Consider the following 144,179-nt stretch of genomic DNA (forward strand, 5'->3'; position numbering starts at 1 on the left):
GTGTGAGGGTTGCCATCCCGCTGCGCCTCTCCAATGCTGCTGAGTATCTGAGGAGCTTTGGTGCAGCATCGGAGTGAAGAAGGGAGGTGGGGGCAAGCTGTGCCCGGTTAAAATGACGGACAAATGGCGTCCGTTAAAGATTCCTTCACGGACAACGGACAGACGGACGAAATTACGGACTGTCCGTGAAATTTACGGACGGTTGGTCACCCTAGGCTGTACTAAGGAGGGACTAACAAGCCTCATAATGAATCAGAAACCAGCATTTACAAAGGGCAAACACACAAGCCAATGAAAAATAAGGGCGGGGGAGTGGGTGAAGCGTCTCTCCTTACTCAACTACCACAGCTCTAGCAGAGAAGGCCATGCACGCTGGCTCACACTCGACCTAAAAACGGAAGGCCCAATAAAATGAACATCAACTAACAGAAAATAAAGAGGAAGCCTAAAAAAGAAATGTAAATGTCACAGTAATTCACAGGGCTATTTCTAAGTGCCTTATCTGTGTACTTTGAACTGCTAACAGGCCCAACGTTCACCGGAATACACCAGTTATAGGCTACGGGAATTCGCGAACTGTACTGGGAGGCCATTCCACTATTTGTTCAAAGTGAAATAAAGTGATCAACGAATAACTAAATACATTGAAGAAAAATATACCTCCTAGCCTTATAAAATTCAAAACAGGAATATTTTAGATAATTAACATGGGGTGGCGTGGAGAAGGCAAGCTTTACTACAATTTTACAGCCATTCATCAGAAAAGGCTTTTAGTAAAAATAAATATACGCAATTCATATAAACATGGCCAGTCACATAACCAAAGATGGCGCTGTCAGTTCAATTTTGGGAGACGTTGGTGTGTAAAAGTGAATGAATATAATCTTACTCTTGTGTTCTGAATACACACATCTCTTGTTGCTATACTGGTTGACATTGTGCTTTTGTTAAGAAAACGCGTTTCCTTCTTCCATTCCTGTACCTTAAAATAAAATGACGAGGATCTTGGCGGGCCTAAAACCCATCCAGACAGATGGTCTGTCATGTTGTACGCTTTGAGGCTGCGGTTTCCTTGGCAACCGCAGCCGCATGGGCACCTGTATGAACTGGCTCGCTGCAGGTGTGACTCAGGAAACGAAGGCGACAAAAGTCTGTGCAAATTAGGCAGCTGTCAGAGATTTTAATGAGCTGGCATGACATTTGGGTCTTCAATATTATTTCCAGAATAGGAGGGACACGAAGAGGTAAAAAAAGCCTGTCATTCTGCCGGATATCCAGTGACAATTTAACTAGTAGCAGGAATGTTTGATCTTCTATAACTGCAGCAAAAAGAAATAGGCGTGGCTATGCACATTGTCTCTGAGTATCAGTGTGACAGAGAGAGTCTCACACCGGCCAGTCGGACTTTTAAGTACTTCATCTGTCTGGTGTGGTCTGCCTGGCAGAACTATTGCCAGTGAGCCTCGCTGGACATGGAAGTAACTCTGCTTCTTCCCCACAGACTTTCCATCGCACCTTCTCGTTTTTCCCTTTGTGCATGTTCACCTCTACACAGGCGCCTTCATATGACAAAAATATTCTTTTTGGTGAGCATGTGTATATACGCTTTAACATTAGAATTGAACTTTTGCAGGGTTTAATTTTCCTCGTGCAGGGTTTTCTTACACCTACTTGAAATGTTAAAATTTGGAGAGAGGTCTGTATTATTTTGGAAGACTAAAAGAAGGTACCTCAATTGGTGGTAGCGCAGACTGGAATATAATTCTTGTAATGTAGAATCAGAGTTGGAGAAACAGTAACTAGAAAGAAGGAAGTAAAAGAAGCAGAAATAGAGGTTTTTAACCTGTAGGTTAGCATCAACAGAATTGTCAGGTTGATAGAGGAAAAGAGTGCAAGTGCTATCGGTCCCTGACCACACCTGTAGCTGGTCTTTCACCATTATTTATACTTCATCCTGGAGGTTCCAAGGTGTCCTTAACTGTCATTTCAGAGCACATAGGAAGAAGTCGGGAAATGGCATGATTGATTGATTGATTGATTGATTGATTGAAATCACAGCAGAGTGAGAAGGCTAGTGGCTAGGTCAATGCCAGGATTCTTACCAATTTGGATCATGGAGATTTCCTTTACGAGATACCAATTTTATTGAAGAGGAGGATTCACCAACTATTTGTGGCATCCTTCATCATTGGTAACCTCTCTCCAGGCGTTAAGGTCTGGGAGGAGATGGTACCTGCTGTAGTCACACAGACTAGGGGAAGGTAGCAATAATAGGCACGCAGTATGGTATGCACTTGACAAATGTGTGACTACATAGTGAAGAAGACTGGTATCCCCTAAAGTAGGGGAAAAAACCCTCTGTGTCAAGGTATGATTGACTTTGAACCTATAATTTCCTTTGCACTCACTTATATAGCATGGGTCAGTTTGATAGAGATCCAATCAGCCCTGAAGAATAGCCATGACCAGTAGCAGCAAGAGATTTGGCAGAAACATCTTGGCATACAACGGATGGTGGACCATTATCACTACACTCCATCCCACTATTGTTTTTAGATATATAGGAGGTACCTGCGAATAAAGGTGATAGCCTGGGTTTACATACAGGTATTTTTAAATGATCTGGATCCCTTTCTTAAAAAAAAGCTTTATTTCAGAGCTCCCTCTCACTTGAGGTTGAGCCTGCCCTGGTGGTACCATCGTACCAGGGTGGGGAGGGGTCAACAATGATAAAGCATGCCACAAATAGTGGGTGAGACCTGCCCTTCCAATACAATTGAGATCTCATAATGGAAACCTCCAGTATCCAAATTGATAGTAATCCTGGCATAGACCTAGGTCAGGTTTATCCACTAGCCTTTGCACTCTGTTGGGATTTCTGGTCTTTAACTGTGATCCCATAGGACTCCCAAAATTTCAGATCTAGAGCTTTTTATGGTGCGAACCTGTTGCAGCCCAAGATTTTGAAAATCTTGTGGTGTAACTCTGCCAGACTTCCATGTTCTTGCTGCTGACCGTGACTGCATGGGAGCCTTGAGCCAGTTCCTGCAATCCCGAGAAGTTGTTCTCAACAGGGACCAGCGGAGGGTTAACTTTAGAAACAACAATCTTCAAGTGCTGTTGAAATGAATTATGAACGCTTAAGGAACAGACTCCTGCTTTATGCCAAAGTTTAACTTGTATTCTAATTCAGCTTTGTGGCATCCCCCTGGCTTACATCACCCAGTACCGACTAGTTGCCACCAGTCATGGTGTGGTCAAATATTTAACACAATCCTAAAAGGGTCTGACATATATAAAGTATTGTATTGTATTGTAATTGCATTTATATAGCGCTTACTACCCCTGATGAGGCGTCAAAGCGCTTTTTCGGCGGGTAGCACGGTAAAAGTAGTGTTCCTGAGCCAACTGTTGGGGTCCCTTGACTACTCAATGCCATGCAAATGTTCATAACCTTGTTGTCTAGATTCAAATGGCTCGAATAAGGCCTACATGGTCCATGAGGTTGCCCTTGTGCCTGTGGGATAATACAGCAGTTGCCCCTATGGTTCACACAGCTGTCTGCGACACTCAATGTACACAAATCTGTCCCTTATTACTGTGAAAGTACTGTCATAAAATACCCTCCAAATTCCATTGAATTTAGAACTCTAAGACATTTGTTTCCCCTGTTGTGGATCAGTTTTTCATCCCTTACAAGTTGAATCTACTGTACTGAGTATTTTCGTAAGTGTTCTAGTATTCGCTGTTGGTGAGTACTCACAGTGTTTAGAGATGACCCATCATTTTGAAAGGAGGATCATAAGCCTCTGTGTTCTCTTACTTTCTTAGGTGCATAACTGTTGTGTGTCCCCCGATTTGTGGACATACCACTTAGATTCCCATAGCCACATAGATGTGGATAAAACTGTATGTCTCATGAGAAATGGATAATAGAGAGGTGTTTCATACCCAACTGGGCTTTGGAGGACAACAGACCTGCTAATGACTTCACTGGAATATTATGTGACATCCTCAACAAGGAACTGATTATACTATTGGGGACTTATTATACTATAACGTATTATAAAGCAAATTCATTAAAATAATCATAATGATAATGTGAATACCAACAAAGCATTAAAGTAGATTGATATAAACAGAAATATCAAACAGCAACATTTGAACTTATATGGTGACAAAATCCATTAACTTGTTAACCTCTTGTGACTAATAGAGTAAATAATCAAATACAAGAAACTTATTTCTGATGGGGAGCCTAGCAAGGAGTAACATGAGGCTTCTTGTAACTCCTTGCTGGGCTCTCCATGGAAACATGTAACACTATTCCCAAGACTAAACCCACCAGTCACTTCCTAGACCCTATGCCAACTTTGCTTCTCAAGATTAGTTTAACTGTTATTCCCTTCTGGATGCACGTTATCAACACATAACAAATAATGAAAAGTGCCTATGCTACCAGAGCCCTGGACAATACAATACATTTCAAATAAAAAATGTGAGCCATTCTCTTTTCTGCCACAAAAATGAAAGAACATTAACACCTGGACAAGTCATGATGAGGCGAACACCACTCAAAAGGATGCACATTATCAACACAATACTAACACATGCCAGACTCTTTAAGCATTTGACAGAAAAGTTACCAGACTATCTAAAAAGGTTATATGACAGAGACGCATGACTAAACCACGCAAGCCTCTACCACACAGCCCGAACCAGGAATGCATCTTAACGATGCATTCCTTTACCACACATACCTTTACCATGCAATTTCATTGTAAAGGCATGATTGGTAAGGGGGTGTGCATGGTTAAGGTCACCCTTACCCTGACTCCCCTTCTCGCACTAAGCCCTAAAATTCGATACCCCTACCTTGTCCCCCTGCCTTGAGGCCTAAAACCTGCCCTGCCCTGCCTTTACAACTACCCCTTCCCCTCCCCCTGCCCTGAGGCCTAAAACCCTACCCCTTACCATAAACTACACCGATCTCAGCCTCCCACCCTGAGCCCTCAAACATACCACGCGCTGTCCAAAAACCTGCCCCAACTCCTTCCACTGCCCTGAGGCCTAAAAGCCTACCCCCAATAGAATATGTACTCCGACTCACCCACCCTGAGCCCTAAAACTACCCCACTCCTAAAAACTCACCCCCAAGCCCAGCCGCAGCCCTTATAACTACCCTGATACCCATCCCCGCTCTGAGTCCTAAAACCCTGCACCCTTTCCTAAAGTACCACAACCAGTAGCAGCTCCTGGAGGGAGTGCTGCCGGGCGGTGACGCAGGGCAGGGGAGGGACAGGGTGGAGGTTAGTAAACTACGGATTAAGGCCTAATGGACGGTAAGTATACAAATATATAAATAAAACAAATTTCATTGTGCGAGCTGCATTGCCAAAAGCGATGCAGCGCGCGCAATGAAATTCGTTTTATTTTTTTATTTGTATACTTACCTCCGTTAGGCCATAATCCGTAGTTTACTACCCCCACCCTGCCCCACCCCCACCCTGCATCACCGCCCGACAGCACTACCTCCAGGAGCCACTACTGACCGCAACACCCCCGCCCTGAGTCTTTAAAGCGACCTGATCCCTAAAAATGACAGCCCCAAACCCAGCCCGTCTGCGTCCAGAGCTTCCTGTTCCAATGCTTCCACCTCTTCTCCCTGCCCATTCTGAACACTACAAAGCTATCTGCCTTAACCACACATATGGGTGCTTAAGGCAGATGCGTGGTTCATGCAAGCTTGGTTATGCTTGTGTTGGAACGGCGCTCATGGCTCTGCCCGTGTTGTTCTGGCCGTGTCCCATCTAAAAATAGCAAAGTATCTTCCTCATAAAAAAAAAAAAGCAGATCCATAAGGCCTGAACAATTACCACCCAATATCTAACCTTCCTTTAATTGCAAAAGAACATGAAAGCTACTTGGAAGACTAAACAAAACTTTTCCTGGCGTCAAATAGAAGCCTTGATGATCTCCAATTAGAATCAGAGACAGCTGAAGCACAGAAACAGCTATTTGAAAAGTAGCTGGTGATTCACTTCATATGATAGACAAAAGGAATCTCTGCCTCTTCCTTCCACTTAACCTCTGTGCTGGACGTGGCACATCGCACAACTCTAGTCAACACCTTGAAAGACATAATGAGAATAACTGACTGTTGAGGGCGGTGTTGAGCTAGTCCTCAGTGACCTTGTTACAGCTTCTGCGGGGGAAACGGTGGACGTGCTTAGTATGGTGGGTTTGTTGACACAATGGTGGTCTGCATAAATATGTTCCATGGTGTGGCTGTAGGAGACGCTGTTTCCTGACGCAAAGATGAGGTCAAGTGTGTTCCCTACTATGTGCATTGGTGCAGTGACTAGCTGTTTCAGTCCTACGTTGGCAACGTTCTCTTGGAGGGAGAAGGTGTTTGGATCATTGTGGTTGTCCAGGTGGAAGTTGAGCTCTCTGAGTAGGATGTAGTCTGTGAATGTGAGGGCCTGGGGTGTGATGAGGTTGATGATGGCATCAGTGAATGGAGCACAGGGGCTGGGTGGTCTGTAGCTGAGGGTGCCATGGAGGGTGGTTTTTGGGTTGGTCTGGATCTGAGAGTGTAGGTGCTCCATGTGGGTTGTGGGGGTCTTTTGGGTGGGTGGTTAGGCAGAGGGTGCTTTTGTAGACGATGGTGATGCCTCCGCCTGGCTGCTTGGCTTGGTCCTTGCAGATGATCTTGTAGCTATCAGGGATGGCAATGGTGATGTCTGGTGGTGAGCTGACATTCGTCCAGGTTTCCATAAGGAAGGCAATGTCGGGTGAGGCGGCGTCAAGGAAGTCCCAGATCTCTGTGGTGTGTTTGTGGGGGAATCCTACATTGAGGAGGATGCAGTTGAGCAGTTTGGGTGTGGTGAGGGCCAGTTGGTTGGGTGATGGATCTGGGGTACAGAGCTGGGTGAAGGTATGGTGGCAGTGAAGGCAGGAGAAAGGGCCGTGGGTGTTGCTTGGCATCAAGAGCTGGCAGTTGTTGTTGCATCCGGGGTGGAGATCGTGGGGTTTCTGGTGCTAGGCTTGTTGTGGCGCAGACGGGCTTGCTTTGTCGCGCCGGCCGCACACCCGCTGCATGCATCGTACAGCGGCCATTAAGTAGAGTGAGGGGGAGGGGGGGCCAGCCGGGAGGCTGGGAGCAGGGAGTGGGAGCTGCGCAATGGAGGGGGAGGGGCCGCAGGGGCAGAAGTAGCAAGAAAAGGCCAAATGAGGCGCAGGGGCAAAGAAAAGGGTGCACAGAAAAAGTAAACAGGAAAAAAGGAAAACAGGCAAAACAGAAAAAAGGCACAGAGAAGGAGAAAAGGTAAAAAGACAAAAAGACTGAGAAGAAAGACAGAGGGCAGAACAGCAGAAGAGCAGAATGCTCTCCCACTGGACCACCAGGGATGAGGCATAGGTGGGAGCCTTTGGGTGGAGGAGGGCCTCAAACACCCTAACAAAGAGGTCAGAGCGTGCTCAAGGGCAGTACTTTGCTAGTAGAGCTGTGCAAGAGGAGAACAGTTTCACTCACTAGGACACATTCAAGAAGGATGAAGTCCTCCAAGTGCTGCATTGCAGCGTTTTTCAAAATGTCCAAGTGTCCAAGCCGCCACCACTTTGGTGTCTTTTCTCTCATGGGCAACTAGAGGGGTGTTCCCTGAGCAACCTGGAGAACGAGGTACAAAGGGCAGGCAGTGGCAGGACTCTCAAATCTGTAATGGCTCATCTGGATTTGCTGCCAGGGAGCCAGGGATGAAAGGCTGCTAAACCCCACCTTCCCTCACCCACCTCCTTCACCCAACAAAGTCAAAGACGAGGAGAGAGGGTGGGGAAGGAGGGAAGCAAAACAAGGGAAGGAAGAAGAGGTAGACGTCCGCTGGATCCTCTGTGGGAAGAGTCTTCTAGAACCCTGAAGGAGAGAACACAAGATGAGTATGTATGGAGAAAAAAGGAGCTGGCTATGATTACCCCTCCCTGTGTCTAAAGGTAACTTGAAGGGAAATTGCCAAGTATGTGTGAAGGTATGATTCTCAGGAACGATAGAACACCCCCACTGCCTCTCAGAAAAGACATGCTTCAATAGGTAATAGGACCGCAGAGGTATGTATTCAACAAGGAAAGGGTCAATAGATACACACCTAAATCAGAAACACCATAGGAGAGATTGCTACTGTTTTGTTCTAGATTTTTATTTCTAGTAATTTGATAATCATCTGAATTCTACTGAATTCTCTCCCTCCTCCTGAGTCATTTTTACTTCCCAGGTGGTTCTACCTGGGCCTTCAAACAGGCTTTGGAGCCTTGAGGAGCTTCGTAGCCCTGGCGGGAATAGATTCTCAGTCCTAGGCATGACATGGATTTTGAAGATTTGTATTGACAAGCAGTGGGCCACTCAATAGCTGCTCATCTTTCTGCTTCTACAGCAGGCATACGGAGAGCTAAACAAAAGTGAACAGTACTGACATTGGTAATGACATGAAGTTTCATGAAGATTTGGTGTTTTTGCATGAAACTAAGGATTAAAGCCTCTTACAATAATATATGTATATCTAAAAAGCAAGGAATGCAAAGAATAAAAAGTGCATGAATAGGTGTAACCTATAGCAAACAAAATATATTTTGTATTTTGGACTGGCTAGTATATTGTATTCTTACAAAAAGAGCACAGAATGGCAGTAAGGATTAACTGGTTGCACTACCCACACAATACACAAAAGTCACAGCAAAATTGTATTTGCATATGTTGCCCACCTCTTAGGTCCACTGCCTAAGAACCCTAGAAATTCAAAAAAGAGAAGAGTGGAGAGGCAACTAAAAAACACATAGAAAGTATCCAACAAATTGTTCTCATGCTTTCATAAAACGAATGCTAGTCCTTCATTGATATGCACAGGTCATTTTTATTCATTCCTTCATAAAGTCTCTTGATAAAAGATGATCAGACAACACAGCCAACGCGTTTCGCCCAAGTTGGGCTTCCTCAGGGCAAATACTCAAGTAGAGAGAATCGCAAGTATAGCAATGTCGAATTCGCAAGTCGATCACTCTGTTCTGGACTTTTCAAAAAAACTGAGGTATCCAATAATTTCAACAAGAAGAAGCTGCGTTAAGTGGACACGAATATTTGCATATGTATGTATGTATGTATTTGCATACTTATATAGCGCTACACTGTCACCCAGAGGGTATCCTGGGGCTTTGACTCAGCATAGCCGAAACCACCGATGCAGAAATCACACTGCTCTTGGAAACAGGTGGGTTTTCAAACCTCTCTTGAAGGCTAAAAATTTACCCTGACTCCTCAGCAGTATCGGAAAAGAGTTCCAAATTCTAGCGGCCACAAAACTAAACGACCAACCTCCCATCCTGATTCTCTGGACTCTGGGAACCGTCACCAGACACGCAGAGGAGGAGCGTGAGCTCCGAGATGTAGAGTACCATGAGAATAAGTTCTGCAGTAAAACTGGCCCCTGTCCATGCAAGGCTCTAAAAACCAAACAGGATGCTTTAAAAAGGATCCTTTGATGAACAGGCAACCAGTGTAGATCCAATAGTGCCATGGTGAAAGAGGCAGTGCGCGGGCAAGAAAGTGCCAGCTTAGCTGCCATATTTTGTACCCGTTGCAACTTGCCCACCAGCGTTCTAGGCGCCTCCAGAAGCAGTGTGTTGCAATAATCCAATCTACTTAGGATAATACCCCGCACTACCTCTGGCCTAGCCTGCGCAGGGAGCAATGGTAGGACTTTACGCAGCATCCGAAGCAGCATCATACAGGTGGCTACGGTTTTGTTTACAAAAATGTCCAGTTGCAGGTTGGGGCCAAACATGACCCCCAGATTATGAGCAGACTCTGCTGCAGTCACTGCTCCAGAAAAGGAGGAAGGCCAAAAATCGTCTGGGAGTGAGCGCGGGACACGGTCATTGGAGCAGTACAGCACCTCTGTTTTTGACCCATTAAACTGGAGGGAGTTGGAACGGAGCCAGTCCGCTGTAGCTGTCATACAGCTGTGAAATGTCTCTAAGGAGACGACATCTTTGCCCTCCAGAGAAAAGACCAGTTGGGTATCGTCGGCATAGTTAAACACCGAAATACCGAAGGAACTTATCAGTTGGATCAGAGGGCGGAGGTACAGATTAAATAATATAGGACTGATGGCCGAGCCCTGTGGCACCCCTTTCCCGACTTTCCGCACATCCGACTTAAAAGGCGGCAATGCCACCACGTGCTGCCTGTTGTTGAGATACGAGACTAACCAGTCCCTTGCCAGCCCCGTGACCCCAATCTCCTCCAGCCTCGCAATAAGGGTGGAGTGGCTGACCGTGTCGAACGCGGCCAACATGTCGAGCAGCACTAGAAAGGCTGCCCGACCCGTGTCGACCCGCGAACGAAGATTGTCTAACACGACCACCAGCGCAGACTCCGTCCCATGCGCTGGCCGGAAACCAAACTGGGCCACATCCAGCCAGATGTTATCCTCTAAGAAACTGGATAGAGAACAGGTAACCAACTTCTCCATGATCTTAACCGGGAAAGGGAGCAAGGAAATGGGCCTGTAATTTGATAAGCAGGTGGGATCGAGTGTGGGTTTCTTCAAGAGGGGTGAGACCACCGCCAACTTCCAACTCTCCGGAACAGTCGCGGTGACGAGCGACTGATGGCAGATGGAATACAGAGGATGGAAGAGTTCTTTCTGGAACAATTTCCAGAATTTATGCGGGAGTGGATCCAGCGGAGAGCCTGATGACACAGTCTGTGCCAGTTTGCAAAACTCATCAAAAGGAGGAAGGGAAAAACAACTCAGCTGGGGTCGACTGGGGAGTTCATCCGGAGCTCCCAGACTGAGGGGGGAGTGACTCGACTGGGGTCGACTAGGAGATTCTTCCAGAGCTCCTGGACTAAGGGGGGAACAGCTCAACTGGGGTCGACTGGAAAGTACTTCCGGAGCTCCCAAACTGAGAAGAGAGCGACTCAGCTGGGGTCGACTGGAAGATTCCTCCAGAACTCCCAAACTGAGAGAGAGACAGCTCAGTTGGGGTTGACTGGAGGATTCATCCAGAGCTCCCAACTGGGAACAACATGGAGGACCCTCTGGAGCACCCCGGCTGAATAGATTATCCGATGGAGCTGACATGGGCGAGGCTGATCCAACAAGTCCACTCAGAATAGTGGCGATCTTATCCTCCAAGGCGGCTGCCAGAGAGTCACATAAGGTCTGTGAGACTGGAATATTATTCATGGCACCAGTTGGGTGGGAAAGATCGTTCCAAATCTTAAACAAGGTCTGTGACTTGTTGGTCGCCTGATTCAGCATATCCTCCAGATAGGCCGCCTTTGCACACTTGATCTGTGCTTTATATTCCTGTAGTGTCAGCCTAAAGGTGACTTTCGCTGCATCTAAATAGTGCTATCTCCAGGCCCTCTCTGCCCGCTTGCATCTCAACTTCAGTTGCAAGAGGTCGTTGGTATACCAAGGCATAGCTTGGTTCTGTCTATCCCTTGATCTGCGCAGCGGGGCCACCTTGTCCAAGGAGTTGGATATTTGCCGACACAGGCTGGCGTAGCTTTCATCAACACTACCTCCCAGTGTAAATCCTTCAGGGAGTAGAATAGGCAGGACTGGAGATTTTAGGAGTCTAGACCAAGGTCTGCCCATTTTGGTGTGTCTCAGCCCTGTATCACTCAAAGAAATCACCGGTAGGTAAAGGTAGAAGGAAACCAGTGCGTGATCCGTCCAGCATTGGGGCATGATATCATTCACCACTACCTGCTGAGCGTCAGCAAAAACCAGGTCCAGGACGTGACCCTTCAAATGAGCAGCAGAGAGGACCAGCTGTTGCAACTGGATATTGCTACAGGCCTGACAGAGATCATTAAAAGCAGTGTCCAAAGGCCCATTCGGCCACAGATTGAAATCTCCCAAAACTAGCAATCTAGTGTGGGAGTTAGAGAGGTCCTAAATGAGATCAATAAAATCCGGCAGAGTTGATGGTACATTACCCGGCGGTCTATAGCAAAGAACCCCTGAATGTAACGTTCTCTCCTGCACTTTAAAGGAGAAACCCATGAGCTCAAAGCCTGGTACCTCCTTGATCTCTAACTGCGAGAGTGCTAGGGTTTCCCGGAAGATGAAACTTATGCCGCCACCTCTGTTCTTCAAGCGAGGAGTATGCCTAACTTTATAGCCCGAAGGGCAGGCCAAGCCCAGTTCTACCTCGCTGACCGCCCGTGTCCATGTTTCCGTGAGGAAAAGCACATCTAGTCCGCAGGACTCAATGAGAAGGACAATCTCCGTATGGTGCTTACAAAGGGTCCGGACGTTGAGTAATCCACATGAAAGCTGCTCCGGCTTATCAGTGAAAACAACCTGCTGAGTACAGGGTGTCTTGTCTGGACCACACTGCAAAAGTTCTGCCCTAGAATAGACTATGCGTGGAGTAGTCGGAAGGGCAGTATAGCAGGCCCAAGGCGCGTCCGTTGCGCGAACGGGCGCAAACGGGCTTACCTCTGGCGCACCTCCGGCGCGCCAGCGGTGCGCCCGCTGCGCGCCTACGCTGCGCGCTTGAGGATCAGACATCTTATATAGCCGAACACACGGGAGTCCTGCAGTGTAATCACTAGCCCCCCAACCAAGATGGCGTCCGCTATTCGGCACTCACCTGGTTCCCTCACCTAAGATGGCGGCTAAAATCGCCGCAACGCGATGTCCCCACGAGCCCTAAGACGCCCTGAAGCGCCCTGAGTCCCGCAAAATGCGGTGTGAAATCCAATTATGGTGCAAGGTGAGAAGCTAAGCTAAGTATTGCCCCCAAATAACGAAGAGAAAGGAATAGCGCCTAGCGCCAAAGATCGTCAGCGCGAGCGCGCAGTAATACAAGTAATTAAAATTATTTAAAATGAGCAGTGCAGCAGCAGGTGATTCAGCGCGCTATGGTCAAAATAGTCTGACCTGACGGTAGAAAGGCTCCGCTTTTAAACCCTTCTCAAGACACGGGAGTCCTGCAGTGTAATCACTAGCCCCACAACCAAGATGGCGCCCGCTATTCGGCACTCGCCTGGTTCCGTCACCTAAGATGGCGGCTAAAATCGCCGCGACGCGATATCCCCACTAGCCCTAAGACGCCCTGAAGCGCCCTGAGTCCCGCAAAATGCGGGGTGAAATCCAAATATGGTGCAAGGTGAGAAGCTAAGCTAAGTATTGCCCCCAAATAACGAAGAGAAAGGAATAGCGCCTAGCGCCAAAGATCGTCAGAGCGAGCGCGCAGTAATACAAGTAATTAAAATTATTTAAAACGAGCAGTGCAGCAGCAGGTGATTCAGCGCGCTATGGTCAAAATAGTCTGACCTGACAGTAGAAAGGCTCCGCTTTTAAACCCTTCTCAAGACACGGGAGTCCTGCAGTGTAATCACTAGCCGCCCAACCAAGATGGCGCCCGCTATTCGGCACTCACCTGGTTCCCTCACCTAAGATGGCGGCTAAAATCGCCACAACGCGATGTCCCCACGCGCCCTAATACGCCCCGAAGCGCCCTGAGTCCCTCAAAATGCGGGGTGATATCCAATTATGGTGCAGGGTGAGAAGCTAAGCTAAGTATTGCCCCCAAATAACGAAGAGAAAGGAATAGCGCCTAGCGCCAAAGATCGTCAGCGCGAGCACGCAGTAATACAAGTAATTAAAAATATTTAAAACGAGCAGTGCAGCAGCAGGTGATTCAGCGCGCTATGGTCAAAATAGTCCAGCGATCGCCACAGAAAATCTTTTTTTTTTAAATTTAGAAGTCTTCTGAGTCTCTGAGTTCAACGAGATACTAATAGTGTACACTATGATATGTGTCACTATGCAAAGCAGAAAAGAATTCTTGCCCGTTCCTACATTGGACACCCGGTCGCTTTTCTCGCCAGCTGCAACGTCAGAAAACCGCGCGAAAAACATTTCGACATTGCTATACTTGCGATTCTCTCTACTTGAGTATTTGCCCTGAGGAAGCCCAACTTGGGCGAAACGCGTTGACTGTGTTGTCTGATCATCTTTTATCAAGAGACTTTATGAAGGAATGAATAAAAATGACCTGTGCATATCAATGAAGGACTAGCATTCGTTTTATGAAAGAATGAGAACAATTTGTTGCATACTCTCTATGTGTTTTTTTGTTGCCTCTCTACTCTTCCCTATATTGTATTCTTAGCCTGCCAAACAAAATAATTCCTGAGAACAAGGCAGATCATAACTTCCTTCAAGCTTGCAAGAAAAGCATTCTTTCCAGGGCTAGAGAATCCTTTTGAACATTTTCTTCCTACAAAGACTACTCTTAGGTGAATAATGCCTTAGTGTTTGATAACCAGGCACTTTTTAAAACTCCCAGCAGAAGGAGAAGTGGTGCACTGAATATGGTTTTCAGATTTGGGAAAGTTAACAGAAATATTAGCTTCCATGTAACTTTTTAAGTATTTGTAGGCTGCTTATAGACTTGGAACTTTTTGTACGGGCTGTGGTGCTGACCCCGTTCTTGCGAGAGCCGTATGCACACTCTTAAACTGCCTGGAAGAGGATGGTGCAGTGGCTCTGATCATATTGAATCTCTCTGCAACATTCAGTATGGTCAATGATTACACCATGTTGTCCAGGCTCAGAAGATTGTGAATCATCTCAGAGTGGGTTGATGCTTGGGTTATTTGTTTTGTGGATCATGGCTCCCCATCAGTGACCCTTCTGCCTCTTCAATCTGAAGTGTTTTCCATAAGGTCTGATGTCTTCAGGACTCCACTCTCTCACCATTGAACCTTATTGTATACTTGCTGCTGATCCTGTTGCTGCCTGGCAATTTAATTTGCCAATGACATGCAATTGATTGTCCATTTTAGACCACCCAGTACACAAGTGAGATACCATTTTGATTGATTTCTTTCTAGGGATTCACATACCTCATTCCTCCACCAGAATTTAGTTTTGTCTTTCTCTCCAAATATAATCTACATCTTCGTCTTGAGTTCCTTTCTACGTAACACTGCATTGCTGCCAAATTCCATAATGATGGTGTCCTTGCTTGACAACTATCCAGAAGCACAGTGATGTTTTTCATTGGAACGAATCACAAGTTAGAATTTTTCACACAAAGTCAGTATGTGATTTTACCCCACTGCAGAACATAGCCCATGGAAGATTGACAGCCAAGTCAAGGAGACACCAAAAGGTACTTTTATACTCTGCAGTGACTTCTCCAGGAACAAGGGGCAGTGGACTGACACCATCTTCACACAACAGTGAAGAAGAAAACAAACTGGAGTTGGGTAGGAGTCTCACTTTAATTAAAGTGGGCCACAGTGATGCTTGAGACTACTGCACACCCTGAAGACAAATACATTACCACTCCACCTGAACTCAGTCAAGCCTTCTTTCTGAAAAGCTCCACTCTCAACAAGGTGAGGCCTAGCACACTAGGGAGGAGTGGTTTCTGCGCCAGCCAAGTGCTGCCCATAAAGTCTAACTCTAACCTTTTTGCTCCCTGTTGCAGGTGCAGTTTGAGAAGAGAACCTGACTTGGATCCACCTAAGTTTCTGATTCTCATTTAAGGGCTCCTGAGAGGATGAGTGAGATGGCTTCTTGGGCACAGCTAGTAGGATCTCCCATTAGTGAATACCAGTGATGCCAGACCAGGTTTTAAACTCCAACACCCTCTTCATTTGAAAATAAAATCAAGGGCAGGAATAGTGGGTGGTAACAACTTCCCATCCCAAAAGGTGCACGGGTGCTGCTGTCCATATCCAGCTGGATATCAAATAACTCAGCTGTTCAAAGTCTATACCCTGCTGATCAAGTTGATCATGTAGACAGGATCTTCTTCCATCTTCAATCTCCCTCCTTGCTGAAGTTACAAAAGCCCCAGGTGTTCCCAAGCCACAGCAGCTACTGTATAGCGATCCTTTCCCTCCATTCAAAGATAGGAGCAAGCACTCTATTGATTGTAAACAACTTTAAAGGGCTACAATCATCACAGGTTTAGCACACATATTTGAGTGCTGTTTTAAACAAGCTGCCTGGGTTCCCAAGTAGTTCCCCTAAAGGTAATGTTTTAGTGCTTCGAAATGGAGTATGTCAACAATGGCTCTCTCACACTTGGTCAACCTTTCATCACATTGGATTTATTACCCTGTTGGTTATAAAATCCTACCTTATGACTCATCCCATAGGTAATATTACTTTTATTTTTAAAGTTCAAGAAAATGTTTATTGACAAAAAGGCATCAAACATCGATATTACAAACAATTAAATATTTGAAAAACTCAACAAATATAAAGAACTGGTTCATATAAGCCATAAGATGAAAAGGTCACAAGAAGAAAGAAAAATACTCAGAGTAAGCAGTTGTATAAAATAACAAGAAAAATATAGTAACAATGTGTTATCAATAATAAGGAAATCAAGGAGGTTGAGCAACTTCTTGTATTAGAGGGGTAGGAGCAAAAGACCTTTTTGCACTTTCGTCAAAAAGCTGTTTAATAGGAGACCATATTTGTAATCGTTTTTCAGCAAGAGATATAGGGAACACAAATGTATCGAATCTATGATTGTAATGGACAGCATACCACCATGCCAAATAAGACAATTTAGACATATCTTTCCAATTGTTTGTTATCTGCTGAAAAGCCACAGCTAACAGCAAGTCTATAATCTGTATTCTCAAATGACTTTTAGGCCAATCGACAGCTAGTCTGCTTAAGAAAATATTTGTGTATGAAAAGAGAACTGAGCAATGAAAAATAATGTTAATCTGAGACCATAAATGTTTCCAAAATTTAACTACAAAGGGGCATGTAAATAATAAAAGTTTTAGATCAGCATGTTCAAGAGAACATGACCTATAAGTTTCAGGAATTTCTGTATGCATTTTGTGTAACATCATAGGAGTCAAAAAAAGTCTATTACAAAGAAAGAAAAGAGTTTGTGTGGTGTTTGCTGACCAACAGGATTTCCTAATTTTTGTCCAGATCCTGTCCCATAAAATAATGGACCAACTTATGTCTAAATCAGCTTCCCAAGAGAGTTCTACTTTTGTTTTGTCTCTATCAGTGTAAGAAAGTGTCAAGTGGGAGTATATACTAGACGCTTTAGGATGTAAATGAAGAAAAATGATGTAAAGGGGAAGAAGGACGTAGAGGATGAAATTGAGTTTGTGCTTCCAGAATGTCTGTAAACGTTTGTTGAAAGGAAAGGGGTTGTTGGAAAAGAGTACTTGCTTGTGACAATGTAAGGAATGCGTCAAGCACAAATAATTGATGCACCCATATAAGACCTTTATTTCTCTAAGTCTTCCAGAAAAAGAGTTTATTTGTAATTGGTATAAATTTGTTATGCCAGATGGTAATGTTAAGAAAGGAGTCAAGATTGTTCGGAATAGATTGGAGGGTAGAATTCAATAACTTGCAAAAGTGTTTGAGAAATGGCGTAGATAATTTCTGAGGTTTGCGTGTAAAACATAGATATTCCTGAAATGTAAAAGGGGAAAGGAATGATCTCTCCAGGTCAAGTCAAAGGGGTGAATCTAATGGTGAATCAGAGACCCACTGAGATAATTGTCTTCATGGAAACGCCTTGTGATATTTAGGAAAATCAGGGAAGTTTACACCACCTTCCAATTTTGAACGTGATAGTTTTAGTAATGACATTCTAGTTTTCATTTTATATTCCATTAGAAAGAGATGAGAATGGAATTAACCTTATGAAATAACTTAACTAGTATAGTTACAGTGATATTGGTAATAGTATAAAGTATAATGGGAGGCAACATCATCTTGATGGTGTCCAAACGACCCCACCAGGAGAGATAAAGTAGATGCCATTTTGATGTGAGTGTAGATAATTTATCTATACATTGGTCTAAATTCAGTGTAATTGATGTCTTGATATTGGGAGTGAACCATAAGCCGAGGTATTTGATATGTTGAGGACTTCATGTAAAATTAGAATTTGAGAAATCCTCTTTAAAGGTGGATTTGGTCAAAGGTAAAATATCACATTTTGTATTGTTTAGTTTATAACCAGATACTTTGTTATAACATATAACTTCTGTCAGAAATCCTATAAGTGCTGACTGTGGACATGATAAAAATAAAAGTGCATCATCTGCAGAAGCTGCTAGCTTAATGTGTTGAGTAGTAGATGTAAAACCAGTTATGGAATGCCTTTTACATATTTTGGATAAAAAAAATTCTAATAATAAATTGAAAAGAAATGGGGATAAAGGACAACCTTGACGCACCCCTCTCTGTAATGTAAAGTATGGGGAGGTAAGGCCATTAGCAAAAATAGCAGCTTTGGGATCAGTGTAAAGTAAGGAAATTAAAGAAACAATTTCTGGACCAAATCCGAACCATTTAAGTGTATGGAAGCCTTCACCGCATCCAAGGCAATCACTGCAAGTGGTTCTGAAAGATTTGAAGATTTTGATAAAATATCAAAAAGCAAGGGGGTGTTATCAGTGATACAAACGTCCCTTGACAAACCCGATTGTTCCTTGCCAAGTAATTGAGGGAGAGATGATCCAAGGTGAAGAGCGAGAGCTTTGGAAAATATTTTGTAATCTACATTAACTAGGGAGATAGGTCTGTAATTTTGGCAATAACATGCATCTTTTGGAATAACTAATCCACACAGGAGCCTAGGGGGAAAAAATAGGGACAGGGTAGCCCCCCACTCAACACGTTTCAATAACAACAACCCTGTACCCAGGACGTTTTCTTATCACACAGTTACTTCTATTTACTGCTTTTAAATTTCACTGGGAAAGCACAAAGTCAACATCCAGTGCCACAACCCCTACACATAGAAATGGGTGTGTTATCAGTGTTACGTCCAACTTTCAACTAAAAGTAAGGAATCTCCAGATGGAATTCAACGTGACAGTCACACAGAGCAATAAAAATAATAATAATGTCTGCAGCCTTGGAGCAGTACATTCACCCACACTCAATCTCCTGTGAAAAAATGTGTGAAGAAGAGAATGACAACTCACGGGCGCAACACCCTTGGGGTGGATGGCAGATGTTACCAAATTATAACCCTTTCTCATCATTGGTAGTCATTCCATTCATAACGGAAAAGTGTCCAAAGAAAAAAACCAAAGCATGTGAAGGATGTGGTGCAAAAAAGGAGTAAAGATATTCACTCCTTGTCGTGACACAGAAAATATTAAAATCAACAGACACACCACACATACACCTTTATTCTTTAATTTAGGTGCGATCTGATGAATTAAAAAGGACTGGTAGCTTAGTTCCGCATACCAATACCTACAGCCAACATGTTTCACTGCCTTCGCAACTTCTGGCAGATTCGTCAGGGCTCACCATATAGTCACTGCACCAATGTAGGACACCTTAACTCTGGGACCTCATCTAGCCACGTCTTCTCATACCGGCTTGATGGGGTAGACAACGAAGCAGACCTCTATATATTATTAGAGCGCTTTTCCCGGCGTCGTTTTCCTTGATCGTGCGGGGGTTCACAGCAGTCAGTCTCTCGTCCCAGGAAGGCTGCAGACATTATTATTATTTGTATTGCTTTGTGTGACTGTCACGTTGAATTCCATCTGGAGATTCCTTACTTTTAGTTGAAAGTTGGACGTAACACTGATAACACACCCATTTCTTGGTGTAGGGGTTGTGGCACTGGATGTTGACTTTGTGCTTTCCCAGTGAAATTTAAAAGCAGTAAATAGAAATAACTGTGTGATAAGAAAACGTCCTGGGTACAGGGTTGTTGTTATTGAAATCTTTTGGCATAAGACAAATTAAAGCTTCTTAAAAGGAACCTGATGATTTATATAATTCAGCAAAAGAAGAAATGAGGGTGAGCAACTGCAGGGGGAGTAATTGAGAAAAGTGTAAATAAGATGTGACTGTAAATCCAAATGGTCCTGGAGCTTTGTCCTTACGGAGAACCTTCAATGCACTAAACAACTCCGCTTGTGTAACATCGGTTTCTAGTAGTTTGAAATTTAATGATGGGTCTATAGTTTTCTGGATAATGGAAAGATAATGGGAAATGTCTGAATCTAAGGGTGCGTTCTCTGGTGCATAAAGTGATTTATAAAACTGCACAAACTTATGTAATATTTCAGAGTTTTTGTATTTTGAAATATGATTATCATCAATAATGGATTCAAATTGGAATTTGTCCTGTTTAAGTTTAAGGTAATTAGCTAGCAATTTATCTGCTTTTTTTTGTCCACCATAGAATTTTGTGCTAGTCTTTAGTAAATATAGAGACACTTTTTCTGTGGAGTCGTTATTGAACTGAATCTTTGTTTTAATGAGTTCTGATAGACAATCTTTAGACTTAGAAGTATGAAAGGAGTGTTCCAATCTTTTTATTTTAGACAAGAGTTCCGCGTTGAGCTTTTTTGAAATTTTATTTTTGGCATAGCAATATCCGATGACAAAACCCTGAGCAACAGCTTTAAGTGCATCCCAGACCATGTGATAGGGGATAGTGGGTGACTGATTAAAGCTGAAGTAGTCATGAAAAAAATGGACAAACAAGGAGTTAAAAGTAGGGTCCAGGAATAATGAGTTATTAAAACGCCACCTTTCCGGAAGAGTAGGCTGGGATACAGGGGCATGGTCTGAAAGAAGAATGGGTCCTATTTCTGCTGTATGTAGGGATTGAGAGACATTATGTGATATAAAAATGTGGTAAATTCTGGATTGGGTTTCATGAGGTGGGAAGAAATAGGAATATTCCTGTAAAGCGTGATTGCACAATCTCCAGGCATCTATTAGCTTTCGTTTCTTTATGGACTCTAGGAAAGATTTATGAGCTTTGTTTGAGGTGAAAAAAACCTTGGATTTACCATCTGAAAAAGGATCTACCACCTGTTTACAATCACCAGCAAAAATAAAGTTCTCAGCTGGATGATTTACAAGAAACTGGTAAATTTGCGACCAGAAGGAAGTGTCCCCATTTGTAGGCGCAAATAAATTAAACAAAGAAATTGGAGTACCTCCTATTAGTAAATTAGCAAGCAACCATCTGCCCTCATGGTCTGGGTCTTGAGAGACCAGCTTAACGTTCAAAGCTTTATGACATAGTGATGTGACTCCATTTCTTTTGCCATTTCCAGGGGGAAAAGAAAACATCACCTACCTAATTTCCTTTTAGTTTAGTGATTCAGATGCCGTAAGATGAGATTCTTGCAACAAGGCTATATTAACATCTAGTTTAGATTAATAAGATAGAACTCACCATCTTTTGAAAGTGGAATTTAAACATCTGACATTCCACGTTACAATTTTCGAAGACATAATATATTTACTTTATAATGATATCAAAATGAACCAGCAATGACATAAATGAAAACAAATTTAGACCACAAATCAAGCATAAACAATATAAGAACGGAATTAAAAAAATTAAGATAAAAAAGAAGATAGAGATAGAAGAAGTAAGAACAGAAGTGAAGAAAGGAAAGAGAAGAAGAACTCTAATAGGAGACAACAAGTTAGACATTTCCAAAGAGAAGTTTGATGACAGCCTTAAAAACAGAACAAAAAGCATAACTATAAAAATTCCCAAAAACAAACGGGTGGGGGAATGAGGTCACATGGACTACATGGCACGTCCAGACTCCAGAAGGGAAGGAGGGAGACCCGTCGAACAAACAACATGAAGACGAAACCTGTAGGAAAAGAGCAAGAACATTATCATTTGGTAACTTTTTCCAAATGAAAGCAATTACCAAATTTTAGATATGAATTAACAGTAAAATAACTTACATTTAAAGGAAAACATTTATGCAAGCTAATTAGTGTTCGCTGATTAACTATCCATAGTGACTGTGTACAAGAATTAAGAAAACTTCTCAGTCTAATAGGATCTTCATATATAGTAGTCTTATTATTATAAGTTACTTGGAATAAAGCTGGATGAACAATGCCAAAGCGTGCATTAATAGATCGATGAGCTGGCCTCAAAGCAAGGATCCTTCTGCATCTGTCAGCTGTATTCTTTGCGTAATCCTGTGAGAAAAATAGAGGGTTACCTGACCTTAAAATCCGTTTGATGGATCTAGCGGCGGACAAGACTTTGAGAAGATCAGAATATTCCAGAAAGTACTTGAATACTCCTCTTGGCTTCTTTAAGTTGGAGGCCTTGGGTCGTGGAGGGCCCAACCTATGGGCGCGTTGAATGTTAAGAAGAGTATCTTCTGGTAGGTTTGGTATTGTTGGAAGGAAGGATTTGAAGAAGATTATGGGATCCGAACCCTCCGATCCTTCTGGCAAGCCATATAAACAAAGATTATTACTTCTGTTTCTGTCTTCTAATTTCTCGACTTGTTACTGAAGTGATGCAACTTGAGAATGAAGAGTGTTGATCCCTATTGCGGATGAATCCACAGACTCAATCTTTTGTTCAGCTGTAATAAGCCTTTCTTTCGTGACCAGTTGTCTGTGAGAGTTTGTAATTTAGAGTTAGCCCCCTCCACAAATGGAGGTAGAGCGCAAATCTCCTCCAAAAGGAGATGCAAAGATACAGTAGAAACCGGGGACGGTGGTCTTTCTTCAGACGCTTGGTGGATGCCTTATTTGATACAGAAGGCATATTAATGTTAGCTGAAAAGGTGCGCCTAGGCAGGGAGATTGTTGATTCATCCATTAAGGCACCATGAGTGAAGAAAGAAGCTCTAATTATACATTTATTAACAGATGACATAAGCAGAGGCTTCTGTTTTTTCAATCTTCCCATATGAGGAGACAATATGCATGCTATAATATTGGTCTTATCTAAGACACATGAACTGGTATAAAATAGTATTCAAATGAGTTGAAAAGCCAGAGAAAATAGATTAAGATATAAGTATGTGGGTATCATGACAAGGCATACTCTAAAATTGTAGATGAGGTGGGGGCATGCAGGTTACAAATCACAGCTTCAAATAAATAAACCTTAAGTTCAGCATTTCAACTGACAGGAAGCCCCACATCTTAAAGAAAATCACAAGACACAGAGAGCTGTGTGTTATATATGAAAGTTCCTGAAGAGGGAAAACTCCTCTTAAACAGTCTCACAGCAGTATCTGGTGAAGTGGAACTTTACTTATCCACAAAAAACGAAAAAGAGAACAAAATAAATGGCAAAAGCCTTGTCCTTAATTCAGGATTTTACTGCCACATCCTCAAATATATGTAAATGAGCCTCCCTTCAAGTGCGGGTAAAATTCATCGACCGCTCGCCTCCAGACTGTATGTCATTAAAATGGCGGGCATCTCCTCACGGGGAGCTGCCATGTCGAGGAGAGCGAATTTTACGACATGTGGGTCAAGTAGCTTAAAAAGACTTACTGCTGTGGAATCAGCTACATTTCCTATGCTTGCAACCCAATTTTAAGCGGTCTTCAAGCCCCACAGGAGGTGTCGCTACCGGAGGATCCCGCGCCCTCCCCTAGAGAGTTACTTGGATGCCGCCATCATCCTCGGGCGCTAGCCACACCCCCAGGTAATTTTACTTTTATTTTTCGTAATTCATCATAACCACCCCAAAAGCTCAAGTAGGTGTTGCCTTCAGTAAATTGCATTATATATTTCAATTGAGAGAAACACAGATGGCAGTCATGTGATATGATGATGGTGATTAACTCCTTTATTGAGTTGGTTGCCTTTCATCCCAAGGCATTTACAGACTGTGGCAAACAGGGAAAGTGAAATAGAATGAAGGCAGACCTGTAGAGATCAATCATGACAAATCTGATATTACAGGAGAATAAATCTAAGGCTTTGAAATGAGGACAGATTTTTTCCTGCTTTTTTTTGTAATTCGCATTTGTGTCCCACGGGCAGGACTTCTCAACTGTAGGGTATTGTAGAGGTCCGTATATCAGGAAAGGCTGAGACCATTTGTGAATGGTTTTGAAGTGATAATGTTGCATAATAAGCAGTTGTTTAGAAATTCAAAAAACATATTGCTGACAAAAGCAGTGTATGAATATTATTAAATTTCTGAAATAGGATTTAGAAGGGAACAGAAATGAAGAGAGTGTCTGTAAAAGAATAATTGGAAATATGGGTGTAGCTAATTTGCCTTTTCTGCAGGGTCACCCCAGATTTTCACCTTTTTCAAGAAGCTATGTTATCTGATATTAGGGCTCAGTTCACAGCAAGATTGTTATTAACTGTCACATCGCATATGACGTGGCCCAGAATGCTATTGGTAAAATGTATTTCACCCAATCGATCTATTTAACTGTCCTGTAAGACCATTGTAAATGGTGCAGAACACTGTAATGTGTGAGCTGCAGTGAGCATTTCTATTACCCAAATTTATGCCTTGTAACCCACAGGGCTAATATATAAAATCAGGGCACACTACATATTGTGATTAGTGAGCATGCACAGTGAAATAAAATGCAAAATCTACTCCACTATGTAGGCATTACTGAACCATTCTATGATTAGGTCTAGCTGAGCTTAACATCTTGATTTCCTATCTGCACCAGGTAAAATGCTAGAAACTTGGGGCCCGGTTAACAAATCCAATCTCCGACAAAAGTCAAACTTCACATCTTTTGGTATTCACAGAGGTAATTTGAGAGTCATATCTGTACGTCCGCAGCCGGGCCGGAATCTCTGCACCCGGGCCGTACTCTCTGCACCCGGGGCATATTCTCAGGCTCGAGCAGTACTCTCCGGCTTGGGCCGGATGAAGTGTGATCAATGGGCTGGAAAATTGTTTTTTTTACAAAAAAGAACATTAGGAAAGTGTGATAAATGGTAGAGGAGGTCATGAAAATCAGTTTGGGCAGGAAAAGGTGTGTGGCCATACATTACATTATATCCTAAAAAAGTTTGCTTCTTTGGATCATAGTACTTGCAGTCCATGATTTGCACTCCCCTCAGTTCCTCGGACCACTGCCTGCTCTTAAAAAATGAAAAGGAAAACTGTTCATTTTGATTTTTTAAATGCAGCCCATTTTCCTTTAAGGAAAATAGCTGCATTTAAATAAAAATGCTTGCTTCATTTACAAGCAATCATAGACATGGTGGTCTGCGGACCCTTGCTGGCCACTATCCCCGTGATTTTAGCGATTCCTAACGGGTCACATATTGCGATCTACCTCATTAATCTTAATGAGGTAGGTCGATTTGCAAGCCCCTATGAATCGATAAATGGAATTTGGAATAGTGATTACCTAATTGTGATTCACTGAATATCGCAATTAGGTAATAGCTATTCCAAATCTTGATACCTAATGCAATTCACTGAATATCGCAATTAGGCAATAGCTATTCCACATCTTGATACATGTGGCCCTCTGTCTTTGTTGGGTCAAGCTTCAGGTAGGCACAGTGCTATGTTTAAGGCGTTTGATGTCAGAAGCAGAGGAGACTTTCAAGTAGAGTTGTGAAAGATTAGCATTTCGGTGAATCTTGATGCTGTTACCTATCAGTAGAACTCCAAGGGGCTCCATGTAAAAGTTGAAGATGACAGGAAATAGTATGGAATCTTGGGGGACTTCCCAGGTGATAGGGATCTTTTATGACCTGGGGGTGCCCATGTGAACAAACTGGTGATGGTTGGAAAGGTAAGAGGAGAACCAGCGAAGGACTAAGCCAGTGAATCCCATTTGTACATACAGGGTGCTTATGAGAGTGAAATGGTTGACTGTATCCAAGGCAGCTGAGAGCTCCAGCAATATCAGGGAGGGAGGTTCATCCCTGGCTAAGAGTGCATCGTGCTAAGAGGCCACCTAACATGATGTGTTAGGTGGCAGTGTACACACTGTAGCATGATCTAAAGCCAGAGTGTTAATCATACAGGATGTGAGCTTAGTGTTGAACATAGAGGATCTTTTTTGAAAGATCTTACAGATGAATGGTAAGAGATTGATGAGCCGGTAGTTGACAAGATCATCAGAGTGGGAGGATTCGGCCAGTATTGAGAACTTCTGAGAATATGCCTTGAGTAACAGAGGCATTGACAATGGTAAGAGAGTATCCCCAGAGAAAACATTGATTAAGGAAAATGGTAAGACATCTTTATAAGAAGTGGCTTTCAGGGACTTGAGTATGTCTGCCAGATCTGGGAATGACAGTCTTAAATTAAAGGCTGACCATTGTGGGATTCTACGAGAAGTGGTGGGTGTGAGAGATGAAGCAGGCTTGGCATTGTCAATGTACAGTTAGATCTTCCATATTTATTTCACTCAAGTAGAGGTTGATGGAATTGTACTTCTTTGTGGAGTAAGGATAGGTGGGCCTGGAAATTGGTTGATGCATTGGTTTATCGTATTGAATAATGCTCTGGTTCTATTAGTAGCTTCATTGATAGTGATAGTACAGTATTTTGTTTTGGTTGATGTGAGGTTTGTCCCCTTCAGAACTATTGGAGTCAAAGCTAATGGCTTCAGCTAGAGCTAGACAACAATGCATCCGACTTCAGGTACCCTTAGCGACCACATGCTTGGACCTTTCCACACTGAAAGATTTTGACTTCCAGTTCAGAGAGTTCATCTGATGGTAAAATCACTCCTAGGTCCTGGTCAACAATGAACAGTGACCTTTGACTTGAGGTTTACTGTTAATTACCGCTTTTGATGCTTGGTATTGAGACCGTTTGTGATAAGACCCTGGTGGAAGCGCTGGAACAGTTAGTTGTGTCTCCAGTAGTCTCTCCTGTGTCTAAAGCACTTTTATCAAACCCCTCAACTGCTATGGCACTATGCCCTATTACCGATGCAGTTACTAGCTTGAATACATACAAGCTCCGGACATCTCTTTGATTCCAAGTGGGGCAGAAGGGGTAGATGGGGATCCTATCAGTAGTAAAGATAGTGAATTTTATTCACTGTCAGAACATTCTGGGGGCTCTGATTTGGAGGGCGACCTGGACGACGAGGTGGAGACCTCATCGCTTGAGATTACCACCAAGGAGACAACATTTATTACGGTGGTAAACCAATAAGTGTATAGCAATTGGGGTGATGAAATCTCTGGCAGGGGTGTATCTGATATAGATCAAGTTTCAACGCCTGGTCAATTAGGCCAAGTAGGCTCAGCCGACCAAACCAGCTACAGCTACAGCCCCGGGACTACAAGCCAAACTGCACTAGATGTCATTGTAAAGGCAATCTCGGATCAACGCCTGGAGGCTAAGGCTGAGCATCTGAAAACTCACACTGCCTGTAAAAAACTCCAGAATACAGTGCGACGGCTGGCGAAATCATGTAACGATTTTACAGACAGAATGGTAGAGGCAGAAGGGCGTATCTCCTCATTGGAAGATCAAGTTGCACACACAAAACTGACATTGATGGCTTCAAGGCTCAGAAGGACGATGTCCACATAAAACTGGTTGATTTGGAGAATAGACTACGCCGTAATAATTTACGTATTTTGGGTGTGCCCGAAGGACGTGAGGGACAGGACATACGGCAGTTTGTCGTTGAACTTTTTGAGGAGGCCTTCCCTGAGGTTAAGCAGTGGCATTGGTCTCAGGAGATCCAACGGGCACATCGCTTTCCATTTCGACAGTGACCAGCACGAGCCACGCAAGGTTCTCAATATCCACGTGCCATTTTGATATCATTAAATAATTTTCTGGCAAGACAAACACTATACGACCTTGCAAGACCGGATAAAAAGCGATCTGGGAAGGGTGTGGAATTTTTTGTGCGCCCTGATTATTGCCATGCCACTGTAGAGAACCGCTGGCGGTTACGTCAGCTGATTGCTCCATTTCAACTGAAGGGTGCACAAGTTTCCCTTCTCCAGCCGTCTACTTTACAAATTGTGTACAACGGCCAGAACCGGTTCTTTACATCTGAGGCCCCAGCTAAGGAATATCTGAATTCATTAGTGTGAGGGGTTGTTATAAGTATTGCATGTTCGGTTTACTTTATTGGTTTTTTACCCTCATGCTTTTTTCTCTCTATTTAACGGATTTGCTCAAACACTGTGAGTTGTTCACACACACTTCTACAGGGCGATAGGCCCTATTGCCTTAGTTTTGGGGGAGGGTCACATGGGGTGAGGGGGTGGGTGGGGCGGGGTTGGTGGAGTGTTTGGGGGCTCACGGGGGTTGTGTGGTGGTTAAAGGGGGAAAAGTCAGTTCAGCTATAAATCTTCAAGAACAAATGTATTGTTTTTTGTTAACTATGGGAGTCATCATCTATTGTGCAAATTAAAATTTGATGGCTAGTCATAATTTTCGTATGTGTTCATTTAATGTCTGTGGCCTAAATAATATTCTTAAACGTAGACGAGTGTTGCACGAAATACGATTGATCCAGCCGGATATTATTTGTCTCCAGGTGACTCATATCCCATGGGCGAACCGGAAAGTTTTGACGGAGTTTGGCTACCTCACAATAGTCCACGATGAACCGGGGGGTGGCTATATTGGGGCGGCACTCGATTACTACAACGGGAAATACCAAAGTTGATACCCTAGGAAGATGGGCAATTGTTGAGTGCTTTATAGGAAATGTTGTCGCTACGATATGCACGGTATATGGGTCAAATTTTGACGATACCACCGTCCTGGAGTTTTTGAATGTTGAGCTTGCTCTTTGGGGTACACCGCTATTTTTACTCGGTGACTTTAATATTCATGGTGAGGCGACCATCTGGGATTCTAAATTTAGTGGCTATGTGGATAGGAAGCCAAAGGTATTTAGAGAGTTACGACAATTATTGCTTCAACATGGGCTGTTAGACGGGTGGCCCTTGGCAAATCCAAGAGATCCCGGCTTTACCCTTTTCTCCTCCGCCCATAAAAAACTTGTGCGGCTATAATGCCACGTATCACATCTGACCATGCCCCGGTTGTTATAGACATGCCTTTGATTAAAATCCAGCGTATACAACGGACATTTACATTTAATAAGAAACTTCTTTCGGATGAAACTTATGTACGGCAAGTTTTAGATTGGGCCCAACAGTTTCTGGATTTTAATAGGGGCTCAGCCTCTTATGCCATGGTATGGGACAGCTTTAAAGCAAGGCTACGTGGGGAAACATGTAGTTATGGCTGGACTCTACAACGTAAAAAAAAACATAACTGAGCAACTTCTATTTGATTTAACAAATGCAGAGCGCGAATTGATACTGGATATTAACATGCATCGGGATAGTAGTGTATCACAAGATAAAGTCGCAAGATGCAAGGCTAAGATCAATGGGGTGTGGAGTCATGATATAGCATGCCAATATAAAATCCACCAAGCAGAGAGATATGAGTATGGGGAGACTGTGGGAAGATGCCTAGCCCAAAGTATGAGGGGGGCGCCAGACTGCGCAGCGTATAGCATCTATAGAAAACAGACAAGGTGCTCTAGTAGAATCATCTGTGAGCATTCTCCAGGTATTTCATGGTTATTATAGGGAACTCTATACTGGGCAGTGCGTCTAGGCACGAAACCTCCGTGCTCCGTCTGGTAGACGGCAGAAGCGAGCGGTCGGCTCACTACGGGAGGGACCGCCCGGTCCGTCCGCCATCTTGCGACCCTGGAGGAGGCGGCCTGCGGCGGAGCCTAGTGGTCACTGGGACCGTCGGCGACTGCTGGCTGGAGCGACCCCCGCCCTTCCCGCACGGAGAACCTACCGCGCCCTTACCTGTGGCCGCTGCGGTGAGGCGGGGTGACTGGGCTGAGGCCCCTGAGCGTCTTCTGGGTCCGGAGCGCCCCGGTTCCCGCGCTTCAGGGCGGAGCTGGGAGGCGGCGGGGCCCGCTACCTAGCCCCAGTGAGGATCGGAGGCACTTCTGGTCTCACCTCCCCGCCGAGCTGCTGAGGAAGAGCGGCGCTGCAGGACTGCGGCGGAGAGCGGCGGGGAAGAGCGGAGCGGTGCTCTGATGCGGACGGTGCCCCTGGGGCACCTTGAAGAGCGGACGGCCTGCGGGGAAGCACCGTGGCAGCGCGGCATTACAGCGGCTCCTCCCTGGGGGTGAGTGAAGGCCTGGGACTGTTGTGAGTGGCACTATCTGGTGTTGCCCCCCCCTAGGGAGATAGTGGACTCCTCTAACGACGAACAGGTCTGCTCATTGGCCTGACTGGCCTTCTACCCCTGAGGCACACAGAAGGACTGTTCCACGTCGGCGCGTTGGAAAGCGAGGCGTCGTGGTCTAGGGATCCCTGGGCTGCCTGCTCTGCCACGAGGGGTGTGTGCTGGGAGCTCATTGCTGCGGGGGGTGACGGTTCGGAGCCCGGATCCCCTGAGTGCGCTGAGACTTCGCGCCGGTGCTCCCCACCACCCCCCTTTTGCCTTCAAGCGGCCTACATCGGGCGAGGGCCCTGATACGGCCTAGGCGGCACCCTGTGGACCGCGCGGAGGATGACGTGCACGAACAGGAACAGCAAGGCGGAACCAGCGCCGACCCCCAAGTGGAACCCGGTGACGGCCATGTGGGGCAAGGTGGGAGTGCCGGCGGCCAGTGGAGGCCCACCTGCGGAGATGGCGGATTCCCCCCCGGTCACGCAAGCGTTCATGGCCGCTTTCATGACTGACCTTAAGACTGAGATCGGATCCCTGAGGTCGGAGGTCCACTCTTGCGTCACGGAGCTCAGGAAAGAAGTCACGGAACTGGGGGACCGCGTGGACAGCCTGGAGAGAACCGCGGACACGCGCACCGAGGACCAGGAACATCTATGGCAGCGCTTAACGGCCCTGGAACAACAGAATATTGAACTCCAAATCAAGCAGGAAGACTTAGAGAATCGGGGTCGACGAAACAACCTCCGCATCCGCGGCGTGCCACTCGGAGAAGAAGGGGAGGACGTACTAGACTTTGTGGCACAACTCCTCCACGAGGTGCGGGGCGACGAGGATGTATCACCTCCCACTCTAGACTGGGCTCATCGAGTGGCGGTGCCTGCGGGGAGATCGGGGCTTCTCCCGGACATCATCACGCGGGTGCATTTCTTTGTGGAGAAGGAGGAGATCTGGAAGCGTGCTCGAGACAAGCCGGACCTGCAGTACAAGGGCCATAAGATTCAGCTCTTCCAAGATTTGGCGCCCAACACCCTGAAGCGGTGACGCGCTTTCCGCCCAGTAACGGAGAAACTGCGGTCCATGAACATCTCATATCAATGGGGCCATCCCTTTGCACTTATCTTTCAATGGGAGGGCAAGCGTAAATCCTTACGGTCCTACGACGAGGCGGCGCGACTCCTCAACATTGCAGGCTCTCCTCCGGGGAGCCCCTCTAGACACCCTCCAAGCAAGAGGACACCGCTTGCCCCGGACTGGGCCACAGTGCCGAGGAGACAGCGAGCGTCGCCTGTTGACGCACCGACGACTAGCCAAGCCAGGCAGGATGTCATCGCCCACATTCGAGCGCTAGAGGAGGCGGAGATCGGCCATGCGGACCGCTCCCCTGCGGGACGGCCCTCCACACCGTGAGATGGACAGCGCATGTGTGACACTCTACTTGAGGTACTGTTCCCTTATACCCCTCCGAAGGGCGGGGATGGTTGTGGGGCGGGAGGGAAGTTGCTTGGACTCCTGATCACCTTGTGCTGGGCCTAGGAAGGTGGGGGCTCCATACCTCCTAGTGTTTCTGGCCAGTCATGTCCCACCGGAACTGTCTCCTGGGGAGTGACATCCCGATGGACATTCAAACCCGTGGGTGTAGGATGCCCTACTCTGGAGACAGTGTACTTTGGCCCAGTTGGCCACGTCTTAACGGCCTAGGCCGTCAGCCCTTCAGGCTGCTGAATGTTTGGCTTCTTCGTTTGCCTTTCTTTTTTCTCTTTTTTCTCTCTTTCCTTCCTTTTTCTGTCTACTATGTGGGGCTGGGGGTGGGGGGTGGTGCGATGGGCGGAGGTGGGCCCTCTGGGTGGGGCTCTGGGCCGGTGGGTGCTCTGCAGCGCGTAGCTTTGCGTACTAACCTTAGGGACCCCCAAGATGACGAGTGATATAGCCAGACCCCTTCAGATTTTATCACTCAATGTTAAAGGCCTTAATTCACCTAATAAGCGCCAACAGCTCTGGCATTATTTCCTGCAACATGACCCGGACATCATTTTCATACAAGAGACCCACCTTCTCCAGGCAGATACAAAGCGCATGGCGCACCCTAGATACCCCCTCCAATACTGGGCTACAGCGGATACGAAAACGGCAGGGGTGGCAATTTTGTGCAAAGCTGGCATCAGGCGGGGTTCTGACAAGCTCTTCCGGGGTGGTGATGGTCGCTTCCTCAAGGTATCGGTCGAGGTGGGTTCCCGCCGTCTTACGTTGTGCAATGTGTATGCGCCCAACCTGGCACAGGATCGCTTCCTTCGGGATCTTCTGCGTGCTCACGTCCTTCGGGGTGGACCCTCGATTGTTCTGGGGGGCGACCTTAACTTGGTATGGTGCCCTACGATGGACCGGAGTGCGGGCTCCTTTCATGGAGCGGGGGCGATGTCCTCGGCGCTACGCAAACAGATAGGCGATCTGGGTCTCTTCGACGCATGGCGCTACTTCTCCCCCGAAAAAAGGGAATACTCTTTTTATTCTAGTGCTCACCGCTCTTATTCCCGCATCGATCATCTGTTTGTATCTCACGATCTGCTTTGTGACGTGGTGGATGTGGAAATGTCGGACATATCCATCTCGGACCATGCGCATGTGGAGTTGCTCCTTAGAGATCCGCGGAGCGGCCCTCCTAGGGAACGGAAATGGCATCTGCCCCCACACCTCCTCAGAGATGCGGCGTCGGTTGACGACATCCGCATGGCCATTACCTCCTACTTTGAGTTCAACGATTTGCCGGAAACGCCGTTCCCGGTGGTGTGGGACGCCTTCAAGGCTACGATCCGGGGACACATCACCTCCCTTGAGATTGCGAGAGCGCGTGAGAGGAGGGCAGTGGAGGAGGGCCTGGTGACGGATTTGCGGGGGGCAGAGGCGCAGAATCAGGAGGAGTCCACTCTAAAGACGCGGAGACACCTGGCGAATCTGCGGGGGCAATTGCGCATGCTACGGGCGAATCGGGCGGAGAAATCTCTCTTGGCACTAAAGCGCTTGCATTTCGACGGGGGGGACAAAGTGGGGAGACTTTTGGCGAGACGACTGAGGGTCAAGGCGGCCAGATCCCACATACCGAACGTGATGCTCCCAGACGGGTCTCGGGCGACGGCGATGGAGGCTAAAATGAAGGCGTTACGAGACTACTACGCCTCCTTGTACACGGCGGATCCACCGGGCTCTACCCTGTCGGAGGAGGTTCTGGAGCATTATGGCGGGACGCGCTTGCATTCCGAAACGGCAGAAAGGTTAGAGGAGCCGCTCTCGCTTGCTGAGGTGACTGAGGCCATCAAGGATCTGAATTTGGGGAAGACACCGGGCCCTGACGGCTTACCGCTCTCCTTTTACCGCCTTTTTCAGGGGCAATTAGGTCCTTATCTTCTCAGACTCTTTGCCTCCTTCGATAATGGCCAGGGTCCCTCTCCGGACATGGGAATGGCGGAAATAGCTCTAGTCCCTAAGCCTGGGAAAGATCCGGCGCTTTGCTCGTCATATCGCCCGATTGCGCTGCTTAATACTGATTTTAAAATTTACACGAAGGTGCTGGCTAAAAGACTTGATCCCCACATGCAGGACCTTGTTGACCCTGACCAAGTGGGCTTCATCCGGGGCCGTCAAGGGGCGGATAATGTGCGGAGATTGGCGCATTTGGTGGGGAAGGTGCATCACTGGCACATTCCGGCATGCCTCCTGTCGTTGGACGCTGAGAAAGCGTTTGATCGCGTGGACTGGGGGTTCCTCCAAGCGGTCCTCTGTAAGATGGGGCTCGGCCCAAAGATGATTGCCAGGATCATGGCACCTTATGTCGCACCGCGGGCAAGGGTCAGGGTGAATGGGAGGTTGACAGAACCGTTCGCCATTGGCAGAGGGACAAGGCAGGGTTGCCCTCTTTCGCCACTGCTGTTCGCCCTGGCGATTGAACCGCTGGCGGACTTGATCAGGCGAAACCCAGACATTCGCGGCGTTCAGATGGGGGGGCAGGCCCATAAGGTGGCGTTATACGCGGACGACCTCATCCTCACTCTCACGGAGCCACGACAGTCCTTACCGGCGCTTCATGCAGTGCTCTGCTCCTTCGAAGGCGCCTCTGGCTTGAAAATTAATCACGATAAGTCGTGGGTGCTTAACCTTACGATCCCTCAGGCCGATATTCCTCCCCTGGAGAGACTGTGCCCCTACCGGTGGACGGACCAACATATCCGATACCTCGGCCTCTCCCTGACTCCCTCTTTGGGAGGCTGGTCGGCACTCAATTGGGCGGAATGCCGCAAATCTATCCTCACTGATCTGCAGCGGTGGAAGCCTCTTATCCCCTCTTGGTTGGGTAGATTGAACGCGATCAAAATGTCTATACTACCCAAAATACTCTACCTGTTTCAATGCCTTCCTACACCTATCCCCCTGCCGAAGATTAGAGCCTTGCAAAGGGACTGTACTAAATTCATTTGGGGGGGCAAGAGACCCCGCTTCTCTCAGGCACTCCTTATGGCCCCGCGAGATCGTGGAGGACTGGGATGCCCGAATCTGGTGGACTACTATTGGGCCGCTCACTTGCGATTTGTAATAGAGTGGGGTATTAGGCGGAGTGAGAAGGGGTGGCTACATCTGGATCGGGCGGTCACAGGTCGCACAATCTGGAACCTGGCTTGGACCCATAGGGCGGGACGGTCCCCTAGTGCTTATTTGGCGGTTCCCACGAGGACGGTCCTGGACGTGTGGGACAAGGTGGCGGTGCGGAAGGGCCTGACGACTTTCCCCTCACCACACACCCCCATAGAGGATAATCCATGGTTCCCGCCGGCCAACCACACTCCCGCCTTTCGTAGGTGGACACGGGAGGACTGCAAAGTCCTTACGGATCTCTTTGACGGAAGCTCCGTTAAGTCCTTTGCCCACTGTCGGGAGGAGTTCCGCCTTCCCCCAGAGGCCGAATTGCAGTTTCTGCAGTTGCGTCATTGGGCCTTATCGGATGCGATATACCCAGGGGCCACTCGGGCCTTCACCCCGTTCGAGAGGCTTGCCCGCTCTGGTGCGGGCACGAAGGGCCTTATATCTAAAATGTATCAGATTCTGCAGCATCCCCATACTCCCCCTGCTCACCCGTATCAGCGACAATGGCAGGAGACTCTGGGCGCTGATATCGACCATGCACAATGGACCCGCCTCTGGAGGGATGTTCCTAAGGTATATCGCAGCGTGCCGCAACAAGAAAACGCGTTTAAAGTAATGACGCAGTGGTACTATACGCCTCAGCGCCTGCACAGGATGTTCCCCTCTGTGCCGCCCGGTTGCTGGAGGTGCCATCATGTGCCTGGTGACTTCTTACACATCTGGTGGACTTGCCCTGTGATCGCTATCTTTTGGAAGGAGGTGTTGAGCCACATTCGGGGGGTGCTGGGATTTCCTCTGCCTGATGCTGCTAGCACAATATTGCTGGGAATCAAACCTGTTGACCTGCTGGCCCTGACCCGCAGTGACTGGACCATAGCGATGCAAATGGTGGGTGCCGCCAGACAACTTATCGCTCTGTATTGGAAGAAGGTGGAGGCTCCCCCTCTAGCTGTATGGTTCGGCAGATTGTGGCAGGTCATCACTATGGAACTACTCTCGGCTAGGCTACAGTCTCGCATGACCCACTTTGAAAAGGTTTGGCGACCACTAGTGACTTATCTTTGCAGGAGCGAATATGCTAGGAATATGCCCCCGGCGCTGCGAGCATTGCAATTGGTGAAGGATGCGGTGCTCCCCTTTACCCCTCGCACCCTGTAACGCGGGAATGGGCCCTCTGAAGGATGCTCTGATGGCTGCGACCCCCCCTCTCCCCGGGCTCTCCCGCCCTCGTTGCTATGACTGTCCCCCCTAGCTTCCTCTGCTCTCCTTCTCTGCTCCCTCTAATCTCTGTCTCTACTCTTTTTGCTGCCTTCTGATAGGCTCCTGGTTGAATGTTGGGCCCCTAAGGCCAGTTGTTTGTTTCTGTTTGAACTGTTCGTACCTGCCCGCCTCGCGGGATGATATATAAGGCGGGGTTTCTGAGCGACTTAATGGGATCTGGACTGATCTTGAGGTGCAGGTCGACGAGTATGATTGGAGGTACCGACCCACGCAGAGTCCACACCACGAGCTATATAACGCGGCCGGCCCCGTGAGGGTTGTAGGCTTATCGCTGTGTCAATGTGGCCCTTTTATTATGTGTGTCTCAGAATGAGACTTAATAAAAAGATGTTGAGATAAAAAGAAAGACAAACCCCCTCATCTTCTAGGGTCTTAACGATCTGTCTCACTTATCAATGTAGATGCGAAATTATATTCTAAAATTCTTGCGAATCGGTTGATTCAGGTCGTACCAGCACTAGTCTCTGATCAACAACACAGCTTTCTTCCTGGCCGTGGTACGATCAATCATATACACCGTGTTATCGCAGTTTTAGATTATGCCGCAGTCACTCACGAGAATGTCGGATTGGTGTTTTTAGACGCCGAAAAAGCATTTGATCGCATTGCATGGGCATTTTTATGGGCAATTATGGTTAAAATGGGGTTTGGACCCAGTTTTATACATGCTATACAAGTTATGTATAGACGCCCAAGGGCCAAGATCTGCTTGTCAGGCCAGGAATCTGCATTTGTCAATATTACTCGGGGTACACGGCAGGGCTGTCCATGCTCGCCATTACTGTTCGCTATCTATATCGAACCACTCCTACAGATGTTGGCGACATCTCAGCGTATACAATCTATGGTGCTGCCTGGGGGCAGTATTCGTGTGTTAGCTTATGCTGATGACGTTGCCGTTATATCATCTGATCCCGAATCAGCATTACTCGAGATTGAGAATCTAACACAAGAGTTCGGTAATGTGTCGGGATACAAACTTAATACACTGAAAACTCAGGTCATCTGTTCTACAGGACTTTGCCATAATGATTATCGTGTTACTCCCGAGGCTAAATATCTTGGCATTAAAATCAGGCTGTCGCTTCAAGAGTTGGTTATGGTGAACATACTGCAATCTGTTAAAGACCAGCTAGAAAAACTTGAATGTTTACATTTGTCGTTGGTTGGGAGACGCAATGTCCTAAAAATGTCTATTTTGCCTAAAGTGCTGTACTATTTTCGGTCGGTACCATTAGAGGTATCTGCTATACAACTGAGGAAATTCCAATCTATAGTCGATAGGTTTCTATGGGGTTGGAAATCTCCGCACAGGGCTTCTAAATTTATGGCACTTCCACTTTTGCGCGGTGGATGGGGCGTTCCAAACTTTGCATTATATTATCTGGCCTGTCTTTTGCAAAATATTAAATACTCAGTGATTGGGGGGACTCCACCCGTATTTGAGAGCCCAGATATTTTCTCTCTACTACTTGGTCCTCAACCACAACAAATGCTGCTTCGCTTTTTAGAACCTAGCTATTATAAAAGAACCAGATTCAAATTAGTACTAGCGGCTTTTAAAGGATGGCGCTCAACTCGCAAAATCATTGGTCTGGGACGTATTAATTTCTATACTCCATGCGACTCCACAGAATTATTTCCTCCAATATTTTGGGATCGTACAATGCGTATATGGGGGGAGAAAGGCATTATGTCTTTTGGTTCTATGTTTAAAGATGGCATAATGGTCTCATTTCACGAGTTGAAAGACAAATATACTGTCTCTCAGCACGACTTTTTTAGTTATTTACAATTACGTGATTTCATCTTTAAACACCAAAGTATTCTACCTCTAGGTCCTAATGATTTTATGGAAATCCTAAAAAAGCTGTCACGGATAGGGACTTTGTATAACTATCTGTTGAATACACAGCAGGACGATATGGGGTTACAGGAGTCCAAATGGTGTATTAGATTGGGTATTCCTGTAGTACCCTTGCAAGATTCTATTAATACAGCTGTTAAAATCATTTTGTCTGCCAATTTACGATCACGGGAGAAACAAATAAGGCTTGGGTCTTTACACTATCTGGCCTAGACCACTCTAACTGAGACAACAAAGAAGCAATTGACCAGATAGGTTATTTTTATGACAAAGTCTGGTACCACTTACCAAATTAATCTAAGTGGACACACTTGTGGTTTAGTATTTTTACTTATTTTTCAGTTTTTAGCAATTCATTTCATAAATGGCTGAAGAAGGGTACAATTAAGTGACAACAAAAATGCACATAAAATATATGCTCATTAAACACAAACTGTACAATCACCATAAGTGAGACATATTTACAAATATACATTAATACAAACCAAACAGTATAAAACGAGAAATGCCTATCCTCATTAAATGTTCAAGGCACCAGTCCTAGTATCTAACCTACAAGCCAGCAGGAAGCTTTTTCGATGTAGTTATTAACCCGCTAGCTTGCCTATACTGGAATGCACAACTTTCTAGGGTCAAAAAATCAGGTTAAATTAATCTTGAATCACACTCCTGATATGCCCTTTGTGTAAATTCTTCCAGTATCGTGCCAACGCGTTTCGGACCCACACGATAATCTGGGGTACTCCTCAGGACCTGGACTGGAAACTTGTCCTGTACTGAACTGTGGCGTGTTTAGCACTCTGTTCCTTCTTGTCAGAGAAACTGCGATTCTGTAGGCGGGATTTTCAGTGTTCACCCTTTTATAATGTCTCCTCGCAGAGGTCGCTCGCGTTTCACTCGGCGATGTCCCTCCAGCGTCTGCCGGTCAGATCTTCAATCTTCGCCTCTGTCTCACGATCAGCTTTGCAATTTGGCGTCTGACGTCAGACATCGCCGAGTGAAACGCGAGCGACCTCTGCGAGGAGACATTATAAAAGGGTGAACACTGAAAATCCCGCCTACAGAATCGCAGTTTCTCTGACAAGAAGGAACACAGTGCTAAACACGCCACAGTTCAGTACAGGACAAGTTTCCAGTCCAGGTCCTGAGGAGTACCCCAGATTATCGTGTGGGTCCGAAACGCGTTGGCACGATACTGGAAGAATTTACACAAAGGGCATATCAGGAGTGTGATTCAAGATTAATTTAACCTGATTTTTTGACCCTAGAAAGTTGTGCATTCCAGTATAGGCAAGCTAGCGGGTTAATAACTACATCGAAAAAGCTTCCTGCTGGCTTGTAGGTTAGATACTAGGACTGGTGCCTTGAACATTTAATGAGGATAGGCATTTCTCGTTTTATACTGTTTGGTTTGTATTAATGTATATTTGTAAATATGTCTCACTTATGGTGATTGTACAGTTTGTGTTTAATGAGCATATATTTTATGTGCATTTTTGTTGTCACTTAATTGTACCCTTCTTCAGCCATTTATGAAATGAATTGCTAAAAACTGAAAAATAAGTAAAAATACTAAACCACAAGTGTGTCCACTTAGATTAATTTGGTAAGTGGTACCAGACTTTGTCGTAAAAATAACCTATCTGGTCAATTTACGATCACAGCATTACAAAACCTTATTTAATCTTTATCATACACCTTCTAAAATGCTGAAATGGGGCAATGCCTATAATGGGAAATGCTTTAGGTGTCAATCGGATATGGCAGATATTGTACATATTTTTTCTGATTGCTCAGTGTTAAAACCTTTTTTTACATCTATTGAAAAATTTCTGTCACATATTCTAAACTGTGATGTGGTAATCTCTAGAGAGTTGATTATGTTTGGATTATCTAATGACAGTGATTTTTTTTTAGGATATTATAAAAATAGATATCTTATATTTATGGCTATGGCCGTAGCTCGCCTATGCATTTCCTCAATGTGGTTGAAACTGGAAGCACCGGTATATGAGATGTGGCGGGCAAAATTCTATATTGTTTTTTATTTAGAATATAATCTATATCGTATTAAATCCCTTAGGAAAATGCAAAGGGGGATTAAAATTTGGCAGGCAATGATTGATCATTTGGGCCCGTTAGAATGATTATCTGATTGATTGTTTATGATGGTACTTTATCTTTTTTGTTTATTTGTATAATACGTTTTTTCATATATTGACGTCCTTTTTTGCTTTATCGTATTCTGTACTCGGCTTTGAACTGAACTAATAAAAAAATAAAAATAAAAAATAAAGTGATGCTTGGTATATATGAACTCTACTCCATTGTGGTTGGCCAGAAATCACTCCTTTATGACCAGTTTCTTTGAATGGCGCTATACTTTATTGGTTCTTTTTGTCTTAAATGTTTCAAAATGTGATGTTCCCCTTCACTTAGGCAGTCACTCCATATAAATTAGACAACCCCATAGAATGGTGCACAGCAGAGGTAAAATACCTGGAAATAGATATATTGCCAGAAACAGAGCAGAGTTACTATGGCTTAGCTATGGAACGCACTCACAACATTAACTGACTCAATCACACGAAGGATAGCCATGCCCTTATCAATGGAGGGTACAATATCGCTGATAACAATGGTAGTCCTCCCAAAGCTACTCTATTTGCTTATTAATATACCCTACAACCTCGGCTGTACTTTCTTCATGGCTCTAAAAACACAACTCATATGTTTAGCATCGGGTGGCAAACAGCCCAGACTGAAATGAGAGGTGTTGACACGACCATTCGCTCAAGGAGATTTTGAGGCTCCTGATTTAGAATTATATTATCTATGTGCTCAGGCACACATTGCAGCTTACTGGTTCTAAACCCCTGTACATGCCACACAGGCGGGGAAACAGAGATACATTTACCATGTCCCGCTGACAGGGTCCATGACGAATCGCTGAAAAGATAGGAACACCAATGATATACTCACCTCTGTTTCCCCATCCGTGTCACCCAGACCTAAAGGTGACTCAAGAACTAGGCTACAGGCAGATGTTAAAGAGAATCGGAATACAATCATGGGGGGACCTATACATTAACCCCTTCGCTGCGGTGGCAATTCCGCCGCCGTGCTAGGGAGAGGGGGGGCCGCGCAGCGCTCCCATGCTCATGACGGAACCGCTCCGTCATGAGCCTCAGGCGTGCTGTGCTTGTGACGGAGCAGTTCCGTCACGGCCCCGCCCGCTTAATAGAACGCACCGCGCAGGCGCGAAATCAGCACCGCGCAGGCGCGCCGAGCGGGCCGTGATGGAACCGCTCCGTCACCAGCACAGCCCACCCGAGGCTCGTGACGGAGCGGTTCTGTCACGAGCATGGGAGGGGTTAATGGGAGATTCCAGATGCGGGAGCAATTCTTCAGAGATACAGAACCCCCACCCATGGACTTATTCCTATCTGTAAGATACTCCTGCATTTCCACAAGAACCGCCTACTCTGCCTGCGTTACATACAATATTATAATCTGCGGAGCCTAAACACACAGTTTCTCTCTCATATCATAATGTGCAAACCTCACTAACATGGAATCAGATAGGTTTGCGTACACAATGGAAAGCAGAATTAGGAGGCAACCTACTGGACAAACAATGGGAATACTTCTATCTGCAAACTGAACGAATCTCTGCCAGTAGCTGACTAGGCATAATTAATTATACATTTCTCCACCGAACATATTATACACCAGAAAAGATGTTATAAATGTCACTTACGAGATAATGATAAATGTGACCGATGCAGGAGGGAAGCGGCAGAATTTTTACACTTGTCATGGGAATGTGCAATTAACTGGTATTGGCAACAGGTGTTCAATGCAATGGCTCAAATGATAGAATCCCCGCTGAGGGCTTCCCCAATCATTGCCATATTGGAAAATACAGAAGAAATACAAGTAGCACATAGGAAATATGCAGTGCTGGGATTTCTGCAAGACAAAAGGAGGGTGGCCTGTAGTCGGGTGGGAGGAGAGCTCTTAAATTTAAGGAACGGCTCCAAGATTTGATATTTTGGCAATAGCAGACATTAACATATGCAGTATTGCTCCTGCTGGCGTCCAGACCGAAGATATAGGGAACAGCTAGAGCGGTTGACGTCGAAGTTGGGGAACCGGGTTCGAGTCTTGGCAACGACGCTCAACATCCTGTGATTCTGGGCAAATCACTTAATCTCCCCGTGCCTAACAAAAATGAATGTGTCCCTGTGTAACACAATTGGTGCTGTGTAAAGCGCTCTGATACCCGATATCTTCGTGTCTAGTTAGCGCTATACAAAACTCTAAAAATAAAAATAAAAAAAGAACATATCTCCTGAATAACCCACTACAACCACAGGACAAAACAACATAAAACTGTGTCAGTACACGTTAGGCAATGTGATGCTTTTAACTCTCTGTTACTATATGATATCTATGAGGTGCGCTGCTCGAAACGGACTTGGGTGAGGAATGTAATGTTTATTTCAACATTTTGAAGGTTGCACCAGATCAGGATGTAAATGTCCCTTGCATTAATATGCACTGTGATGTAAAAATGTTGTACAAAACAGTATATTGAACTTGGACTCATGCCACTGCTATATGTGAAAATCTGGATAGAGTTTCAAAAAAATATTTCAAAATGTATATCTCCTGTTCTCCTTAATCTGATTTAATGATCTTGTATGTTTTATCTCATTAATGGTTGAGTCTTCAACAAGGTGCTTACGCCAGCCTCATGAGCATATCACATGGCAGATAATTGCCAGAAAAGACAGACTGTTGTCACAGTGGGGGCGAGAACTAGATTAGACCACGACAGACAGGAGGGGAGCACATCTAAATAAGGGAGTGGAAAAGGAGCTGATGACAGGCCTGCCTGGTGGCAGAGAGGTTCTGTCACCTTGGAATAAGGGTGCCTGAGTAATGTTACAGTAAAGCAAAGAGGAAGTGCTGAAAAAGGAGATGGAGAAATGGGAAAAAAGGTTAGGACCTGATATTACAATTTCTCCAGTAACAGGATAGCACTCAAAATAAATCTTGCACCTGAGCAACCATCTTCTCAGAACACCCCAGAACCCAAGCAGACTCCGTTCGAGCTGGAAGAACAGTGCTTATACTTACTGGAAGATGAGGACTTGCAAAATGACTCAAGAGTGTCTAACTCCTGATAGCAGTTAGTGGAACTGCTCTCTCCAAGGTTCAAGTGTTTGGCCTCCTGTTTACCTGTTCCAGGGCCATACAAAGGAAGCGGACTTCTGACTACATGGGAGCTCAGTGACCAGAAGGAAATAGGCCCTATAGTAGTGCTCGCTGAAGAGAGGCCTGCTGTGTAGAAGGGGTCAGGGACTGCAGGACTAATGAGCAGAAACGTTTTCAGCATTTTGAAAAAATGGGGCTTAGTCAGTTTTCCCACATCCAACAAGCTGGGGTTTGCCGAAGGAGGTTGCACCCCAGCTGAGTAAGAAAACCATGTTTGTCCTACCATGGGCTTTTTGCCTTGCTTAAAACTGGTTCAGGAGAACCTTGAAGGAAAGGTATCCAGCCTTCTGGAATGCCGCCTGGCTACAAATTCCAACCTTGCCCTGCTGGAAGCTCCTGACTTCAAAAAAGTCTGAAGGTTAAATCGTGGGTCAGAGAAAGGTGGCAAACACAGCTAATGATGCGGCTATGAAATTTAGGTTTGTCTCCCTCAGAACTTTTGGAGCCAAAAGCAGCTGCTGCAGTTTGAGCTCAATGGGAGCTCGTAGGCTGAATTTTAATTCAAAGTGTTGAAATTAAAATCAAATGCTTTACACAAATATTCAAAATTCAAAATGTTATGTTGCATATACAATAAGTTATACACACTTTGTTGCATTGTTTTTCAAACAATGTTACAATGAGTTTCACTAACACTGTGCAGCTCATACACTGGCAGCACTCACAAGGCAAGTTTTGCAAACAATGGTGATTGTTGGTTGAGCTTACACAGATGGCTTGGACCATGATTAGTTGCATGGAGGATCGATGAGCTAGCAGATTGCTTTTAGATTTTTCACACAAGGTTTCTCTGAAGATTAATTTCACATAGCGTGCCTCCTCTTTATCTTTCCAGTAGTGCCTGGTTATCTTAATCAAGGATCACTGTTTCCTACATGTTAGTAATAGAGTACTATTACATCCACAGTTACCCCTGATGAAGGGTGGAATCACCCAAAAAGGCAATGGGGATCAGTAAGCAAGCCATGTCTTCAAAATCTTCTACTTGTCAAGAAATTATTGTTGTTTTAATTAGGGTGATATAACATTGTTTGAAAAAGAACGCAACACAGTGAGTATAGTGTATTATTTATGGGACAAAAAATGTGGAATTTTGAATATTTTGTGATACATTTGACTGTAATTTCAACAGTTTGGATTAAAATTCAGCCTATGGGCTCTCATAGAAGTGCACTTTGATTCTAGGAAACCTTCGGGTAGACTAGAGTTGTACAAAGTAAGCCTTTTGCCAGGCCCAAACTTTCCTTTTTAATACATATGTCACCCCTATGGTAGGCCCTGGACAGCCCAGAGAGCAGGATCCATTGTATTTAGAAAGCTGGACATGTACTTTTATGTTTTACATGCCCTCTTAGCGAAAAACACTTACATTTGTTTTTCCCTACGGCAAAGCCTACCTCTCCCATAGGATAACATTAGTGTTACATTATTACATTTAATAAGTTGTAAATTCCAAATGAGAACAGATAACCAGTTCATGAATAAGTCCTATGAATAAGTCATATTTTAAATTACAATTCTGAAAGTACACTTTTAGAAAGTTGGCATTTTCTTGCCTTAGCCATTTAATTTCTACAGCCTGTCTCTGGTCTGCGTGTAGCTGACAATTGGGTTTTGTGTATTTCTCCTAGACAGTCACACACAATAGAGAGCTTAGGTTTGTCTGGATACCCATCACTGGCAGGATGGGAGGGTGGATCTGGACACAGCCCTACCTACACTGGAATAGGCTGTGTCCTGCCTCCACACAGAGGGCTGCACACCGCCTGTAGTAAGTCTGGAGCAAGGACAGGGAAGGCAGAAAACATGTGCACTTGAAAGTCACACCTCTAGAAGTTTTTCCTACTTCAAAGGAAAGCCCAGGTATAAATATAGGACCTGAGACACCTACTCTTCAGTACACTTTGAGACATGTGGCTTCTCTTCCAGGAAGAAGGACTGCTGTGCTGTTGAAAGGACTACACTCTGATGGACTGCTTCTCTGAAGGACCGATGCCTTTCGGCGCTGACCTGCTGTCTGCTGCTCTCTTGCCTCGGTGAGAAATATACCTCCATCAGTGGAACCCATGACACCAGAGTGACTCCAAATCCTAGTTGGCTGGCTTCCTGAGTAGAGCCTCATGCACAGAAGGTTAAAACAACCTTGAACCCAGCCCCTGGACTACGTGTGAGTCCTACCCTGCTAAGTGGTGCCACTCCAGTCCTGGACCCTTAGAATTGGACCTGAAGGTGCTCTGCTTGCCCATCTGTGGATCCACCAGAAGCAACGCATCTCCTCTGCTGCGCAGCACAACCCTAACCAGAACTGATGCAGCACTGCTGCTAGGAGGATTCCCTTAACACAAGGACTTTGCATCTACGTCATAGCCGACATCGTAACTGCTGTTGCGTTAACAACTTCCTGATGCAGGCCCTTGCATTACAGATTTCTCGTGGACAGCAGCCATGACGACAACACAGGTTTTCGCATTGCAGCCTCTCAGCCTTGCAGCTCTTCGGAACCGATACATCGCCTCTGCTGCACTTTCCATCCTCGACGCTGGACTTACAACGCTCCACAACCAGGATTTAAGGTACTCTTGTTCATCTATGAGGTGCGCTGCTCGAAACGGACTTGGGTGAGGAATGTAATGTTTATTTCAACATTTTGAAGGTTGCACCAGATCAGGATGTAAATGTCCCTTGCATTAATATGCACTGTGATGTAAAAATGTTGTACAAAACAGTATATTGAACTTGGACTCATGCCACTGCTATATGTGAAAATCTGGATAGAGTTTCAAAAAAATATTTCAAAATGTATATCTCCTGTTCTCCTTAATCTGATTTAATGATCTTGTATGTTTTATCTCATTAATGGTTGAGTCTTCAACAAGGTGCTTACGCCAGCCTCATGAGCATATCACATGGCAGATAATTGCCAGAAAAGACAGACTGTTGTCACAGTGGGGGCGAGAACTAGATTAGACCACGACAGACAGGAGGGGAGCACATCTAAATAAGGGAGTGGAAAAGGAGCTGATGACAGGCCTGCCTGGTGGCAGAGAGGTTCTGTCACCTTGGAATAAGGGTGCCTGAGTAATGTTACAGTAAAGCAAAGAGGAAGTGCTGAAAAAGGAGATGGAGAAATGGGAAAAAAGGTTAGGACCTGATATTACAATTTCTCCAGTAACAGGATAGCACTCAAAATAAATCTTGCACCTGAGCAACCATCTTCTCAGAACACCCCAGAACCCAAGCAGACTCCGTCCGAGCTGGAAGAACAGTGCTTATACTTACTGGAAGATGAGGACTTGCAAAATGACTCAAGAGTGTCTAACTCCTGATAGCAGTTAGTGGAACTGCTCTCTCCAAGGTTCAAGTGTTTGGCCTCCTGTTTACCTGTTCCAGGGCCATACAAAGGAAGCGGACTTCTGACTACATGGGAGCTCAGTGACCAGAAGGAAATAGGCCCTATAGTAGTGCTCGCTGAAGAGAGGCCTGCTGTGTAGAAGGGGTCAGGGACTGCAGGACTAATGAGCAGAAACGTTTTCAGCATTTTGAAAAAATGGGGCTTAGTCAGTTTTCCCACATCCAACAAGCTGGGGTTTGCCGAAGGAGGTTGCACCCCAGCTGAGTAAGAAAACCATGTTTGTCCTACCATGGGCTTTTTGCCTTGCTTAAAACTGGTTCAGGAGAACCTTGAAGGAAAGGTATCCAGCCTTCTGGAATGCCGCCTGGCTACAAATTCCAACCTTGCCCTGCTGGAAGCTCCTGACTTCAAAAAAGTCTGAAGGTTAAATCGTGGGTCAGAGAAAGGTGGCAAACACAGCTAATGATGCGGCTATGAAATTTAGGTTTGTCTCCCTCAGAACTTTTGGAGCCAAAAGCAGCTGCTGCAGTTTGAGCTCAATGGGAGCTCGTAGGCTGAATTTTAATTCAAAGTGTTGAAATTAAAATCAAATGCTTTACACAAATATTCAAAATTCAAAATGTTATGTTGCATATACAATAAGTTATACACACTTTGTTGCATTGTTTTTCAAACAATGTTACAATGAGTTTCACTAACACTGTGCAGCTCATACACTGGCAGCACTCACAAGGCAAGTTTTGCAAACAATGGTGATTGTTGGTTGAGCTTACACAGATGGCTTGGACCATGATTAGTTGCATGGAGGATCGATGAGCTAGCAGATTGCTTTTAGATTTTTCACACAAGGTTTCTCTGAAGATTAATTTCACATAGCGTGCCTCCTCTTTATCTTTCCAGTAGTGCCTGGTTATCTTAATCAAGGATCACTGTTTCCTACATGTTAGTAATAGAGTACTATTACATCCACAGTTACCCCTGATGAAGGGTGGAATCACCCAAAAAGGCAATGGGGATCAGTAAGCAAGCCATGTCTTCAAAATCTTCTACTTGTCAAGAAATTATTGTTGTTTTAATTAGGGTGATATAACATTGTTTGAAAAAGAACGCAACACAGTGAGTATAGTGTATTATTTATGGGACAAAAAATGTGGAATTTTGAATATTTTGTGATACATTTGACTGTAATTTCAACAGTTTGGAATAAAATTCAGCCTATGGGCTCTCATAGAAGTGCACTTTGATTCTAGGAAACCTTCGGGTAGACTAGAGTTGTACAAAGTAAGCCTTTTGCCAGGCCCAAACTTTCCTTTTTAATACATATGTCACCCCTATGGTAGGCCCTGGACAGCCCAGAGAGCAGGATCCATTGTATTTAGAAAGCTGGACATGTACTTTTATGTTTTACATGCCCTCTTAGCGAAAAACACTTACATTTGTTTTTCCCTACGGCAAAGCCTACCTCTCCCATAGGATAACATTAGTGTTACATTATTACATTTAATAAGTTGTAAATTCCAAATGAGAACAGATAACCAGTTCATGAATAAGTCCTATGAATAAGTCAGATTTTAAATTACAATTCTGAAAGTACACTTTTAGAAAGTTGGCATTTTCTTGCCTTAGCCATTTAATTTCTACAGCCTGTCTCTGGTCTGCGTGTAGCTGACAATTGGGTTTTGTGTATTTCTCCTAGACAGTCACACACAATAGAGAGCTTAGGTTTGTCTGGATACCCATCACTGGCAGGATGGGAGGGTGGATCTGGACACAGCCCTACCTACACTGGAATAGGCTGTGTCCTGCCTCCACACAGAGGGCTGCACACCGCCTGTAGTAAGTCTGGAGCAAGGACAGGGAAGGCAGAAAACATGTGCACTTGAAAGTCACACCTCTAGAAGTTTTTCCTACTTCAAAGGAAAGCCCAGGTATAAATATAGGACCTGAGACACCTACTCTTCAGTACACTTTGAGACATGTGGCTTCTCTTCCAGGAAGAAGGACTGCTGTGCTGTTGAAAGGACTACACTCTGATGGACTGCTTCTCTGAAGGACCGATGCCTTTCGGCGCTGACCTGCTGTCTGCTGCTCTCTTGCCTCGGTGAGAAATATACCTCCATCAGTGGAACCCATGACACCAGAGTGACTCCAAATCCTAGTTGGCTGGCTTCCTGAGTAGAGCCTCATGCACAGAAGGTTAAAACAACCTTGAACCCAGCCCCTGGACTACGTGTGAGTCCTACCCTGCTAAGTGGTGCCACTCCAGTCCTGGACCCTTAGAATTGGACCTGAAGGTGCTCTGCTTGCCCATCTGTGGATCCACCAGAAGCAACGCATCTCCTCTGCTGCGCAGCACAACCCTAACCAGAACTGATGCAGCACTGCTGCTAGGAGGATTCCCTTAACACAAGGACTTCGCATCTACGTCATAGCCGACATCGTAACTGCTGTTGCGTTAACAACTTCCTGATGCAGGCCCTTGCATTACAGATTTCTCGCTGACAGCAGCCATGACGACAACACAGGTTTTCGCATTGCAGCCTCTCAGCCTTGCAGCTCTTCGGAACCGATACATCGCCTCTGCTGCACTTTCCATCCTCGACGCTGGACTTACAACGCTCCACAACCAGGATTTAAGGTACTCTTGTTCATCTATGAGGTGCGCTGCTCGAAACGGACTTGGGTGAGGAATGTAATGTTTATTTCAACATTTTGAAGGTTGCACCAGATCAGGATGTAAATGTCCCTTGCATTAATATGCACTGTGATGTAAAAATGTTGTACAAAACAGTATATTGAACTTGGACTCATGCCACTGCTATATGTGAAAATCTGGATAGAGTTTCAAAAAAATATTTCAAAATGTATATCTCCTGTTCTCCTTAATCTGATTTAATGATCTTGTATGTTTTATCTCATTAATGGTTGAGTCTTCAACAAGGTGCTTACGCCAGCCTCATGAGCATATCACATGGCAGATAATTGCCAGAAAAGACAGACTGTTGTCACAGTGGGGGCGAGAACTAGATTAGACCACGACAGACAGGAGGGGAGCACATCTAAATAAGGGAGTGGAAAAGGAGCTGATGACAGGCCTGCCTGGTGGCAGAGAGGTTCTGTCACCTTGGAATAAGGGTGCCTGAGTAATGTTACAGTAAAGCAAAGAGGAAGTGCTGAAAAAGGAGATGGAGAAATGGGAAAAAAGGTTAGGACCTGATATTACAATTTCTCCAGTAACAGGATAGCACTCAAAATAAATCTTGCACCTGAGCAACCATCTTCTCAGAACACCCCAGAACCCAAGCAGACTCCGTCCGAGCTGGAAGAACAGTGCTTATACTTACTGGAAGATGAGGACTTGCAAAATGACTCAAGAGTTTCTAACTCCTGATAGCAGTTAGTGGAACTGCTCTCTCCAAGGTTCAAGTGTTTGGCCTCCTGTTTACCTGTTCCAGGGCCATACAAAGGAAGCGGACTTCTGACTACATGGGAGCTCAGTGACCAGAAGGAAATAGGCCCTATAGTAGTGCTCGCTGAAGAGAGGCCTGCTGTGTAGAAGGGGTCAGGGACTGCAGGACTAATGAGCAGAAACGTTTTCAGCATTTTGAAAAAATGGGGCTTAGTCAGTTTTCCCACATCCAACAAGCTGGGGTTTGCCGAAGGAGGTTGCACCCCAGCTGAGTAAGAAAACCATGTTTGTCCTACCATGGGCTTTTTGCCTTGCTTAAAACTGGTTCAGGAGAACCTTGAAGGAAAGGTATCCAGCCTTCTGGAATGCCGCCTGGCTACAAATTCCAACCTTGCCCTGCTGGAAGCTCCTGACTTCAAAAAAGTCTGAAGGTTAAATCGTGGGTCAGAGAAAGGTGGCAAACACAGCTAATGATGCGGCTATGAAATTTAGGTTTGTCTCCCTCAGAACTTTTGGAGCCAAAAGCAGCTGCTGCAGTTTGAGCTCAATGGGAGCTCGTAGGCTGAATTTTAATTCAAAGTGTTGAAATTAAAATCAAATGCTTTACACAAATATTCAAAATTCAAAATGTTATGTTGCATATACAATAAGTTATACACACTTTGTTGCATTGTTTTTCAAACAATGTTACAATGAGTTTCACTAACACTGTGCAGCTCATACACTGGCAGCACTCACAAGGCAAGTTTTGCAAACAATGGTGATTGTTGGTTGAGCTTACACAGATGGCTTGGACCATGATTAGTTGCATGGAGGATCGATGAGCTAGCAGATTGCTTTTAGATTTTTCACACAAGGTTTCTCTGAAGATTAATTTCACATAGCGTGCCTCCTCTTTATCTTTCCAGTAGTGCCTGGTTATCTTAATCAAGGATCACTGTTTCCTACATGTTAGTAATAGAGTACTATTACATCCACAGTTACCCCTGATGAAGGGTGGAATCACCCAAAAAGGCAATGGGGATCAGTAAGCAAGCCATGTCTTCAAAATCTTCTACTTGTCAAGAAATTATTGTTGTTTTAATTAGGGTGATATAACATTGTTTGAAAAAGAACGCAACACAGTGAGTATAGTGTATTATTTATGGGACAAAAAATGTGGAATTTTGAATATTTTGTGATACATTTGACTGTAATTTCAACAGTTTGGATTAAAATTCAGCCTATGGGCTCTCATAGAAGTGCACTTTGATTCTAGGAAACCTTCGGGTAGACTAGAGTTGTACAAAGTAAGCCTTTTGCCAGGCCCAAACTTTCCTTTTTAATACATATGTCACCCCTATGGTAGGCCCTGGACAGCCCAGAGAGCAGGATCCATTGTATTTAGAAAGCTGGACATGTACTTTTATGTTTTACATGCCCTCTTAGCGAAAAACACTTACATTTGTTTTTCCCTACGGCAAAGCCTACCTCTCCCATAGGATAACATTAGTGTTACATTATTACATTTAATAAGTTGTAAATTCCAAATGAGAACAGATAACCAGTTCATGAATAAGTCCTATGAATAAGTCAGATTTTAAATTACAATTCTGAAAGTACACTTTTAGAAAGTTGGCATTTTCTTGCCTTAGCCATTTAATTTCTACAGCCTGTCTCTGGTCTGCGTGTAGCTGACAATTGGGTTTTGTGTATTTCTCCTAGACAGTCACACACAATAGAGAGCTTAGGTTTGTCTGGATACCCATCACTGGCAGGATGGGAGGGTGGATCTGGACACAGCCCTACCTACACTGGAATAGGCTGTGTCCTGCCTCCACACAGAGGGCTGCACACCGCCTGTAGTAAGTCTGGAGCAAGGACAGGGAAGGCAGAAAACATGTGCACTTGAAAGTCACACCTCTAGAAGTTTTTCCTACTTCAAAGGAAAGCCCAGGTATAAATATAGGACCTGAGACACCAACTCTTCAGTACACTTTGAGACATGTGGCTTCTCTTCCAGGAAGAAGGACTGCTGTGCTGTTGAAAGGACTACACTCTGATGGACTGCTTCTCTGAAGGACCGATGCCTTTCGGCGCTGACCTGCTGTCTGCTGCTCTCTTGCCTCGGTGAGAAATATACCTCCATCAGTGGAACCCATGACACCAGAGTGACTCCAAATCCTAGTTGGCTGGCTTCCTGAGTAGAGCCTCATGCACAGAAGGTTAAAACAACCTTGAACCCAGCCCCTGGACTACGTGTGAGTCCTACCCTGCTAAGTGGTGCCACTCCAGTCCTGGACCCTTAGAATTGGACCTGAAGGTGCTCTGCTTGCCCATCTGTGGATCCACCAGAAGCAACGCATCTCCTCTGCTGCGCAGCACAACCCTAACCAGAACTGATGCAGCACTGCTGCTAGGAGGATTCCCTTAACACAAGGACTTCGCATCTACGTCATAGCGGACATCGTAACTGCTGTTGCGTTAACAACTTCCTGATGCAGGCCCTTGCATTACAGATTTCTCGCTGACAGCAGCCATGACGACAACACAGGTTTTCGCATTGCAGCCTCTCAGCCTTGCAGCTCTTCGGAACCGATACATCGCCTCTGCTGCACTTTCCATCCTCGACGCTGGACTTACAACGCTCCACAACCAGGATTTAAGGTACTCTTGTTCATCAGTTTTAACTGGGTTTGTGTAGTCAGCCCTCACTCCATCATGGTCAGCCTGAACTGGTGACTTTGTCTCAGTCCTGAGTGACCAGGTGGCACTTTGTGCTTTTTGGTACAATTTTCACTGAAATCTTTTTTTTCTTTTTTTTTTTTAATTGCCATTTATCATAAGTGGCATTACTTACACAGTTCTGCATTACAAGTCGATCTGTCATTGTAGAGTGTAAAAAGAAAAATGTTGCTGATGATCAAGTGATATTTCACTGTCCAGGCAAGACTCCGGGGTTCGCACAAAAGCAGTCAGGCTTAACTTAGAGGCAGTGTGTAAAGTATTTATGCGGTACTCCAAAAGTAATAAAGTGACAACAAACACAAGAAAATAATAAAAATAACACCAAAACAACAACAACCCAGTACATAGAACCAAAGTTATGGATTTTTAAGGTTTTATGTGAAAATAGCACCAAAACGCACAAAGGACCATCTGTAGTTAACTGGTTGCGCTGGAGCATTTCAGACCAACCACAATAGAGTGCTAGGCCAAAACATCTACCAGCTGTGTCCTGCTGAATATTTGACCTTTTCTGAATCTAAATCCATCTGGGGAGCTCCAGCGAAGCTTCGCGTTGGCAATCAACACAAGAAGACCATTGTCAGAGTGAGAAGTAGACAGTTGTGGCAGTTGGTCACTGTTTGGCAGAAAGAGTCAGTCACTGCTGGAGATGAAGCTCCAGTACATTGACAGTCAGCGCCGATGGTTGCCATTGGCGCTGAATCTTGGAACTAATGCAGAAAGCAGATCGTCGCTGAAGACTCGCATCAGCAGGCATCACCGACTGTCATCAGGTGATGAGAGAAGTCCGTTCGCAGTCGCTAAGAGCCCAAATACCCCTGGATCTTCACTTGGAGCCTGGGATTTGTAGTTTCGAGGCTAGAGGAGTACTCTCTGATGCAAAACAAGGATCCAGGACCCAGAGAGGCACCTCCTGGGGATCAGGGCTCACTCCAGTAGCAGGGCTGAATCAGGTCCACTTGATGCTCGTCACCTGAGCAGTTGCAGGGCGGCCCTTGGAAGCTTGCTGAGTTCCTTTGCTCAAACAGGAGGTCAGGCAACTGACTCTTGGCATCACTTCTGTGGAGACTGGGTTCAAGGCTGGGCCAGTCTTCCTGCTTCACACAGCAGGGGAGTCCTTCTTTTCCACAGGTCCAGGAGTGCTCTGACGAGAGTTTCTGAAGGTGCCCCTTTTATCCTCAGTGCCAGTTTGTGGGTGAGGGAATACCCCATTTGTCTAACTTTCCTGGGTTTAGCTTCAAACTGTTTAGAGTATCTGTTGGAAAGTGGATTATTGGTAGGGGCAACTGTGGATCTGCCACTGGCAGTAAGGCCACTAACACAGTAAAGGGCTCAGAATAGGTCTTAGACAACTTTTCCTATGCTCAACCCTTGGTAGCGTGGCTGCAAGCCGGCAGGCTTACCTTAAAGACAGGTATGTAGAGCATTTAAAAACACCAATTCAGTAAATAATTGAGACACAACACAAAATAAAAATCCAACACCAATTTATAAAAATAGAAAACACTTGTATCTTTTAAATGATACCAAAACGAAAATAAATCCACTGTGGGGATCAAGGGATATGAAATTTTAAAGATTGGGGAGAGGAGCTGGCCTAACGGCTAGGGCGCTCGACCTCGGACCTGGGCATCTGGGTTCGAGTCTCGGTAACAACGCCAAAACCTCCTGTGATTCTGGGCAAATCACTTAATCTCCCCGTGCCTAAAAAATTAATGTGTGTCCGTCCTCATGTAACATAACTCGTGCTATGTAAAGCGCTCTGATACCTGATTCTGTTCGGGTCTAGTTAACGCTATATAAAACTCTGCAAAAACAAATAGTCACTTTCTAGTGCTTAGAAACCAACAGTGCCCCTTTTGGTCATTTTGTTGCCTCGGACAGGGACACATTCACATTTAGCAATTGTTCTGGAGGATCTCTCACCAGTCATGTGCAGCATCCTCCAGCAGGCTGGGTCCTGTTAGAACTCCTTCCTGAAGTTCTTCTTGCGGGTCCTAAATTATCCAACACACAATCCAAGGTTCTGGAATCTCCAAGAGGGTCCTTGAAAGTGTGAGACTTTAATTCCCACAATCCACTTGGACAAAACCCTTGTAAATCCACTGTTAGTACTCCAGGGTGGGGATTCTTTGTGGTGATGGTCCAGGTGACCTCTGTTAACCTGTATCTTGCAGGGAGTCCACTCTTTAGTCCTTTTGAAGCAGGTTTGATCCACAGGGCTGTAGTTTCAGATTGTGCAAAAGGAGCAATCTTCAGAGTGCAGGCCATTGGATATGCACATCATACTCTTCAGCTTAGACCCTTCTGATTCTCTTAAGTTTCAAGCAGCAGATCTGAGGGGCCCTGTCCGTTTCAGATACTTATTCCAACATCTCTGTTTCAAGCAGGAGGTGACTCCTGTCCAATGGGCTGCAGGGTTCCATCCATAGGTCTGACCACTTCCTGCAGAGCGTGGCAAAATGCTGACCCAGAAACCACTATTCTTCCAAAATGTAATATGTCAGAATGTTCAGCAGGGAGAGAACAGCTGGCTAAGCACACCCCTTGGATGGATAATCTCCACAGTCTCTCCCCCACGCATCTGCTCATTCCTTTCTTAAGCCTATCATCTGCCTTGGGTCAAAGAGGAGAGTTGTAAATGAAACTTATGTCTTTAGCTTTTCTCCCCCTTCCCTTGAAGACATTATTTACTGCCCCTCCCCCTGGCTCTAGCATTCCTATGTCCAGCAACCTCTCCTCCCGAGAGGCTTCCTAACCCCAGGGGTCATTTATCACCTCTTCAAAGCAGCAAGGCTCCCCCACTTATCTCTGACCAATCAGGGCAGAGCAGTACAGGGTTGAATTGTGGCTTACAGACAAAAAAGTCTTATAACTTATTTTTGTAAAGCAGATACGTAGGGTAGTCAATAATACACAGAGTTAATAACCATTATTCCATCGACAATGTACATCATAGATAGGAACATTGGGATCTAATGTTGTTTCATATGGACATTAATGTACATTATTACTTTAGACATCAATAAAGTACATCATGCCGGAACTTCATTAAAAGATTTCAATAAAGAGCCTGATGTGCCTAGAAATACGCATATTCTGATAATCGTATAAACCATGTTGTTCAAAACTTAAAGTAAAGTGCAATACATTAATGCATTTCAACAAAGTGCAAACGTGCCTCAGATATGCATATTCTGATGTTCATGACACAATATTTTTTTCAGCAGCTAAATTGAGTGCATCATTCAAGATTCCACTCTCTAACCGTTTATGGTAACCTTCTACAAAGTGAATAACGAGCCTTAGATATAAATACTATTAATTCCAAGACTGACCTTATTAAAAGATAGTACAATTAGATCGACATGTGCAACCGTGCCTTAATAATTTACCTAGAATTTCTTCCTTCCAGATACTGCCTACAATGCAAGATCTTTTTTTTTTTTTTTTTTGAGAATGATGCTGCCCGATTGATCTTTAGACTCCCTAGGAGGTCTAAAGCCACTCCTTTATTACAAAGCCTACATTGGCTTCCAATTAAAGAAAGAGTGGAATTTAAGAGTTTGTGTACAGCTCATAAGGCAATTTATGGCAAGGCCCCGGCCTATATTAAGGAGCGCCTACAGCTGTACTGTCCGGTGAGAACACTTCGGTCTTCGGACTTGCAGCTGTTGACCTGTTCCCGCTATAGGCTAGCGACGAAGGGAGGGAGAGCCTTTTCAGTACTGGTTCCCCAGTTGTGGAACAGCTTGCCTGGAGGGCTGCGCGAGGAAGGAAACCTCCTAAGATTTAGAAAGAGCCTAAAAACGCTATTGTTTAGGAGAAGCCTGAGCATGGCATTATTTAATGTTGCTCTTTGCTCTGATTCCGCTATGTTATTGTCCTGTACCATCTTTTCCTGGTGCTTAGAGACCTGCAGGTGATTAGGCGCGGTATAAAATTAAAATAACAATAACAATAACAATAACAATTCATTACTGGTACAAAAAACCATATCATACATTGTTCAACCTGGTAAAGTTAAAAGGAGATACCATGAATACAATAAATAGACATTCATATACAGAGATAATGTTCTGTCTTCAATAAAACCATTAAGGTTCTTAAAATGCATTATACACATACAAATACATAAATATAATAGCCTATGTTTACAATCGTACATCTCTCGATATTTTTAAGGGCGCCCATATTTTGAACCCAAATTCCCGTGTTTTCCTGCCTTTGAGTGCATATAGTGTGGACTCAACGTGGATACCCAAAAGTCTGGTCAACCACATTTGAAATGATGGGACAGTATCGTCCTTCCAAGCTGCTGAGATCAAAATACGCAAAACTGCTGATGATATAAAGACAAGCGCTTCAGTCTCTTTATTTAAACCTAATTTACTATTGATTCCGAGAATCATTAAGGTCCGGGATATGCAGATCTTGAAGCCTAGCAGCCCCTCCCAAAATGTCTCAATCTCCCCTTTATGATACTTAATTTTTCATAGTGGTGAAACATATGCAGCAGATCCGCAGGACCTTTCAAACATCTAGGGCATCTATTATCTTCTCTTTTACCCCAGTCAAACAGCTTAGAGTGTGTATAATAAAGATTAAATAATGTTTTAAAATGTTGTGCTTTCAGGTTAGAGGAGCGTAAGACCTCCTTATCAAATTGTAGCGCTCTGTCTAGATCCACGTCTGGATCAGCCAGTTTTATGGCCCAGGAGGCTTCATTTTTTTCCATGCCGTCCAGGGTCACTGATATTAAGGCTTTATTCATAATTTTGATTCTACGCCCCCCTTTTAACATGTATACCAAAGCACTACAGCGGCTGTCAGGAGGGATGCAGGGTCTTATAGATTTTAGCATCTGCATAACCTTGAGATATTTAAAACTTTGACTACTTGATATCCCATATTTCTGCTGGATCGCCCCGAAACTCACCACCCCGTCCCCCTCCATTATATCCCCTACTGTCCGGATGCCCATCTGTTCCCAGTATTTCCATGCACCATCCCTGCTTAAGTTTGGGAAAAACCATGACTTCCAAAGAGGTGTATACAGAATCATTTTTGGAATCGATAACACCTGTATTTTTTCCACACCTCCCAGGCACTGTCCGCTATCTTATATCTCATTTTCTTAAAATACTTACAACCTGTTTTCCTTAGCAATATCCCCACCGCCTCCCTCCCCATTAAAAGCTCATATATGGAGGGGATATTTTTACAACTGTATGGATGATCTTGGGCGGAAGATTTACTTGTTGATGGATCAAATAAAACTGACATTTGCGTCAATAGGCATGCCCAATGATAATACCTTACATTTGGAATACCCAACCCACCTGATTCCTGTGGGAGGGACATGAATTTTAAAGAGCGTCTAATCTTCCCGTATTGCCATAAAAACCTCATAAAGATAGCTTCAATTGATTTTAACACCATTTCATCTATTAAAAAGGGGATAGAACGGAACAGATAGAGGATTTTAGGTAACATCGTCATTTGCAAGACATTGGACCTGCCAATATGTGACAAATGAAGAGTGTCCATCCTTTTTAGGTCTCGTTCAATTGTCTTTAACAGCGGAACAAAGTTATCCTTTATAATTAATTCTGTTGCTGCATTAATTGTCACTCCCAAATACATTGCGGCGTCCACATATCTATGATCTAATTTAACTATATTTTTTGTACATATTACCTGTGTTTTTCCCTCATTCAAGCTATATCCTGAATATCTGCCAAACTCCTTGGTGATTTCAACTAATGCATGCATAGGCGAGACAGGTTTTACGGAGACTACTGCCAGGACATCAGCGTAAGCTAAAATCTTGGTCTCAAAGTTGTTTATTATGACCGGCTTAATCTCCCCATTACCTAGTATCTGTCCTATTAATGGATCTATAAACAAAGCAAACAGGATGGGAGAGCAGGGACATCCTTGACGTGTCCCTCTTGTTATATTGATCTTGCCCAAGCTTTCTCCCATCAACTGTCCCTTAGCAACCGGATCAGAATACATTGCCTTAATAGCAGTTAAAACTCTTGGGCCAAACCCTCTATGGACCAGTATCCCCCACAAGTAATCCCACCTAACGCGGTCAAAGGCTTTTTCAGCGTCGAGGAGGATCATGGCCACCCGTCCCCCCCCCCCCCGGCAGCATGGCCCTCAAACAAAGATATTGCTTGTTTTATATGATCATTTGTTCCCCGGCCAGGGATAAACCCATGCTGCCAGGGGGAGACCAGACCACCAATGACCCTCCCCAGATGCTTCGCCAAGATCTTAGCATAAAGTTTATTGTCCACTTTTATAAGCGATACCGGTTTGTAAGACCCTGGGTTTTCCTTAGGCTTCCCTTTCTTGTGGAAAACAACTATATTTGTGTCCTTCAACGTCACCAGTATGTTCCCAGTACCCATAATTCCATTGAATAAATCAAGTAACAGTGGTGCCACCTCATTAGAGATACATTTATAAACCTCCAATGGGATGCTGTCCGACCCCGCTGCCTTGCCAGCAGCTAGCTCTTGCAATGCTTCTAAGACCTCATTGGCCGTTATATCCCTCTCCAGAATTTGCCTCTCGACCTCATCTAATTTGGGTCCCTCATCCGGATATTCTCCCCGTGGGATCTCTCCCTCCACCTCTTCATGGTATAATGTCTGATAAAAACGTTTAAACACCTCAAGAATCTCATGTGGTTCTACAAACTCCTGACCGTTCTCCTGGATACTCATTATTATATTTTTGTTTGTACCCTGTCTAATTCGGAGTGCCAGTGCTCTGCCTGCCTGTTCACCTGTTTCATACATTTTGCCTTTATAGGCTTGATATTCAGAGGCAGCTTTTACGGCCATATGTTTATTTATCTCTGCTTTAATAGAGCTAATTCGTAACTGGCTTGTTTTCCCGTCTCTCCCTTGTAGGATATCACGGCCATGTTGCTCTTCCGCATCTACCAATCTGGCTAATAGCCTATCCCTGTCTCCCTGCACTTTTTTCCTGATCCGTGCAGCATAACTAATTGTTTCCCCCCTTAAGGCTGCTTTAAATGTATCCCAAACAGTATTTCGGGAAGCACTGTAGCGGTTCGCGTCAAAGAATTCCCTGGTCCATTTTCTCAGATGCTCAGCATATGCATTGTCTGCTAGCAATTTTCTGTCAAAGCTAGGTCCAGGCCCTTTGTTTTCTCGGTGTCTTTAGAAAATCATAGCTCAAATACAAGAGGCTGTGTTCTTCGGTAGCTTCCTGATACTAACTTTGCTCATTTCCGAAGATGAGATCAGGAAATAATCTAATTTCGTATATTTTTGATAGGGACAGGAGAAATAGGTATATCCTGGGTTACTCTGTTCCTTTGCTCCCCATACGTCCAACAGACCATGGGACTGCATCATAGAATGTAAGGTCCAAAAAACCCTTAGCTTCCGACCTGAATACAACTTTTTATTAGTAAGGTCGGCAAATATATTAAAGATCTCCACAGACCACCAAAGGGGTGGGCCAGTTAGCCAATTCTTTATCGAGTAACTCGAAGGCCTTGGGATCATCCTGGTTAGAGCCATATAATCCACAGATTGTTAAGCCCATACACATTTCGGCCAATGCCCATCTTCCTAATGGGTAAGACTTAGACCGTTTGACCCCACCGAACCCAGTTTTCCCTAAGATGACTACCCCTCTCGCTGTCGAGGTCTGGGAAGAACATGACAGAATATCAAAGCCTCCCAGGTTAAGCAGCTATTTTTTCGCCCAGGATATATGTGTTTCTTGAAGACATAAAATATCTATATAATCTGAAATAACAAACGCAGCTGTTTCTGTCTCTTTTTCCAGTCATTAAGCCCGCCTATATTAATTGAGCAAATACTAAGATTCACCATTATTGCTTTTGTGCATCTCCTTCACTATTTGCACCAACCGATGAATAAAGACAACATGTGATCCCGAATGAAAACCATACCCCACTCCCACAAGTGAAAAAACATTTGTACCCCAACCATCCCTAGCCCACCCCGTTCCAACCCCCTTCCCTTCCCCTCCACTTCTCCTACCCTTGTGAAGCGCTCAGTTTTTAGTCTGTGCTTGCGATGTTTTGCAGTGATGGCAGTTTGGGCAAAACACATAGGGCCCTATGTATCAAGATACCCATTTGCGATTCTCAAATAGCGATTTTTAAGAAACCGCTATTTGAGAATTGCAAATAGGTATGTATGTACAAAATCACATTTTGTTTGCGATTTCTTAAAATTCCTTAATTGCGATTAGCAAATTGCGAATCGCAATTAAGGAATACTTTCCCATTCATTTCTATGGGCCAGGACTTATTCTCAATTTGCGATTTGCAATTTGCTAATCGCAAATTGAGAATCATTTCAAGGGTGCAGGGGTGTCCAAAGGACGCCCCTGTTACACTCCTGAAATATGCATGGGTGCACATGTGGTAGCTTGCGATTTACGGCTATCCTGGCGTGTTTCCTCGCAATGGGAGAGAATTGCCTGGTGGATGACCTCCTAGTTTTATGGCTTTTCTTTCTCCTATTATTAACCAATAACCTTTTCCAATGTTAACCTATGGGCTGGGGATCTGTCATGGAAAAATGAACTGGACCATTTCTGCAATATCAGGGTATATAAAACAGGTTTTAAAAGGACCCTGCTTATACCTACAGGACCCCCCACCCCTGGAACATCCAGGAAAGACTCTAGGGGTTCTGAATATATCAAAATATTGCAGATCCTCATTTCACAGTGCTCCTAGCACAAAATCGATTTTGGGAAGCTCTTTACTGCAATGTGAGGAATAAAATGTGCAATTTCACTAACCCCGGAGCATTTAAAATCCTTTTTATAAGGATTATCCTGTTAGTACCTGACCTCCCCCCCCACACACCCCTGAAAAACACCTAGGGGAGACCCTGGGTGTACCTACCATGCCCAAACATTGTAGTTATTCATGTTTAAGTGCCCCAAACACAAAATTCGAGTTTGGGCACAATTTGCATTTTCAAAGCAGTCCTGCAACACAGGGCTGATTTTAAACTGACCTCTGGATCCAGTAGTGCACACATGAAAGTGCAGAAAAGGCTGCTGGCTTCTAAACTGCCATGCGCTATTCCATACTAGGGGCATGAAGGTAGTTTCAATCCCCCTGCCCTATATGTACTCGGGCCTTATAGGGGAGGCCATACCAATCACAGGGGTACCCTAACCCATAGTGTACCCTAGTGCATGTAGGTGTTTTCACTGTACTCCACGTGTGCATAGCACCAGCCCTGGGACTGGTTAGCCAGAGCCCAGGGTCAGTCAGAGTCAGTTACCACCAGTACCAGTCAGAAAATAGTTGGGGATGCCCAGGGCACAGGATGACTTTGAAACTGTAACAAAGAGCAGGGAGGCCTAGTTGTGAGCTACATTTGTCAGTGGCAGGGTAGGCAAGCCTTAGAAGTCAGGAAGTGGGTGGGTAAGTCCTATGGCTGCTCTTTGAAGCTCAGAAAGGCTGAGTCCAACCACCCAGTACATCCTGCTGCTCTGGAAAGAAACATCCTGCTCACACCCAAGTGTTGAGTAAGTATCTACTCCATGCGTATAATTTATTTAAAGATTACTTTTCCCATCGATCACTGGAGCTCTCTGACTGTTACTGTGTCCCTGAATGCTCTTTGCTTGCATGGCTGAAAGTGTGTTAGTTGTACTTAGAGTTATATGGGAACGCTGGTTTATTGCATGTGGTTGTTGATAGTTGGAAATGTTGAGTGACCTAGTGGTACATCAGCTAAGTGTTAGGACAAACACAGCCATTCATGTTGTTGCTTAGCATGTTTTGGGTGACTATGGTAGCATGAATGATGTTGTATGGTGTCCCATGGGTTGAACCATCGAATTGGTCTTGTATGATTGTGGAAGCAAGTTGCAAATCCACAACTAATTTTGGCTTATTCAATTGAGTTATTTTATGTTGGTTGATATGGCATGTCATTAGATCGCTTTAAACAATGTCATTCTTTTGAAAGGTTTATTCCTCTTCTGGGAAATGTCATGTGTGTAATGCCTTTTTAAATTTGAGGTGGTTGTTGATTCATTACTGTTGCTCTTGAAACATTGCAGTGTTCTACTTTGCACAGTGTTTCTCTCTTTTTAGTTTCTCTTGATCACAAATCCTGAGAGAAAAAAAGGAAAAGGTTTTCATATTAGAAAAATGTGTTTATATTGATTACTAACAATATTCACACTGATAACTGGCTCAAGTCATTGAGGTTTATTACTGTTTGTGGCAGTCACATTCATATATGCATGGGCTCATTAAGCCACATGCACCATTTAAATTCCGACCCACAATTTCAGATATAAAAAAGCAGTTTACATCATCTATTATATGAGTAACAATATCACTGTTCTTAACACGTTCAAGGAACAATCAGCCCTCAAAGAAAAGTGTGAATCATATCCTCATTATAACATGTTTTCACAAATTAACAATACTTAGACAAGAATTTACTTCATCTTTCACTCCATGAACTACAACAAAGAATCAATGAAAGTTTCACTTATACTCTTATTACACTTGTATACATTTAACTTTTTCACGCTAATTTGTGGGGTTGGAGTTAAGGTTATGTTTGTACCTTAAATGGTGACTTGTCAATCTTTTTATATGCTATATTGTTGCCAGTCTTATCTGTCGATCAACCTAAATCAAACCTTAACATAATGACATTCCTAATCACAAATCAAATGATATCCCTGATTACACCATTAATATCACCGATGCCATCACTGATGACATTACGTAGGAATCCCTTAGTTTATCCTTCATGTCCTTTTTAACAAACCATGATAGATCTTATTTCCCTACACCATCTCAGTGGACATAGATTTCTCTAAGCTAGGTTTCTCCAAAATACACAATTTATCTATACCACTATTATAAAGGAAGAACTTTGAACCTTTGAGGCGGGTAAACTCGGGAACCACAGCGCCAATCCACACACCCGATATATCGTTGTAATTGTCAGGGTGTGCAGATGGACATAGGCTATATAAACTTAATAAATATACGTAATTTCAAAAACGTACCCAAAATAAAAGTAGTCCCTTAAAAGAAGAGCCGGCCGCGACGTGCGTGCTGACGTTAGGAGCGCGGGGAGGAGCGGCGTACAGGAGCGCGAAGAGGACCGGTGGACATGAGCTCGGGGAGGAGCGGCAGACAGGCGGTGAGGAGCGGCGGACAGGCGGTGAGGAGCGGCAGACAGGCGGTGAGGAGCGGCGGACAGGCGGTGATGAGCAACGGACAAGCGGTGAGGAGTGGGGGACAGGCGGTGAGGAGCGGCGGACAGGCGGTGAGGAGCAGCGGACAGGCGGGGAGGAGCGGTGAGCAGCGGATGAGGTAGGTTATTTATTTATTTATTTAGGAGCGGTGAGCGGCTGCAAAATACAAAAGCAAACGTTACATTAAATGAAGCAAAAATGACAATCGTGAGCCAACAAAATACAAGAGGAAGCAAACGGTGCATTACAAAAGTGAGCAAAACGGTGCATTACAGGAGGAAAAAGTGACATGTGCAGGTTACAAAAGCGTACAAAGTAAGCAGAGGTATAATACTGAATTACAGGAGGAAAAAGTGACGTGTGCAGGTTACAAAAGCGTACAAAGTAAACATAGAGGTATAATACTGCAATATATGGAGGAAGGCTCCGGGGGACCCACGGACAACGTCGGGCCGGGCGGGGGCCCTGAAGCCTAATTGCTCCCGGACAACGTCGGGACGGGCTGCTAGTTCTACAATAATGGTGCTTACTCTGTTAGTCCCCCCCAGCCACCTTTTAAAGTGGATGATTAACAGTAAGCATTATCTTGGATGATGTCTTCCAGTGACTTCAATCCTTGCAACACAACATAGATATTTCCTGAAAAGTCACCTGTATAGATTTTTTATATGACTCCTAAAAGTCAGACTAGTCATGAGCCTCAGTGATTAGTACAAATATCTTGTCCTTCGAAGTGTCCTGGTAATTCAGCACCAAGCACAAACTGTATCTGCGCTTGCTTCTGGATTCTAAAATAAGCATATTCTCATCATCCATCTGTCCAGGAAGTGAGATCATTACATTTCCCATGATCAATCTGCACAGGAAGTAACATCACTGGATTTTAAAACATCTATCTACACAGGAAATTATATCACTGGTTTCCCGCCAGAACTGTCTGTGAAAGAAGTCCAGCAAGAGGACTTCATGTTCCATCTGCCATTTGCACAGGAAAGTGCCACCACTACTTTTCCCATCATACAACTTAATTGAAAGTGACTTTGCTGGATATCCTTTCATCCATCTGCACAGGAAGTGACATCACTGGTATCCTGCAAAGCTGTCTTTAATAGAAGAAGCCACGCAAGAGGACTTCATTTCCTATAACCATCTGCATGGGAAGTGAAATTACATCCTGCCTTCTCCCTATTTCATCCAACTCTTCAGGGTGTCTCATTACTCTGGAGTCCACATCAAAGGGTGGATACAATCAAGAACATTGCCTGTTTGGTCCTGTTAGGGTCAGGAAGGGCCTTGGACCATAACACATATTCCACTGAATTAAAGAAGGTAAGACAAAATCATGTGCATGACCCAGCACCCCATAATGGTAATCTCCATAATCACTTCCAAATCTTGATGCCATTCTTAACTCCGTCAAAAACACTTCTTTTGAAGATGATGTCTTACCCATTGTCCTTCATGAAAGCTCTCTTTGGGAACACTCGCTTACCTCTACTTACAATTGTCAATGCCTCCCTCGCTCAAGGCATCTTCCCAGAAGCTCTCAAGGCAGCCATATCTTCCAACTCCTAATGAAACATTCACTAGACACTGATGATCTCATCAACTGCTGGTCCATCACTCACATACCATTCATCTGCAAGATCATTGAAAATCAACCTATGTTCAACTCCAACATACTGTCTGTTATTTGCGAAGAATAACAAACAAAATACAGTACAAACCTGGCTCGATGGCATGTACAGTGACAGCTTTGAACCTCAACATTCACCAAATGCCAAAACACTTGGATCCATCCTGGATACCAACCTCACCCTCAAGAAACATATTGCCAAAAAACACAAATACAGCCTGGTACCTGCTCACTTTTCTAAAACTAAATCAAGCCATTTCTTCCAGAAATGGACTCCAGAACTGCTGTTCAAGCCCTCATACTCTCACATCTGGATGATAGTAATGCTCTACTCCATGGCCTCCTAAACTCCACACTGGCATGCCTCCACACTGGCCATAGCGGGCACCGGGCAATCCCCCGGTGCGCCACACGGGTGGGGGCCGGTTTTGGGCCGCTGGGGGCCGATTATGTTACAGGGCCGTTTTTGCAACAGAGCTGCAAAATCGGGCCTGTACCAAAATCGGCCAAAAACCGGCCCCGGCAAAGAGCTCGACGCCACCTCCAACCCCCCCCGAGTGGGGAGGGGGGCCGGCCGAGCACTTTGCCAGGGCCGGTTGTTGTTCCCAGTCCGTTCCCAGTCCGTCCCTGCTCAGAGGTTTCCTACATGAAGCAGCATGTATCGCCGAGGGCAGGAAGAAATATGATCACATCACCCCCAGCCTGTTCAAACTTCATTGGCTCCCCTTGCCAGCCCACATCATCATCAAAACCAGCTGCATCATTTACAAATTTGTAAGGCAACTGAAGATTAAAAAGTACTTTGCAGCAACTGGTGTGGAGACGAATCAATCTTCCAAACATGTGTGGGGGAATGTTACAATTCAGGATGTGGAGGCAACTAAACTGTTACTCTCTATCACAGAAAATGATAATGATCCACTTACCTTACAGCGTGTATTGCAAGAATTGGACTACTGTACCAACTACAGTGAGGACAGCGGTTTGAAAAGTAAATCAAAATGGACCCCCAGATTGGCTAGCAACAACAACATCGATGCTTTTTTTAAGATCATAATGCAGGAATTAAATTTATTAGAAAAGAGGATTAAGACATCTAAAACCCCCCCGTGTAGGTTTAATCTCACACAGGGTGAAAAAACAGCTTTAAAGACACTGGCTGGGGATCCCTCCCTTGTAGTTAAAGAAGCAGACAAGGGGGGGAATGTGGTAATAATGCACAGAACCAATTATGATAACGAGATTATGAGCCAACTTAACAACCAAGCATGTTACATTGAACTCCCTTCTAACCCTATTTTTGGAATAGTGGCTAAAATTAATGAGTTTCTGAAAACTTGTCATCTTGAAACCATCCTTTCAGATAAAGAATACAAATATCTACTTGTGGATCGTCCTCGCTTCCCATGCCTATATACCTTGCCAAAGGTTCATAAGGACAGTACTTGTCCGCCAGGTCGGCCAATAGTGTCTGGCATTGGGGGGCCTACCGAGAAACTGTCGGAATTTGTTGACATTTTTTTACGTCCTTATGTCACCAGCCTTGCCTCATACATTAAGGATACCAAGGACGTACTAAACGTCTTTAATGATTTTAACTGGGAGCCGGAAATGATAATGGTCACCATGGACGTTTCCCAGTTATACACCAATATCACACATGACAAAGGTATCTTGGGTTTGGAATATTTTCTATTCAAGAGGCCGATAGAATTGTTGGACCACACTAATATGCTTCTAGCTATGTCTAAAATCATTTTGGAAAACAATGTCTTCTTGTTCAAGGACACTTGGTACCGCCAAAGATGCGGAGTAGCCATGGGTTCCAGATTTGCGCCATCCTTTGCCTGCCTATATATGGGGTGGATGGAGGCACAGCATATCTGGGGCCCTGGTGGTACAGAGTGGCATGATTGTATCAATTACTACGGCAGGTATATTGATGACCTGTTGTTCATCTGGACGGGTACCGAGACTCAGCTTTTGCATTTCTTTGAGTACATGAACAAAAATGTATTTAATATGACCTTCACTATGAATTACAGTCGCACGGAAATAACTTTTTTAGATCTAAAATTTTATGTGCAAAATGGCAAATTGTGTAGCACACTGTTCAGAAAAGAGACCGCGTGTAACGCTGTATTACACGGGAATAGTGCGCACCCTAAATCTCAGGTGAATTCTATTCCTTTTGGCGAGTTCTACCGAGCTCGCAGGAATTGTAGTGAAGAGATTGACTTCACCATATGTGCAAATGATATTGAGAACAGATTCCTATCCAGGGGTTACAGTAGGGGTGTCATAAGTAGAGCCAAGAACAGGGCTTTTAAACTTAAACGTGACACAACATTACAAACTAAACCGAAAAATACTGTGACTAAGCAACTGGTGAGATTTGTGACCAGTTACAACTTATGGTCAACTAATATTTATGGTATTTTAAGGAAATATTGGTTTATGCTCACTGCAGATCCGGTTTTAAAAGATCATATTTTGCCACATCCATCTATGACTTTTCGGAGAGGGGTCACGATTGGAAATATGATCAGTCCCAGTTATCCCACGATTGCGCGTAAAACATCTTGGCTGCACTCTCACAATAAGGGCTCTTATAGATGTGGGAATTGCAGTATGTGCAGAATGTCAATACATGGGATTAAATACTTTAATTACAACGACTCGGGTACGTATCACATCAAAACCCACATTGACTGCACTACTACATACGTAATATATGCTATTCTCTGTAAATGTGGTAAAGTCTATATTGGGAGTACCATCAGAAAACTGAAAGATCGTGTCAGTGAACACTTCAGGGGTCTTAAAAATAGGGACAACAGAGTCCCAATAGCCGCGCATGCTATGGACTGCCCAGCCCAAACTGAGCATCTGACTATGTCCTTCCATGGTATAGAGATGATGCCTACTGATATTAGGGGTGGTAATCGCGAGCTTAGGTTACGCCAGCAGGAAGCGCGTTGGATAATGCGGGTTCATGCAGTGGAGCGGGGCTTGAACTTTGAAGATGAGTTACAATTCTTTCTGGTATAGCGTCATAGCTAACCGCTTTGGTCCCGTGTGTTCCATAATTATGATGACCTTTCCGTTCATATATGTGTTGTATATATGTGTATGTATATAATTTTTGTAAATTATGTGCGTCTGCAATGTGTACAGGTTATATTGCTGTAAAGAATGTACAATTTTACATGACTTGTGTGCTATCCTTTTTAAACTGTTTGCAAGTTACACTTATGTGACTTGTTTCGTGATACATAGTTTGCTTTGTTTCATGACCTTTCCGCTTTCCCTCTATGGAGGTTTAAAACAAGTTTTCTGTCTTTTTTGACTTTATTTATCTTTACTATTTCCACTCAATTCCTCTGTTCACATTCTCCTTGTCTGTTTGGTGTCTCCCGCGGACTTTGGGTTAATTTGGCTAACTATGCACCACAAAATAGCTTTTCTTTTATGATATACGAATAAGAACTTCAATAACAGGTATTGGTTTTTGGTCCGCTTAATGACCATTCTAAGATGGCGGCCATCGTATGTTTGTAGGATAGTCCTACTTCTATTTCCTGCTCGGGCTTCCAAACAGGAGGTAAAAATAAAAGAAGGAAGCTAATGGCGCCGGGTTTGAACGCCGTGATTTGCAAAGGAAGGTACTGTCTCTTCAACCTGGACCCCGTACTCGGAGGTATGTCCTGTCGGACGTTTTCCGGCTTGTTTTCTTTAAACGGGGGGCCTGCATGCATCGGGCTCTTTATGGCGGTGAACTTGGGACATGATTTGGATCAAGGGTGTGTATGTGTCTGGACCCTTACAATGGGCTCTAAAGGAGAATGGCCTTACGGGGTATTTTTAAAAAGGTTAATTGGTTAAACCTATTTGTAACTATATGTACCGACCACATGCTTGTCGACTTTGTGTTTTTTTGACATCGACTTTATGTACCTAACAGGATCTATTAGGAGCTTCGGATTGGAAGGATATATGTTTTTGATCTGAGGACTGACTGTCCTTTACCTGGGACAATTGCCTTGTGCTAGATGCTGCAATTTGGAAACTTATTAGTGAGTGTTTACACTTGTCATTTCTTTGACCGCTTAAAGTAACTGTTATTAGTTTAACAGGGGCGTTTTGGACAAATGGGCATGGTTTGACTCACTGTGTCCCATGTTTATTATAGATTGTTCTGCCTGAACAAATACGCCTACGCTTACCCATTGGAAGCTTGCTATTGATAAATTTTGGTGAGTTATCATTTAACTTGTTTCTCGCATGTTGGTTGGGAGGCACTTGTGGCCTTAGGGTTAGTTTCTAGCACCTTAAGGGTGCTATGTGTTTTTACTATACTTTTAGATATTATTCTTGATTAGTTTCTCTTGTGGTGGTTACCGTTCTCAACTAATCACTCTTTCCTACTTTATTCCGCTACACTTTGAGTATCACTGGTGTTTTGGTGATTGGATTACTTTTCTGTTTGCATATTACAGTGTATCCCACTCATTGTGGATGACATGTTAATGGAAATAATTTTAATTGTGTGTGCCTAGGTTAACATCAACATGTACATGGTATCTTGGTATGTTTTGCCACCTTGTATTATATAACTGTAAATAGGAGAAGTTTTTCGTTCTATTTAGAATTTTGTCTGTTAATTAGAACATGACTGTGATTATTTTTATAATATTGTATTTACAGCCCTGACGAAGTCTAGTGGTCTTAACGACCTAGACGAAACACGTGTTGGCGGTGGTTGTGGTTTCTCACTTGTAAATATATGAAGATTGGACTCCATCAATTGAATGAAAGAAAAATCTTTTCATGAAGAATAAAATGAGGAGCACCTAAAATATTGGGACTTGATTTCTTGAACTTATTTGAACTTTTTCCAGCTCAGGATCTTGTGCTTGTTTATATCGGCCCCGGCAAAGAGCTCGACGCCACCTCCAACCCCCCCCGAGTGGGGAGGGGGGCCGGCCGAGCACTTTGCCAGGGCCGGTTGTTGTTCCCAGTCCGTCCCTGCTCAGAGGTTTCCTACATGAAGCAGCATGTATCGCCGAGGGCAGGAAGAAATATGATCACATCACCCCCAGCCTGTTCAAACTTCATTGGCTCCCCTTGCCAGCCCACATCATCATCAAAACCAGCTGCATCATTTACAATGTGCCCACGACCAGCACCTCTGCTTATCTTGCAGACAAGCTCAGCATCTCTGCTGCTTCCCAGCACACCTGCAGCCAGTACACCACCAAACTGCAGACTAAGAAGTGTAAAAACAAAAACAATGAAGAAATCAGTCCTTTCAATCTGTGGACCCAGGATTGGGAACAACATCCTCGTATCAATCAGGTCAGCCCAACTCTGCTCTAGGCGGTTCAGGAAAGAGTCGAACACTAACCTCTTTAAAGAACACTACATCACAATGCATTACCCATTCACAACCCTGTTTCCTCTCCTATTACATTGTGACTTTATGATTGTCTTTGACTATGTACAGCACTCCCTGCCTTATGGCAATGTTTGCTCTATAGAAATGCTAAATAAATACATACATACATGCATACATACATACATACATACATACATACATAATATACGTACATGCATACAATGAAAATTTTATAATTCACTCTAACTTATACCTGGGGCGATATCAATGAGGAAAAACATATCAGGAAGTAGTGTAGCTTTACCCTGTGCTGAAACTGATCCAACAGGTGATCCCTAATTCTGACCTGCAGACTTAGAATGGGAAGAAAACACATTTGAGATTCAGCAGTGAAGTCATAAACAACATTTTGTTTGAGCTTAGGAACACTGCCTGGTGGTCATAAGCTATATTTAGTGCAGCTTACTATAACTGAAAACAATCTGTTGTTTTAGGTGCTGCATTGCAACTATAATTTAATTATGTTTTATGACAATGTTTCTGTTTTGTCTAAGGTATTCCTAATTTGATGTGAGGTTAGTTGACAATAACTTTTTTAACATAGGTTTGAATAATATATTCGTTTTAAGACCAATAAAAACCTTTCTAGGCATTGCACCACAAGCTTAAGGTGCAGGTCCTGGCTGATGTTTTTTGCAATCCTTCAGATGTAGGCAGTGGAGTTCGGGCAGAAGGAGTCCTTTAGCTGCAACCTGCGTTTGGCCACTATATGATGTAAACAAATCGTGCATGGCCTTTGGTTATGATGTACTGCGCACAACATTTCCTTTAATAAGCGTGGCCTTGCCTTTGTTCCGGCCCTTCAAGCAGCCCCATGCATTCACCATACAAACAAGCCATAGGGTTTAGCTTTGCAGTATGATATTCTATTGTACTATTTTTTAATGTTTATTGTGCAAATCATATTAGCTTTTATCTTAGAAAGCTGATTAGCTTGTGCGTATTTCCTTTCTGATTTATTTGAGTGGTGGAAGTTCTCTGGATGACCTCTGCCCCTTCTGCTTCTATTGGCATTCCGGGATCTAGTCCAAAATGTCCTTCAGTTTTGCATGATGCATCCAAAGAGGTGGCAATTGCTGCCTCTTCAGAAAGATCTTCTGAAAAGCAAAATATGCCCCAGTTAGGTCCCTCCTCACCCAGGGAGTGCAGGCTCTTGAAATATTTTTCCATCGCTCATGGTATCCAAACAACTATGGGCAAGACACTCAGCTGCAACTTTCTCAGATGTCATTCCTTCATTGTCCATCCTTGCTAGCTAACTCCGCATGATGCATCTAATAGCCAGGTGTTGATCTAGGAGGGGACAACATTTCACTATCTTCTACTCTGCCACTAGTGACAGTAACCCAGCTGCAGTCACACTACATCACTTCCAATGGCTATTGTGACCAGTTGTTGAACTACCGTTACTGCTCTACAGTCACCTACGTGGTCAATGCAGCAAGATCATTTCAAAGCCAACCACTGCTAGCTGTCTTGCCACAATTCTGGGAAGATGTTCATTTTATAATCCATCCTTTTAAGATATTTTATCATTTCTTTTAGTTTTTACCTATCCCTTGCTAACTGATCACAAGGGTTCTCTGAAGGGCCTCAAAATGACTTTTAGTATTACATTCTTTAATATAAATAACTTATAACTGGATATTTTCCATTAGCATTTAAAAAATGTTGTTTCTTTTGTCAGACTTACTCAAAACGTTTATTTTCTTAATATTTTGCATTTGTTTTGTTTTGTCCTTTTTCTAAATTTATTTCATTGATCAAGAATGCATGGTGCTAGAACCTATCACACACAATCCTTGACTATGTACATTGGGAACTGTGCACATCTCCAATAGTCCACTGCTATGCTATCAGCATTATTCCGTGTCAATGTTAAAGAATTTGCACTTACACTATACCTTATGGCCTAGGGGTTCAACAGGATGTGTGTAGACTTTGGATGAATGCACAGAATGGTATTAAGCCACACCTTCCACCCAGATCCCATCTGACCTAAACCAGCCAGCTTTAAATATATAGAATCTGGCCTTAAGCACCCTCTAAGGTTGTGAGAAGGGTGTTGCATATGACTAAATGCTTCACATAGCCCACCTCTGAGCCCACTAAACACTGTGTGTGCATTTGTGACCAGGCGCAGGCTGTGGCCTCTGGCCACACTCTGTGACTAGACCTGCTTCACCCAAACAAGCTGAACATGGTTTCGAGCCATATGCAGGTGTCTGTTGTTGAAGGGTGCTGAGTTTAGGGACTGTACTTCGAATGGGCCCTGTACCGAGTCCCATATGAGCCCATTTTACTGATTACACACAGTGGGGTATGGTGCAGGGCATGACTTGTGCCACAACAGGTGCCCACCTGTGCAAATGTGAGGTCCTACATCCATCCCATATAAATTGTTGTAGAGTGTGTTGGCACAATCTGAACCATCCCCATCCCTCCCTAACCATCTGTGCAAACATATTGTATTGCGTACCAAGATCTGCCTGCAGGGCCTGCACTAAGCCCTGTGAGATCACACTAAATTATGTTTGTATAGTGAAGGTTGGGTGCAGGAAATTGCCTTCAGTCCCTACCTTAACCCAGCACCCTTCCATCCAAACCACTGGTATACAGCCTTCGTCCATGCACTTTAAGTACTGAGTTTAGGTCCTTGACCCATGAACACAGGATCCCCTGCACACAGCCTTGGCCATGCAAGTGTATCGAAATCACCTTATTAAACATTAAATAATAGCTCCTTAGTGTCTGTGATCAAGGTCAACCCTAAACACTGATCCCACTTGATCTCTCATCCATCTTTGGCAATATGGACCTACAGAAGTTTGTCAGCAGACTGCTTCAGCAGATGTTAGTGGCACCACACTGTCATTGTTCTGCTTCTTACTGCAGAACCACACACATCAAGCAAAGAATGATCCATTCCCCTCAAGAACAGTTGATATCAACCTTGGTGCAGTTGCTAGCTAATCCTTTTCACCTATGCTATTCGTTGTTTACATACCTGGCTGTCTTCTCAACCTCCTACATGATAGATTATCAGATGTAATTGGATGGCACTCACTTTCATCTCAAGCTTGAAGATGACCCTGGCAGCCTTGCCAATTTATCACAGCCTCACCCAAGTGCATCGATGGATGCTGAATAATTGGCTGTGTTTGAATGGCAAAAAATTGAAATCCTGCACCTAGGTCAAGTTAATTCAGCCCACTTTCATCTACTATTCTTGAGAATTTGAGTACTCCTTCAAACCCAGTGCACAAAGCACGTAATTTGGATGTGATCTTTAATGATGATCTCTCATTCAACTCACCAATGAATGCAGTTATTAAAACTGCTTTTCACCACTTCTATCAGATGAAAGGTCCTACTGCTCCCAGAGAGCAACCATAATCCTCACTGTTGTCTTGTCAAGCTTAGACAATTGCAACAGCTTAAATACAACTCCCCACAATTTTCAGAAAGCTCTAGAGTTTAAAATTATGCAGCCTGCCTTCTCCATGACCAAAATATACACAACCACATTAATACCGTTTTTAGATCACTCCTTGTGCACCTTGCAAAAGAAGAGTTATACTTTAAAGACTTAGGGGCACAAGCATCATTGTGTCGTTTTGCGATTCGTAATTTGCGAATTTTAAGGAATCGCAAGTTGTGAATCGCAAAACTGTATGCATAAATATTTTTTGCGTGTTTTTAGAGAATCAGTAAAAATCGCTATTTATTGCGATTCGCAAGTTATTAGCGATTTTTCTGCGAATTCGCATTTTGCAAAATCGCAAAATTGTGAAGTCGCAAATTCATGCATTGGATTGAGGACACACCCAGGAATCCTACACACTGATTAAACACACCTGAAAACTAGTTTGAACTAGAGAGTGGCAGTTGGTCATTTCAGCTTTGTTTGCTGCACCAGGAGGAGTGTTTTTGGAGTGCTGCAGAGGGACAAATGGAGCCAGAAAGTGCTAGTCAAGACCTTCATGCCAGAAAAAGGAAGATAAAGTTTAGTGAGCAGGAGTTGGAGATTTTAATAGAGGAGGTCACTCTGAGGCAGGATCAGCTGTTTGGAAAGCAGTCATTGAAGGTTCCAGAGCAGTCAAAAGAAAACTTTGGCTGGCCATACAAGCAAAAGTAAATGCTGAGGGGGTTGCCCACCGAGATATCACCAACCTTCAAAAACGGTGGTATGACTTACGCTCTCGCGCAAAAGAAAGGATTGCGACAAGGATCAAAAGTGCCAATAGAACTGGTGGAGGCACTCCCAGGGACAGACCAACTACCCCCCTTGAGGATTTGGTTGAGGGGACCCTTGTGACAGAAGCAGTCATTGGAGTGATTCAAACAGACACCCCTGAGCATGCTGGCACTTCACAAGGTAAGATTTTTGTCTGTAATATATTTTACATTGTAAGTACATGAGGTTGCAGGATGCAATTACACATTTTATTACTGCTCATGTTCAAACCCCTAAAGAATTGTACACTTTGCTTTGGCATATGGTGGTTTAAAATGCATTTTCATGAAGGAAGCAGTGCATCATGGGAATTGTAGTTTTTTAAGATGATTAGTAAAATGTCAAAAAAAAATCCTTTTTTAATTTAAAAAATAACACATCACTAATGAGATAGTTCAAATGCATGCATTTAGCATGTTTATTAACAAACAAATGTGCATTGCAGTGCTTTTTCAAACATGTCATTTCAATACATTTATATACTGAATGCACTTTATCATTTATAGATGTTGATAAGGAAACAGAAAAAAATGTTTTTGAAGACACCAACATGGATTTACAGAACACATTAGATCAAAATTCTGATACATCTTCACCAACTGTGCACACATTGCAAGGTAGAAAGAGAGTGTGTCAGCTTCAGAATTCAGATACTGAAGAAGAACATAATGTCCCAGAACTTGAACAGCAAAATGCAGGAATCACTGGCACTTCAAATAAAGTCGTCGCAGAAAGCTTCAAAAGTTCTTCAGAAGAAGGCCAAGGTCCTCAAATCAAAGTAACTCCATAGAAGATAACGCCCATGCAAGTGATGTAGAATTAAAGTTATTGAAAGTGCAGCGTCTGCAAGGGAAGGATATGAGGATTATGAAGGGCATACTGAGTCATATCAGTGATGACATCAGTGCAATGAGTAAATGTTTGACTACATTAACAAAAGTGATTGAAGGTGCAAATAAGGTATCATGTGACAATTTTGACTGCATAGCAAATGCATTGGAGACTATTTGTCATGGTATGGAAGGACAGAAGATTGCAAATTGCAATAGACACATGAGAACAATGATGAGCATGCACACATATGCCAGGGCTTTGAATAGAGTGACTACCAGCAATGCACGACTTATTAAACATACAATTTCCATTCAGAAGGACATTAGACAATGTTGTGGGGAGCTTTGTGAAGGTATGATGTCTATGAAAAGTGCTGCTATTGAGATGCAACCTAAAGAAAACCTTAATAAATCTGTTGAAGGGGGTTTAAACATTGATTGTGATGGAAGCAGTGTCAAAATTAAACCAAAAGAAGTGTATGAACGCCGTAGCGCAAGAGGCCAAGACATAAACACAAGAAAACCTATAATTTCAGAGAATGTGAAAACCAAAGCTTTAGGTTTGCGCGGAAGGAAGAAATGATTGCCTGTAATAATTTGTTAGTATTTTCATGATTTCTTAAAATGCTTAAAAGTGGACCTTGACTGATTAAAGTTTGCTAAAAGTTTATGTTTTTTTTTCAAATGACATGCAGTAATGTTTTTGAAGTACCAAGCTCTTCCTTTGATTTGAACAATAAATTAAAAAAAATTGAATAAAAAATGACATTGATCTCACCTTTTCTTAAAAATAATGTTGAGTAATTTCTGCCCTTCTTCTCCTCCCTTCTGCTGCGTCAGGTCCATGTAATCTTGCATGGGGTTGTTGAGGCTGGTTGTCATTATTTGGTAGCACATCCTCCATATCAAGTTCAAGGCCTCTCCTAGTAGCTAGGTTGTGCAGGATAGCACATGTTGCAACTATTTTGCAGCAAACATCCGGATGATATTGCAATGCTCCACCAGTCTTATGCAGTATGCGGAACCTAGACTTCATAACACCAAAAGTCCTCTCTATGATACTGCGGGTTGAGATATGGGCATGGTTGTACTGCTGTTCTTTGTGGGTTGTTGGAGTCAGGAAAGGTGTGAGTATGTATGACCTCACACCATATGCACTATCTCCTATGTTTTAAGGTAAAAGTTGGAAATGAGTACCAATTTAATGCCAAAGCATAATAGTAAAATACATTTCACATTGATTAATTACATTTACATAGTAAATATCCATCTCCAAATTCTCCAGAAAGCAGGCGAGCATGGATGGCGCTATGTTTAAAAATGTACGAGTCATGGGCACTCCCTGGGTAACTGGCAACTAAGTCAGTGATGATTCCTTTTGCATTGCAGATTGCTTGAATATTTAAAGAATGGTAATTTTTCCTGTTTCTAAAAATATACTCATTTGCAGAAGGGGGACAAATGGGAACATGTGTTCCATCAACACATCCTATTACATGTGGGAAATGTGCCATGTTGTAAAAGTCTAATTGTCTGAAGCAACTCCTGCTGAGTGGTAGGAAACTTTATGTGATGGTTTATCCTATGGAGCATTGCATTGAGAAAGTCATTAAAAAATCTAGACAATGCACTCTGTGAAACCCCCCCCCCCGCAACAGCAATGACACCTTGAAAGGAGCCAGAGGCTAGAAGATGAAGACAACATAACACCTGTACATGGGTGGGTGTGGCTTGAGTCCTACGTGTTTGCCTATGCAATATGGGGTCTAATTCTGCTATCAGCTCTAAAATTGAGTCTGCATTAAGCCTATACTTATCTTATATGTCTGCCTGTGTCTGCCCAAGCAAAGTGATGCGCAATCTAAATATTCTTTCATTGAGTATTCTTCTCCTCCTCCCTGCTGCTTTCAAACGGCACCTACGTGCCAGCACAATCACTGCTGCCATCCTGGAAGAGTTCCTGAGGGACTGTGGAACCCCTTTTATAGTTGGCCAATCATTTGCACATGTTTTGAGAGAAAAAAAAAATACCACCTGCTCACACTTCTTCTAGTTTTAGGAATTCTTAATTGCGATTTCTATGAAAATCGCAAATAGCGAATTTTCATGCATTCCAGTTTTTGCAATTTTTTTAAGGATTCTTTAAAATTGCGATTTTTAAAAAAATTCGCAAAGCCGTTTGCGAATAAATAAAGAATCGCAAAGCCAATTGCGATTCCAAATTTGGAAAAAAAATGATGCATTCCAAAATCAGAAATTGCATTCGCAAGCGGGCAATTTTAGCGATTCGCACTGTTTGCGAATGCAATTTCTGATGATGCATGTGCCCCTTTGTGCCTCATTTAGAATTTGGCAGACAGGATGTATTGCCACAAAAGTAGCAGACTACACTGCCTGCCAAACTGGTGATTCGCCTTCTCTATTTAGAGTTGAGCAGACCATCATGTTTCCACAGTCCAAGAACCTGCCCAATGGCTCTGCCAGCGGAACCCTTAGACTGATAGCCAGCGGAGTCTGAGCCATCAGCTAAGAGCCTCAGAGCATCTGCCTTTATTTAGAACAGATGGCCCAACATACTTTTGTTCTGTTTGGGACGGCCAAGGAAAGCCTGGAGATCCCATGACATCTGCACACTGGAAAAGAAACTAACCATGGTGTTTAAGGGTCATTGTTGTTTTGTTTTACAAAAACAAACTTCAGCTTTTTGGAGTTACCTTTTTCTAGAACAAAAATATCTTCTGAGTAGCAGGATGCAACATAGAGGCACTCAGCAAATGTTCCATGCCTTCAGTGTAACCGCTGTTGTAGCAGCCCTTCTGAAGACATAGGGATCGCCATCAGGAAGGTCGTGATCTCTAAATAAGGCTGGTGTTAGTCTGACAGGGCAGTTGTGTTATTTTTATTTTTTATTTTTTTTTTATTTTTTTTCTATAGCGCAACGGCTACTCCAGTAGGAGTGTCCCGGCGCTTTGGTGAATAAGTCCTTTAGGGCGAGGAGACATAACTGCAGAACATAAAGGAGCAATGAAATTAACTGGAAAAAAGCCAGGTTTTCAAGGCCTTTCTAAAAGACATCAGATTAGGGGCCTGTCTGAGAGAAATGGGAAGCTCATTCCAAGCGCACGGGGCCAGGTAATGAAAAGAGCGCCCCCCTTGTCTAGTCCGCTTAATGGACGGAACGACCATTTTGGACAAGGAGGCAGATCGCAAGGCTCTGTTCGGTTTGTACAGAACAAGACGTTTCCTAATGTACCTAGGACCAGAGTCATGAAGGGCCTTGTAGGTCAGCGTCAGGCTTTTGAAAAGAACCCTCTTGGCTATGGAAAGCCAGTGCAGTTCTTTTAACAAGTCAGAGGCACTGGCTCGTCTAGGGAGTCCATAAATAGCCCTGGCAGCTGAATTTTGGACTACTTGAAGTCTCCTCACAAGATATTTGGGGAGTCCTAGATAGAGGGCATTTGCGTAGTCTAAACGCGACCCAACAAGTGCTTGGACAATGACCCTTCGATGATTAAACGAAATCAAGGGGAGAAATTTCCTAAGCATACGGAGGATCCCGAAGCATTTCCCCGAAAGACAGGCTATTTGGGGCCCGAAGGTTAACTCATTATCAACAAGGATGCCTAGATTTTTAGCTTTGGAACTTGCGTTTGCAGGTGGAAACAGGTCTTGTGGCCACCAACTTTTCCAGTTTGGCTCAGAGACACACCCATAAAAAAGCAACTCCGATTTATCGGAGTTGCATTTTAAGCCGTGTCGTTTGAACCAATCAAAGACTGCTTCAAGGCAGCCTCTGATGCGGATCCCATCGAACACCTCATTCTTGTCATATGTGAACAAGAGCTGGGTGTCGTCAGCATAGGACACGATCTGAGCACCAAACGACTCCGCAACCTCTGCAAGGGGGGCCAGGAAGATGTTAAAAAGCAGGGGGCTAAGAATAGACCCCTGAGGAACCCCCACTTCCAGAGGTGCCATAGCTGCGGAGTGAGGTGGCGCCCAGATCGTTTGTCGACGGCTGGCAAGAAAAGATTTAAGCCAGTTCCACACCGTCCCCCGAAGACCACAATCCCAGAGTCGAATTAGGAGGGTATCATGGGGAACGGTGTCGAACGCCGCCGACAAGTCCAACATAACCAACATGGCCTTTCCTCCGATATCCAAGACCTCTCTGATGGCGGTGGTGACTTCAAGTAGCGCGGTCTCTGTGCTGTAATTCGCACGAAACCCAGATTGAGTATTGTGCAACAGATTATTATTCTCGATGAAATCAGAGATCGACCTGTGCACATGACTTTCCGCCACCTTCGCTAAAGCAGGGAGGAGAGAGATAGGCCTGTAGTTGGCATGTACGATGGGATCCAAAGCTGGTTTTTTTATGAGAGGAAGGATGAGAGCACTCTTCCAAGCCTGGGGGACTGTACCAGAAGACAGTGAAGAATTAATAATGGAATTGATGGGTCCATTTAGCACAGGGGCTATTTTGTTAAGACAAGAAACCGGGCAGGGATCTAGAGGAGAGCCCGACTTCAATCCTGTCAAATGGACTAATGAGGCAGCAAGGCTCAACTGAGGAAATTCCCAAAGAGTAGGTTGTGAAGAGGAAAGGACCCCAAGAGAAGCAACCTGAGGCTGTTTTGAGTAAATAGCAAGAGAGGCTTGGATAGCTGTGATCTTATTTACAAAATACTGTGCCAGTTCAATCAGCCAGGGTTCAGAGTGGGACTGGGCCGGGATGCCTAAGGACGGAGAAGTAAAATCCTTAACAATTTTAAAGATTTCCTTACAGGAGTTTTCTGATTCGTCTATCCGACGTTCAAGATAGGATTTTTTCCCACTCCAAATCATCTTGTGGTAGGATCTGGTTAGGTTTTTAAATTTTTCTTTCTCATGGGGATTATAGTCTTTCCTCCAGGCTCTTTCTGCTCTCTTGCAGTTTTGACGGGCTTCTCTAAGCTGGGAGGTGAACCAAGAGGCGGAGGGTCGTCTATTTCCGGATTTAACGGCTTTCTCGGGCACGAGATCCGACAGTCTGGTCCTGAGCCATTCAGTAAAATGAGCTAGATCAGTTTCCACATTGCCTGACAGGGTGCAGGGTGAACTTGACATGGCCTGTAATAACATCTCGTTTGAGAGCAGATGAAAAGGCCTGAAAAATCGTTTAGCAGAAATAGTGGGATTTGATCTGGGGGGAGGAGTGCTTAATAGGAAGAAGGAAATTAAGTAATGATCCGACCATAGAACTGGCTGTGGAACGGAAACATTAATAGAGATGGTAGAAAAAACTTGGTCCAGAATATGGCCCTTATTGTGTGTAGGATCATGAATGAAAGGTGTAAGACCTAATGCTGTTGTGACATCCATGAGTTTCATAGTGTCAGGATTTGTGGCCTCATCCATGTGTATATTTAGGTCGCCCAAAAGTACGACATGGGACGATTTAAGACATGGGACTGAGAGAGCAACCTGTAATTCATCCAGGAAAGAGCCTATGGGACCAGGAGATCTATATACGAGAATGCCGGTACATGCCTGATGGGGAGACAAATGGAGTGTAAAGCCAAGGGCCTCAGAATCCGGAAGATTGTCTATCGGGAAGGTAGTGTAGTGCAGCTGGTTGTTGACTATAATAGCGACACCACCCCCGCGCCCAGAAGTTCTGTCCCTCCTAATGATGGAATAATTAGGTGGGATGGCGTTGACTAAATCAGGGGCAGAGGTGTCACTAAGCCAAGTTTCTGTAAGAAAGAGGCAGGATATATTAGAGTTATCGAGCAAATTCCAAATATCCAGCGCATGACAGCCTAGGGAACGTGTGTTAAGAAGTAGACAAGTGGTAGTAGTAGGTTGGTGGATCAGTTTCGGCTTATTAAGTATGGGGAAACGCCATCCGCATTCAGTGCAACCTTTTCTAAGGGCACGGCAACCGGGAAAGACATAGTGGCAACGACTTACCGGAGGGCGGAGATTTAAGAGGGTCTCTGACGAGTAAGAAAGAGACATGGCTAGAGCCGTGAAAAATAGGGCATCAACCAAAAGAGAAAGCCAGCCAGCCGTCCTGCCCCGTCTGCTGCCGGAACGCTGACGGGCGCAGACGGGCAGGACTCTGGCACGACTCAGGCACAGAGAAGGCGCCACCCTGCGCGTCACCGCTGCGCGCTGATAAAGGTGGAGCTTTAAGTAGGCCGGCGGAAGTGAACAGAAACAGGCGCCACGACCCGCACCAATATGACGGCGTCAGGCTTCAGTTACTACACAAATATGGCGCTCCCTCACCACCCCAGAACCAGGCCCGCAAAACAGCGGTGCTTAGGTAATTTTAACGTGCAAGTGAGGGGCCAAGAGTAGCGCTAAGGCAAACAAGGTAGAAGCAATTTGAATTTAAAATATACACGAAGAGAAATGCAAGCGCTATAGTAGCAGTATTAAAATCACCGCAGTAGCGCAGAAACGCGCAGTCCTTAAAGCGCAGAGTTAAGCAGCCTAACCTTTAGGCACCTATTGCCAGGAGGATTCGTCGGTCAAGTTCCGCCTTAAGTAGGCCGGCGGAAGTTAACAGAAACAGGCGCCACGACCCGCACCAATATGGCGGCGTCAGGCTTCAGTTACTACACAAATATGGCGCTCCCTCACCACCCCAGAACCGGGCCCGCAAAACAGCGGTGCTTAGGTAATTTTAACGTGCAAGTGAGGGGCCAAGAGTAGCGCTAAGGCAAACAAGGTAGAAGCAATTTGAATTTAAAATATACACGAAGAGAAATGCAAGCGCTATAGTAGCAGTATTAAAATCACCGCAGTAGCGCAGAAACGCGCAGTCCTTAAAGCGCAGAGTTAAGCAGCCTAACCTTTAGGCACCTATTGCCAGGAGGATTCGTCGGTCAAGTTCCGCCTTAAGTAGGCCGGCGGAAGTGAACAGAAACAGGCGCCACGACCCGCACCAATATGGCGGCGTCAGGCTTCAGTTACTACACAAATATGGCGCTCCCTCACCACCCCAGAACCGGGCCCGCAAAACAGCGGTGCTTAGGTAATTTTAACGTGCAAGTGAGGGGCCAAGAGTAGCGCTAAGGCAAACAAGGTAGAAGCAGTTTGAATTTAAAATATACACGAAGAGAAATGCAAGCGCTATAGTAGCAGTATTAAAATCACCGCAGTAGCGCAGAAACGCGCAGTCCTTAAAGCGCAGAGTTAAGCAGCCTAACCTTTAGGCACCTATTGCCAGGAGGATTCGTCGGTCAAGTTCCGCTAATAGTTCCGTTATTAATTCAACCCCCTCACAGACAATGGGTTGAGTAGTATCTTCCGCAGAGTGGGTACTTGCAAATGATCACGCCACACACAGAGCTCTGTATTACATGTCTTTATTCCTCAGTGTATAACCGTTAACTGAACATCCTACATCATGAATTCTATCACACATGCACTTAAGTCACTATTCTACAGAGTCCATCAGGAACCTAAATGATCCCATCATCTCTAACTTACAAGACACTACATCTCCCCCTTTGCTAAATAAAATGTACAAATAATACATATATATATATATCACATTTGTTCAATAAGTTGTTTTGATGCTCGAATCAATCAACCAGATCTGGTCATGTGAGACTGAGGAGATACCGGGGAAGTGTCCATAGCTGGCACCGGTAACAGAGATATTGGTACAGTTGTTGGGCTCTCTGGATTCTCAGGTGGATAAATCTCAATTCTGACATCTGGAGTTGGTGAATGTCGAGGTAGGTGCTTCAAATGCAAATAATCTTGTGTAATGGACATTCCAGGACGCTGAGCAGTCACCATGTGTCCTTTGCTAGTCACAACCCTCATTGGGTCAGCTTCAAAAGGAGCATCTGACTTGCATTTCCGTTTCAGCCTGACAATAACTTGGTCTCCTCTTTTGAACACAGTGCTCCGATTCCAGCAGTGTCTGTCCGCATAGCCCTTCATTTTGCACTTGTGAGACAAATCAGTGGTGCAAAGTTTATCAATGTCAATGGATCTTTCAATGGTCCATTGTGGCAATTTGTTCACTATGGCTCTCCCAAAAATTAAGGTGCTAGGGCTTTCACCCATTGTAGAATGGGAAGTTGACCTGTATGCACGAAACGTAGACTGAAGAACTAATTTGAGTTCCAGTTTTTCAAGTGCAGCGTGCTCATAAATCTCTCGACATCACCTTTCACCTGTGGCCAAAGAAATGTGCTCTTCTGATGCTTGACATATTGATGAGTGAGAAAATCTTTAAATTCTCAAATATTGAAAATCGAGCCATTGTCAGAATTCAAAATCGAAGGAACATATCACGTTGCAAAAATATCTTCTAATCTCTCAATGACACAAGGAAAAATTGTAAATATTCATCAACAACCACTAGTAGATGATGTTCATTGTCAAGGGGTCCAAAGAAATCAATTGCAATCTTCTCCCATGCATGCTTTGGAAAATCAAACATGTTTAACAGATCTGTGGTTGCTTTGGATGACAAGAATCTGCACAAATGACATGCCCTTAACTCTCTTTCAATTCATTAATCAAGACGAGACAACCACACTCGGTCCTGTATAGCTCGTTTAGTAGCAATAACTCCATGATGTCCCTCAAGGACTAGTTTAATAACTTGTTGTCTCAGACTCTCAGGTATAACAATACTTGACCCTCGTAAAATGATGGCTTCTGGGGTAACTGAAAGTTCTTCCAGAACATTTTTGAATTTCTGGTATTCAAGATGATCATGCAGAAGTAGATTATGGTATCGCCATAATCGGTGTATAATGATGCCTTTGAGTATTCGCAAATCCCTGCCAGTACTCATGTCAGCAATTATTTGTAATACCGAATTGGCAGCTTGGGTACTAGGCTTCACAATTAAGTTAACATCAGTGTCAATTGTTTTCGAAGTAGTGCCATGACATTATTTTAGAACACGTGACAAATAGTCAGCAGGGTTTTGATCTTTTCCTGGACGATGCACAATCGTATAATCATACTCCTGCAAATGCAACCCCCACCTCTGAATGCAAAGGGGCATCTAGGCTTTAGGATTGCAGAAAATTGTGAGAAATGCTTGGAGGTCAGTGACAACTGTGAAATGTTTTCCATATAGGAAAACATGAAAATGCTCACAAGCCCACCCTACAGCGAGGCTTTCTTTTCAGGTTGTGAATAGGCACGTTAAATCTATGGCAAACTTCGGCTAGCATAAGTGACAATGTGTCTTGGAGCATTGTGATGTCCAGTGTGCCAGGGAAGGATGGCACCCAACTCCATTGGGCTTGCATCAACAACAACCTCTGGCTGCAATTTCAGATAAAGTATGCCATTTAAGTGACGTTCTCAATTGCAGGCTTGATTTTCTTAAAGCTTTGCTTACATTCATGTGACCATTGAAATGGAACATTTTGTTTAGTTACTCTCTCAACGGTGAAATCATGTATATACCATGAACAGTAACTGACCATAGCAAGGAAGGATCGCAGCATAGTTACATCTTGTGGGGGAGAAGTGGATGGCAAGGCTTGTGTTTATTTAGATCCAGAGTCATTCCCCCATCAGGAAAGATATGACCAAAGAACTTGAGGTTGGTTTTATGAAACTCGCACTTTGTCGCATTTAAAGCAAGACCTGCAATGACAAGTATGCGACACACTTGGATCAGCGCTTTATTGTGTTTCTTTCATGTGGCCCCAAAAAACTAGTTTCTCATCACTATAATTGAAAGCATTTGTGACTGGCTATATTATGTGACTAATGACATCCTGAAAGAGTTCTGCAGCTGATGACACTGCAAAACCTAGCCTTTCATATCTAAGTAAACCAACAGGAGTAAAAAAGGTAGTAAAGTACCGGCAATTTTCTTCCAGTTTGAGTTGGTGATACCGTTCAATCAAATCAAGATGGGAAAATACTTTTCCTCCATTCAGCTGAGTAATCATGTCAGTAATATGTGGACCTGGATGTTGTTCTCTTTAAATCGCCTTGTTAGCTTGGCGCATATAAACGTAGATGGGTACAGCTCCTCCATTATCCTTCTTCAACACTACCACTATGGGTCTCACCAATGGCGTCGGACCAGTAGATCACTCAATGATGTTGTGCTTTAACAATGTCCCAAGTTCTTTCTCAACAGCCTCTTGTAAATGAAATGCAACCCAACAATGTCGGTGAGCAACAGGATGGATGTCCTTATTTATGTGAAGTTACCCTTTCATGGTCTTAAGTCTTCTTAGTCCATAAAACACGGATGGAAACTGGCTCACTATCTCATGAAAGACACTGAAATTGTAGTTTACAGAAATCAGCCTCAAGTCAGCAGCAGTACTGAAACAGAGTAAACATGCACTTGATGAGGTGTCTGGCAGGGGAAACATCGTTTACAACGTGGTGTTTACACTGCACTACCTTTACCATGCTTCCATTACTACGCAAGTCGTTACTACGACTTGCGCTGGATGGCGCTTTTGGTTAAGTAATATTGTAATTATATATTCAAACACCTTCCCTACTGTTACGTGGGCTGGTGTTGGAATATAAAATTATAATAATCCTCAATCCGCGCCCTCCAACGTAAGTCGTTGTAACGACTTGCGTTGTAGAAACCGCGTTGTAAAGTACCGCGATAAAAGATCGTGTGGTACTGACATACATATGTCTGGCAGGACATAATATGGTGCTTGCACTTTCGCCTTTTTATGCTTTCCAGTTGCTATGAATGAATCTAGACCTTACAATGGACTCGAAGCAGCCCATATATACACTTTAGTTTCTGATGGGGTTAAACTAGGCAATAGAGACAGTTCATTGTAATTTTCCACTGACATAATGTTTATTGGCACACCACTGTTTATGATAAAAGGTATGGAGCACTCATTCACTTTCAGTGTGATTTTGGGACAGTGTCCAAATGAATTTTGCACTTTCACTTGTCGGCCTAGTTTCAAACGACATTCTTACTTGCAAGGAGCTAATCCTACATGTGTACATCATCCAGCAGTCAGCACCACATCTCACATCCATCTTCCGCACTGTTGCTTGACAATTACAGTGATGAACTTTTGAATGAGGAATTTGACGACAATCGATGTCGTTCGGTTTCTACTTGCCTCAGCTGATAATGCAAATTGCCCTTGTAGGCATAGTTGCAATGTCTCTGGAATTTTCTGGCATCCATTTTGTTTTCTTGACCTGACGCACTTGATCTTTCCCTCACTTTGCAAACCATTACAATATGATGCACTTTCCCACAGCAATTTCATATCTATCCAACGATGGGACATTTATCTTCATTTCTAAAGGAAAATCAAATTTGGACACAAACTTCTTGTTCTTTTGAGACATTACTTTATGGCCTTCTCCCTTGTGTTTTGATTTACTTTTCACACCGATACATTTTGGGCCATTCCAACCTCCATGCTAGCAGCTTGTCTGTAAGCTCTTTCTTCCTCTCTGGCAGCCATGAGTACTTGCTTCAAGCTGACTGTCTCTTTCAGCATTCATCTTCCTAAGGAATCTATGACTCTGAGATGCACGGCTTCTTCATCATTGAACTTGTTGAACTTGCAATGCTTGATGAGCGAATCAAGTTTTTCTACAAACTCAACAATTGTTTCACCAGCTTTCTGCTTTATTTAGTTGAAAATGTACCTTATATAGTCAGCATTTGCCATTGGATTGGACTTGGTGTTCAGAACCTCTTTGATTTGACGGAACGTCACTTCACAACCGGGTGGTATTTTCTTTATAATATCTTTTACTCCACCTGCCAACTTCTTCAGATATTTAAAGATCTTTTTGTCATTTACTTCCTGCAGCACATCAATTAAATAATTAAAAGTTTCTTTCTAGGCAGTCCATCTATTGCCAATATTCTTCTTTTTGGCTGTGTCAAAGGGAGGCGGTGGTTATAGGAAAGTGGCAGCATCTTAACCCATGAAACTTTCTGCTATCAATAGCGGAGCTCACTCCAGCAGCATCTGCTTCCTGCTTGGACTTGCATCTTGTCACACACTAGCCACATGCTAACATTTGGCCAGTTGCGCGCTCTGTCTGGTTGTGAGAAGCTGTCTTCTTTTTTGGCAGTGAGTAGAGGGTTAGTTTCATACTCAAGTTCTTCACGCTTTTCACCTGTTTGCATGGTATCTAGTTTCTACTGCCTTTAGCGTTTCTTTGCGTCAGAGATGTTTCTGCTTTTAGCGCTTTCTTGCACTTCACTATCACTAACTTTAGTGCTTCTCTGTACCTGATTGTTGCTGCCTTTAGCATTGTCTTACTATATGAATGATGGCTCTGTGTTATGCTGTTGTCTCGACTTTGCTAGCGCTTTGACTCCACATATGCCAACCGTTGATTTCCACTTCAACTGAGGCACACACTGCACATACAAGCAGTTTGCTAAACCAGAGCAAACCTTCCAGGAGAGCTCTCTTAGTTCTTCAAGTAATTCCCTATCTCATCGCAGGTTGTAGTGTCCTCCCAGCCTGGGTATTTGCAAATGATCATGCCACACAAAAAGCTTGGTATTACACGTCTTTACTCCCCAGAGTGTAACCGTTAACTAGATATTCTGCATCTTGAATTCTATCACCCGCGCTCTTACGTTACTATTCTACAGAGTCCATTAGGACCCAAAAGGGTCAAGTCATCTCTAACTAAGACACTATAGGTTGCCTGCCAAACTGTAAATGAGTTCCTTTGTAAGGTACACATGCACTACATAGCCATAAAACTGTTTTCCTATACCTCCCAACCAGGACTTTCAGGTCTGCAAAAAAGTGCATATTGTAGGCCCAACCATTCAAGTTCAGGTGTTATGGTGGTCACACCTTCCACATCCTCCCTGTAAAGCACTCTGCCCCAGCATCTGAGACTTGAAAGCACCCTAAAATGCAGGTGATACTTAAAATGCATCTTTTCAATTTGCAATTTGGATAACCACCCTGTATCCATAATGTTCCACATCAGCTGCATCTGATGATCAGACAGATATCACCAGCCATCCTTCTAGCAGAGCCATCAGGACTTCAGCTCCTTCAAGCCTTTGGCAAAATTAGGGTGATATATAATGGTAATAAAGGATTTCCCTGAAATTGTTCATTGTTACAGGATGATTGACTGCTTCTACAACACTAACTTCATTATTTGCTCTTTAATAGTACTAACTTCAACCGATCTCTCCTCTATGAATCCACTCCATGATGCCACCTTATGGTGGCTAGTAACACTTTACAAAAACCTAAATATAGTAAAAAATAAAAATATTTTCTCTCATCTTCGCTCATCACCTCTGTTTTCTTTCTCCTTCTTCTTGCACCTCTGCTTTTACTTTCTTGCCTTACTTTCATTCAGATGCTCTCCTCGCCCATTCTTTTTTCTCTCCTTTCTGAGCCTCTTTCTCAGTTGGTCTATTTTCCCATTCAGTCTCTTTATTTTACTCTTGCTTTCCTTTCTCTTTTTCTCGTCCCCCTTTTGCCTTCTCTCTCTCACTTTAATACCATTATGCATATGCCCTTCTTATTCCCTCTCTCTTTCTCTCACCCTATCCTCTATCTCCGAGGCTTCTTGTCAGCACTGTAAACTACTCTGTGTGGGTCTGACTCCTCCCACAAATAGGATCGGCTTTTGCGTGTGTCTTTCAGTAATGAAAGCACGCAAATGGCTAAAGGCGGGTGCATGTCCCACCTTCTTTTTTAATGTTCACTCCCTCAGCGTTTTGCTCTCTAGAGCGAACAGCGCAGCGCAGGGTGGCAGCTGCATTCCTCATGGGTCAGGTTACAAGCAACACGCCATGCTTTCGCTTATGCTTGTTTTGCTCTGTCGTGATGGCACGTCTTTGCTTTGAACTCAACATGACATATTCCACTTCTCACTGCGGGCACAATAGGATATTTTCTTTTATTCTGACGTGTTTTTCTTGGCTTTCATAAGGCATTGTTTCGCTGTCTTTGCATGACGCTGCTGTTAGGATGTCGTTTTATTTGAATTGTTTTGTTATGATGACATATTCCAATGCTTTCTCCTATAATCTCGCTTTGCTCGGATCCACAAATCAATGTCCAATGGAACCGTGATCTCTATCGCCGCTGGACACCGGCGCTACAGTTATATTTAGGATCGTTATTTTTTTGCCTTCATGTCACAACTTTAGTGTTTTTAAATATAGCGGTTAGATTGAGGGTTGCTGTGTTCTCTGTGATATAAATTCAGGTGTAAGCTCCAACTACAGAACTCCGAGAAGTGTGCACTACTGAGCTGTGTTTACAATGGACTGCTTGTCACTGGGACCTGCCAACCCACAACCAGTGGCTACAAGCGATAGCAGCTAGTGCATTATCCCACAGAGCTCGGTTATTTTATGAGGAATTACAGGTTTTGCCCTTTCCTTGTTGTGCATGTTTGCACGCAGCTGTTTGGGGCACACCAGTAGGTGGGGGGGGAAGCACAGACACCAACTTAGTGTGATAAAGGCCGCTTTATTTGGAATCAGGTGCACCTACACAACACCCACCTGGCCTGTGCCGAACAAAACTAGAGCTCGCTAAATAACAACTGCCTAACAGCCCCCCCACACCCCCACCCCTAAATGTATCCCCAACAATGCAACAAAGTGTCCACATCCGCTCAGCAACCTACCCCCAACTGCAATGACCTCAGTGATCTTACTGACCTCCGCTCCCCATCTGCCCATACAGCCCCAGGCCTCCTGTGAATACCCCCCTTTCTCTTAGGGAAAACGCCACCCATCCCAGCACCTGTTCCAGCGACAACACAACTCTTGTCCCCTAACCTCCGGTGCACCATCAACCAAGAAAGCCCCTCACGGCCCCAGGACCTCCCTGGCCTGTACCTGGAACAAACCCCCCCCCACCCCAAAGGGAACACAGGGAGGGTGGGCGGGACAACAAGCTCGGACAGCACCCCGGCTGCCGTGTCACTGCACCTCAAATGGTGCCTGAATTTACAAAATGTCCGGTTTTAAACCAGACAGCCCAAAAGGAGCCCAAAAGAAGCCCAACCAGCCCAACCAACCCAAACCAGCCCAACTACGGGAGCCCACAGTGCTCACCTATCCCCCCCCCCTGCTGCCCCAAATTTCCCCGGGTGGGCAAGCCTCCTGCTGGTCGGCTGCCCCCCCAAATCCCCATTTCACTGTCTTAGTCACTTCGCCATTGTCTTGCTCGTTTTGTGGCAAGTGCATCTAACGGTGCATTCAACTGTTCATCCGTGCACGTGTAGGTAGGTCTGGGTTCTGCACCAGGCATTCAGCTTCCAGGCCTCCGCTGCTGCAGGGCGCAAGGGCCATGTCTTCAAGTGTATTATAAAAAGCATCACATATTCTGACCTCACCAATAACCTTCATGTTCTTTAACTCAACCTCCCCTCTCCCTCGCTCTCTTACTCACACACTCGCACATTCACTCTACTTCTCTACCCCCTCACTATCTGTTATTCTCGCTCTCTGTTTGTTAAAATCTAGATTGCGACGTAAACATTATCGGCGCCATCTTGTCCCCTTTTAGCTCAAATGTGCGCGTAAGTAGCAGCCATTTTGAACGCCATGGCCTCTCTGCCCACTGCCGATAGCCAGCGCGTCTCTCTCTCTCCCTCTCTGACCCCGCCAGCATTCCCCGCGCACTGACAGCCCACGTTCTCACATGCTTGGGCCATAAACCACCCCTTCAGCGCAGCCCTGCCTCGGAGCCACATCCCGTACCCGACTAACACCTCCCTCCGTCCCTTTAATGATCACGCATCCTTTGATGAACCCCCTTCCTCTGTGCCCGATTGTCCCGCCCGATCCCAGGCCATCACCTAGCCCTGCGGATACAGTTTATTGCCCCTTACAGTAGGAAGCTGTCCCTCTTCAAAGAATCTATGACTGATAAAAGCCCCCACCCCATGAGAGCCGATCAGCCGCACACATTCCGGGAGCCAGCGGGATATCCAGCTGCGCGATAGTCATCACCTACTGAGATCGGGGTGGGGACTTTTACTGTAAATATGTGTGGGAACGGGTTTGGAGCGGAGATTCCGAGGATGCCTTTCCGTACATCAAAGTATTGACAAGAATGTGTTTTATGTAATAAAGCAATAAACCTGTGTATAAGAGGCCAGGCCTCAAGGATGCGTTGAGAGCACCTCGAGAAGATACCCTGTTGTCTGATTTGACGTGTTCTGCTCCGTCGGAATAAACTCCTGTTTCCTGCCTTCTGTCTCCAGCGCCTGCCTCTTTGTTTGGTAATCTCGAATGGTATGAGAGGCGGCTAACGCCGGGCAAATACTGAAGGGTTCTTGGTCGAATTCGGCCCTACCTTTCGACAATTGGCGTCCCAAACGTGGGGCCCATCAGCGACGCGTGGATCCAGTGGGAGAGGTCCCAACGACAGAGTGAACGACTGCAACGATTGGGAAGAGCTCCTGCCCGATAGACCCTCGTCTGGCAGCCGATCATCCGAACTTCACCGGTTCCGAGCAGACCTCTCTCGAGTGATCTACGGTCCTGACTGGGAACCATCAGGAGTGCCACAGCAATTACGGAGAACAGAGGACGATCAGGCGCTGGAAGCGGAAGACAAGAAACTGTCCATGCGGTCCGGGTAAGGTCGTGTAACACGACGAATTGCGAATTGATTGTTTGATTGTTTGAAAATACTAGTATTACTCATTTGATTGTTTCTGAGAGATTCTCTATTTGCAAACAAGCACAGAGTCGCCATACTCTGTTTAGTCTTTGCAGATAATGAAGGGTAGGTAACGCAGGCCTTTGCCCCCTTTGTAATCCGTCGTGCCTACTTCCCTCTCCATTTGATTGATTGTTATCCAAGCATTTACTGTTTTGGAATTGGTTCTCTTTGGATCATTCTCTATTTACAAATAAGCACAGAGTCGCAATACTCCGTTTAGTCCTTGTGAATAGTGAAGGATAGGTAACGCAGGCTTTTGCCCCCGTTGTAATACGTCATGCCTATTTTTATCCCTCATTTGATTGATTGTTTGTCCGACCATTGATCGTTCGGAATTGGTTCTCTTTGGGTTATTCTCTATTTACAAATAAGCACAGAGTCGCAATACTCTGTTTAGTCCTTGTGAATAGTGAAGGATAGGTAGTGCAGACTTTTGCCCCCTTTGTAGCCCGTCATGCCTATTTTTGCCCCGTTTGTTGGTAGTTGGTTCAGCCCGGACCGCTTATTAGAGGTGAACCATCCGGCTCCACTGGAGGGCACCCCTAATAAGGACATGTTTACTAAATATGGACTAGTCACCGTGGCTTATAGTAAGCTGTGGCATAAATACACGAGAAAGGATCGGGGAAGTCAGTGGCCACTGATAGGATCCTTTGATAACGACAAAATAAACGCACTGGAAACAGCCCTTTATAACAATAAGACAACACCCACTATGCTCGATAGCTTCGGCATGTGGCGCAAAGAAACAGAACAGCGAAAGAAGAGAAATGAGGTCAGGTTAGAAAAGGAATTACGCAAGGCAGCTCACCTGGCCGCTAACAAATTAAAGGAAGAAATAAAAGAAAGAGAGGAAACCAAGCTAAAACAAGATTCCGAATCATCAGGCCAGTGTCCCGTCAGGACACCCTCTACACTTTACCCCGAGCTACCTTCGAAACAGCGAACGAACGATGATTTACTATTAGGTCCCCCGATCATCTACATGCCCCCTCCATACGCCCCTTCCCAACCCTTAGCGCAGCACCCGCAACCCCCACCGACAGGCGAGAGTAGTGCCGGAGCCTCGGTCCCCATGGCCTCTGCGCCGACCGAACCCCTCGTGCCCAGCGCAGCCCGAGCAGCGACTTCAGATGTTCCCGAAGCTGGGAGGAAAGACTCTGCGAGATCGAATAGATTAAGTAAGGACGAACGAGCTGGGATCGATAAGATTGTAAAGACACTGGTAGTGCGAAAGGAAAGTGAGAATTATATAACGGATATGTACCATACATATGCCAATAGCCACAGGCGACACTTTGTCGTACGCCTTTGTTACCATACCCTTAATGCCTACGAAGACCGCTACCAAGGAAAAGGCCCTGAAAACCTAACGACTCTGTATAGAAAAGTTGATATCGGAGATGGGGACGAGTGTGATGTGACGAACCTCTTCACGCGTACGCTTGAAGTTTTCTGCCACCTCACGGAACAGAAACCAGAGACTAACACCACGACTCCTGCAGTAACTGAGGCCGGAGTAGAAAAAATTGACACGATGATGCCCATAAAGGAGGCTGCTCCCTATTGGGTTCCCCCACGAGGACAGGGAACACATGACGATATTACCCACCAAGATGCGAGAGGGAGGGTAGTTTACAACTGGGTTTACCAACCATGGGATCGGCAAGACATCCTGACTTTCCGAAAGTCCTTGCCTGATCTGCGAAAGAACCCCACAGCCTTCTATACAGAATTAGCCACCGCTCTGGGTTCAACGATTATGACCCTAGCGGATATCGATTTGTTTTTCGGGCTATGTCTGCCAGCTGATGTGTGGAAGCAAATCCGGAAAGTCGACCACCTTGAGCTGTTTGGACATACCTGGATACAACTCAGTAATGTTGACAAACGGGAGCCGGGACAGAAACCTTTGAAGGCCATTCTAGACTTACCAGATAAGATTGTGCAGAAATTAAAAACCCTAGTTCCAGAAAGGAAGGTGGACTGGTCGATAGTAACGGCCTGTCGCCAGAAACCCCAGGAAGACGTATCAGAATACTTCTCCCGGTTTGAAACGGTGTTCTCCGATTACAGCGGCCAGGACATGACCACTGCGACCGGACATCACTTGTTTGTCCAGAACTATGTGAAAGGCCTGACACCAGAAGTCTCGCAGAAACTACAGACTAGCGAGAGTAGCTGGGCGGCCTCCAAGCCCGCAGCTATCCTTCAGATGGCTCAATACTATGAGCGACAAAAGAACGAGAACGATCAAGCGACTGAGAAGAAGAAAAAGGACTTGAAAGAGAGGGTGATGATTGCTCAGTTGCAAGGGGTGACAATAGGAAGGGAACAGTATAGAGGAAACTACCAGTCGAATGCTCCTAGAAATCCACCCCCTAGAGACCGCACACCCGCACCCGGCGCTCCACGAACAGACCTCGATGAGGACCAGTGTGCGTTTTGCAAAAGATTTGGCCACTGGAAGTCTCAATGTCCAGTTCTGCAAGAAGAACTCAGAAATAAAGACACGAGAGACGTAGCGGGCGGGCCGAGAAATAGAGGACAGGGACGAGGGCACACAAGCGACACCAACAATGACAGACCTGGTAGACCGAACACGTTTGACCGTCCCCGACAGAATCAGTGCCAACAGTCTGACTGCGACAATGCCCACGACTTTGCATAGGACTGCCAAGGGCAAGGAAGGGATCTAGTCGAGCTCTATGTTGACCAGCAAGGCCCTTATGTCACCGCTAAGGTCCTAGGTACGAAGTCTCTATTTCTGGTAGATACTGGTGCAACACGTAGTGCGTTGTCTAAACGATTGATTCCCAGGGCACCCTTGTCTGGCTCACATGTGACATCAATAGGTTTTGATGGAACGCCCTCCACTAATCCCTTGTCCACACCGATCTCTTTTAACTTGGACAATAACACTACTGACACAACGTTTTTGCTCTCCTCCAACACCCCCGACGCCATTATGGGACTTGACTTATTGAAACATTTTCGAGCTACTATTAGGTGTTCACAAGACGGAGTTCGAGTCATTCTGTACGACAACCCAACACTGCTCAGATCTTGTCGCACACAACGCATGTTTTCTATCACTGACACTGACTTGTCCTTACTCGACACCCTACCTCTGTACCTATGGGCAAAGACTGACTCGGACGTAGGACGCATGATGATAGACCCTGTACACATAACTGTTCGACAGGAAGCAGTACTCCCCAAACTCCCACAGTATCGGATATCGCCCGAAGGCGAGAAGGCGTTGGTAAAAATCATCCAGTCCCTGGTAGATGCAGGAGTGGTAGAAGAAGTAGTTAGCAATGTTTGCAACAGCCCTATCCTACCTGACCAGCGCACGACTGACTGGGTACGAACTGACACTGCTCGCACCTCACATCACGCTGAAACGATGCACCACACTGAACCCAGCCACCTTGCTGCCTCTGCCTGAAAACGATCCCGATGTGCCCCCAATACATGACTGTGTGACCCTCATGGACGAACAGACTAGGAGTAGAGTTGACCTCCGAGACACTGCCTTCCCAAACCCTGACGGAGAGCTATGGGTAGACGGCTCTTGCATTAAACTCCCCGACGGCACCACCTCAGCTGCCTATGCAGTTACCACAGCCCGAACTGTAGTTGAAACCGCCCGCATCACGCAACGATCCACCCAGGCGGCAGAACTGATTGCCCTTACACGAGCATGTATCCTAGCAAAGGGGACGACAGCAAACATTTACACGGACAGCCAGTATGCCTTCGGGGTGGTTCATCATTTTGGGCTCTTATGGAAGGAGAGGGGATTTCTGACATCTCAAGGCACGCCCATCCTGCACGGAGATCTAGTCTCCGCTCTGACTGAAGCGGTTCTCCTCCCCAAACGACTTGCCGTAATCAAATGCAATGCACACAAAAAGGTGACAGACATCATTGGACAGGGAAATGCACTAGCCGACATCACTGCCCGAACCACAGCCGAGAACAGGACGATGACTCGCATGTACGTGACTAGGTCACAAGCAGAAAAATGGACGGACGCTAGGGAAACTATTAGGGACATCCAAATGGCCAGCTCACCACAAGAATTGACTGAATGGGCACGGGTGAGATTAAAGGATGATGAAGGCTGCTGGCGGACAAAAGACACGAACAAATGGTTGCTACCCAACTCGTACCTGATCCCCATACTGACGATGGCCCATTCCCCTGCACACATAGGATCTGCCCCTATGGCCGAACTTGTCTCCCGAGTTTGGCATAACAATAGAATTACAGACTCAGCCAAACGATTAGTCCAGCAATGTCTAGTCTGCCTGCAACACAACCCTGGGAAAGGAACTGTCGTACCCCGGGGAGGGTTTGGGGTCCCCAACCATCCATTTGAAGTCCTACAGATGGACTATATCCAGTTAGAGAGATGTCAAGGACTGAAGTATGTACTTGTTGTTGTGTGCGCTTTTAGCAAATGGGTGGAAGCCTACCCGACGCGTGACAACACTGCTATTGCCACTGCAAAAGTACTACTGAAAGAGTTCTTCCCTCGCTACGGCCTTTGCCGTATTTTATGGAGTGACAATGGCCCCCATTTTGTAGCCGAGGTTATCCAGCTCATCCTGAAAGGACTGGGGGTACGACAGAAATTCCACGCAGTTTTTCACCCCCAATCTGCTGGACTGGTCGAGCGGCACAATGCCACATTGAAACAAAAACTGGCGAAAATAGTGGCTACCACAGGACTAAAATGGCCAGACGCTCTCCCCCTAGCATTGCTGTCAATGCGTTCCACCCCCACCAAACACCACTTGACCCCTTACGAGGTCGTTTTCGGCCGGCCCATGAGTATCTGGTCTGCACCCAAACCGACATCTATTCACGACGTCCCGGACGTCCTAATGTCTGACTACCTGTATAACCTAACTAAAACACTGTCTGTTATTCATCATCAGGTGCTGCAGACCATCCCCGATGCTTCCAGGGGCCCCGGACATACCATCCAGCCTGGAGATTTCGTCCTGATTCGGAACTTCCAGCAGGAGAAGAGTCTGGAACCCCGCTGGACGGGCCCCTGGCAAGTCTTGATCACCACCCGAACAGCTCTTCGAGTGGAGGGGAAGCGAAATTGGCTGCATGCACATCATTGCAAGAAAATCTCTCCGGCCCTGACGTCGACCGAAGACGTGAGCACCCAGGAAGAGCTCCTGAACAAAGACCGACCATCCCTGAGCTGCTACCCTGAAACAGAGACACTCGAATTGGCGAAATTCCCTGATCCCACTGTGCCATCCAGAGAAGGGTATAACCTGCGACGAAAGGAGGGAGCTTCGGTTAAGTAGACCACTGACTAAGTTATCATTCTCAGAGCGGCGGCCTAACACTACAAAGGCTGCCAGGAGAGAAACCAAACGAAGTCTGTGGTTCTGCCCACTACTGAGCACCTTGAAGATGATGGAAGCGCCCGATACGAAGATGATGGAAGCAACCGGACATCCGAAGACCCGCTACAGGAACCCGAAAACTGACAGTTTGCACAGCTCAAAGACTATTGCTCTTCTTATCACTCTTCTCTTTTGCCTCCTCCTCATGACTACCTTCTGGATCGTGGAAGAGAACGCACCGGCTCATAAGACATTTCTAACGACTGCACAGCCTACCACCATGAAAGAACACTACCTGGTCTCCCTTTCACCTCAAATCCAAGAAAGGCGTAAGGAGTTCTGGAACAACTCCTTCGTACAGTTGCTGCACCAACACAACCTTGCTGCAAACGCCACGAATTGCTGGATCTGTGGGTTGATACCACATGCCACCGGACATTCCATCCCCTTCATCCCTTCACCTTTCTCTGTTCATGGCTCCTGCCTTGCCTGGCTGATCCTTTTGCAAGAGAGCTACAGAGACAATGCCACTTCCAGCGAAACTATGTCACACTTTTATCATGGAGTCTGGCTGAACAAAACCGGGAGAGCTGCTGCTCCTTTTTGCCCTCTATCCTCCAATGCCTCTGTTCACATGGACATCCCCGCTAAAGAAATGGTGGAGATGCAAATATTCAACAATCCAGCCAGACCCACCTTCTCCTACCTCCGGAAACGAACAGCTGCCACCCTGACTGTGGCCCTATCTGTCGTCAATGTCTCGGGCCTCGTATGCATCACAGGCCATGGGACACAAATGGTGGGCCACAGCACTTGCCGCATCACCAGAACTTTGTACTCAACCGACCCACCCCCTTTTGTCACCTCTCCAAACATGTACTTCGTCTGTGGTACAAAAGCCTACACCTGGCTCCCAAAGGGCTGGGGAGGTACCTGCTACATAGCCTTCATCCTTCCTCCAACCTATGTGGCTCCGGCAAACCATCACCGACAGAGACGAGCAAAGGACATCGAGCAGGCCGACTCCACTGGAGCACAATTCTTGGATGCAATGAAAGGACTTGTTCCACTTTGGGGTCCGATGGCGAACAGTCGTGCCATTCGACATTTATCCCAGGCAGTCGAGACAATGATGAACATTACAGCTGGTATCCTCACAAACAATACAGCCGAGCTTCAGGCGGTCCGTCTGGTGGCTCTTCAAAACCGCCTTGTTCTAGATGTGGTTCTGGCGGACCGTGGAGGAGCATGTCGTATCATCGGGTCCAGCTGTTGTACCTACATACCAGACAATTCACCCTCCGTTTACAAGGCCATCGAACACCTCCACAGACTCTCCTCAGAAGTTCATCAGGAACAAGAAGGATGGTCGCTCGGGAGTTGGTTCTGGAGTACTGTAAAGGACTGGGGATGGAGGTTGCTCATGATTGTACTGATACCAATCGTCGTAATATGCGGACTCTGCCTGGGTATTCAATGCTTGCCACCTCTGTGTTCACTATTTGCTAACTGTGTTTGCCCTAAGACTCCGAACTTTGAAGCTGAACGCATGAAAGCTGTGGATGATGTAGAAATCCGTAATATGATGGGGATAGACATAAATTGACAAGCTGGCTAGATATGTTGAAAAGGGAGGACTGTTAAAATCTAGATTGCGACGTAAACATTATCGGCGCCATCTTGTCCCCTTTTAGCTCAAATGTGCGCATAAGTAGCAGCCATTTTGAACGCCATGGCCTCTCTGCCCACTGCCGATAACCAGCGCGTCTCTCTCTCTCTCCCTCTCTGACCCCGCCAGCATCCCCCGCACACTGACAGCCCACGTTCTCACATGCTTGGCCAATAAACCACCCCTTCAGCGCAGCCCTGCCTCGGAGTCACATCCCGTACCCGACTAACACCTCCCTCCGTCCCTTTAATGATCACGCATCCTTTGATGAACCCCCTTCCTCTGTGCCCGATTGTCCCACCCGATCCCAGGCCATCACCTAGCCCTGCGGATACAGTTTATTGCCCCTTACAGTAGGAAGCTGTCCCTCTTCAAAGAATCTATGACTGATAAAAGCCCCCACCCCATGAGATTCGATCAGCCGCACACATTCCGGGAGCCGGCGGGATATCCAGCTGCGCGATAGTCATCACCTACTGAGATCGGGGTGGGGACTTTTACTGTAAATATGTGTGGGAACGGGTTTGGAGCGGAGATTCCGAGGATGCCTTTCCGTACATCAAAGTATTGACAAGAATGTGTTTCATGTAATAAAGCAATAAACCTGTGTATAAGAGGCCAGGCCTCAAGGATGCGTTGAGAGCACCTCGAGAAGATACCCTGTTGTCTGATTTGACGTGTTCTGCTCCGTCGGAATAAACTCCTGTTTCCTGCCTTCTGTCTCCAGCGCCTGCCTCTTTGTTTGGTAATCTCGAATGGTATGAGAGGCGGCTAACGCCGGGCAAATACTGAAGGGTTCTTGGTCGAATTCGGCCCTACCTTTCGACATGTTCTTTTCTGTCTTCCTTTCCCTTCCCACTCCTTCTTTCACTCCCTTCCATATATTTGTTGTGTAGCCTCTGTCTCCTCACTCTCTCTCCCTCTGGACCTTTCTCTCTCTTTTCTCCCCTAACAACCCCATGCTCTCGTTCCTCTCTCCTGCATTCTCTTCCTTCCCACTGACTCCCTCTACCACTGCCTTTGTTGTACTCTGCCTTTCTTCTCGTTCCTCTGCCTCTCTCCTTTCTTTTCAGTCCCCCTATTACTTGCCCTGTTTCCCTGCTACTCTCTCTCTCATACCCACAGTTTGCCCCTTTTCTCTGTCTTTTCCTCGCATCTTATCTCTAACACCCACTGCATCACCTTCACTCTTTTTCCTTTTCTTCTTCCTCTCACCACTATATTTCCTCCTTTCTCTCCTCTCCTTCTCCCGCACCCAGGCTCTCTCCCCGATTCGCCTTCTCGAGCTCTCTTTCTCGCCTTCTTTCTCCCCTCACTCCCAGTCTTCCTTTCTTCTTCACACTCGTTCTTCCCTGTCCCTACCGGCGCTGATGTGCACGATCTCTCGTGGTAAGGGGCTTCTCGCCCCGGTTGCCACGGGTTTCCACTCGGGATATGAGGATGCTGCACATGGTCGAGATACGGGAGCCGGGTTAATTACCTACAAGGGCAGTCGTGTTCTCACAGCTGAAGTTTATATTTATTCAGTCGCTCAATGTAGTGTCGGTATGCACATATGTATGTAACTTGTGTGTATTGCACACATGCCAACAAAGACGTCCTCAGGCCACTTGACCCGTTTGCAGTTTTATAGTGCTCTTATTTATTGCCAACTCCAACCAAAGATGTACATGAGCACCAGTTATTATTCTCTTCGCTCCTTCCTTCCTTCCACCTTTGCTTCCCAAGAAGTGTCAGACCTCGTGGAGATAAATTGCCCTAGAACTGAATATGTTATAATTGAAATTTAAATCAATTTATAAGCGCAAAGCTTCAAGCACACGTAGTTAAAAAATTGTCCAGCACAACTACCACTATTAAACGAAATGTGACTGGTTGCTCTGTCTTCTTTCTGATGTTTGTAAACTCGCAGCTTGTGTGCTGCATGGCTAACCAATTATATGGTCTCAAAGGCGAGACCTAATGGCTATGCCAATGCTTGTTCCCAATTATTTCATTGTTATACATAGATTGTTTTCATTTGATTAATGCCGAAAAAGCATTTGTGTGATTGAAAATGAGCAATAATTAATGTATCTTCTTATTTTTAAAGAGAGGACCCTACTAACCCACTGAGTTAAGTGAAATTTAAATGGCATTCATGCGGCTGTGAGAAGCTGAGACTCAAAGGGTCCTTTTAACCCTGGTGGGTGTTGTGAAGGGGCTCGAGCGTGTGCTCGGGTCACCTTAGAGTATAGATTGTGTTAGTGCTCGAGCGTGTGCTCGTGTCAGTCCTGAGTGTGGGGATTGTGGGATTCTAGAGCTGGGAAGGCATTATGGGTAGGAGCTGCTTCTGGCGCATGGTCAGTGATTGGCTGCCGCCCCCTCCCTATGACCACCAACCCCCGGACACAGGGACATGAAACATGGTTATCTTTGGAAGGTGGGGGGTCGCAAGACCCCCCGGCCATATTTATTAAGATATAAAACAATAAATTTGAATTGTAGGATAATCAGTTTATACAAAAATCAGCAGGACATTAGATACATGATTGTCAACAGGTGTGAGAGACTATCCTTAACAAAAACTCTAATACAGATTGTTTCCTAACCGAATCTAACATCCTCATCTGAAATTTTGTATACTAACATTTCTGGCCATATGGCAAGGTCGCTAACCGGTGTCAGGTCCTACTAGCTGCGCCTCACCACAAGATGTGCGCATGCGCAGCCGGGCCCGGTAATTACCCGGTCCACGCCGTGAACTCCATTTACCCTCTTAAGGAGGGCCCTTACTCAGCGCCATCTGTCGACGTCATAAGTATGCGCGCGCGGGGTGGCTACCAGCCTAAGGAAAGCGTGACTCCTCCAACCCGCGCCCCTTTGTAGCACCAGTTACCTTGCCCCTGAAGTTCTAGGAGGGGCCAATGGCCCCTCCCCCTGGGCGGGAACCTCCATAGGATGATGCCCGCCCCCTCAGACCTTAAAATAGCTGCTCACCGGTCATGACCTTAACGCATGCCCCATACCTAATAAATACGACGACCTATGGGAAAAAATTCTAAAGGACAACTACCCTGACTAAGTAAACCATCACGCATAACACCGTAAAGCTAAAAAGGGAAAAAAGGCCTAAATACCATTGCAACCAATAACATAATACAATACCATTAACTAAACGGGGAAAAAAGGCCTAAACGACAGCATACAAGCAAAATACACAAACCAACACAGTCTTCTGAGCATAGGAAAATTGGCCTGACAAACATTACAGCAAATTACCGACTGAATCAGACTAATAATGCATACAACACCGCATTGTTCCAGGGATGGTGGGTGGGGAAACAAGAAGCCCCGAGCGCGGGGCACCACAGGTGTGGGGGAGCGTCCAGGCAACAAGGAGTCCCCTGGGCGCTCCCCCCTTCTTTATCCTCCCGGGGGCCGGGGGGGCGGCACGCCCCCCCCTCCCAGCCCCTCCTGCAGCCCGCCCCCCTGTCGCTTAATGCCATCCGGGTCAGGGAGGGCGCCCGCCAATCGGTGGTAGGGCGCGCCCCAGAGGACACGCCCCACCACCGAGAGGCATTGATGGAGGGGAGCGGTCGCCGCACCGCCATGCGGGCGGGGGGGCCAAGAACCCCCCCTTTTCAGTTGCGTCCGCACTTCCATGCTGCCTTGGGGGTTTAAGGAACGAATAAAGAAGTAACTGCCAAGACTACGTTTGGACCTTTATTCATTCCAACAGTGGCAGGTCTGCAGGTGCATGGCATACTATTCTCCAACTCCCATTCTCTTTCTCTCAACCCACTCTCTAGCTCACTCTTTCCAATTCTTTCATTATTGTTTGCATACATTATTCATTCTGTTAATGCCAAATATGTATTTGATTCATTATACTTAAAGTAAAGCATTTCCTTATTAACAGAGGACAGTTTTTGAATCCACTGAGTTAAGTGAAATTAAAATGGCATCTGCAAGTCTGTGGGATGCTGCAGCTCAGAAGGTCATTTTGATCTAGCAGGTCAACTGCTCCCGTGACCTAGGACCTCCCAGAAGATAACATTCTTTCCTTTCTGGAGGGGATGGATCTCTTTGGCTTCTCAGCATAGGCCGATGCATCAGTCACACAAAAACAGAGCAGTTTGCTGAGCAGGCACCATGTTTTTGGGCCCCTCTGCCAAACTTTTTTGTTTTTTTGTTTTCATACACATTCCCCCCCTTTAAAAAAAATAAGGCCCTGGTGTCCTAGGTGCCTGGAGGTCACATCTATTATTATCTCTTTGGGACTTACCCAACAGGAAAAATGTACATCCCACCAGCCACCCAAAATAGGTTGCCTGTAAAATAGACAGACGATCCCAAAGTTTGAGGGGGCAGCAGGAGCCTCCACAATTAATGACATGCAAACGCTAAATGTACTGGGTTAACATCTACATTCCTGGAAATATATATAACGTCAAGCTACATGTATGTTAAGTACGGTAAGCCTATACTTACCTATATGTATGTGCTCAATGCTGTGATATTTTGGGAGTCGTATTCTGGCTGTATTTATCAACATGTGTACACCAAACATTAGATAGTGTGCTCCCTATCTTTACTTGACTGAGCTCCCTGTGCGTGGAAAGGCACAGAATCGCGGTTCGTGCAGGCGGCTTGTATTTCCGCTGTAACTTTCTCAGTCCTCTGAGACGGTGAAGTCAAGGAGAGTATTTTTAACATCATAGTTTATTTTATTTCTGTCGAAACTCCCGGGAATGTTATCATGACAGATGAAAATCTCTTAAAGAAACAACTTTTTTTACCAACTTCCTGGACATTTTTCTGCACCTTCAATCATCAAAAGAGCACCTGGAAGTCTTTAGATCAGTCGTATTACTGAGCTGGAGTTCTTGGAAAAATTAATTTAAGAGAGCATTCGACCTGTGCTCTACTGGTTTATGTTTTGAAAAAGCTACCGTGCTTCAGTCTTTATTTCTATATGACTTGATAGTAGGTGGATTTGTAGATTCAATCTGCAACACTTCGGACACTTTTTACTTTTAGCAGAAAACAGGAGCTACATGGACCAGAAGTGATATGCCCAGGATAACTCTCACTTTTAGTGTAGATTCCCCATTCATCATCATCATCTTCATCAACTTTATTTTGATCACATAGATCCGAAAACATGCGCAGCACAAGTAATAAAACAGAAATATAAAAGCAGTATCAAATAATATTGAAAAACCATTACCAAGAGATAGTTTTACAGATGCAGGGTGCGACAAATTAGAAGAGAGTAGAGTGCTTCATGCAAGTGATTTCCCACGCCTGATTCACAGTGCATACCAAAATCTTGAGAGGCCATAAACCATTACTCTTCGTGTGTCAGTACACAAGATTCTCAGCACCTTGACATAATGGCCCGGGCCTGCCAGTCTACACAACGGGAGTATCCATTTTTTCCTCAATGATAACTAGTGTGGGCAGAAGAAAAGTAAAAGAACAATGGACTCCGGGCAGGCATTATACACAGGGCAAAGACCATCAATTAAAGCATTACGGGACCACTTAGAGCAAAACAATTTGGTGGGTAATGTCTTATAGCGGAACAGTAAAAACAGTTTGCGTGCCACAGGGGCAACAGCTTCATCAATTTCAGTCTCGAAACAGGGGACAGGTTTAAAATTCAAAAAGTCATTAGTCAGACTGGTCACAGGTTTTACTAGGTCCTTTACAAGTACCAATTCCCAATACATTTCTTTTAGCTTTGCCCTAGATATTCTGGCCATACTTTCCAGGTTAGAGCAAAATGCCTCCATTCCTATCCTCCCTAGTAGTTCCCTTAAGGAGGTGAACCACCTGATCGATGTCGCCCTTGGAAATTTCAGATCAGACAAGGCCCCTCGATAGGTTTCAAGTTCTTCCACTGTCCATAGCCAATACCAAAACATTAAAAGTTTGTAGTTCAACTTATGTACCAGCTGTCTGTGGGCAAGGTCCATGTACAGGGGTATCAGGGGGGAGGTGGGCGGAAGATCTACCAGTGACCTTGAGGAATGATTTTTAATGATAGTGAGGCAGGTTGATTTGCCTGTGCCCCACAGCTCTGCACCATAAAGTTCCCCCCCTAAAACCTTGATGTTGTAAATTTCAAGTGCTGGAGCAATTTGACGAGAGACCGTCTTCCTATGAATTTTACTAATGTGGGCACACTGGTGGATTAGTTGTAGCTTTACTTTCTCGGTATGGTCACCCCAGTGGATCGAAGTAGTCAGACGGATACCTAAGTAGTCAAGGACTTCAACTGGCTCCAGTTTTGGTACTACCAGCCGATACAGGTCTTTTAGACAATTTAGCCGTGCCTCTATTAAAAATCATCTACTTGGTTTTGGCCTAATTTAAAACGAAACCCCTCTCGTCACAAAACCTTATAAAATCATTCAAAAGTTGTTGTAGACCCTGCAGAGATTTAGAAAGTAAAAGGGTGTCATCGGTGAGGAGTAGTGCAGGCACTCTTCTTACGCCAATTTTAGGGGCATCACAGCCATCTCTATCTATACAATCTACCCCCCCATTGATAAAAAGAGCAAAACGTGTGGGGGCTAACACACATCCCTGTCTACTGATTGACAGAGCACAGCAAAATAAAGTTTAACAACTGACTCTACAGAGTCAGAATTCAGTTTAGTAGCAATAGCACAAAACCAATAGTGAAAATAACAAGAAGTTTATTGTGATCGCAGATCTTCACCACTGTTGACATGTAGATACAACAAAAGACAGCTGACACGTGTTTCGTCTTGAGACGACTTTTTCAAGGCTGTTAATAAGATAATATAACATCATTTACATTTTTAAATTTTTAGTTTTAGTTTTGATTACTTAGAAAAAAGGGGGGAAATTTGTTTTTAGAAAAAATCCAGATTACTGTCAGTGTAACCATTAATAAGGGCAGATATAGTGCAAAGAGAGCCAAAAGACTTCTTTCCCAACAATGAATTTGGAAATTTGAGACACTTTGTAATAGCAAGCAAGTCTCATACATCGTTTCCTACATCTGATAATTATTTGGAAAAAGTGTGAAAAAAGATGAACACCAAAGCGTGTTTTAGGGACAGTGTATAAACCATGCCAGATGAAGGAAAGACCCAATCACCAAAGACAAACCAACTTTAAAGTGTGCAAGCAAAGATTGTGATATCTACTACCAAGATACCAAGGTTAATAAAAAATATATGTAGATACCTCCAAAAACTACGTTTGTAACATTTACGACTTGGTAAAGCTTCTTTTTTCTTTCTCGAGATAGCTCACAGGGCATAGATAAGATTGTCCAGACTCTGTTTCTAGTAGAAAAGCGAACTGGACTCTGAAAAAGACACCCACAGTTAATCACATGGTGTCTCCACAGATCAGTGTCCATAAAGGAACTCATTTTTTTAAATTATTGGACAAAATTCAAAACAGTAATAGGAAAATCCCATAAAATGTCCCTCTCAGGAATAAAAACTATCGAAGCCGACCAAGTAATCAGGCTCAAAACAGGCAACGATGCTGTGCTATATGTGCACAACGTCTTATTTATTTTATTAACCAGCCTTATCTAGCAATCAAGGTAAGATCGGTATATCCATAATCAAGAAATCTTTGCATTGAAATACACTTGTGAAGGCTTCAATCTATGCAGCAGAGCCCATCTTCCAAGTGTTAGGGTAAGAAGGGTCTGAATTCCGTCACCTATATCCTGTTGTGGTACTTAACTTAGTTATGTAGCACAATATCCTTGGTGCAACAACATCAACTGTTGCATGGCTAAACACTTATAAGGTCCCAAAGGGGAGACCTATTGGCTATGCCAATGCTTGTAAGCCAATGCTTGTTATCCTATGTCACTGGAGTGAGGCCTAAAGGCTCACTCACCTCTTTAAAGGTTTAGCTTCTTTGAGCTTAACTCGCCCTTGGTCTCCATCAGGTAGATGTGGAGTGCTAGGCAGTGCAGGAATAGTGGCACTGCATTGATCATACGTGTGCCTAGGAAGGGTACTGTACAAGTATGGAGCCATATTATGTAGTGCATGTATGCTTAGTACATGTACTGGGTGTTTGTATGCCTGAGAGGAATACATTACATGAGGGAGGTAGTGTGATGCAGTGCATGTGTGGATAAAACTTGTGATGGGCGCATGTGTTCTTGCGTGAAGTACAATGCATGATGGTTGAAGAATTGTGCAGCTTACTTATAGTGGGTATGTGTGCTAGTAGTGTGTGTGTTAAAATAACACACCCTGGTTAAAGCTGGGAAATCCTCAGTAGTGAACAGTGCGCACAGTGTGTGCTGGATGCATGGGTACATATAGCGGTACAAAGAATAGAGGGAAGGAAGGAAGGAATTTCTTTATTTGTGTAGTTAATATAAACCATTACAAAAGATAAAATGCCGTTATAGAATAGAATAGAGGGATTAGTGCTGAACAGTAAGTATGCTGGGAACGTATCTTCCCCCTCACCCCCAGCACGAAACCATGGGAACTTGAGTTCCCTTTGGAGTGGTGCACTGATTCCGTCAAGTATTTGGGCATCCACTTACACCTAGACACCGAGCAGATCGTCGGCCTCAACTATGGGCAAGCTGTCCACACTTTAGAGGGGCAAATTACCAATTGGATTAGATTGCCACTGTGTATCACTGGCCAGGTAGCACTTATCAAAATGGTTGTGCTCCCTAAATTTTTAAATCTTTTTCACAACATTCTCATTCCTCTCCCAAATAGTTTTTTTTCAACACTTCGTTCTCACTTGATACGCCTGATCTGGGGGGATAACTGGGCCCGCGTCCACTGACAGGTTATGACTCTCCCCTATGAGAGAGGGGGTTATGGCGTGCCCGACTTACGTTTACATTATTTAGTTGCACAGTGCAGCTATGCTCACGCAGGGTTTCACCCAAATGCCAGAGTCCCTTATCTTCGTCCGGAGGCTGATCTTGTCCATCCCGAGCAATTGGCAGCTATTCTCCCCAAGGGTCTTCCTTGAGACCCACAAGACAGCCAAACGGTCTCCACGACCGGTTGGTCCTGGGAAAAACTCAGGCGGGTCACGGACAAGGCCACCCTCCATTCCACCACCTTGCCACTTCCTAATGCTCGTTGGCTGCCGATCACAGGTGAGCGCCTAATACAACGCACTTTCACTAAATTTGACATTACTAAAATTGGTGATCTGTTCCCCGACGGACACGCTTTTGACACCAATGAGTCTCAGTTCCATGATGCTACCTTCATGGACAAATTTGTATTACTGCGAGTTCGCTCTGCTGTGCGCGCTTCATTTCCCGATTTCCCCCTTGAACCTCACTCATTCACCTCTCTCTCGCTAGTCATCGAGAACGACCATGGGATCCACCTTATTTCCAAGCTATATAAGGCTTGTGCAACCCTCGTCCCACTCAATGATGACAAGATCCGTAGGGACTGGGAAGACGTCTTGGGCAGCTCGATAACAGACAAGCAGTGGGCTGCATGCTGCGTAGTCATGAAAAATGTCTCCCTCAACTGTCGACACAAGTTGATTCACTTCAAATTTCTACGTAGAATAAACATTATTCCGGCTAGAGTCCATAAAATCGACCCCTGCAAGCCCCACAACTGCCGTAAATGCGACGCCCCACATGCAGACTTCGCACACATAGCTTTGACCTGCCCACTTATACACTCCTTTTGGAAAGAAGTGCACACAAAACTAGGGGACATGATCCACTTACCGAAAGACCCCTTACCTGAAATTGCCCTCCTAGGATACGTAGTTAATTTTCCCAAAAAGGAATAAAAATGTGCGGCTATCTGTCTCTTACTGGCTAAAAGAGAGGTGCCTATCCACTGGGGCAGCAGGACTGCACCTTCCATTCAGGGATGGATGAGCAGCCTTGCCTCTTGCACCACCAGGAGCGAGGTGTATGCTACCACAGTACCGTCTACCTCGCGGCCCAGGGACAAATGGGGCCCTTTTAGAGCCTACCTCGCATCCATGCAGCACAACCCTCCCGCTCAGTTGAAATAGGGAATTGTCCCCAATGGAGTGGGTTAATTGAGATCTAAACCACACAGCGGGCATTATGTGTTCAGTTTTTCTATGACCTACATTTTCTTTATCGTATTTACAGTTTTGCAACAGGTGTTGGGGAGAGGTGATTTCTCTATAGTCTAGGCTATTGTATGTTTCTAGGGGGCTGTGCGCTGCATATTGAATGTTGCATTACATATGGCTATGTTCTTGGTGTGTTTCTTCCTAACTGAGCCTACTTGTGTGTGTACAATTTATTTCAGCGTTCATGTACTATGACTGTGTACGTCGTAATGTAACAAGATACTTCATGACAAAACGCTAAATAAAGGTTTAAAAAAAAGTATGCTGAGAATGTAGACTGAATAAATGTGCCTGCAAGAGTGCATGGTATGGAGGACCCCGAGTTCCATTTTGGGAAGCCAAGGCCTGCCTGGTCAAGACATGAGGAGGATAGTAATCCTCCCAGAGAGATTGGATTTCTTCATTCCTGTGAGCTGGTTGGGAGCACACACTGGAGGGGAGGGAGACTCCCTTTACAACTCACAATATTGCTCTTTGACTTAATGATAGATCACAGGGAAGGGGCCTGGACACAACACGGGAAGGAAGAAGGGGCAGATAACAGAATCATAAAGATTAGGGCTGGGGGTGTGAGATTACCTTTCGATGCACATACCACTGTGACAGATAATCAGGTGTGAACTCTGGTCACTCCAATTAATTATGATGTGAACGATCAGCTTCAGAATCATGCCTGCTGTGACAGACGTCTTTTATGAAGGAAGATGCAAAGAAGAAGTATCCACTTCAAAAACACCAGAACCCCAACACAATACTTCAAAGACCCAGGCCCTAAATTACATTTAGTGTCTGGAAAAGACTATCAGAAGGAGAGGTTGAGTGCCCAAAAAAGTGTCATCTGCCAAGCAGTCAGATGGGATGTGTGAGATGGAGAAGCTATGCAAGACTTCTGCCTGTGACCAGGACTGGGGGAAAAGACCTGCTGGTCTCCCTGCTGGGTGAGGAGACATCACTCAGGACACCAAGATTGATTGATTGATTGACTGATTGATTTCAGCTTTTATATAGTGCGTACTGTCACCCTACGGGTATCCTGGCGCTTCAGACTAAAGAACTAACTATGACCAGAGTAGAGGAGGGTCGCAGCAGAAGGGGAGAGGAGCAGGAACCTAAATCATGGGATAAAGCCAGGTTTTTAAGTTCCTGTGAAACTCTAACAGAGAGTTGACTAATCTGAGGCTCTGAGGGAGCTTGTTCCATAAACGAGCACCAACCCTGCTAAAAGCCCTTCCTCCAAGCCTGGTCCGTTTAAACCGGGGTATCGTCCACAGGCCAGCACTAGAAGAGTGAAGATCACCTGCCCTGGAGCCTGGAACTCCATCGCCTACCTGTTTGCAAAGACCAGTATGCACTGTGAGGGAGAGGAGAACATTGGAGGGAGGGAGGTCCAATGGGGAGCCCTGCATGAGGCTTCCCTGATTGAGATGTGAGGCTGTGCACCAATCGGGCCATTGCCTGTATGCAGTATCAGCTCGATTACTCTCATATGCCAGGAGAGGGCCATGTTGTCTTAAGCCTTGTTTGAAGTGCTAGGCAGGGAGCATGAAGCCGCATCTCTGCCCCGCATACCAGAGGGGTCACTGGTGAACTGAGTTTGGGCCAGGTGCACAGGACCTGTGATTGTCGAGATCGGTGACCCCATAAGGGCTGCTGTAGGAAGAGTGATTGCCTAATGAGATTTTGTTCTCTGATTGTGAGTACCAGGGCAACCCCGTACACCAGGAGGGGCTGTCTGTACCACTTTGTCTCAGAGTTTGGGCCATCACCCCAAACCCAAAAAAACTGCTGTTACCAGCAGGGCCAGCCTGCATGCATTGATCTGCTCCGGACGAAGTCCCCGAGGTTCGCTGTGATGCCACCGAGGGCATCGCACCCTCATTGAAGCTCCAGTCGGGAGACGGAGGATCACACCAGTGTTCCCTTCCGTTCTAGGGGGAAGTGCAACTTTTTTACGCTGATTGCGAGCAGATCTGATGAATTTAATCTGACAGGCAGAGCTGCTTGACAGGAAGATCAAAGCCTCCTGGCAGTACAGCGTCCATTGAGAGCAGCCCAACTTTGCTGTACAGTATCTGGACTTGCGGGAACCCAAGGATAGGGTACTTGCTGCACCGCTGAACATTGCTTTACTGCCGGAGTAAGACTGAAACCAGGCCTTTGGGACCCTGAGGGACTTGCTGCTAATTATGCTTCAGCACCAAGGACGCCTCTGACTAAGTTCCTAAAAGATCGGTAGGGAGAGCTCTTAAGTACTGCCCAATAGTTTGCATTACCTGGTGCGGCCACCAGTGAATGAGGAATAACCCTGGACATGTTACACAAAGGAGGGTGGGACAGGGATTAGCCTGACGACTACCAGTGCCCGACCTCAAGGGGAATTTTGTTCTTGCTTCAGAATATCGTATTCTTTTGCATGTGTACAATTAGAAATAAAATACCTCTTTTTCATATAAAAGCAAATATTTGGCTAGACATTAATTTATTGGTCATACTGTTTGCCTTTTTTAGTTATGAGCAGTGCTTAATTTGAGCCAGTGCTTTCCGGTGCTAAGCACCGGCACTTAATTGGTTTCCAGTGCTCGGCACCTCATTGCCAGCACCATACTTAGAATAGTCCACCACATGGTGGCGCTGCTCATCTAATTTAGAGATGAGCAGAACAACAGTAGTTTAGGACTATAATATACATTAAGATTGCTAATACTTGCCTCCCCAGCCATTCCTTTAGCTTTGGGGACCTGGAATAATCTGAAATGTCGCATTTACATGCGAGCGAGATGGTTAGTAGTTGTTTTGGCAGCAATGACAAGGGCGATGGGTGGTGGAAGCTGCAGTGGCCTCCGGGTCAGAGCCCTGACACTTAATATTTTACAAATTAAGCACTGCTTATGTGTCTTTTTGAGTGACCTGTATCTACATCCTCCTACCCCCCTTCGAGGGTTCCTTTACTGGTCGACCCAAGCTACCACTGAGATTCAAGTGCAGAAGGGATACTTGGCCCAGATGAGCGGGATCCATGGTAGGTCAAGCCCCGGGACATCAGGAGTGAAAAGATTCAACCTCCATCGGCTCCACGGTTGGACCTAGTAGCCCTTGTGTACCCCCTGGCCCTCTGAAAGGGGTTCAGACAATTGGCTAATTTGGGATTATCTTGATGCTTAAAGATAGCACGATTTTAAATTCACATTCCAGGCATGTTTTTGTGGGTGTGTCAACTCTATTATTTCTCTTCCCTCTCCTTGGCTATCCATGGGTACTATCAATCCCCATCTTGCTGCTGGATTATCCTTTAAAGACCCAGCTGCTTCTGTCTAGAATCATTTCTTTCTTCGGGTAGGATTCAGAACTTGCACGAACAAAGTAATTCCACATGTCACCCAGTCTGCAGGCCGTCCACAAATGTTAAACATCTGGGTGGCTTTTACAAGACTCCTGCCCAAATACGAATCAGTTGTATCCTCTATATTTCGTGCTTCGAAAATCCAGCAGGATGTATCCTCATTTTTGTCAACCCCTTCTTGCCCTCTCCTGGGACCAACAGTTTCTGAAAAACGGCATTAAAGGCTATGCCAAATGACAGCCATTCATCAGCCACTGTATTTTCTTTGCAGGAGGTTGGGCTTCCAGCGGCATCTGTGGAATGGCAAGCAGGACGTGACCCTGTTTTGTAGAAACCCAGGAACTGTTGCTAGAGATTATGATCATAAATCGTGGGCCTTGCAAAAAACTGCCTCCGGGCTGCCAGGAACGATGGAAGGATTTCGGCGCTGCGCAGTGTTGGTGCAGAACCCCTGGCAGCTTATTTTCAAGAACAACAGCTCACTGCATTCCACGGACATGGCAGGCGAGTTGAGCCTCTGGCGGACATGGCTCCCTCTGCTGCACACAGACAGTAGCAGGGCCCCTGAGGTGAGCTCACACTGCTGCTGCCAGAAAGCACAGAATGTATATATATAAACCGTGAATGTATGTGACGTCCTCAGATTTAGTCTTATATGTCGCTTTGTCCCACCAATAACGCGCGACAGGCCAGCTGGTAAGTGTCACCGTTCCCACATTGGCTAAGGAGCCTCGCATGCGACTGACACTGGCCCAGCCCTCGCAGCCATTTCAGAAGTACTGACCTGCAGGTCGCATCATTCAACCAATGGCCCAATAATACATGTTGGATGTGGCAGACTCAGGGGCCCCTCGTCACATTCTGTGGAAGGTGGCATCATTTCTCGTTCCGTCACTAACCGGAAGGCAAATCACACCAATTCCATGGAGTTTAATGAGCCTGACACGTTGATTAATGACTGCCATTGCAGCTTTAGGGGTACGGGTCTGCGTGGAAATCTCACCATTGCCCGAAAGTCCACTCTGCCAAGTTCCCGTCTTCCTGCCCTTCAAACGGAAACCCGTGCTCTCACATCAACCGGGCTTGGAGACTGCTCCGCGCTCGCCCCTTTCCAGACGAGTGCTTATTTCAGTCCATGTAAGTACTGGGAACCCTGCTAACATAACAGAGAAGGCCCCGCGTCCTTTTATGGCAATGGCATCCCGGAAAGCATCTCCCAGCGCTTACATCACTTAAGGAAAAGGATGCCTGGATTCACGGCTGCCCTGACTCCGAAGTTAGATCTGCTCCAATATCTGATTAATTATCAGCATTTGTTCACGTATTCAGGCTATGTGGGACGCACAGGGATATCTGTGTCATTCAGTTGTAGTCATGACATCCACCACTGAACAACGACACATGACAGATGAATTATGTAAAGACACGGCAAATTAGATATTCGGGGTAACTAGAGCGAAATTGTACCTGAGGGGGTGAAACACTATCATTGGAAGGAATTCGGATTTAATGCGCCAGGAACGCCGTATGGAGGGCGTCATTGCACACAGTTTTCCTTGCGTTTTAGGCGTAGTTCTTGTGGTATTAAAGACAATTCCCCTATAATTCGGCTTGCCGTCTTGAAATAGTACGTGAGGTATGAACTCGAGTACAAATGTCTCCAGTATACCAGCTCCAAGGTATCCCCCCCCATCACATTTCTAAAGTCATGTAGTGAACGTTCCCAGTGCTTGCAGAAGTGCCACTCATCCAGTTTAAGTGACTGTGAGACATTTTCTGCTTGAATCGAGTTTTGTACAAGAGTAAGCATACAGAAAACAACAAGCATTTGCAATGCAATAGGTCGCGCATGTACGAGAGTTTGCGCTATTGGCATTGTAAATGACAATTCTTTTTATTTACTTGTTGTTTTTTAAAACAGATAAATAAAAGGCATTATCATTTACAATGCCAATAGCTTAAACTTTTCGCAAATGCGAGACCTATTGCTATTTGAAAAAATAGTGCTCGGAGTCTGTAATTAAAGCCTACCGAGTAACAACGCTGTTAACGGGGTGTTTCCATGGGAGGTTACAAAACGAGACAAGGCGGTACTAAAGAGGGACTACTAAGCCTATTGACAAATGAACAGCCACAGTTTACAGTGGACCATGACACAAGCCAATGAAAAATATGGGCAGAAAGTGGTCGGAGCTTCAAGTCTCTACCTGAATACAGCATACCTCGCAGAGCAGTGCATGCGCTGCCCAGACTCGACCTAAAAACTATGCATTATATGCAGGGCGACTAGAATTATGTGTCAGGGGAGCACCAAACTAAGGCCCATACTATCAAGAAAGGGCCATACATTATTGCCGCTTTTATCAGCAGGAAACTGCCGCTAAAGTGGCGATAATGGGCTTGATAATATGCCCTTGTGAATTCCCATAGAAGCCCAGGTTAACACCAGAACCTGGGCTGCTATGGAAATTCACAAGGGCATATTATCAAGCCCATTATCGCCGCTTTAGCGGCAGTTTCCTGCCGATAAAAGCGGCGGTAATGTATCGCCCTTTCTTGATAATATGACCCCAAATATGTGGTAAGAAAAGGCTAATTATTTGGCATAATATCGTACATATTCTATAGTATTCCATATTATTTTGCTATTTTCTGACATGGTAATGGCTCCTTGGCAAAGGTTTCACCTTATTAGTACTAGATAACAACTAAATACAGAAATAAGCAACTAAAAGATGACCAGTTAACCTTTGCTTAGGGCCTACACCTCGGAACACATCACCATGTTTTTAGTAACTTTTAATCCATTTGAGCTAGAGACAATTTTTAAAAAATCTGCAGATTATGCAACAGATGACGGATTATGTGGCAAATACATAATTTGTTGCGAAAAATGCAGCAGCCACAAAATTCTATAATTCCAGTGGTGCTGATTATACGTTTGGCACAATAATTGGGGTTAATGCAAGGTTATGCTTGCATATCAAAAGCAAGCACTGGCAAAGCTTTTAGGTCTAGTTTTTTTGATCTACTGGCTTTGCCACAGCTTTTTGCCACGGCTGCGCAGCACCCATAGAAAGCTACATGACTTTTGGTACTCCAATGCAACATCCACAAAAAAATAGAGAGGGGGGAAAAAGGAAGGGTGCCTTGATGCAGCCGCTTCTGGCGGATGTTTCATTTTATAGGCATACACACGCATCACCACACATGCTTATAGCTACAGAATGACATGGTATCGTTTTAATTTCTTTTTATTTACATTCCAAGATGCCACTTTAGAGATGTTTTAAGGCCGTTGGCAAAGTGGGCTCTGGTCCTGGGCCCCAGCCGTTTAAACGGCCCCCTGATAGACTAGGTTCTGTTCTCCACAGAATCCTCCCCTCTTGACCTTGAATGATTTTAAAACATGGATTGTTTTAAATACCATTTTCCTTTCAATTATTTTTACTATGGTAATAAGTGGGAGTCTATGACAAGTATTTTGCAGAGAAAAGTTGTGTTTATGTTTTTCAGTACCATGCAACATCCATAAAAAAAGTTCCTTTTAGATTAACCTCACATATGAGAAATGGCAGTGGGTCGCAGAGACTATTTGCAGTAAAATTAGTGAGCTGCTGCTGTTTTACGATATTGAAAACAAAGATCACTATCCCTTAGTATTAGATGGAAACACATTTATAATTGGAAACAGTGTGCCTGAGCAGTGTCAGTGGCTTGGTCAAAGAGGGCATGACAAAGCTGAAATTGGGTCACACATTAATAGATGTTCCAAATAGGGCCCCCAAAATATGTTTGGCCTAGGGCCCCCAAAATCCTTAGGATGTCCTTGTGCCAATTGGACTGAAAAATAAAACCATTGTAATTTTACATGTTTTAACGTTTTTTTAGATTGCAGCAACAAATGGCAGTTGGCAGTCATGCCAACAAAATGTAAATATTTTATGTAAATAGCTGAGAGTGGTGGAAGACCAACAGAGGAATGGATGGCAGGGTGGGAGGCAAGGAAAGGAGAGTGGACGGGAAATTAGAAACAGTAAAATGTAAAACTGAGTTGTGGAGGAGGAAACCAGACCGAGTGTATGGGGTGGGGACAGCTATAACACTAGAAGCAGTGTACGAGGAAGAGAGCAATTAGGGAAAGGAGGATGCAACACAGGGGGGTCGATTCCGATTCGGGAAAAAAAACGTCCGTACGATTTGTATCCGGAGCCCTCTCCGTACGAATCGTACCCGTCCGTCCGAGTCGCGAAGTACGATCCGTATTCCGTGAATCCGTCTGAATCGTCATGATCCGTACGTATTGCAAGGCTGAAACCGTGAACCGTACGACTCGTACACATACCGTACGACTCGTACACATGCCGTACGACCCGACGAGTACGATCCGGACCGGGTTATGAAGACGCGATTCGTACGGACCACGTCAGGTAAGGGCGAGTCGTACGGAAAAGCACACAAACACATACACACCGTACGGTCCGTACCCCCCATAATTGCAGGGGTATGCACCGTATCCCTGCGATCATGGGGTGTACGAGCCGTACGCCCATTGTACGATCGGTGTACGAGCCGTACCCCCATTGTACGATCGGTGTACGAGCCGTACACCCATCGTACAATGGGGGTACGGCTCGTACACCGATTGTACAATGGGGTACGGCTCGTACACCGATCGTACATGGGGTACGGCTCGTACACCGATCGTACATGGGGTACGGCTCGTACACCGATCGTACAATGGGGGTACGGCTCGTACACCCCATGATCGCAGGGGTACGGCCCGTACCCCTGCGATCATGGGGGGTACGCACCGTACCCGAGGGAGGCCGTTCCTTACCTGTTTCGGCGCGAACTCTGCTTTTATGGCTGTTTTCAGCTCCCGTAGAAAAAGGGTCGTATGGTGCGTACCCGACACGTATCGTACTTGCTGGGTCGTAAAAACCAGCCGCGAACCGTACAGATGTCGCGTACAGCGGGTTCCGAGGGAGAATCGTACGGAGATTAGAGTCGTACCGTGTATTGTACGACTCGTACGGAGTACGGCTCCTGGTACGAATCGTACTTCGTTGTACGTACGGGACGTTTACAGGTACGATTTGTACGGGGAAAAAACGCTCCGTACGACGATTCGGAGCGCTTTTTACCGGATCGGAATCGACCCCAGAGTGTGCAGGGGTGGGAAGTCCGAGTGAGCAGCATGCAAGGGAGTGAGAGAGCAAGAAAACACATTCAGTCTAATGGAGTGCTTCAACAGAAAGAAAATGTAATTCCCTAAATATAAGCAGTAGAAAGTTACAAGTCAGCCAGGCAATAGAATGATAAAGTGGCTGTGCTCTAGGGGAGAGTCAGACATAAGTAGAGGAAGGCAAGCCATCAAAGAAGACACAAGCAAATGAGCATGATATTTATGCCACGTAATGGTAAGCAATTGGCGGGCTATAAGCCTACACTACATTTTTGCTATGGTCCACAAGAGGCTTTTGCCTACAGACAGTTAAAAGTTGTGTAGTAGACAAGACCAACAAGCATTGGCAAAAAAAATGGGTCTGATGCTGGTTGTCAGCTTTTTGGTATTGTTTATACTTATTTTATGTTGTCATAATCTTTGCAAAACATTGCTGGAGAAGCTGTTGGGCCCTCTTCAATGTAAAGAAAAAACATGTTCTAAAAGCAAAAATATGTTTTTTCTCCAATAGCACTAATTGCTGTAGTAGTCCCTAGTACTTAAGGGTACTACACTGTGTGGATGTGCTCCTTGTGAAAGGGTAGAATGCTGTCATTCACAAAGAAGTTATACAATGGTTGAAGGAGGCCATCCCTATGGCCATGCTGTATACTGTAGTGGCTGGAAGAATATGAGACTGACACAATAAAAGGCCCATTGATGAAGAAGAATAGCTGAAAGTCTACACAAACATATTATAAATACAAGTTTGTCAAAATCAAAAGGTCTTGGCTATCACTGGACCTAATAATAAATAAACCATTACTTGCATGGTTTGTAAAAAATAAACTCAGGTGCATCTAATGCTGGTAGCAACTGGCATCCTAGACTTTGCAGGAGTGAGGACACCCAGTAAGCAGTGGTTGCCAATTCCATTGTCTTCCAGCCCCTAATACAAACATTTGTTCTGATTTAGTATTTCTTTACAGTCACTGATAAAAAAAATATAAATTGTATTTATATTGTCGATTAAATCAAACAAACTCCATTCTATGATGGCCGCCACGTGTCTGTAAATAAAAGGGGGTTGAAATATGGGAATGAATACGTATAACGTAGTTTGTCCAATGATTACACTAATTAATCACCGGCAATCTCTGCACGATTTCCACACATTTATGTTAGACAATTCAATCAAGCTTATAATTGTTCACTCCTGCAGTGAATACCTGGATTCTCCAGTGTTGTCAAACAAATTAAACATACACAGAAAATGCACTGTATTACACATATATAAAAAACATCAAATAAACAGAACTTGTACAAGGGACAATTAACAAAGAATATTCACACATACATAAGACATGTAGCGTAAGTCTTCAACTCCTAATGTGCAGACTAGGAAGTTTTTTTCTCTCAGTCTTCCTATTGTTTTATCAATTATGGCTGTTTTGTTTATTTTTCACACAATCCACATAGGAGATAGTTTGTAGGTTATATACTTATGAGGAAAGGTTTTCTCCGCTTTATTTTTAGACGTGTATTTAAATGTCTTTGAACAAGTTGAATCAAGGTTATCGAGACTCCTGCAACAGAAATGTCAACGCTTTTTGGCCTCAGGATTTCAAGCCTCTTCAGAACAGAAGCAAGACAGAGTACCTACATTGAGGAATATAAAGACATATGTACATATTCAGCCAAGTGCATTAGACAGTAAAAAATGGTGCAGCGGCGGAATGTGACCAGGTCAGTGTGCTTAACAAAAACTGGCCCACCAGATTCATATATAGTGAGACGTAATAAAACCTCATCTGTTGTTCTCCTTTAGTCACAAGCACCTTGAGAACGGTAGTGGGCCATGCTGTCCTGTGCTGTTTGAACCCTTATCTATCTATACAATGGCTATAGATGGTACTAAGTTCTGCATGGGGGCTTTAAAACATGGAGCGAAGGTGGGTGTCATTAGCCGCCTCCAGGGTCTGAAGAAGGCCAAGTCATGTGAAAAAAAAAATGCCAGAGATTAGTGCAAGTCCGGACATGCAAGGAGGTGAATCTAAACAATGAGACTTACTGATAGTCCCAAGGGCAGGGTGTTATCCTCTACAGGAGGCAAGAGTCCTGTAAAGTTTAAATGCCAGGAGTACCGTGGAAAAGTAGCTAATTCCTGGGGGCGCTTTAGTGAAGCATCCACGACGGAAAGTCCAGGCTCAATGAAAAAGAAAGGATAAAACATCAAACAATAGGCAAGGACCCAGGTGGAGGGACGACTCTTCTACAGCTTGTTGACCCCGCTTCCTATTCCCAGTTGCCTACAGAACTTAGAAGTAGATCACATAGAAGGGGAAGCAATTAGAAACCCTTAAGGTATCATATATTAACATAGTGAAGTGATCAAGCTTGAAAAACTGGCGAGGTGAAAGAAGGCTCAGATTGCAGGCTTCTAGTGGTAAACAAGAACATTTGCGGACCAGTTACTGTAAGAAAACTGTAGAGTATGGACCATCCTATGTACATTGCCAGAAAAACCAATGTGGTCCTGAATGGAGGGGGAGAATAGAGATCTCAACATCAGAGTCCAAACGGACTAAATTCCAGCTGTGGCAAGTGGCAGACCCCTGGTTAGTCAAACAGACCAACTTATTGGAAAGGTCCTTGGAGCTTCAGGAGCAGGATTCCATGCCGGGCTGGGCCCCGGAGCACAGGAAGGCCGTCTACCAGAATGAATCTGCATCGGATGTGATGAAGACGGAAAATCAAGAAGTCGTCTAAGGAAAGAGACCTTGACAGGATGTTATCAGCAACACGGGAGTTCAGTTCTTCCTGGCAAATGAAAAGCGGCTCGACGGGAAATAAAAGAGTGGTGGCCATCTAGCAGTAGAGAATGGGCATAAACTGATCAAAGGGGGAAGGCAGAGGAAATGTGTATTCTCCAGTGACAAGGCATGGTATTGACTTACCAGGTGCAATAGTTTGACATACTGACGTTGTGCGAATGGCCTAATATCTGTATGTAGGGTGATAGTGCCCCACTAGGATTGCTGGGTGTTGGTCAACAGCTATTGTAATACGACCAAGGAGAGGGGAATTCAGATTTTCCACAGTCCGGTAGGTAGAAAATCATGATTTTATTAAAGACACGGAGGCTGATATTATGCATATTTCTTTAATTGCCAGCTCACAGCAGCAACAGCAAACAATATAAAGAATCTAGAACTAAAGTATAACATTCCAATGTTAACAAAATTCTGTGAGAGGCAGCCATATTCCTTCTTAAAGCTGCGAACAAGTCCAAAAGTTTAATCCATGTCAAAATTGTGAAACAGCAAAGAACTTGAAAGAAACCAAGAGTTGTCTCCATTGTAGATTACTTCTTGCTGTCACCACCTGAAAAAGTCAAAAAACAATATTAAAGGGTGGGAAAATAACAGGGAGGGATAATATCAGCCTCTGTGTCTTTAATAAAATCTTGATTTTCTACCCACCGGACTGTGGAAAATCTGCTTTTTATGGCAATGCACGGAGGCCAATATTATGTATGTTCAAAGCCTTGCCATAATATTCGATACTGGACAGTGCACCGGTTTAAAATAAAATTTTGTAAACACAGAATCAGAAGATCAATCAGCCGCAGATAAGATGGCTGATAAACCACCTCCCAGAAAGAAGGCTTTGGAAGCCATAGCCCCTCTAGCAGAATGAGCACCAAACTTAGTTAAATCAATCCCCGCTCTAGACATGAATTCTTTGACCCAACGAGCCAAGGTAGGAGGGGAGACTGCCTTATGAGGGTGTCTAAACGAAATAATCAGCTGTGTTTCAGAGTCATTCCTTAGACGTTCAGTTCTTCTTTCATACTCACGTATGCATCTCACCACACACAACTTTCTACAATCATCAAAATTAGGGTAGAAGATCATCCTAGACATAGTTTTGGTTCTCCTAGAAATAGTGAAACAAACACCCTCAGGAACAAATCTGCATCCTGTAATCTCCAAAGCTTTCACATCTGAAACTCTCCGGAAGGAGATCAAGCATAAAAACATAACTAATTTGAAACATAGATCCCTCAGACCTAAAAATTCATTTTCATTCCAAGTCAAAAGTTCTTTCAAAACAAAATCCACATCCCAAAGGGAAGAGTACTTTGCTCCAGGAGGAGCTTTAATTCTTACACTCCTCAAAAGCCTTCTTACCATGTCATGCTGTCCAACAGGGACACTATCTACTAAATCATGACCTGAAGAAATAGCTAATCTAGCAATATTAACGGTATTATAGGATTTACCACCATGGAAAACTTCAGAAAGGTAATTAACTATCTCAACTAAGGGAGCTGATCTGGGATACAGATTTCTCGAAGTACACCAACAAATCCACTTTCCCCAGGCCAGCCTGTAGGCCTTTGAGGTCCCTGGTGCCCATGAGTCCTTAATTAGTTTTGAAGCTTCCGAAGATAAGCCTGACATTTGCCAGGCTCTCCCGAAATCAACCAAGCCATTAGTTTTAAATGACCCTGAAGGACCATCTCGTGAAAATCTCCTGAAGCATTGGTTAGTAAGTCCGGCACATCCGGCAGAAGTAGTGGGTCAGCAAACAACATCTCCATAAGATCTGGATACCAAACTTGAGAGGCCCATATTCCTCCTGTCGTGATTTCCGTGGCCTGGTCGAAATCCGATCCACATAACCTCCCTCTGTTATCTAGAGGGGTAGTGGTAGGAAGGAAGGATATTCTAATGATGACACTGACCTCTCTTGGTAGTTGATGGAAATAAGACCAGTTCGCGAGGGTCTTTTCCTCATGCTTTTTTGTATACTCGTTGGGTGTTGGCAATCTTGTGTGATTTGATAACTTAGTTCTTGCTCCCTTTTATAGACCACCAGGTTTTATTGTAGTTGTATTAGTTGTATTGGGGATTAAATCTGTGGTTTGGTCGTTAAACCTTCCCTAGGACCCTTTCTCCTTTTGGAGTTGTAGTGAATGACAAAGTTTATTGTACCAGTTTGAATTGGTAGTTTAAAACGGCATCACAGGCTTTAATGACAGGCCTGAGATATGTTTTACAGTGCTACTTTAATGAGTGGCACATTGTTTGGTGCGTGCGTGCATGTATGAATGTTTGGGAAAGAGTGCTGTGAATGAATGTGTTTGTGTGTGTGTTTGTGTGTGCGCGCCTGGTTGTGAGTGTTATGTGTATGTGAGCGTGTGTGTGTGTGTCCCGTCTGCCCCCCTCCCCCCAAAATTTACCAGCCGCCACTGCAACCGACCACACAAAACTTACGATAATCTCTGAATGATTGATAAAAAAGGGTATCTGAATAATCTTTGTCCTCCTCCATATCTGAAACAGCAACCTTATTGGCTGATAAAATCTGCTGGTAACATCCAATGGTTGAATGTCAGAAACTCTTCTAAAAGAAACTAAAAAAAGTAATGCCGCCAATTTTTAAGACAACACTCTCAACTGCAAATGCCTATTCCCTGGCAAGGACTCAAACAGTCTTAACACCAAACTCACATCCCACCTACTATTATATTGTGATCTAGGTGGTCTCCTCAAAAGAATCCCTTTCACCACCCTACATATCAAAGGGCTTTCCCCAATTGATAAACTATTCAGCAAAGATTGATCCGCTGCAATCAATGACCTATAACAATTAACTGTTCGATATAAGAAGCAGTGAACAACTGAGTCAAACGATTTGCTACCTCTACTTTATTGGCCTCCATTGGATCCAACTCCCTTCCCACACACCAACAAAACCAGGCATTCCTGCACCTCTGTATCTCCTTCTAGTTCCTGGTGCCAGGATTCCTTGAAAAGCTCTGAAGCTTCTCCTCAAAGGCGCTTTAATCTTCCAGAATTCCTGAAACTTTCCATACTAGAAGGTTGAGCATACTCAACTTCACTAGAGGATGCTCCTCTCCTCCTACCCCTCCAACATCCTTCTGCAAAACTGTACTTAAAAGGGCACTTCTACCGCTAACTCCATTACTGATGGAAACCAAGTCTGTGTTATCCAAAAGGGTGTTACTAATACAATTTGCATCTCTGCCTACTCACCCGGACTACATATCTCTGAATCATCGCAAACGGAGGGAAAGAATAACATTTCAGATTCAGCCAGTTCCAAGTGAAAGAATCCACTCCCATTGCTCCCAGTTGGCATCCCATTGTTCCAGATGCCAACTGAAATTCTTCTCCTTCTAGAATGTCAAATGGGAAGCAAACAAATCCACTCCTATAGGGTCCAACCCTAACTATCTCCTAACAAATGTCCCTTCTCAACATCCAGTTACTGAAGTCTCTTAAATTGTGTGATTTCAATCCATCACCAAATTCTCCTTCCCTGGCGGATATTGTGTTATACATGTATCATGTACTTCTGACTAAACTCTCTTGCAGTATCTGAAGCTTTCTTTGATCTGCTTCTTCCTAACTTGTTTACATAACTCACTGCAGTTATATTGTCCATCCCCAATAATACTGAGCCACCTTGTAATGGGACTTGAAACTGCATAGTGCAAACAGGCCTGCCGTCATTTCCAATAAATAAATTAATATGCTCCCCCTTTCCTTTCAATCCCATCTGCCTCCAGTTTCCTGTCCTAAACACATAGATCCCAGCCATAACTTTGTGCATCCGACTCTACCATAAAGTCTGGGATTGAACCAAAAATAGTGTGACCATTCCAAACCTCCACAATCTCATACTTTTCACTTTGTCTCCATACCATAATTCCCTTGATAACCCTGATGCTTTCAAGCGTTGTAAAGCTCTGTAATGCAAGGGTCCTGGAAAGACATGAATGAATAATGGAAACAGACCAATAACTCAAGCCAGCTCTATCAAAGTTATTTCCTCCTTCTCTCTCAAATGATGTTTTTCTCTCTTTATTAACTTTATTTTCTGTCTTGCAACAGAAGCTGAATCTTCACAGTATCTATGGCAAAACCTAAAAACTCCATTGCCTGGGAAGACTTCTGAGTAACAATAAAATCTAAACTCTCCAAAAGATCATTCACCAAAACCAGATGCCGCTTCAAAATCCCCTTTTCCTGACTGAATATCAGAATGCCATCAAATATATCATCATTCTCACTTCTTGGTCCCACAAACATCCTACTATGGGCTGTAAGACCGTCGAAAAGCACCATGGAGTCAAAGGCAGCCCAAACGGAAGTCTTTGAAACTGGTAGAACTGACCTTCCCATCTGAAATGAAGAAACCTTTACCTATTCTTTTCTACTGGAACTTTAAAATAAGCATCTTTCAGATCCAGTTTCACCATCCAATCCAACTCCTGCAGAATATCCCTCAATATATGTATCCTTTCCATCTTGTACTGGCGAATGGTTACAAAATGATTCAAAGGCCTTATATTTACCACTGGTCATCAACCCTGGCCCTCCTTCTCTACCAGAAACAAAGTGGTCACAAACTTTTTCTCCCCTTCAGAAAACATTACAGTGGCCTCGTTGTCTAATAGCTGTTGAATTTCTTTAGCTACTACTTCTCTCTGTTCAAGACTGAAAACCAACTCACCTGGTTCCTTCTCCTAAGAAGGAGCCTCTTCAAATGCTATTGCATAACCGCCGACTGCTGTAATCACCCATGACTTATTGACCTCCATTTCTGCAAAAAATCTCTTAACCTAACTCACACCTTTCCAAAGGTAGAACCAAAAATATTCCTCATACTTACTCTGCAACAAGGAGGATTGCTGACCACTTCCTCTCGAGGGTCTGTTTTTTCCACCTCTACCTCTCTGGGAAAAAAACCTCTCCAGACTGATAGACTCTGTAGCCTCCTCTCCCTTGATTATATTGGGCCTTAAAGTATCCAGAGCAAAAGTGTGCCCTCTACTTCTGCCCGCCATATAAGTTGCTCTCTCAAAACACCTTTTTAATTGAATTCTGTGTTTTGTGTAAAGCTGCAAAAGTTAGTACATGCTTTCCAAGGGATACAACCAGCCCGCTATAAATCACAGGCCTTTTGCTTCGTCCAAGGACTCTTTCTTAGGTAATTCACCCAACATTTGGCTTATGTGCATCAAGACCGCCTTTCTCCTCTGAGGAATTAGGTTTGCATCCAAATTGTGCAGGAAGCATATGGCCCTCTGCCTCCAATCTCTCGCAGGAAGCATTTAGCCTACTGCCTCCAACCTCTAAGAAGCACAGTTTCAAGTTCACTTTCTTTAATATAAGCCTCCTCTACTAAATCAAAAATATGTGCCAAAGGTGCAAAACATACAACAACGTCACTTCACATTGTTTCAGAGCACATTCTAAGCCTTTTCTAGGATCTATTTCCATTCTGGATCCAAATTTGGAGTCATCATCTCTTTATCCCATACCACAGGTCCAAAGCATTCTGCTCTCTAACATTCTTTTCATCGCTATCCAAAGTTCTTCATCAGGGTAACAGAACTTCCTAGCTATACTGTTAATTCATTCCATGAAAAAAATAGGAAAACATTTCCCATACCAGTTAGACACCTAAGTGGAAGTAAGCCCGTCTCATACAAAACAACATGCTTAATGTTCCAGTGTGAGGGACCGCCTTCGCTGTAGTCACACATTCGTCAAGAGTGTGTCGTCCATCCTCCGCCTTCTAATTCTCTGCCTCCTGTACTCAGCAACAAGCTTGAATGGCCACCAGTCCAAACTTCTAGGATGTCTCCTATCCTTAGGATCAAGTAACTTCTGATCTAAATGATCTTTAATGAATGTTTCAAAAACCACCTTCACTTCATTCGAATCTCCAAACTTTTATCCTAAAATATTATCAAGATAAAAGACATATTCATCCTGTTCATGATCTCTTTCTCCTGAATTGGTATGTGTTAAAACCAAATCATTATCATTAGTTTATCCGTTCATAAAACCATCAAAGTACAAGGAAGACAATAACAGAATGCAATAATGCAATATATGTAAAACACAGAGTATAAAAACCAATATATATGTATGTATATATATATATATATATATATATATATATATATATATATATATATATATATATATATATATATTCACTGAAAAAACCATAGGTTTCAGGCCTTATATAGTTAGGAATTAGCATTTAAAAAACCTTTGAAATTCACTCAAAAAACTATAAGTTTTAGGGGTGTTTTAGTTAGCTGGACATTTCACTCATTCAAAACCATTGAAATTGCTCCTATATAGTTAGTTGTACTAACTATATTTCGCGCACCCGCAATCCACTGCTGATGATGTCACATATTACATCATTCATGACATGGTCAGTGACATCACTGATGATATCTCAAATGACATCACTGATGACATCACTGATGACATCATCCAGTGAATGTGGTTTGCTTCGTTATTTAAATATGCATTATATATATAGCAATTTGCATTGAAGAATGAGTGAATATATAAAAATAAATATTTGGATGGAGGATTTAGTAGCAGTGTAATTGACTGTTTACTTTAACAATGTATAGTGTCTTACTAAATATAGTGGATAGTGAGTAAACTGTGTGAATATCTGTATCACTTTCTCAGTTGTTGTGTAAACTGGTTCTCCAGTTGGTTACTAGCTATGTGAAAGTCTATATTAGTTATTAACCACATCAATGCTACTGCAATTCCCCCTCTGTGCTGAGGAGTCTTTAAATACCATTGTTCATGACGAGCTCATTTCGTCATGAGCACACAAGCAGTGTACTGCATGACGAGCTGAGCTCGTCATGAGCTTGGAAGGGGTTAATTAGTTACCTGAGTATTTGTATGGGAGAGTGAATGTGTGTGTGGTTCAGTGGGGGGTGTGTGACTGCCCCAAGATGTGTGAATAGATGATTCAGTAGATATATGAAGTTAAAACTACATGTTCTAACAGTTGTTTGGGTAAGTGAATATCTTTATGGGTGTGATGATGAGCAAATATATTTCTCAATGGTACATGTCCAACAAACTAGAAAAATAAAAGGCAGTGTATGTGTCAGTTGTTGTAAATAAATAAGTATACATAAGACTCAATGATTGTGTAAGTGACTATATGGATAACTGTATACTTGTAATAAAGATTTTATGATACACTAAGTATGACTTACTATCTAAATGAATAGATGAAGTGGTGTTTGTATAAGTGTGTAGCTAAGTATGTAAGTATGATCCATTGTTTGCATAAGTGAGTAGGATAACTTCATATGTGAATAGGTTGTGTGCTAGTGTGTAATGTCGATATAGGAGTATAAGTATTTTTGATAGTGTTCTATTGTTCATTGACAGCATGTATGAGTGAATCTACAGGTAAGTGATTACAGGTGTGTATACATCTAGGAATCACTGAGTGGGTTTTTAGATGCTTGTATTGCTGTGTCAATGGATTCAAATATGATACTCTGTATTTTACAAAGAGTGATGAAAGATTTTACTAGTGTATGCAAAGGTGTATGTGATTGTCACGTGGATGATGTCATCAGTGATGTCATTTGAGATGTCATCAGTGATGTCACTGACCATGTCATGAATGATGTAATATGTGACATCATCAGCAGTGGATTGCGGGTGCGCGAAATATAGTTATTACAACTAACTATACAGGAGCAATTTCAATGGTTTTGTATGAGTGAAATGTCCAGCTAACTAAAACACCCCTAAAACTTATAGTTTTTTGAGTGAATTTCAAAGGTTTTTTAAATGCTAATTCCTAACTATATAAGGCCTGAAACCTATGGTTTTTTCAGTGAATTTCAAAGGTTTTTTAAATGCTAATTCCTAACTATATAAGGCCTGAAACCTATGTCTTTTCTGTGAATTTGCAAGGTTTTTAAAATGCTAATTCCTAACTATATAGGGCCTGAAACCTATGGTTTTTTCAGTGAATTTCAAAGGTTTTTTAAAATGCTAATTCCTAACTATATAAGGCCTGAAACCTATGGTTTTTTCAGTGAATTTCAATGGTTTTTTAAATGCTAATTCCTAACTATATCAGGCCTGAAACCTATGGTTTTTTCATTGAATTTCGAAGGTTTTTTAAATGACAATTTTTAAAAGTATTAATTGTTATTTTTTTTATACTGATTTACTACATTTTTGCAGGCAGGTGTTCAGAGGGCACGCCCCCTTTTTACAACACTCTGCAGCAGAGCTCCATGGCGCTTACTGGAGATACCTGTTGGAATAGTTCCCTCTAGGGGACCTCTGGATTGAACAGGAAATAATTCCCTAACTTAAACTGTGCAAACGCACCCTGTAGAGTTTTCTAAATTGGGGGATTAAGTTCCCTTGCATACTAGGGGGCCCTGGGGGCCAACTAGTACACCTGAAACCTCCAGTATGCGCCAGGGGGCTGCATTGCAGAGAGGTGTAATGAGACCACACCCTTTTTTACACCTCTCTGCAACGCAGCCCCCGGGCGTGTTTGCAGAGGGGGAACTAATTCCCCTTGCATATTGGGGGTCCCTGGGGGCCAACTAGCCCACCAGGAGCCTCCAGTATGCGCCAAGGGGCTGCGTTGCTTTGCCCCGGGGGGCAGCGGTCACCGGGGCAGTGTGGGGGGGATTGTGGACCCCCCACACTTCTTTATCACTATGCCCCTGTGATTTGGTCCCCCCGGGGAGTAATTTTAAAAAAAACAGACCGGGTTTAAAAAAATTAATTTGGGCCTTTTTTGTCCTTGTGGGACCACCTGGACAAGCCTAGGGGGTCAGGGTGTGTCTACCCTGCCCCCTTTTTGTGTTCTACACGTTTGTTGTTCTGCTTTATTGTGCCTCGGTCTACCGAGCACAAGATGGATGCCAACACTTCCTGGTTAGAAGTGTTGACAGCCAATGAGCATGCAGCTTTCTCGGGAAGGCATGCTGATTGACTGCCACTGTCTGTCAACACTCCAAACCAGGAAGTGTTGGCAGCCATCTTGTGCCTCGGTAGAACCAAGGCACAAGAAAGCAGTGAAACAAAGGAGGAAAACACACAAAGTGGGCAGGGTAGAAGCACCCAGACCCCCTAGGCCTGCTCAGGGTGTCCCACAAGGACCCCCAAGGCCCCCCAAAATCATTAATTTTTTTAATTTACGGGGTGCACGCACTGTACGCGTACCTATGCGAGGTACGCGTACAGTGCGCGTATCCCGCGATTTAAAAAAAAGAATAAGATTTTTGGGGCCTTGGGGGTCCTTGTGGGACCCCCTGAGCAGGCCTAGGGGGTCAGGGTGCTTCTACCCTGCCCCCTTTTTGAGTTCTACATGTTTGTTTTTCTGCTTCCCTGTGCCTCAGTCTACCGAGGCACAAAATGGCTGCCAACAATTTCTTTTTTGGAGTGTTGACAGACAGTGGCAGCCAATCAGGATGCAGCCCGCGCACACAAAGGTATGCGCACGTGCGCGCACGGTACGTGGACACGTGCGCGTACAGTGCACACTTATAGATATATAAATTTATAAGTACCTGTATAACTAAGTATGTGTTTCTATAAGTGATCGTTTAAGAGAGTCAGTATGTGTATGTTTGTGTGTATTGCTGTATATGCAAGTAAATGGATCTTTGATAGTTTATTTGCATGTGTTAGTATGTGTGTAAGTAACTCTATGGATGTGTATCGGTGTGTAACAGGATGAATAGGTGTATGAGTACATATGATGATTGAGTACATGTATGAGTGACTATATAGAACTGTTGGTGAATGAGTGGATGTGGAAGTAGATGTTGGAATAGGTTGTTGTTACTGGTATTGGTATCTCCATTTTCTTGAAAATTTTTGTTTCTATCTTTGAATATGTGTATTAGAGTGAGAGGAGGTCTGCCACTCTTTCACAAGGATGATGTAATCAGTGATGTGATTTGAGATGTCATCAGTGATGTCATGAGTGATGTCACTGACCATGTCATGAGTGATGTAATATGTGACGTCATCAGCAGTACATTGCGGGCGCATGAGTTATAATTAGCTGAACTAACTATAACGGGGGAATTTCAAAGGTTTTGTATGAGTAAAATGACCAGCTAACTATAACTGGTGTGAAACCTATGGTTTTTTCAGTGAATTTCAAAGGTTTTTAAAATGCTAATTCCTAACTATAACGTGTGTGAAACCTATGGTTTTTTCAGTGAATTTGCAAGGTTTTTTAAATGCTAATTCCTAACTATAACGTGGCCTAAACCTATGGTTTTTTCAGTGAATTTCAAAGGTTTTTTAAATGGTAATTCCTAACTATAACGTGGCTGAAACCTATGGTTTTTTCAGTGATTTTCAATGGTTTTGTAAATGATAATTTTTAAATGTATTAATTTATATATTTTTTATACTGATTTACTACATTATTTTAAATTATTTTTTTTTTTATATTTTATTTTTTAAATTACATTACATATTTTTAATACTAATTGAAAAAAAATGTTTTACCACCTCTCTGCAACGCAGCCCCCTGGCGCTTTTGCAGAGGGGGAACTAATTCCCCTTGCATACTCGGGGTCCCTGGGGGCCAACGAGCCCACCTGGAACCTCCAGTATGCGCCAGGGGGCTGCATTGCAGAGAGGTGTGATGAGGCTATTCCCCTTTTTACACCTCTCTGCAACGGAGCCCCCTTGCGCGTTTGCAGAGGTGGAACTAATTCCCCTTGCATACTGGGGGTCCCTGGTGGCCAACTAGCCCACCAGGAGCCTCCAGTATGCACCAGGGGGCTGCGTTGCTTTGTCCCGGGGGGCGGCGGTCCCCGGGGCAGTGTGGGGGGATTGGGGACCCCCCACACTTCTTTATCACTATGCCCCCGCGATTTAGTCCCCCCGGGGGGTAATTTGAAAAAAAACAGACCGTGTTTAAAAAAAAGAAATTGGGGCCTTGGGGGTCCTTGTGGGACCATCTGGGCAGGCCTAGGGGGTCAGGGTGTGTCTACCCTGCCCCTGTTATGTGTTCTACAAATTTGTTTTTCTGCTTTCTTGTGCCTCAGTCTACCAAGCACAAGATGGATGCCAACACTTCCTGGTTTGAAGTGTTGACAACCAATGAGCATGCAGCTTTCTCGGGAAGCATGCTGATTGGCTGCCACTGTCTGTCAACACTAGCACAAGATGGATGCCAACACTTCCTGGTTAGAAGTGTTGACAGCCAATGAGCATGCAGCTTTCTCGGGAAGGCATGCTGATTGACTACCACTGTCTGTCAACACTCCAAACCAGGAAGTGTTGGCAGCCATCTTGTGCCTCGGTAGAACCAAGGCACAAGAAAGCAGTGAAACAAAGGTGGAAAACACGCAAAGGGGGCAGGGTAGAAGCAACCTGACCCCCTAGGCCTGCTCAGGGGGTCCCACAAGGACTCCCAAGGCCCCCCCAAATGTATTATTTTTTTTAATTTACTGGGTGCGCGCACCATAGGCGTACCTATGCGAGGTACGAGTACGGTGCGCGTACCCCGTGATTATTGAAAAAAATATATAATTTTTTTTTGGGCCTTGGGGGTCCTTGTGGGACCCCTTGAGCAGGCCTAGGGGTCAGGGTGCTTCTACCCTGCCCCCTTTTTGAGTTCTACAGGTTTTTTTTTCTGCTTTCCTGTGCCTGAGTCTACTGAGGCACAAGATGGCTGCCAACAATTTCTGTTTTGGTGTGTTGACAGACAGCGGCAGCCAATCAGCATGCAGCTCGCGCACGCAAAGGTACGCGCACGTGCGCGCACGGTACACGCACGGTACGCGGACCCGTGCGCGTACGGTGTGCTCTTATAGATATATGAATTTATAAGTTCCTGTATAACTAAGTATGTGTTTCTATAAGTGATTGTTTAAGAGAGTCAGTATGTGTATGTTTGTGTGTATAGCTGTATATGCAATAAATGGATCTTTGATAGTTTATTTGCATGTATTAGTATGTGTGTAAGTAACTCTATGGATGAGTATCGGTGTGTAACAGGATGTATAGGTGTATGAGTACATATGATGATTGAGTACATGTATGAGTGACTATATAGAACTGTTGGTGAATGAGTGGATGTGGAAGTAAATGTTGGAATAGGTTGTTGTAACTGGTATTGGGATCTCCATTTTCTTGAAAATTTTTGTTTCTACTTTTGAATGTGTGTATTAGAGTGAGAGGATGTCTGCCACTCTTTCACAAGGCTGATGTCATCAGTGATGTGTTTTGAGATGTCATCAGTGATGTCATGAGTGATGTCACTGACTATGTCATGAGTGATGTAATATGTGACGTCATCAGCAGTGCATTGCGGGCGCGCGAGTTATAGTTAGCAGAACTAACTATAACGGGGGAATTTCAAAGGTTTTGTATGAGTAAAATGACCAGCTAACTATAACTGGTGTGAAACCTATGGTTTTTTCAGTGAATTTCAAAGGTTTTTAAAATGCTAATTCCTAACTATAACGTATGTGAAACCTATGGTTTTTTCAGTGAATTTGCAAGGTTTTTTAAATGCTAATTCCTACCTATAACGTGGCTGAAACCTATGGTTTTTACAGTGAATTTCAAAGGTTTTTTAAATGGTAATTCCTAACTATAACGTGGCTGAAACCTATGGGTTTTTCAGTGAATTTCAATGGTTTTGTAAATGATAATTTTTAAATGTATTAATTGTTATTTTTTTTATTCTGATTTACTACATTATTTTAAAATATTTATTTTTAGATATTTCATTTTTTAAATTACATTACATAATTTTAATATAAATAAAAAAAAATGTTTTCACACCTCTCTGCAACGAAGCCCCTGGCACTTTTGCAGAGGGGGAACTAATTGCCCTTGCATACTAGGGGTCCCTGGGGTCCAACTAGCCCACCTGGAACCTCCAGTATGCGCCAGGGGGCTGCATTGCAGAGAGGTGTGATGAGGTCATGCCCCTTTTTACACCTCTCTGCAACGCAGCCCACTTGCGCGTTTGCAGAGGGGGAACTAATTCCCCTTGCATACTGGGGTTCCCTGGGGGCCAACAAGCCCACCAGGAGCCTTGAGTATGCGCCAGGGGGCTGGGTTGCTTTGCCCTGGGGGCGGCGGTCTTGGGGACCCCCACACTTCTTTATCACTATGCCCCCGCGATTTATTCCCCCAGGGGGGTAATTTGAAAAAAAACAGACCAGGTTTTAAAAAAAAAATTGGGTCCTTGGGGGTCCTTGTGGGACCACCTGGGCGGGCCTAGGGGGTCAGGGTGTGTCTACCCGGCCCCCTTTTTGTGTTCCACACGTTTGTTTTTCTGCTTTCTTGTGCCTCGGTCTACCAAGCACAAGATGGATGCCAACACTTCCTGGTTTGAAGTGTTGACAGCCAATGAGCATGCAGCTTTCTCGGAAAGGCATGCTGATTGGCTGCCACTGTCTGTCAACACTCCAAAACAGAAATTGTTGGCAGCCATCTTGTGCCTCAGTAGACTAAGGCACAGGAAAGCAGAAAAATAAAAGTTTAGAACTCAAAAAGAGGGCAGGGTAGATGCACCCTGACCCTCTAGGCCTGCTCAGGGGGTCCCACAAGGACCCCCAAGGCCCCCAATTTTTTTTTTTCTTTCGAAAAATCACAGGGTGCTCGCACGGTGCGCGCACGGGTGCGCACACCGTGCGCGCACATAAGTATGTAATTCATTTCAGCAAAAGCGTGATCTGTGAATCAGACTCTACCATTTTGCCAAATTTGGTGTAATTCCGTTCAGCCGTTCGGGCTGTAGCCGTGTCTAATCGTCCTATGGAAATTAACATGGGGAAAACACGTTTTGGGAACCCCCTTTTTTCTCGGCCCCCACTTGACAAATCTACCCGAGACTTTGAGGGAAGAAGCGAAGCGGAACGGGCCATCTTCTTTGAGAAAATTCGCAAAGATTCAACAACCGACGCTTATTCCCAATAGAATGTTGCGGATTTCCTATGGAAACTAGGTCCTAACTATATATACCTACTGGTGACCGCCAGTAGGTAATATGTATATATACATATATATATGCATTTATACAAAATATATGAGTACAGAAACAAATATTTAAAATGTTGTTACCCAATATATCGTGCTATGCTCGAAATATAAAATACAATAGCGACTGTAAATATAATACAATTCATCAAAAATCGATATCAAATGCTCTCCCAGGGACTAAAGTATATTTTTTAAACTATGTGTGCACCAGCATAGGGTTTCTAACAGATGTACTTGTAGCTAAAGCAAGTATTCACATTTACACAAAATGCATGTTTTAAATGTGCAATTACAGACCAAACAGCACAAGTAACTAAATATCCATGAGCAACTTCCATTCATTTCTAGGCAAGCCTAGTATCAAAGTAAAAAATGTCAACATATTATGAGATGCTAAACCACAGAAATGAAATAAAGTACTTGTTAGAAGTCCAGTAAAAGTAATTTCAATCAGGATAAAAAGTTGCCCCTCTTGTGCCACACACCCAATAGAAAATAACTCATAGCAAATACTGTGGGGTTGGACGTGTCAGATTTCAATATTTTGAGGGCAACTACGTATTTCCTTGTACCTAGGTACAGACACATTGGTTGAATACAATTATATTGTATGCATTGGTACACTGGGCACCATAATATATGCTCCTATGTTTCAGGACCATTACTACAAGCTGGAGAAGTTGTAACTATCACATCAATCAATCAATCAATCACAAGAATTTGTATAGGGCGCTACTCACCCGTAAGGGTCTCAAGGCGCTGAGGGCGGGGGGGGGAGTCGCTATTGCTCGAACAGCCAGGTCTTGAGTTGTTTCCTGAAGGAGAGGTGATCCAGGGTCAGCCGTAGGTGAGTGGGGAGGGAGTTCCATGTCTTGGCTGCCAGGTAGGAGAAGGATCTTCTTCCGACGATGGATTTCCGAATTCGTGGGACGGAGGCGAGGGCGAGGCTGGCGGATCGGAGCTGGCGGGTGGGTGTGTAGAATTTGAGGCATCTGTTGAGGTACTTCGGGCCCGTGTGGTGGAGAGCCTTGTGTGCGTGGGTGAGGAGTCTGAACGTGATTCTCTTGTTGACGGGGAGCCAGTGCAGGTCTTTCAGGTGGGCAGAGATGTGGCTGCGGCGAGGGATGTCCAGGATGAGTCGTGCTGAGGCGTTCTGAATGCGCTGGAGTCTTTTCTGGAGTTTGACTGTGGTTCCAGCGTAGAGGGTGTTCCCGTAGCAGACGGCTGGTGACGAGGGCCTGGGTGACCGTCTTCCTGGTTTCTGTGGGGATCCATCGGAAGATCTTTCGAAGCATGCGCAGGGTGTTGAAGCAGGATGATGAGACTGCGTTCACTTGCTTAGTCATCATGAGGGAGGAGTCCAGGAGGAAGCCCAGGTTGCGTGCGTGGTCCGTTGGTTTGGGTGCGCTGCCCATGGCAGGGAGCTACCAGGAGTTGTCCAACGCGGAGGGAAATGGTCCGAGGATGAGGACTTCCGTCTTGTCTGAGTTCAGTTTTAGGCGTCAATTTTGCCATCTCAGCCTGAATGCATTAAATGGCAAATTACCCAAATGGAATCTCGCGTATAAACTTTTGGGAAAAGCGGTTTGAATATTATCTATGAAAGTTTCAAACTGAGGGACAAGTTAACGCCAAAAAACGGATTGGTTAGGCGCCCATTGCCTGGGATTATAAACCAAAAGTCCAATATTGCGACTTTAAAACTTCCACATCTGTTTTTCCGATGGAATTCAGGTTATCCCAATACCCTCTGAAACCTACCTTAGTAAACCAACTAAAAACATAATTCACCCAAGGAATTATGTGGGAATGTGCTATACTGATGATTTCCTTAAGGCAGTTCCCATAGGAAACTAATTCAGGGGTGGACTACAGCCTTTGCAAATAAACTAAGGGCTTCAGTTTATCTAAGTCAGATATTTTTTTTAGCCAGATATTGACGAACAGTGGTATAATGGGCGTACTGACTGGAGCGGAGACCAGGGATCTTATGAAGTTCTCTGCCAATTTGTTAGTTCAATATAACCACTCAGCTATGCACCATAAAGTGCATGAGTGCAATAACTTTTGATCTATGGTGGATAAGTAGGGAACTTTTATTAATTTTTGGTTTGCGAACATTCTCAGGGCCCAGATGCCTCTCTTTCATGCTGCTTTGAGCACCGCTCTTCTGTGATGTCACCTTGGACTCCAAATCCGGAATCTCTGGATATTTCCTCTACTGATAAATGTCTCTTCTTTCCTATACACTTACCTCCTGTGCATTTAATAGAAATATCTTCATCATCTGATAAAGACTAAAATTCCTCATCCTCATAAATAATGTACTTCTCTTCCTAACATCCTTCAAAACCGATTTCACTGTTTCCTTAACAGTCTCTTTTAATTCTTTCCTGACAATCTCTCTCCTCCATTACTCTCATTGTCCTCTGGCACCCTAAGAATGAAAATCAAAAATCACAATATTTTCCTCCAATTTAAAACACCTTCCTCACCTGTCTCCTCAACAGTAACTCTTCACCCTCATAAATGCATTCCTTAGCACACTCTAACCCAGTCACGGTTATGTGAACCAAATCAACATTTCATCTACAAGAGAATGCGTCTCAAGCGTGAAGGCAAATTCATTTTTTGTGAAATTTCCTGCCATGCAGTGCATGCCCAAAACAAAGCTGGCCGCCCACTGTATTCAGGCTGCTGAAGCCTGCAAGGGCAGCATATGTCCTCACTTGAATGCACAAGTTACAAATCTCAAGACTCGCTTCAATGCCAACTCAGAAGATCAGAGAGTTACGATCAACCCATAAACCGGTACCAAACATAATATATAAACTTATCTTAAAGATTTAACATCCCTTTCTTAAACAAGAGTAGAATTTAGGAAATGTGTCTTGCTTGCAGCAAACGGTCAAATACTAATTACTTTAAATCAGGGGAAAAAGCATTACAGATAGAAAAAGAATACCAGGCATCTTAACCAGTCACGGCCTGACAATATGGGCGAAGAGGCTGTGCCACCTCACCTTTTTCCAGAGAGTAAGAATACCTGTCATGCTGAGCAAAGGCCAGCTTGATAGTCTTCTGTTCATGTCAGGCTGCAAGGAGCTAGACATGTACTAAATGTGCAGGCCCCTGGCTGCCTGGCTGCCTGAGCTGAACTTTGCCAGGATGACAGTTTCACTGCCCTGTGGGCGTGACCTCCTCAGCCTGGCAAAAGAGCCTCAGGGCCCTCCCTCTCGTGATGAGGGGGAGTGTCACCTACTGCCTCAGACCAGAACACCTCTATTTTAAGGACACCCTGTCACAGAGTGTGTTGGGATCAGCAACTCTCACTGAAGCAATAACCATCTATGACGAGTTTGGGACTGCTACCTAAAGTCAGCCTATGAGGAAATGCAGCAGTCCCAAGCATCTTGGGACCGCCAAGGTTTACCTTTCCCAGCCCTGCAGGACAAGTATGTTTTTTGTTTTTGAATGTCTGGTGCGTGCGTAAGAGTGTGTATTAATGTATGGATTTGTTGTGAGTGAGTGTTGTGAATGAGTGAATGTGTGTGCATGTTAGTGAATGCATGGGTGTGAGTGAGTGTATATGTGTATATGTGTGGCTGGCCCAGCTGCTCCCTCCTTGTCAAAATTACCAGCCTCCACTAATCTTAACACACCATATTGTCACTCATACCAATCCATAAATTGGATTGAACTTGAACACTCACTCAAACTTTTAAATAATACTAAATCTCCCCAATAAAACAGTATGTGCTTATCTGCTCAGAAGCAGCAAACAAAAGAGGGAGAAGTTGGAATTTTGATGTTTAAGAGCTGAGGGGGGGTCTCTAGTTGGCAGAGGTAAGAACTTTATCCAAGCAGGGAGCCTGGATTCTAGTCAGGGTAAGGGGGATGCACACTCTAGATAACCACTGCCCACCTCCTTGGTAGCGAGCAGACAGACTTATCCCAAAGGCAATGTATAAAGTATTTGTACTCAAAACACACAGTAATACTGTGAAAATACCACAAATGGACACCACACCAGTTTAGAAAAATAAAGTACGGCACTGACAACGAGGTGCGCAGCGTCGGGCACAGAGTCACACGGACCCCTACACAAACAGTACCTTGTAAAGTTAAGTATATGACGATGCACAGTGTCGTGGAGGTGAGGCGTCGGTGCCGAAGTTGAGGCCAGGTCCCTGGCTGCCACCAGAGAGGCGAGGCATCTTATTCGTGAGGAGACTATGTGTCAAATCCAGGACATGGGAATTCGGTTGCGTCGCATGTGAGGAGTGGTTATGGTGAGACGATGCAAAGTCAGCGAGTTTGTGGAGTCACCCTCGGCCCTTCTCTGTACCGCGATAACTGGATGCAGGCGCTGGCAGTGATGATGTCAGTGCGAGAGCTGGCAAAGGGAAGGCTGATAACTGCAGGCGTTGAAGGGTATCAGAGCCTCAGTGCAGGCAGGGCGATGCATTGTGCGCTTCACAAGCGGTGCCGCTGACCTCGGTGCAGGTTACAGCGTTAAGGTGGTGTCACTGACAGCGTCAAAGATGGGGTTTCTTGCTTCTCTTAGGTTTCTTCCGGTTCCCAACAGCAGGAAAAACATCCAGAGGCTCACAACTGGAATAGGCATTTCCTGGCAGGTCAATAGTCTCTGCAATAGAGTTCAGGGGCGTTGGGTGAGAAGTCTTTTAGTCCCGAAGACTTCAGAACAGGAGGCCCTTGGAGATGCTTCTTCAAGCAGGTTTCTCAGCAAAGTCCTAGTCTTTGTCCTTTCCTTGGCCGAAGCAGCAACTGCAGGCCAACCCCACACAGCACACAGCAGGACATGTCACACACCAGTACAGGTCCTATCTTTCACATACACTGCGCCCTGCCGATGGGGGTACCTGGGGCCTACCTGAGGGGTGTCTCACATTTAAGAAAAGGAACGGTTAGGGCCTGGGTGCACGTGCTTGGTCGACCTGGCAGTTAAAACTGAGCGCAGACACTGCAGTGGCAGATCTGAGTTGCATTTGCAGGGCTACTTAGGTGGGTGGCACAATCAGTGCTGTAGGCCCACTAGTAGCATTTGATTTATAGGCCCTGGGCACACTCAGTGCACTTTACTCCTTGACTTACCAGTTAATCAAATATGCCAATCAATGACAACCAATTGTAATAACAATTTGTACAGGGAGCACTTGCACTTTGATATTGATCAACAGTGGAAAAGTACCCAAAAGCATCTAAGCCAGCCAAAACGAAATTCAGCATAGCATCGAAAATACAGGAGGAAGAGGCAAAAAGTCAGGGGAAACCATGCCAAGGATGCCAAGTCTAACAGATGGGTTATATGGACTAAAGTGTTTTGTTTGGTTAATGAGTCATACATTGTACTATTCTTGGAACTTTAAAATGTTTGCTGCTTTGAGGTGGTAAGTAGAAAGGGGTTGTGCATAATGCTAGCCTCCTTCATGCCATCAAATTTGCAAGCCAAATCATGGCTTTTTCCTGGACTGGTTAGGTCACAGCGAAAGACAACAAAATGTATTTATATGTAAAACATAAGTAGGACCATACTAAAATGTTACATGACAGAAAGAGAGTACTGACTAAGCAGAGGGTGAGGGCAGTGAGGGTAAAGTTATATGGAACAGACAAGTGTGGCAGAGTGACAGCATTTTCTGATAATTAAGAGAAAGTTTAAGGAGAGGAGGTGTAATCAAGTCAAGCTTGAATGAAAGAACATAACAGATTCCCACCTGTAAACAAAGATGAAGGGTAGATTAAATCCTCTGGCTCATTTTGTAAATTGACTATTCCATTTGCTATTTTCATATGTTGATAAGATTATGTCTCTTGATGTGTATGATGTGGGAATGTGGAAGGGGAAGCTGTATACTGGCTGGGCATGATTTGTATGAATGTGTTTGTGTGAGTGCGTGCATGCACAATGTGTGAGTGGGAAGGTTGTTATGCTAAATGAGTATATGCCCCATTTTCTATATTAGGATGATTATGTACTTAACATAATCGTGATCTTGAAAATTAGATTTTTTATAATAGACCTACTTTCATTTGGTTCATTTTGCTCCTCGTAATCTTCCAGTCTCTAGTTTCAGGGTACAGGCCCATTGGTGGGCTAAGGTTAAACATTGAGTTCAAGGCTTCAACTGGCTTGATCCCCTAGTCTTAACCCTTGACCTAAGTCATCTGACAGCAGATATATTTCTCTGGCTAGGCATTTCAGCTGGAGCAGGAACATAGACTCTAGTAATGAAAATCAAATGACAACCCTTTCACTCCACCCAGGTGGTCATATGGCTCGGCAACGGAAATATCAGGCACAAGAAATGATTTGAGTGGGCAACTTCTAACACAATGGGACACAATGACCAAAGAACCGTTAGATTCCATCTTGGGGTGCAGGCGTTGCTTGCAACCCATAAAGCCACTGCAATGCTACCCATACAAACAGCTGATGAAACAGGACATCAATCCCTCAAGGAAGAACCTAAGGAGAACCATCCGATTATGTAAAATCAACCTGAGGAGTAAAAACATAAAAGCAGTAAAAGTCTTGCTGAAAGCACATAAAAAAAGTTATCTGAGAACTTAAGTTAGCACAAGAGAATGAGTGGCTAAGGATATTCACGATGCTCAAGGAAAGATCTCTCGCTCGTTTATGGAATCACATGAATAAATTAAAATCACCTTGCCCAACAAGGGAAAACGCAGTTTCGGAATCTGAATTGGATAAACATATAAGTTGCCTTTTTTCTGCTCATTACAAAACAGCCAAAAAGGGGCTCACCCCACAGCAAACAGAAGATCCACAAGAATTAACCTCATAATCCCAAATTGTCAAACTGATTAAGGATATGAAGGGCGACAGAGCACAAGGCCCAAATGGTCTCCCAGCTAGAATCTTTAAATGTGCACCAGAGGATTGGGTAGCTCTTCTGACCCCGCCTTTCAACTCAGCCTACAACTTGGGTCAAATTCCAGAAGCTTGGAGAGGTTCAACCCTATGCCCAATATTCATAAAAGGTGATCCCCTAAAGCCCAGTAACTACCACATAATAGCTCTGGTAGACTTGGAGGCAAAAGCTTACGCCCAAATTTTGCTGAAAAATCTGGAAAGCTGGGCATCAGAAAATTAGCTGCTCCCCTTTTTCCAAACAGGCTTTTGTGAATGTGCAGCCACTAATGACAATATCATCGCACTAGCCACCCTTAGCCACCAAGCCATGCAGCATAACCAACTTCCACTTTTTAGCTATTTTATCGATTTTACTGCAGCATTTGGCAAAGTTAACATGCAGACTTTGTGGAGGAAACTATTATGTTGGGGTATTCCATCACCTCTTTTAACATCATACACAGCTGATTTGGGGAAAGACCTGGCCAATAGCTGCCTTGCCCTCCCTCATTTAGATCATAGATAACGTCACATTCTTCAATATATGGACAACTTTGTTATTATGGACCACACCAAAGTGGGGCTCCAACGAGCACTGACCGGCCAACATGCATAAAATGTAAAGAATTTTCTTACCATCAACCCAGACAGAACCAAAATTCTTGTATTCGGTCGCTACAGGAAACAAGTCTCATGTACTATGGGTCCCACGATTATCACTTTGGCCCTCAAATAGAAGTACCTGGGGGTGGGGTTCACTGAATCAGCTCAACCATCCGCTCAACCATCTGCTCACAAAAATGTATTAAAAAAGAAATCAACAGCAATCACCTATGGCTTAGCCAGGCTTAATAACAATTTAAAAATCCCTTCTGCAGAGGGAATAAAGAAAGTCCTTCTTCAAGCACTTCAATATGGCCATCAAGCCTTCCTTGAAGCATGCTCAGATTTGCTGGAGCATGCGTAGTGTGTGGGATACAAGAAAACTTTCCAACTGCTGAAATATCTTCGTAGAGCAAGATTCATATTGGAACTTGGGCTGGTGAAAGAAGCCCTCATTATTGTGGCAGACTTCCTCAAATTTTATTTTCTTATTTTAAAATCACCAGAGAACTCTCTCAAGGCTTGCCTCAGAAGTCTTTTTGAAAATCCAGCTTCCCTGTGGAACAAACAACTTCAGAGATCGGTAGCAACTACAGCGATTAATCAAACAGCGAGCCCATCTCCTACACAATATGGAAAAAGACCATCAACAGATGAGTGCGACTCATTGGCCTCATTTCAGCAAGACCAAGCTTCCTTACAAGCAACATAGTTCTTGGGCCCTTTAAACTCTTTGTATTTAGTAGGTAAACCCCAGCCCTATCCATCAGCTACCCTCAAACTTAGAACCCGGAGAGAGATCATGTATATGCGATTGCTGGCCCTACCAGTCCTGGACTTGAATCCAGCCTGGGCCAACCAAGACAATTGAGGCGCTTGCAAGATATGAAATTATAAACACAAACACAAATCATGGCCTCACCTTTTGTGCTGTAGTCCTGCCAAGAAAGGAGAATTTTACTCAGGCAATTATTTCTGAAACAAGGTGCCCGTACTTACATAGAGGCCTCGGTGGTATGCTTTTCACAAGCTGAGGCTTCCACCATTGCTCGCTGTGGGAGATTCCTAAAAATACTCAGTGATGCATTACACCACCAACCTGAACCTTTCCAGCGTCCTTATAAAGTCCAGAAATTGATATCGGATTATTATTCAAAGGAGGTGGGAGACAAATAATTTTGCCACTGTACTGGATTTTTCAGGACAGCAAAAAAGTTGAAGTAACATCTTGGTCTCATGCTGTTATTGCCGCACCTCGCATCGCCAAAGGCAAGCTCTTTGCAGGTGCCCAGAGTAACCTTATTAGAACCACAACTATCACTGAGCTAAGGACGCTAGTTTGAGCAAATAAATTAAATAAAATAAAAAATAAATAAAAAATATACTGGCTTGAGGAAAAGTAATTTACCCATGCCAGTCAGCACATAATTCCTTAAAGTTTCCCGTTGATTATGAGCACCAAGGTACTAACTAAGGGTGAAAGCTGCAGTTTATAAACACTA

This window comes from Lissotriton helveticus, chromosome 5_1 (genome assembly GCF_964261635.1).
Source record: "Lissotriton helveticus chromosome 5_1, aLisHel1.1, whole genome shotgun sequence".
NCBI lineage: Eukaryota > Metazoa > Chordata > Amphibia > Caudata > Salamandridae > Lissotriton > Lissotriton helveticus.